General features: G+C 50.7%; 3 protein-coding genes and 1 pseudogene across 4 annotated transcripts; 2 read left to right on the top strand and 2 right to left on the bottom strand.

The window, feature by feature from the left end:
- Positions 1-1,692: 1,692 nt before the first annotated feature.
- Positions 1,693-22,166, top strand: TMEM183A (transmembrane protein 183A). 2 transcript variants are annotated; one of them, XM_014794139.2, is made up of 8 exons: positions 1,693-1,861; positions 2,036-2,125; positions 2,923-3,090; positions 14,448-14,601; positions 15,530-15,710; positions 18,109-18,189; positions 20,027-20,182; positions 21,487-22,166. In XM_014794139.2, exons 1-8 carry the CDS (start codon positions 1,753-1,755, stop codon positions 21,670-21,672), a joined length of 1,125 nt encoding a protein of 374 aa, XP_014649625.1. In that variant the 5' UTR covers positions 1,693-1,752; the 3' UTR covers positions 21,673-22,166. The 2 variants fall into 2 exon arrangements, with proteins under 2 accessions (XP_014649625.1, XP_004438995.1); XM_004438938.3 differs by having other exon boundaries at positions 14,445-14,601.
- A 10,621-nt stretch (positions 22,167-32,787) lies between these two features.
- PPFIA4 (PPFI scaffold protein A4) lies at positions 32,788-67,650 on the top strand. Its single transcript, XM_087424256.1, is given in 30 exon segments — positions 32,788-35,267; positions 38,365-38,466; positions 38,867-39,031; positions 39,342-39,416; positions 39,653-39,742; positions 40,333-40,524; positions 40,825-40,971; positions 41,232-41,366; positions 43,204-43,284; positions 43,551-43,682; positions 44,010-44,072; positions 44,666-44,757; positions 47,096-47,204; positions 48,694-48,902; positions 50,352-50,592; positions 50,967-51,002; positions 51,214-51,347; positions 51,653-51,819; positions 53,923-54,016; positions 54,481-54,562; positions 55,057-55,257; positions 55,953-56,015; positions 56,598-56,624; positions 58,370-58,545; positions 60,145-60,242; positions 60,956-61,131; positions 63,259-63,327; positions 66,633-66,703; positions 66,705-66,790; positions 67,196-67,650. Coding segments are annotated over 30 exon segments (3,597 nt in total). The 5' UTR covers positions 32,788-35,033; the 3' UTR covers positions 67,246-67,650.
- Positions 67,651-74,472: 6,822 nt separating this feature from the next.
- Positions 74,473-76,542, bottom strand: MYOG (myogenin). Its single transcript, XM_004438936.3, has 3 exons — positions 75,997-76,542; positions 75,164-75,245; positions 74,473-74,598 (listed from the first exon to the last, which is right to left on the bottom strand). Exons 1-3 carry the CDS (start codon positions 76,540-76,542, stop codon positions 74,477-74,479), a joined length of 750 nt encoding a protein of 249 aa, XP_004438993.2. The 3' UTR covers positions 74,473-74,476.
- A 21,837-nt stretch (positions 76,543-98,379) lies between these two features.
- On the bottom strand, positions 98,380-99,384 carry LOC101389741 (annexin A2 pseudogene; annotated as a pseudogene).
- Between the last annotated feature and the right edge of the window lie 15,898 nt (positions 99,385-115,282).

The following is a 115,282-nucleotide window of genomic DNA, read 5'->3' as shown; positions in this document are numbered from 1 at the left end:
ATGTTCTGCTCCACTACAGTGGCCACAGGACTTATGGGTCTAAGGGGCCCTGCTTAAGACCTTCTCATTCTTGAAATTTTGAAAGATGAAATAATCAGTTTTGGGATTACCACTTCTTTCATTCCAACGCATTAAAATAGTAATTATACTGCTGAAAATTAGAGAACATTTCAGTTAAAACCTTCAAGTTTGCGATAGTGATGGCATATTAAGAGGGTTTATGTGTTTTGCACCTTTGGTTTTCTCCAGAGTCCCAGTGCCTGAGTGTTTTCAACAGGGTGCCACATGAGCAGAAATCTACATGCATGTGGGTCTTATGAATTCATGTGGGTCTTATGAATTTTTTATTGGTAACAATGTGAAATGAGAAGGCTCAGAATGCCTGCATTCTGAACTTGACTACATGAATTATGTATACAGGGAAAAACTATTTGAAACAATTTTCTTTTCTTTTTATTTTTTTCCCCTTTTTCTCCCGAAAGCCCCAGTAGATAGTTGTATGTTATAGTTGCACATCCTGCTAGTTGCTGTATGTGGGACACCGCCTCAGCATGGCCAGACAAGTGGTGCGACGGTGCGCGCCCAGGATCCGAACCGGGCTGCCAGTAGCAGAGTGTGCACACTTAACCGCTAAGCCACGGGGCCGGCCCCCATGAAACAATTTTCTTTTAGGTAACAGTCTATTAGACTCTTGTTTCATGTTATGACTTTAAATTAATTAAAAAATTAATTAAAAAAATAATTTATTAATAATATTAATAATTCAGCCTCAATTATAATTCCTGATTGATTCAAACCTATTAGCATGAACCTCTGGTAATAGTCTGTTATACAACATTAGTAAAAGCCTAGTAGTTTGCTTCTAATGAACTTCTATGTACCTGGTAATTAGATTAGAAACAGGGCTCTCCTAAGTATCCTAGGGTGGCCCTCTCTGGGGGATCCAGTAGATTGGATGCCCAGTCTCTAAGTGCTGTGCTCCTCAAGCCAGGAATTAGCACCTTTCGGGAGCTGCAAGGACGTTTGGACACAGAACATAACTCTGGACACCAAATAACTTCTTATTCGTACTGGTGACACCAGCCCACGCTCCTGCTCCCTCACGGTTCTGTAACCTTCGCTCAGTGACCTTTTTCTCTCTCAATTCAAAGGAAACACAATATACTTTCCTCATTGATCCTTCTAGTATTTTGTTCGGAGGATGATGGTAGATCGAAAAACTTTTAACACTCCCCCCCGCGCCCCATCTTGAGAATTCAGAAATATATAGCTTTTGCGTGAGAAATTAGAGTGAAGACTCTTATAAACCCATGTTTTCACAGCAGGTGCTCAGCCGGTGCGGCCTGAGATAGAACAGCCCGAGCACTGAGGCTGAAGTGAGCCCGCAGTGTGGACAAAGGCGGCGGCAGGAACACCGAGGAGACCGGAATGTAACCGCAGTGCCGATCACCGCAGGCGCGCGCTCCAGGTCTGGGACACCGACGGTCTAACAAGAGAAACCGCGAGGACCCAACCCGCCGAGGACAGCGGCGACCCGCCTGACAGCCCCGGGAGCAGGTGACCCGTAGGCGCTGGCTGATGACGTACTCTCAGACCAGGCCCTGATTGGTTTCTGAAGAGGGGCGTCGCCCGCCAACGCGACGCGGAGTCCTGCCTGGGTTCTCGCGAGAGCCGCGGGCTCAGGTGCGGGATGGCCGCGGAGCCGGGCGGAGCTGGCCGGCGGCTTGCGGAGCCGCCTCTGCGGCCCGAGACATGGCCCGGGGTCCCGGCCCACTAGGCCGGCCTCGCCCCGACGCGGGCGCCATGCCCAAGAGAGGGAAGCGACTCAAGTTCCGGGCCCACGACGCCTGCTCCGGTCGAGGTGGAGGGGGGCGGAGAGGGGCCGGCCGGCCGGCGGGGGCTGGACCTGCGGGGCGGCGGGGCGCGGGGGCATTGGGTCCGGCCTGCGGGGAGCGGGGTGGCGGGGGGCCGGGCCTGCGGGGCGCGGGGGCCCGGGGGAGAGGCCTCCTCCCGCGAGCCTGGTGCTGTGTTGCAGTGACCGTGGCCGACTACGCCAATTCGGATCCGGCCGTCGTGAGGTCTGGACGGGTCAAGAAAGCCGTGGCCAACGCTGTCCAGCAGGAAGGTAGGCGTCTAACGAGGCTCTCAGCCTCAGGCTGTGAGGACAGACGAGGTGCTTCGTTTTCTTCACTGTTTTTCTCGCATCTCCCCATAAACGTGTTGCTCTCCTCGATGGTTACTCATACGTTCCGGGAGGGGGTGGGGGGAGGGCTAGCCAAGAGCAGTGACGGTAATATTTTATTTGTCTTTGCATTAAAAACCATCTGTGTACTCTCCTGTAATTTCTACTGCTTTCTTCTTACTTGTTAATCTTTTTACTGTAGTTCACACATATTCTCTCCTTACTCTGCAGTTTGCTTCTTTATGCAGTAACCTGAAGTATTCTTTTTCTTTTCCCAAGCTTCTCTTACTGGCAAGCTTTTTACTCATGGGTCCCTGAACTTGTGCTTTTATGACGCCTACTGTCTTCAGCGCAGGAACAGGGTTAAATTGGAATCAGTTCCTCTCAAACATTGCTCCTCAGAATTTATGCAAATAAGAATAGCATTCTCCGTTTGCTTTTATCCTGCAGGGTTTATAGTGGAAGAATGATGCACTCCCCTTTTCTTCCGGCCTGCAGTTGGCACTTCTAAGGAGATAGTTTCTGCAACTTGGGAGTCAGATTGCCCATTGCTTTCCGATTTTTTGTATTTAAAATGCTAAAATTTCTTTCTGTTTAGATTTTCAGCTTTCTTCAGTAGAGTCTCACACTGCTTTTGCTTTTTTTTTTTCCTTTCCCTCATGGATGCTGATATCCTGCCTAAGCCACTCATATTTCTGGGTAGGACTCTGCCATCTCATTCTCTCCTTATTTTCTTCTAGTAAAATCTCTTTGTGGCTTGGAAGCCTCCCAGGTTCCTGCAGTGGAAGCTCTTTCTGGGGCTGGTGAGCCCTGTGACATCATTGACAGCAGTGATGAGATGGATGCCCAGGAGGAGAGCATCCATGAGAGAACCGCCTCTAGAAAAAAGAAAAGCAAGAGGCACAAAGGTACTGGGCTTGCTCTCTCAGGTTATTCATCTAGCCTATGGTGATCACTTGAAGTTGTCACCTTCTCAGTAGCACAAGAGGTGATACCAGTGGAGAACTAGAGTTTGGGTCTTAGTAGTGGGACAGGGTCTAAGAGAACAGGGCTTTCTACTTCTGTCTACATATGAGGGGAAAGGAGATTGGTAAGAGTCAGATTTCTGGAGCTTGAACTCGACTGGAATAGCCATTCATTGAGAACATGTCATTACCAGGTAAAAACCCTTATGGCAACATGTAAACAAAAAGTCTTTGCATTTCTGGATTTCTGAATGCATAAGGAAGCAGAGATGTGACAAAAAATGTTTTCCCAAATATGTGGATTGTATATAACATTTCATTTCAGCTAAAGTTAGATATTATTATGGGCTTTTAAGTGCTCTGCAGTTATTAATGTCTACTGTATGTCTAATAAGTACTTTGGGAAATAGAAAAGTATGTGATAGGTATATCTTAGTAGCGATAAAACTTATGCAAATGAAACAAAAATAAACAGTATATAATGTGCCAAACCATCATTCAGTGGTTTGTTACAAACTTAATGAATCAGACTCCAGCTGTCTCAGTATCCCAGAATAGTTATTCTTAAAGCTAACGTTGTTCTGATGATCAGCTAGAGTTAGGGGGAAGCTAATGTAGTAAATAATGTGTATTTTGGGTCTGAGATCTACCAGAACTTTCACCTCTACTTGAGAATCAGATAACAGATGTTTGTATTTGTTAAAATATATTGAAATAATCAATAAATTAATGAACTGACATTGCTTTGCAATTGCACCAGTTATTGTCAATACCACTCTTTTCCAGAACCCCAAAATTAATATTGACATTCTTGCACTTCTTTGTTCCTTAATTTCTCGCTTCAAGTCCCTACTCATCATCACCATTCTATTAGAGATTTTTTTTTAATAATTTTATTTATTTATTTATTTTTTCCCCCAAATTCCCAGTAGATAGTTGTATGTCATAGTTGCACATCCTTCTAGTTGCTGTATGTGGGACGCGGCCTCAGCGTGGCTGGAGAAGCAGTGCGTCGGTGCGCGCCCGGGATCCGAACCTGGGCTGCCAGCAGCGGAGCATGCGCACTTAACCGCTAAGCCACGGGGCTGGCCCTCTGTTAGAGATTTCTTTTGTTTTTTTTTTTTTGTTTATCTTTGGACACATCCCACAGAAGGGCTTACAAACTTTTTAAACATCTTTATTGAGATAAAATTCATTCCTTTAAAGTGTACAATTCAGTGGTTTTAGTATGTTCACAGAGTTGTGCAGCCATCAACGTTATCTAAGTTTAGAATTTTTCTATCACCCCAAACCTATTAGCATCATTCCTCATTTCTTCCCAACCCTCCCCACATCTGCTCCCCCCTCACCCTCACTTTGTGCAACCAGTAATCTACTGTTTTGTCTCTATAGTCCTATTCTGGACATGTCATATAAATGGAATCATATCACATGTGGTCTTTTGTGTCTAGCTTCTTTCACTTAGCATAATGTCTGGAAGTTCATCCATATTGTAGCATGTATCAGTACTTCATTCCTTTTTATTGCTTGTTATTGGGCTGTTATGAATAATGCTTCTGTGAACACTCAAGGACAAGTTTTTGTGTGGACATATATTTTCATTTCTGTTAGGAGTGAAATTGCTGGATCACCTGTTAACTCTATGTTTAACTTTTGTGGAATCGCCAACCTGTTTTCTGAAGTTTCCGTTTTTATTCTCACCAGCGATGTATGAGAATTCCAGTTTTGCCACATCCTGGCCAACACTTGTTATTGTCTGACTTTTCAAATTATAGCCATCGTAGTGGATGTGAAGTCATATCTCATGGTTTTGATTTGCATTTCTCTGACAGCTAATGATGTTGAGCATCTTTTCATGTGCTTATTGGCCATTTGTATATTTTCTTTGGAGAAATGTCTATTCAAATCCTTTGCTGATTTTTTTTTTTTTTTGGTGAGGAAGATTAGCCCTCTGCTAACATCTGTGCCCATTTTCCTCTACTTTATATGTGGGACGTCTGCCACAGCATGGCTTGATAAGCAGCGTGTAGGTCTGTGCCTGGGATCCGAACCTGTGAACCCAGGCAGCCGAAGCAGAGTGCGCGAACTTAACCAGTATGCCACCGGGCTGGCCCCTTTACCTATTTTTAAATTGGGTTGTTTATCTTTTTATTACTGAGTTGTAAGAGTTCTTTATATATTCAGGATACCACTCACTTATCAGATATATGATTTGTGGCTTACACACTCCTAACTATAATTCATCTTTTACTTCCTTGCTCCACTTTACCCCCATTAGATTCTTCATTCTAGTCAGACTAGTCTTCTTTTTTCCTTCTTCTTTCTTTTAGCTTCTTTTTATTTTTTTAAATTTTTTTATTGATGTCATAATAGTTTATAACATTGTGAGCTTCCAGTTGTACATTATATTTGTCAGTCACCATATAAATGCACCCGTTCACCCCTTGTGCCCACCCCCCATCTCCCTTCCCCCTGGTAACCACCAAACTATTCTCTGTCTGTGTGTTAGTTTATATTTCACATATGAGTGAAGTCATACAGTGTTTGTCTTTCTCTGTCTGGCTTATTTCACTTAACATAATACCCTTCAGGACCATCCATATTGTTGCAAATGGGACGATGTTGTCTTTTTTTATAGCTGAGTAGTATTCCGTTGTATGTGTATATACCACATCTTCTTTATCCAATCATCTGTCGATGGGCACTTGGCTTGCTTCCACTTTTTGGCTATAGTGAATAATGCTGCAGTGAACATAGGGGTGCATAAGTGTCTTTGGATTGTTGATTTCAAGTTCTTTGGATAAATACCCAGAAGTGGGATAGCTAGATTGTAAGGTATTTCTATTTTTAATTTTTTGGGGTTGTGTGTGAGGAAGATTAGCCCTGAGCTAACATCTGATGCAAATCCTCCTCTTTTTGCTGAGGAAGATGGGCTAATATCCATGCCCGTCTTCCTTTACTTTATATGGGATGCCACCACAGCATGGCTTGATAAGCGGTGCATCGGTCTGTGCCCGGGATCTGAACCTCTGAACTCTGGGCCGCCGAAGCGGAGCACGCGAACTTAACTGCAATGCCACTGGACCAGCCCCTCTATTTTTAATTTTTTGAGGGATCTCCGTACTGTTTTCCATAGAGGCTGCACCAGTTTGCATTCCCACCAGCAGTGAATTAGCGTTCCCTTCTCCACATCCTCGCTAACATTTCTTATTTTTTGTCTTGGTGATTATAGCCATTCTAATGGGTGTAAGGTGATATCTTAGTGTAGTTTTGATTTGCATTTCCCTGATGATTAGTGGTGCTGAACATCTTTTCATATGCCTGTTGGCCATCTGTGTATCTTCCTTCGAAAAATGTCTGTTCATATCTTCTGCCCACTTTTTGATCAGGTTGTTTGTTTTTTTGTTGTTCAGTTGTGTGAGTTCTTTATATCTTATGGAGATTAACTGCTTGTCAGATATATGATTTGCAAATATTTTCTCCCAGCTGGTGGGTTGTCTTTTCATTTTGATCCTGGTTTCCTTTGCCTTGCGGAAGCTCTTTATCTGATGAAGTCCCACTTGTTTATTTTTTCTTTTGTTTCCCTTGTCTGAGTAGACATGGAATTTGAAAAGATCCCTCTATGACTGACGTCAAAGAGTGTTCTGCCTATATTTTCTTCTAGGAGTTTTATAGTTTAAGTTCTTACTTTCAAGTCTTTGATCCATTTTGAGTTAACTTTTGTGTATGGCTAAAGATAATGGTCTACTTTCATTCTTTTGCATGTGGCTGTCCAGTTTTCCTAGCACTCTTTATTGAAGAGACTTTCCTTTCTCCATTCTATGTTCTTAGCTCGTTTGTTGAAGATTACCTATCCATATATGTGTGGTTTTATTTCTGTGCTTTCAGTTATTCCATTGATCTGTGTCTGTTTTTGTACCAGTACCATGCTGTTTTGATTATTATAGTTTTGTAGTATATTTTGAAGTCAGTGTTTGTGATGCCTCCAGCTTTTTTCTCAGGATTGCTTTAGCTATTTGGGGTCTTTTGTTGCCCCATATGACTTTTAGGATTCTTTGTTCTGTTTCTGTGAAAAATGTCATTGGGATTCTGATTGGGATTGCATTGAATCTGTAGATTGCTTTAGGTAGTATGGACATTTTAACTATATTTATTCTTCCAATCCACATGCATGGGATATCTTTCCATTTCTTTATGTCATCATCGATTTCTTGCAGTAATGTCTTATAGTTTTCATTGTATAGGTCTTTCACCTCCTTGGTTAAATTTATTCTTAGATATTTTATTCTTTTTGTTGCGATTGTAAATGGGAATGTATTCTTGAGTTCTCTTTCTGTTAGTTTGTTGTTAGAGCATAGATGCAACTGATTTTTGTAAGTTGATTTTGTACCCTGCAACTTTGCTGTAGTTGTTGATTATTTCTAATAGTATTCTCGTGAATTCTTTAGGGTTTTCTACATATAAAATCATGTCATCTGCAAACAGTGAGAGTTTCACTCTTTCATTGCCTATTTGGATTCCTTTTATTCCTTTTTCTTGCCTAATTGCTCTGGCCAGAACTTCCAGTACTATACTGAATAAGAGTGGTGAGAGTGGGCACCCTTGTCTTGTTCTTGTTTTCAGAAGGATGGCTTTCAGTTTTTCCCCATTGAGTATGATGTTGGCTGTGGGTTTGTCATATATGGCCTTTATTATGTTGAGGTACTTTCCTTCTATACCAATATTGTTGAGAGTTTTAGTCATAAATGGATGTTGGATCTTGTCAAATGCCTTCTCTGCATCTATTGAGGTGATCATGTGGTTTTATTCCTCATTTTGTTAATGTGATGTATCACATTGATTGATTTGCGGATGTCGAACCATCCTGGTGTCCCTGGTATAAATCCTACTTGATCATGGTGTATGATCTTTCTAATGTATTGCTGTATCTGGTTTGCCCATATTTTGTTGAGGATTTTTGCATCTATGTTCCTCAGCGATATTGGCCGGTAATTTTCCTTCTTTGTATTGTCCTTGTCTGGCTTTGGTATCAGGATGATTTGGCCTCGTAGAGTGTGTTAGGAAGTGTTCCATCTTCCTCTGTTTTTTGGAATAGTATGAGAAGGGTAGGTATTAAATCTTCTTTGAATGTGTGGTAAAATTCTGCAGAGAAGCCATCTGGTCCTGGACTTTTATTTTTTGGGAGGTTTTTGATTACTATTTCAGTCTCTTTACTTGTGATTGGTCTATTCAGGTTCTCTATTTCTTCTTGATTCAGTTTTGGGAGGCTGTATGAGTCTAAGAATTTATCCATTTCTTCTAGATTGTCGAATTTGTTGGCATATAGCTTTTCATAGTATTCTCTTAAAATCCTTTGTATTTCTGTAGTGTCCATTGTGATTTTTCCTCTTTCATTTATGATTTCATTTATTTGAGCCTTCTTTCTTTTTTTCTTGGTGAGTCTGGCTAACGGTTTGTCAATTTTGTTTGTCTTCTCAAAGAACCAGCTTTTTGTTTCATTGATCCTTTCTACTATTTTTTTGGTTTCAATTTCATTTATTTCTGGTCTAATTTTTATTATTTCCCTCCTTCTGCTGACTTTGGGCTTTGTTTGGTCTTCTTCTAATTCTGTTAGGTGTAGTTTAGGATTGCTTATTTGGAATTTTTCTTGTTTGTTAAGGTGAGCCTGTATTGCTATGAATTTCCCTCTCAGGACCGCTTTTGCTGCATCCCGTGCACGTCGGTATGGTGTATTTTTATTTTCATTTGTTGCCAGATATTCTTTGCTTTCTCCTTTAATTTCTTCAGTGATCCATTGGTTGTTCAGTAGCATGTTGTTTAGTCTCCACATCTTTGTCACTTTCCCAGTTTTTTTCTTGTAGTTGATTTCTAGTTTCATAGCATTATGGTAAGAAAATATGCTTGTTATGATTTCAATATTCTTAAATTTGTAGAGGCTTGCCTTGTTTCTCAGCATATGGTCTATCCTTGAGAATGTTCCATGCATGCTTAAGAAGAACATGTAATCTGCTGTGTTTGGATGGAGTGCTCTCTATATATCTGTTAAGTCCACCTGGTAGTTTTTCATTTGAGTCCACTATTTCCTTATTGACTTTCTGTCCGGATGATCTATCCATTGATGTAAGTGGGGTGTTAAGGTCCCCTACTATTATTATGTTGTAGATATCTCCTTGTAGGTTTGTTAATAGTTGCTTTATGTACTTCGGTGCTTCTGTGTTGGCTGCATATATATTTATAAGGGTTATGTCTTCTTGGTGGACTGTGTTTTATCATTATATATTGCCCCTCTTTGTCTCTCATTACCTTTTTTATCTTGAAGTCAACTTTGTCTGATATGAGTATGGCAACACCTGCTTTCTTTTGTTTGCCATTAGCCTGGAGTATCGTCTTCCATCCCTTCACTCTAAGCCTGTGCTTGTCTTTAGAGCTGAGATGTGTTTCCTGGAGGCAGCAAATTGTTGGGTCTTGTTTTTTAATCGATCCAGCCAGTCTGTGTCTTTTGATTGGGGAATTCAATCCATTTAGATTTGGAGTGATTATTGATATATGAGGGCTTAATGCTGCCGTTTTATTTCTTGTTTTTCAGTTGTTATGTATTTCCGTTGTTTCTTGTCCCCTGTATTTTGGACTGCTAATTCAGTTTGGTGGCACTCTCTGATGGTTTTCTCAGTTTTCTCTTTATTTATCATTTGTGTCTTTGTTCTGATTATTTGTTTAGCAGTACCATGTGATTTGTATAAAAGATCTCGTAGATGAGATAGTCCATTCCCTGATAGCCTCTTGTTCCCTTAGTCTAAGTGGGTTTCATCCCATTCCTCTTCCCCTTCTAAGTTGTTGTCACACTTATTCCACTATGTGTTGTGAATTAGTGGTTAAAATGAAGTGATAATATTTATTTTCTATGTTTTCCTTCCCTTTATCTTTAGAGTTATAATTAAGTGTTTGCTAAGCTGTTCTGATAGAGAGTTCCAATTTTCTGATTTTGTCTGCCTATTTATCTTCTTTCTCAAGGCTTTGTAAACCCTTTCTTTCTTTTTTTTTCAGGTATGAGGGCTTTCTTGATCAAATCTTGTAGAGTGGGTCTTGTGGCAATGAACTCCCTCAGCTTTTGTTTATCTGGGAAAGTTTTTATTTCTCCATCATACCTGAAGGATATTTTCGCTGGGTATTGTATTCTTGGCTGAAAGTTTTTGTCTTTCAAAACTTTGAATATATCATTTTACTCTCTCCTAGCCTGTAAGGTTTCTACTGAAAAATCTGCTGAAAGCCTGATAGGGCTTCCTTTGTAGGTTAATCTCTTCTGCCTTGCTGCTCTAATATTTTTTCTTTATCATTGACTTTTGCCAGCTTCACTAATATCTACCTTGGAGAATGTCTTTTTACATTGATGTAATTAGGAGTCCTCTTGGCTTCTTTTACGTATAATTCCATCTCCTTCTCCAGGTTTGGGAAGTTCTCAATTATTATTTCTTTGAACAAGCTCTCTGCTACTTTTCCCCCTCTGTTCTCCCTCTGGAAGACCTGTAATCGTTATGTTGCATTTCCTAAGTGAATTGGATATTTCTTGGAGAATTTCTTCATTTCTTTTTAGTCTAAGTTCTCTCTCCTCCTCCATCTGAAGCATTTCTGTGTTCCTGTCCTCCACATTGCTAATTCTATCCTCCATATTGTCAGCTCTTTTGTTTAAGGACTCCAGATTTTTCTTTATCTCATCCATTGTATTTTTCATCTCTAACAGTTCTGTTTGGTTTTTCTTTATAGTTTCAATCTCTTTTGTGAAGAATTCTCTCTGTTCAGTAGTTTGGTTCCTGATTTCATGGTACTGTCTTTCAGAATTCTCTTGTAGCTTGTTGAATTTTCTTATGATAGTTGTCTTGAATTTTTTGTCTTTTGGATCGTAGATTTCCATGCCTTCAGGATTGGTTTCTGGGCGCTTGTCTTTTTCCTTCTGGTCTCGAGTATTAATATATTTCTTTATATGATTTGATGGAGTGGATTTGTGCTGGTGCATAGTGATAGTTTCTGGACGCAGGTTCCACCTACTGCCACTTGTGGGGGGGGCGGGAGCTGTGTAATCTGAGCCCACTGCCGTGATCCCTGTCAGGTGTGGCTGTCCGAGCCTGGGTCACTACTTGGGATTGCAGTGGCCCTGTGGGGTCTCCCACTGAATGGGAAAGTAGTCACGTGGGGTGCTCAGGGCTACTGCCGCCTGCTCCCACAGACCCACAGAGTTGTGTTCCCCCCTTCAGGGCCACAGTGGTACTATGGGCATTCATGGAAGCCAGGAGCTTGTTCGCCCAGACTCAGAGCTCAGCTGCCCTCTGTTTCTAGGTCGCACCAGCTGTTGTGTTTGGTGGGCGGGACTTCCCCTCTGGGACTAAGCCAAAGCCACTGCCTGGGACCGCGGTGGGATTGTGGTTTCTCCCACTAGACAAAAGAGTGATCACACAAGGGGCTCAGGGCTACTGCTGCCTGCTCCCACAGTCCTGCCGAGACACGCTTCCCCCCTTTGTTGCCGCAGCAGTACAGTGGGCATTCGTGGCAGCTGGGAGCTTGTTTGCCTGAGCGGCAGCTCAGCCGCCCTCTGCTCCTAGGTTGCACCAGCCTTTGTGCTCGGTGGGCAGGGCTTCCCCACTGGGTCCAAACCTGTACCTCTCTGTGGGCTGCATGGCCCTGAGGGCTCTTCCACTAGATGGGGAAGCAGTCACATGGGGGACTCAGGGTTGCCATCACCTGTTTCCACAGTCACGCTGAGGCATGCTCCCACCCTCGGGACCACAGTGGTGCTATGATTGCTCCAGCCGGGAAAGTAGTTGCATGTGTGTGCTGGGCTGCCTGGGGTCCAGAGGGTGCTCACCTATCTCCACCACCTCCTTGGGTGGGTAGTCCATCCATCTTCAGATATATAGCTGCTTGGGTCTCTCAGGCATCCTGATGTGCTGTGTGAGTGTCCTCCACTGATCGATGAATGTCCTTTTAGTTGTAGTTCGAACGAGGAGAGACACGGAACAGCTCACTCCACCGTGTTGCTGATGCCACTCCTCTTTTAGCTTCTTCTTAATGAAACATATACAAAACAAGAGAGAATAGTGTAATGAATCCCATGTAGCTGTTATGCAGCTTCAACAGTTATCAACTTATGGCCAATTTTGTTTCAACCACTACTTGCCCACTCTCCACCCCAACACACAAACACACACACACTGGATTATTTTAAAACTATTTCCAGATATCCTATTATTATCTCTGTAAGTATTTTGGTAGTTATCTCCAAAAGATAAATAATCTTTGAAAATAAAAAGCATTAGCAAGTCTAAAAAAGTTAGCAGTAATTTCTTAATATCATCAAAATCTCGTTAGACTTGTCTCTCTATTGCCCTCACATATGTCTTGTTTTTCTGAGTATCTAGGCTTCATATTAGCTGTTTATTTCGCTTGGAATATCTTTCCTCTTAACCTATGCCTATCAAAATTCTTTATGTCCTTTATGGCTTATTTCTGTGAAGCTTTCCATTACTGATTCCATTTCTTATGTTTAGAAATTTCTTAATAATTATGTTTAAAACACTGACAATTCTTCAGTAATTACTGAATTTTGTCCCTAAAGACAGAAAATTTTTAATAGCACTCTGCTTTGTAAAAGTCCATACGGGTTTCAATGGTGGAAATTCTGATGGTCATTTTCTTTTTCTTTTTCTTTTTTTGGGAGGAAGATCAGCCCTGAGCTAACATCCATGCCAGTCCTCCTCTTTTTTTGCTGAGGAAGACTGGCCCTGGGCTAACATCTGTGCCTATCTTCCTCCACTTTATATGGGACACCGCCACAGCATGGCCTGACAAGTGGTACCTCTGTGCGCACCTGGGATCCAAACGTGGGCCGCCAGCAGCGGAGTGCGTGCACTTAACAGCTACGCCACAGGGCCAGCCCCATTTGCCTTTTCTTTCAGGGAGAGATTTAACGTGGGAGATGGTGGGGCCCAGACATGGTAGACTAAGCCTTAGATGGTAACTGGAGATTACAAGAAAGGATAGGAACCAGAAGGATATTGTTTCAGAGGCGCTGGTCTCTGTTATGAAGAACCTAACGCAAGAATCTGATTGAGTCATAGAGCTGCAGGAAGCAGTTAGCTAGAAAAGCAGAGGCAGCTTCTGGGAGTTGGGGTAGGGCCTTTTTCCCCAGGAAAGAGAAAGAAGAAAACTGGTTTTTGGGTAGTTTTGTGACTAGGTCTGAATTAAAGGTTAGGGCTAGCGTTAGCCCAGATTCAGGTGTCTTTATGGAGTGTGAGTTTTTACTTGAACCTGAGATATATAGTGGACCTCAGGGTTAAGAGAATTAAACACTAATGAGGTCTGAAGGAGGAGGAATTGGGGCTACGTTATCACAGGGTGTCTTTGAATACTGAATGCCTGTGGCCAGGATCATAGGTCAAACTGGAAATAAAACACTGAGAAACTAGCTGAAAAGAAACATGTCTACAGACAGTTATTGAATGAGGAAAACATACTGTAATGAGCCAGCCCTGATGGCCTAGTGGTTGAAGTTCCACATGTTCCACGTAAGCAGCCCAGCATAGGACCACACCACTCGTCTGTCAGTAACCATGCTGTGATGGTGGCTCACATAGAAGAACTAGAAGGCCTTACAACTAGAATATACAACTATGTACTGGAGCTTTGGAGAGGGGGAAAAAAAAGAAAGGAAGATTGGCAACAGATGTTAGCTCAGGGCCAATCTTTCCAGCAAAAAAAAAAAATACACTGTAACGTCCCTGGTTTTTTATTTAGTTTGCACTCTGAGGTTTCCACATTCCATCTTACAGTCAGTTTTGTTTTGTTAATGACTAAGTGAAGAGACTGTTTGGTGGGTGGGACTGTGAGGGAGATCAAGGGCAAAGCTGGAACTGGGAGTCAAAACCTGGTTCTGTTTACCTTGATGAGGTGGCAGTCTGTTTTCTTATTAGTAAAATGGGCACAATAATAGTTTCCTTATTTCTGTTGAAGGATTATTAGAGTTGAATGGTATAATGTATGCAAAAGGTACTTTGAAAACTTCAAAATAGTGTAAATAGTTGTTAAATAAAGGCCTTAAGAACAAGACCTGTTCATTTGGGCAACGGGAACCCAAAGTTTCCAACAGCTTAAATAAGCAGGAAATGATGAGTTTGAGAGTATTTCTTGGACCTATAAAGGTTAAAACCTTTTTCTTAACTGTCCCAGCCCTGGGAGAATGGAATGATTGGAGATCTTTAGATATGCGTGTGATAGAAGGCCGAAGGTAATATTCTTTTCTGTTTCAGAAGATCTGGATGGGGCTGGAGAAGAGTATCCCATGGATATTTGGCTCTTGCTAGCCGCCTATATCCGTCCTGAGGACATTGTGAATTTTTCCCTGATTTGTAAGAACGCCTGGACTGTCACTTGCACGGCTGCCTTTTGGACCAGGTTGTACCGAAGGTGCGACACAGAGGGCTCGCTCTGTTGTGTGTGTGGCTGAGTTCATTGCTGCTTCTGATTTGGAGCTGTTCCCTGGATGGTCACCTCTTTTCACTTTCTCTGCTCCAGGCCTGGGCGTGAGCCTAGGTTTGGACTCCTTGAGCCCTTCTCTAATTTAAATTTGATATTATTAATTCATCCAGGTTATTGTCTTCCCTATGGTTGCCCCCTCCCCTCCATCCAGTATCCCCTTTCTGAAAAAAGTCTTGCTTCAGGTCTCAAAAAGAACTGTCCTTGACTTTTCTTCAGAGTTTATCTTAGCTAGAATATTCATGAGCTACAGATGCCTATCTACTTATCTTTCCAACTGGGCTTAGTTTCTTAGGTTTGCTAGTCATCTTGAAGTGTCATGTAGTTCTTGTACTTATGCTGCCCTACATGTAGTTGTAGTGGTGAGGAGAGAGTGGATGATATGGTAGTAAGAGGGCTAGCTTTGGACGCCGAGTGCAGAAGGGGAGTGAAGATTCTGAACTGCCAGTGAGGATGTGGTGGGAAGGGATGTTGTAGCAGGGAGTAGAGAGCTTGCTGAGACGTGTGACAGGAGAGCCTGGTGGCCCTTCCATAGTACACGTTCTTTTTGAGCAACTAAAGTATATTTTACTGATATCAAGTCAGAGACTTGCCCTTTTTTTAGAGTGAAATAGTGAGGATTTAAAATTTTAAAATGGATGGAGAAGTGCAGGATTACAAGGTATATATGAATTCTGAGAAGTGAAGGAGATGATGGTGTGTGTGTGTGTGTATGAGAATGAGAGAGAGCGAGCGCGCTGGGGATAAACTACTGGCCAGCGGAATAGTACAGTCATGCAGAGACCAGGAGTCCTAGGAGGCTGACCCACAGCAGGAGAGACAGGTCACCTGTTGGTAGGAGTAATGTGTCATGTTTCAGGCACTACACATTGGATGCCTCTCTGCCTTTGCGCCTGCGACCAGAGTCAATGGAGAAGCTGCGCTGTCTCCGGGCATGTGTGATCCGATCTCTGTACCATATGTATGAGCCATTTGCTGCTCGAATCTCCAAGAATCCAGCCATTCCAGAAAGCACGCCCAGCACATTAAAGAATTCCAAAGTAAGTGAGAATTAGTGTTGGGGTTCAACTAATGGGCTCTTGTATGGTGGGCCTGTTATCATGGCTTATCTCAGCTTCCTTGATGGGGAGGCCTCTGGCTTTAGGTACCAGGCTGCTAGGGGACTAATGTAAACTTTCAGGGCTCAGGGATTTCACTTCTCTAAGACATTCCTGCTGTGCTGGGCTGGCTTACCTTATCTTTACCTTAGAGCTTTCTTGTGCTTGTAGGATATTCCTTATTCTCTTTGTTTTAATTTATTTTCATGCATTGTACATTGGACCACTTTAGATGGCTTTGATGGTTTGGGCTAAGAAGAGCACAATTCAAGTGGTAGATGTAAACTGTAATTCTTAAAAGGTGCTTTAAATCATGATACAAAGATACAACATCAACAGCTTACTAATTTTCTCTAATATGACCTTGATGTCTGTGATTCCTCTTTCTTGTTGACCTCCTTTGAGGATTCTGGTGTAGACTTGACTCCATTAGTTGCTAAGTGCCCGCTGTTGCCAGGTTCTGGACTGGGTCATTTCAGAGACTGTCAGGTACTCCCACTCACTCATAGACTTTAGCACCCTAAAATTCTTCCTGTGTTCTGGGCTGTTTCTTGTATCTCGGGATTTCCTCAGTGGTTTATATTCATACATTGTATTCAAGTTTCTGGCATTCTTCTGATTTGTCATTAGGTCTGTTAGCCTTTGGTCCATTCTCTCCTTTTTTCCTCTATGATGAAATACCTAGTCAGCGCACCTTTGCCAAGCTAGACTTATTTAGGCAAGTTGATGTCTCAGCTTTTTTCTCATTCAGCTAATACCATTGTCTAAATTTTATATCTTTTGAGTTTATGGGTAATTTTTATTATTCCTCCTACCCAAAATCTGGTGTTCTGTAGCACTTCTTATTCTCTTGTATTTTGTTTTTGTGCTTTGGATGTTATGTAATGATTCCTCTCTCCTAGTTTAGCTCTAGTATGATACATATTGATTAAAAAGGTACTGTTGATTTCAAGATCATCAAGGTTTTTCCCAGGGCCATTGGTTGAATTCTATTTAAGATCACACTAGCTGATGGATTTAAGGCAGGAGTAGAATGCTGGATGAGTAGAATTTCTCCCAGGAGCTGCTTCTGCTTGTAATGTGAGTGGACAGTATCATCTCACATTAGTCTCCCTCCCCTAGAAACATTCGATAGTATCAGACTCACTGTGGTGAGGTGGGAAGCATCCTAAAGCTAACCATGCCAGGTGCAAATTAGTTGCTGGGAGCAGAGCAGCATTGGGCAAACTCCTTAAGCTTGACACATCCTAGCGGCTCCAGTGCACAATGCAAGAGCTACTGCCTAATTCTGAAACACCCATGTCTTCATATTCTTATCACTGTATATTAATTTTTTGAAAGTAGACTATAAAAAGCCAAGGTGGCATGATAACTAATGTGTTAATCTGGATAGGAAGCCCAGGCCACCTGGCTGCTTCTTTGTGCCTTGTTGTTAGAGATCTTCTGAAGAGGATATGGGACCTGCAGTGGCAGGTGTCCCATGCATGGCTTTGCCACTTGTATAACCACAATCGCATGGCATTCAGGGAATTGCCAGCATGCCTAAAGGAAGTCGTCCCATGTTCTTGGACTCCAGCTTTTCGTATTTGATTCTCCCTCTCTTTCTTTTCAGTAGCATAGCTTATGTGGGACACTGGAGCCGTTGTGATGGCAGCAGAAGTGTTTGCCCCTTAAAGCCAAGCCCATTATTTTTGATGGAACAGCAGGACGTACAGGGCATGTCTGAAGGGCAGGACAGCTGGCACGGCGGACGACCCACCCCTTATCCCCTGGGAGGTACTTAACTTCTTGTGCTTAACCCTGGCTGTAGCCTGACTTTCACTGAGGGGCTTGCTCTAGACTGAATTCAGCCCAGCTCTGTAGCCTCCACACCGCTGTCTGCTCCCAGAAGGTCCTGAGTGGCTTGCTCCTATTCCAGGGCCAGCCATCTCTGCCTGCCTTGTGGCTTTGTCATCATCTTGCCTGGTGGCTACTGGCTGCCCTTATGTTTTAATATAGAGGAGTGGCCTGCTGAATCAGAGAGTGCCCCAGTCTCCAGAGACCATGTTTCTGTCTTTGAAGATAAGAACAATAGGGGTTGACCTCAGTAGCCTCTGAGGTTGACTTATATTGGTTCCTCTTCTCTTTAGTGAATAGCCCTGGGATTGCCTCTTTTCATGTTTCACCAGTGTCAAATTGGGGGGTCTCCATCTGTGCCAAAGTAAAATCTCAGCATGGGCTGTGGCTGGCTTTAGAGCTGTCAGAAAGGTTTTTGCTTATTACTTTTTGTTTTCTTATTTTGATTTTTTTCTTTTCTATCATTTATTTATTTTTGGTTTATTTTATTTTTATTTTCTTACAGTGCTTACTTTTCTGGTGCAGAAAGATTGTTGGGAACAGACAGGAACCAATGTGGGAATTCAACTTCAAGTTCAAAAAACAGGTATGCAGTCGTATCTTCTCTTTGTTTTTCAGGTAATGTCTTGTTCTAAAAAATTTCACTAGGCATAAAATTGCCTTATTAAAATCAAAACTTATAATAATTCCATGAAAAGAAAAGGAAGAAGGAACTATTCTGTATGAAGGAGACACAAAGATCTATTAGCTTAATGCCAAGAGTAAACCTTGAGTGGATACTGGATCGGGGAACAAAGAGCTATAAAAGACATTTTTGAGACAATTAGAGATTTGAATATGCTGTGGATATTAGATGATATGAAATTGTTAATTTTCTTAGGTGTGATAATATTGTGGTTATATGTCAGTGTCTGTATTCATGCTGGATAAGGATGGAGTGTCACTGTTACTTTCAAGTGGGTTTGCACTCCCTTGAAGTGTGTGTGATTTATATGTGTGCATATATATAAAATGAGAGGTGGAGGGAACAAACGTGGCAAAATACCCAGTGGTAGAGGGTCCACAGGAGGTTACTGCACTATTTCTGTGTATTTGAAGACTTCCTGAAAGTGGGAAAAAGGGGAAAACTTGTTATAATGTACTGAGGTTATTTGCCTTAAAATGTTTTTGTTCAAAGCAAATGTACTTGAAAACAACAATAACTTACGTGGTTTTACGTCTGAGGCGATTTGGGGAAGCCCTGAGGAGGGGGACTGCCAAAGGCTATTAATAAGAAGAGCAGGTACTCTGCCCTCTATCTCTGCCTGCTGCTTGGGCTGCCCCTGAGCTCTGGCCACCATGAGGGTCTGTTTTACTTGTTTTTGCTTTTTGTCGTCAGCAGTCTCATTTCTCCTGTCTGTCTCCCCTACTTAGTATCCCACGGAGGAGACACGTTACAATTAGTTATCCCTCACTTGATGGCAGGTGAGTTATAGAGAAGTTTGTAATTAAAGCAAATCATATTTTCTATTGATTTTTTTCAAAAACATCTTTCTAGGGAAGAATTTTGACTCTGATCATTTGCTTTTAATAAGATGTCCATAGTCGGTGATATCCGTTAGATGTTGGTAGCAAGTCCCCCATAGGACCTTTCTGGGGAGGCGCTGAGGGGCAGTCTTAGCAGTGTATAAGCCGAGGCCAGAAGTACTGAGGAGAGGGAATGCCGAGATTCCTCGAGTTCTGAGACTTGTTTTTTTGTGAGGAAGATCAGCCCTGAGCTAACATCCGTGCTAATCCTCTTCTTTTTGCTGAGGAAGACCGGCTCTGAGCTAACATCTATTGCCAATCCTCCTCCTTTTTTTTTTTTTTCTTTTTTCCCCAAAGCCCCAGTAGATAGTTGTATGTCATAGTTGCACATCCTTCTAGTTGCTGTATGTGGGACGTGGCCTCAGCATGGCCGGAGAAGCGGTGTGTCGGTGAGCACCCAGGATCTGAACCTGGTCCGCCAGTAGTGGAGCGCTTGCACTTAACCGCTAAGCCACGGGGCCGGCCCAAGTTCTGAGACTTGAGACTCTTGTTTCATGGTGCCTGGGGTTCAAGGGCTGCTTCTGCTTCCAGCCCTGTGTGTAGCAGTTCTTGGGAGTCTGACAACAGTGGAGAGCCTCTGATAGAGCTGTAAGTTTCCATTTCTTGCCAGATGGCAGGAAATACCATCTAAATGAAGCATACACCCACTGCCACACTGCTCATCCAAATGTGTTTCCTCTTCTTTCAAAGGGCAGGTTTTCCTTGATTTGTATAAAAACTGGTATGCAAAAGAGAGAGGAGATAGTAGAAAAATGGATCTCATTAGCTGTAGTTGAGCTGTAGGATTTTCATTGGCGGAGTCCTAGAGCCTTAAACATTTCCTCTAAGCCACTGAAGTAATTCTCAGTTCTCTTCAGTCCCCTAGATTGAAGAGCAAGTGTATGGGAGGGTTGCAGCCTCCCATTCAGTATGAGGATGTTCATACCAACCCAGACCAGGACTGCTGCCTACTGCAGGTCACCACCCTCAATTTCATCTTTATTCCAATTGTCATGGGAATGATATTCACCCTGGTAAGTGGAGACAGGATGGCATCCTCAGCTCTTTCATAGACTCTCACTATACCTAGGGTTTGAAAGAAATTTGTAACTTTAACCATTGAGGAAGAAATTTTTGCAGAATAATAAAAAAAAGTCAGAAAGCAGAGTTGTATATTAAGAACAGACAGATTTGTGGAGCAATTAATTATGTCTGAGAATATTTTACCTCTGTTTCCTTCTTTATAGTAAAGGGAATGTTTTTGCATCTCTTGGGTAGTGATCATTAATGTTTGAGAAACATTATCCCCTTAGGGGTAATGATGAGACTTATACTTGAGCACTGTATGTCAAGACCTTGAGGCATACGTGTGGTGTCATAAAGGGAATATTAAAATGTAGGGTGACCAGCTCTGTCCTTTGTGATGCTCTGACTATTCAAGGCTTAGCCTAAGAATTAGATTAGGAAACAACACATATGCCTCTGGCATATTTTCCAGGCTTAAAAAATTTTAGACTGGATTGGCAGCTGGAGAGTTCATGCAGTTTATCTTTGCTGTATTTTAGGGTTATGTTCAGAGATATGTGGGGGTCCCCCCACACACTGAAAATAGCTTTATTCTTTTTTTAATGGTAAAATAAATAATGCGTACTTCATGTAAAGAATTTAAGTAATACATAAATACATTGAGAAAGTAAAGGTGACTTAGACTTCCACTATCCTATAACTGCAGTTAACCTTTTGGAAGCTGTTCTGTAATGTATACACCCACTGTCTTTCAGTAATTTTGTATAATTGAGATTGTTATACATGCTGCTTTTATTGTAGGTCTCTCTCCCCTCCCTCCAGGTTAAGCCATGTGAATGACCTAGCTATATACTCATACTCCATGTACTTCATACTCACACAATTCTAGACAGACCTACATGTACATAAACATGTTGAAAGATTTTGTGGTTTATTTTATAAAAAATGCGATCACATGTGTTTCATGCATCTTGCTTGACTTGCTCAACAATATCTCATCAAAATCCCTGTATCTCTTACAGCTCTAATCCAGTTTGTAAAAGTTGGCTTCGATGCCAGTCTTTGTGCATGTATCTTAATTTACTCAGCCATTTGAGAAGCTTTCTTAAGCATAGTTTAAATATATGAAGCTAAGAAGAACTTACAAAAATCACTTAACTTTTTACATCTTTGCAAAGGTATTGGTATTATAATTTAGAGATTATCTTGTGGCCTAGCCAGTGTAATTTTGTCTAGACTGTCTCATTTCAGAGTGAGCCGTAGGAAAACAAGGTTGTTTAATTTGGGTACTGAATTTGCTTTTCCTTCCCAGTTTACTATCAATGTGAGCACGGACATGCGGCATCATCGAGTGAGACTGGTCTTCCAAGATTCTCCTGTCCGTAGTGGTCGGAAACCGCGCAGTGACCAGGGTGTGCAAGTCATCCTGGACCCAGTGCACAGCGTTCGACTCTTTGACTGGTGGCATCCTCAGTATCCATTCTCCCTGAGAGCCTAGTTACTGCTTCCCATCCCTGTGGGTAGCCCTGAGCTAGGCCAGTCCATTAGTAATTGGATCCCAGTTTGGAAGGGGTGGCTGGATGGTATATCAGGTTAGTAATGCACATGCTCTTCAGGTTCCTGGAGCTCCTGTTAGGGGAAGGAGAAGGAGTGAATCAAGAGGAAAAACAACTATGATTTATAAACATATTTTAATGTAAAAATTTGCATTTGAAAGGAGAAGCCTGGCCCTATTTTCTGCGTTAAACCCCTTTTGGTGCTATTGAGTTTGTTCTTTATTATTTTCTCCAGCAAAAATGAATGATCTTGCTCTAGAGAAAAATTAAACTCTTGAATCTCCAAACAAGGAAGTTTCAGCATTCCCTCCTGGATCAGAGGAACCTTAGAGGCCTACAGCTGTTGCTGTGTTGCTTCCAATTAGCTGCCCCTCAAATTCAAGTGAATATTTTCTTTTCTCCCTTTACTCTTCAGAAATAAAGCAAGTGAAAAGTTTTTCAGAGTCTTAGAAGATTGACTTGTGTATCTTTGTTTAAAAATGATTTTTGGATATTTATTACATAAGTATTCTTTTGCCAGTTTTGGATTTTAGGAATTTTTTTGCATGAAGCTGATATGGTCATAATAACTTTGTGCCCTTGTACTGTACTAGGAATTTTACATAATCTGTCTAATTCTCACAGTCCTGCAAGGTAGGTGATAGTATTCCCATTCTGTGGTTCAGAAAGTGAATCAGTGACTTGCTCATAACAGCCAGGAAATGGCAGAGCCAGGATTCTGCCCCAGGTCTTTTTGCTATACCACAGTTAAAAAGGTTAGTCCCGTTTTTCTTGAGGTAGATGGTGGCAGAAGGAGTAGGCAAAGTGTACAAAGGGTGAGTCAGATTTGACTGTGGTATACCTTATCCCTCATTGTCCTGAAAGGTATGTAAAATTGATGAAAGAATCTTTCACATATGTGTTTCTAAGTAAAATGTCAAACAAACCAAGAAAGTTATTGCAGGAAGGATAGTGATATTTTCATTGAATTGTTAGAAATGTATTTATTATGCTGAAGGTCATTAAAAAAATGCCTCCCATGTTGAAACCAGCCTGTTGAACAGTAAGCACTTGGTGACTTTGCTCTGCTCTGTCCTGTGCTGCCTCTCGTCCTATGTGCCTGCAGGAGCCTGGCCTCCCGTCCCTGCAGACATGCTAGTGTCTTGTAGGTCACAGGATTGCTGTCGCTGGTGTACTCTGAGAAGAGGATCATGGGTGGGTTGTTTTGTTTTGTTTTGCTAACAAGATAACCTTGCTGCTTGTGTTTGCCTCTCGCCCCCCCAAATTAGCCTGTGAGCTGGATATTAGCTGGATATTGCCATGAGGTGGGCATTAAGATGATATTCTTTAAATTTGAAAATCTTGTGGGGGCAGTTCTTACCATGAGCCAAACTGCTAAATTAGTGTGTTGTTTTTTCCTTACCATCCTCCCTACCCGCTGCTATTTAAAGGATATTTTTAGGAAGCATCTGCTTAATACTGCTGCTGACAGCTAACCTTACCCCACACTGAGGGTGGTACTAGAGCTGTTCACACAGAAAGTGAGCCTGTGTCAGTGAAAAAAAGAATTTGGGCATTTAAATGATAAAAACAAAAAACCCAAGGACAATAAGCGCCTTGCAAATCTCTACAATCAGAAGTTGCCTCTGAAGTGGGAGGACAGAGGCAGAGTCCCTGGTTCCCTGAACTGAAGATGCCATGGAGCAGAAGGACATTGTCCTGGTGGGTTGTATGTCTCCCTTTAGGAGTTACTTTTAAAAGGGAGTGAAATAAATTTGGCTTAATAATTGTGTTCTGACTCAACTTCCGAGTTTTTGTATCAAACTCCATGGTAGGATGATAGGTATAATATTAGATATTGCCTCAGCTGTTCTCTTAGCATAATATTGACAAACTCTTGGTGAAGTGTGTTATCAGTGGTTGTCATGGCTTCAGCCTTCCCTCTGCATTGGCTGAATTGTCTTTTCTAGGATGATTCATGTCTTATTAGTGAAAGGATATGAAGTGTCTCAGGGAATTCCTTTTGATGAGACTCCCAAACCATCTGGAGAAGAGCTGAAACTTTCTGGACTGCTTTTGTAACAACTGCTTTGTAATTTTCATTTCCTTAAATATATACCTTTATTTTGTTCTGAGGGTCAAAGAAAATAACACAAATTTAGCTTCATTTCTCACCCCCTAAATAAATCAGAATTACTCAGATTTCCCTGTCGTCTACGAAAGATACAGAGAAACTAAGCCAAATAGGGGTGAGGAAAACAAAAAAATGAAAGGTTTTATGTGCTGTTGATCGCAACCACAGCATTTGCTGCTGATAGAGAACGTGTGTGTATCTATGTCTATGTATGTAAAAATTCCTCATACTTACAGCAGTGCTTCCTGGGTGTTGTGAAGTGTTGAGCAGGCACTGTGATGAAACTTCACAAACCAGATGGGAAAGATGCATTAATAGCCACAGGGGACAGGGTAAGGGGCAGTTGAGGAAAATGAGAGATTTAACTAAAATATGTCAGTCAGGAATTTTGGCATTGAGATATGTATATGTGATAGACGAACATTTCATTTTATAGTAACAGTGTTAGCGCAGCCAGGTTCCTGAATTCAGGCAAACGACACAATTCACTTAAGTGCACACTAGGGGAATGTAGCTGGATTTCAGGTTTCTCCGGGTAAAAAAATGGGTGTGACCAAAGGAGAAGTAATAAACGGGCGGGAAAGAGCAGGCGCGAAGTGGGACGCACCATTGGCGACACGCAAGGCCCAGATTTAGGAGCAGGTGGTCGGATAGGGACCAGGAGGAGGACTCTGGGAGGGGGCGGGCCGCGGGCCCTGGTCCCCGACTCCGCCCCGCCGGCCACTCCAGGGGACCAGAGGGCGAGGCGACCCGGCGCCGTCTCGTCACGTGCCGGGAGGGCGTAGCCTGAGCCGGGCGGGGGGGCCCTCGGCGGGGGAGGGGCGGGGCCTCGGGCGGACGCTCCGCGCGGCGGAGGCTGCGGGGCTCGGCCCTGGGCTTCTCGGCCCCTCGGCCGCTCGGCATCCAGGGCGCCGGGCTCCGCGGGCGCGGGCGGTCCCTGCGCTGAGCGCACGGCCGGCGGTCGGCGACACAGACGGGTGAGCGTCCGGGGCCGCGTCGGGGAGGCTGCCCCTTCCCTCCTCCAGCTCCCTGCCGGGCCGGGGTTTCTGTCAGCGCGCTTCGGGAGCGGCCCGCTGAGTCCGGACGTGGGGTCTCAGGCGGCCGGTCCGCTCCCTGTGCCGCCCTCCGGCCTTGGCGGCGCCGGTGCCTTGGGGTGGGCGTAGGGTTCGCCTCCGTCAGCCGCGAGGGGGCTGCGTGTGTGCCGCCGGTGGGCGCCCCCACCCATCCCGGAGGCGAGGAGAGGCGCCCCAAGCCCGGCGGCCGCTCCCCGGGTCCCCTCTGGTCCCGGACCTGCCCCCTGCCCCCGCCCCACGGCCTCCCAGCCACCCGCCTCCCCAGTCCTCCGGCCTTCCTGCCCCGCTGCCCCTTGCCCGCCTACCCCTTGCTTGCCTGTCCCCTGTCCCCCTGCCCCCTTGCCCGCCTGCTCCCTGCCCGCCTGCTCCCTGCCCCCTTGTCCGCCTGCTCCCTGGCCCCCGTCCCCTTGCCCGCCTGCCCCCCGGCCCGCCTGTACCCCTGTCCCCTGACCTCCTGCTCCTCCGGATCCCGGTCCTGCACCCCTGTCCCTACGGCCGCCCTGCCCTCCAGCCTCCCTGCCTCCAGGCCCTCCTGGGGGCCTTAGGTGCCTTCCCGGGGCGGCAGGGGGAGCAGCTGCTGAGGTCTGCGGGGTGGGGGCCACCCGGAGGACGTCGGACCCGAAGGCTGGGTGCGGAGTGGGCTTGGGGCCGCGTAGGGCCGTTTTTCAGTGCAGACCGGCAGGTCTGGGAGGTGGGCAGATGGAGGTCGTGGTGCGGGTGGCTTCTCCGATCATGAGGAGGGCTCCTGGACAGGGTGCACTCGTTGCTGAGGTGAGCTAGCAAACAGACCCAGCGGTGTCCGGGAGTGCTGTCCTCGTGTGAGCAGATGTGAGAGAGGGGCGTCGCAGAGCGTGCAGATCCCCTCCTGGCCCGAGCTCAGGGACCCTTCAGCGGCAGGGTTCAGGGACTTCCCTCGGGCTTTCCAGAGGTGCTGGAACCGCACCTAGTACTTTGTTCAACACCCACAAACGTTTGTTGGGCCACTACGGCGTGCTGGACACCATGCTAGGAGCTGCATCTTCTTAAGGCAACTTAGGGCCCTGGAGCAGCTGAAAGGTACACACCATGGGCACTCTTAACAGCACCCCCCTTCTGTTACATCGCTATTCATTAGAAAAAGACAGAGCCTGTCCCCATGCTTTCAAACAGCTGTCTGAACTGGATTCCAACCCGTCTGCCCCTACCACTATTAACTGGCCAGGTGGTCCCGAGGGAAGCTGCCTTAGCAAAAGCAACAGCTTGAGTGATTTCCCTTGGCTGTTTTCTGGGACTTTGTCCTGAGGCCTGAGGAGGCTGCCTGGGGTAAATGATACCTCAAAATAATGAGATGATGAACAGCACAATGGTTATTGGGGGCCAGGAGTGCACTAGACAGCCAGCAGAGCGGGCGAATCCATCTCTGGGACATAGAGGATTGTGGGGGAAGTAGGTGTGTATCTGGGCATGTGCTGCTGGGCGTGTCATGAGGTCGGAACTGTGGAGTGTATGGGGTCTGGCAGCTGGGTTGTTAGGAGGGATTGGAGGGGCAGGGCAGGGCAGGCAGCCGGACTTGCGCGTCTCCTCTCAGAGTTGATTGCTGAAGTCTCAGAGTTGTAGAGTTGTCAGGGATTGCTCTTGGGTCCTTTCAGAGCCTCCAGTGGAGAGGAGGCCCATCTGGCTGTGGTGGCAATGAGGCAGGGGTGAAGGTTCAGCAGGGCTAGAGAGCTGGGGGCCGAGGGGGCTTTAGGATATGGGAGAGCTCGCTGTTATGCGGGATACTTTGCTTTGGGGCTTCAGGCCGTTTGATGGGTTGCTGTAGAAACAAGGTGTGGTTCTGAGTGGTCCGGAGTTGTGTGTGTATGTGTGCGTGTGCGTGTGCACGCCAGCGAGCAGGGAGGACTAGGGAGTGAAAGCTGCCTCAGAGTCGAGGTCCCAGGTGGGGAATTGGGAGAAGTGGAGGGAGGGAGTGGAGTCAGAGGGAGGGGCGAGTGTGTATTGCAGCCACATGAAGTCACCTGCTGTCCCCTACTTGGCCTGCTAGCTCACTGACCTGTAATTAGCTCTGGAGGACATATAGGGCTGGCTCACAGGAGCGTGGCACCTCAGGTGGCCAGTGGAGTAAAAGGTCCTCAGAGGGGCCGTGATACTTGGCAGACTCTGAGAGGGCTGCTTCTAGGGAACTCTCAGCCTTTGCTGTACTGGAAGGGACCTGTGGAAATTGAGGATGTCATGGGGCAGGGCCAGTGGGGGGATGGTGGTGGGGGAGGAGCTCTGGGCTAGGGTGGTGTGAAACTCCAGGCCCGGCAGAACCTGAGGACTCCCCTCTTCCTTGCCTGGCCGCTGGCTCAGTGGTCACACAGCATGATTACTGCTGGGCTCATTGCTCTGCTTTCCGAGCTGTAGCCCCGGCCTCCCCCCTGGTGTTTTCTGTTTACCCAGGTGCAGTCAACTCTACCACAGAGCAGCTTCTTGCCTATCGGTCAGGGGCTGAGAGGCCTTGGCTGGGGCTGCTTCATTCTGAGGCAGCTGGAGGAGAAACTACCACCGGTTAATTCAATTGGTCATACTCCAGGAGGTGTTCAGCGCTGACCCCCAGGCTGTGCCAGAGACTGGATATTTGGTCACATGCTGCTCTGTGTTGCCCTGGAACATACTTGTGCATCTGTGTTCTCTCAAGTAGACTGTGAACTTCTCAAGTATTGAGGTCATATCTTACATGCCTTTTGTATCCATAACAATTCCTAGCTCAGTGTTGGATTCATGGAAATCTACTCAATAAGTAATTGTTGGGTTGAATTGAAGAGGTCTGCCTTCTGATCCTCTAGGTTCAATGAAGCAGGGTCTCCTTGCAACTAGAAATATTTAACCTGGAGCAGAGGAGCCTCTGGGGACCCAGTACAGTGCTATTACATTTCAGTGGGGGAATTCACTTCTGTAGGCAGTAGATAAAGTGAAAATCCCTAAATCTCCCATAAAGCATGGTATACTGGTTTAGGTTTATAACTCTGAACAATGATGTTAATGTGCAGATATAGTATACATTATATACATTGTATATTAATTATATAAACATGTAATGTATACAGTGATTTTAAAAAGAGTACTTATGTAAAATATAATTTTGTATTTAAGTGTCAGATGCATTTAGAGGCCTTTATTTTGCCCAGCCAGCAGAGTTGCAGTCTTGTAAATTAAACACATATCTGATGTGACTTCCTGGCCACTGTCTTCAGATGGATAACTGTCATTTCAAAGGAGAGAGAGGTTTCCATTCAATTTAAGAAAAAGCTTCCTTAGGACAATGAGGGCTTCCTCATTTACTAGTGAGCTCCTTATTCTCAAAGGATAATCAAGTAAAGACTGAGCTGTCAGGGATGTGTGGAAGGAACTCCCACACAGAGTGTGAGGTTGGCTTGCATGACCTCAGAGAACCCTTCCAAGCAGGAATCTGCAGTCCAGGTAGCAGGAAGGGGTGGGGGTGGGCCCTGGATGGTAGTTCTCCTTGGCAGCTGCTACAGAAGAGAGCTCTCCTGTGTTAGGTTTAGAGGAGAGATTCTGAGAGTGGAGGGCCCGGGGAGTGGTGCCAGGCCAGGAATTGGCCTGGGCTGTTCCATGAGTAGTGGACATTCTGGAAGATCCAGGGGTGACTGCTGCCATCTCTAATGCACATGGAGCCCTGCGGTGCAGCTCTGATGGGGGGTGGTAAGTAGAAAGGTGGGCTGGGCCCAGTTCCTAGACCTCAGCTCACATTAGGCCAGTTGTGGGGTACCCACAACTTTGGCCCTTATTTGGGGCAGAGCGTCTGGACCAAGTTTCATTCCTTCATTATCATTCCTGTCCTTCCTCGCTCTCCCTCTCACCCATGTCCCACAGGTTCAGGACCACACGTGGGCTTACACTTACTCATGACCGGTAGTGTGGTTTCATGATCACACACATGCACACGCCTTCATGGGGCCCACATGCCCTTACGAATGTAGGTGGTTTCATGACTCCCAGATGCATGTGCTTGTATGACCACACACACTCACTCTCGTGACTAAACACACAGTCACACACGCATTCCCACAGTTGTATACCATCATAAGCCCTGACGTATACTCGTGACCACACATGTCCAAACACAGTTGCATGCTGTACACACCTGCTCGCTCGCTCTCAGGACCCCATTCTCCTGACTGTTTGCTTACACACACACATAACCCAGAGTGTGTAACCACATACATATGCACACTTTTTGTGACGCCTGCATTTCTCCAGGCAGTTTTGTGTTCTCCAGACCTTTCACACCATGGCACCCGACAGCACTCCGCTCTGTGTTCCTGATTCCTCCTGGGCAGTTCTGTTTTCTGCTACATGAAGGCTCTCTCGTCTGATGCACTGATCTCCTAATGCAGAGACTTGCGAGCATTTTTTTCCTAACACCAGAGGACCTATATTTGTTCTACGGGGACCCCTAGCTTTGAAAGATTTTTATTCTCCAGTGGCTGGCCTGCTGACGCAGCGGTTAAGTGCGCACACTCTGCTTTGGCGGCCCGGGGTTTGCAGGTTCGGATCCCGGGCGTGCACCGACGCGACACTTGTCAAGCTGTGCTGTGGCGGCGTCCTATATAAGGTGGAGGAAGATGGGCATGGATGTTAGCTCAGGGCCAATCTTCTCAGCAAAAAGAGGAGGATTGGCGTCGGATGTTAGCTGATGGCTGATCTTCCTCACACACACAGAAAAAAGAAAGATTTTTATTCTCCAAATACGCCACACTTATTACTTTGTTTCTTCTTTTGAAAATGTTATTTGAGGACACGTATAAGTATTAATCAATGGCTCTGATTAGCAGGAGATGGCTACGGTTACTGTACTTAATGACACAAGTTCAGCCAAAGCTGTGTGCTGTGTTCAGTGGTGCAGCCTTTGATCTTGATTTGTGTGAATACGTGATCTCTATTAGACATTTAGAATATGGAGTGCAGTTGGTGGCCCCCATGGCACCTGTGTAGCCCTCCCATATTTATCGCGCTGTTGCACGGCTGTGCTGCCTCTCTGAGAGAACATGTGTTTATTTTTGCAGAGCCTTCTGCAGACAATACTTAAAGCGGGGATTTTCTAACCTCTTTTTAGACTTGGAGCCCTTCTATACAAATGAAACCTTAAATACAAATGAAACCTTAATCAGATGTTTATGTCCCATACCTGGGATAGCCCTAGTTTACACCTGTGTCCCAGTATGGTTGTTAACCTGTTCACACCCAAGAAGGCCCAGGTTTGGACAGTAAGGTGTGTGCTCACCCAGGTGGTTGGCCATGTCTTGGGAAGAGGTGGCCCATAACTAACTCCTGGGGAGCAGCTGGAGAGACGGGCTTCACAGAGACAGGCCTGGGGAGCCTGTCAGATAAAGAGACGCCCCTGCCTGTGTCTACCTGCATGTGCGGGGCATTAGGAAGTTGAGTGCCTGGGCTGGCAGCCGGTGCTGATCTGTGAGATGATGTGCCACAAAGAGAGGTATAAATAAAGGGTGATCAGAAGTTCCTTAGACTAATGTGGAGAGGGAGACTCAGGCAGGCCGGGTGAGGTGCTAGGAGCTCATGAGCAATAGGTAGGCTCTGGGAGCATGGCAGTGAGCAGGGTTAGGGAGCAGCAGGGGAGGAGGCTCGACTGGGCTTTCGGAAGAGAGGGTGAGTGAGGGCAAGGCTTCTTGGGGTGGTGAGCTAGACAGGGAGAGGGACGGGGAGGAGGAGAAGCTTCTGTATTAGAGGGAAGGAGAGGTGGGCAGCTGGACTTCATTCCACTGGGAGGCCAGTATCTGAAAACGCCACAGAGTGAGGGGGGCTGAGGGCTCGGAAGAATGTTTGTTCCTATAGTTCTTGCAGGAGTGTGTGGGGAACTTGGGGACTGCTTACAACTCAGTATGGAGCCAGCCAGGGGGTGAGGGAGAGGTTCTGAGTGGTACATGGGGCTTTGGAGACGGGTCAATTCCACTGGGGAAGGGGCCACTTCGTGACTATGACAGCTGCTGGCCAGAGGCCTCCCCCCAGGCTAGAGGAGAAGAGGTAGAGGGGCTGAGGTGAGCTGTCCCTAGGCTGCCACTGCCCTGATGAGGGCGGGAAAGGCTGCTGCCTTGGCTCCTTGGAGGAGACACGACTTGGAATCGTGTTCACCCACCCTCTTCCTCCATCCCCTACCCCTCTTTGGAGTCAGACAGACTGGAATTGAGTCCTAGTTCTTTCTCCTACTAGCTGTGTAGACTTGGTTACATGACTTTGAGTCCCAATTCTGACATCTGTGAAATGGGAAGAAGAATTATGTGTTCCTTGCAAGAAATTGTGAGGATTAAGGTAAGTTAATGTATGTCAGCCGACAACACAGCGCCTGGTATGTGGTAGATATCAAATAAATCGTAGCTGCTATCATAATCGTTACTGTTTTCCTGGGTGACTACTCCCTCTGCATTTCCTCAGGCTTCCTCCCCCTTCCTCCAATCCAGTGGCTGTGTGACCCTCCTCTTTCACCTCTCTGCTCTGAAGGGACTCCCACCTGAGGCCCCTCTCTTGCCCAGCTCATAGACACTCAGACTTGAGCACAGCTCCTGGCAGCTTCGCCCTGGCCCTTTGCCTCCATGGGGGCCAGCAGCTGTGCCCTTGCCGAGCTGTCTCACCGTAGTGGGGCCTGCCATCTGGTAGGGCAGTGGGAAGCCAGCCTTTGTGTGTGTGGCCAGCCAGAGCATCAGACAAGTGTCCGTCCCTCCTGTTAGGAAAAGGTGGGGTGACTTTTAGGAAGACAAAGAGGCCTCAGAGTTTACCTTTTCTGTTTATAAGCCCAGAGGCCTGGTTTTTGGTCAGTCCCTCCCTGCGCGCGCGCACACACACACACACACACACACACACACTCACACATACTCTGACGCCCTCTTTTGCTGTTTCACAGCCTGCCCACACTCCTCACCAGCAAAACCCTCCACAAATGCTTGCTTTGGGGGCTGGTTGCTTTTGCCTCTGAATCAGGACCCGTGAGTGTTACTTAGAAATTGGCAGGAGTTGAGGAGGCTTCTGTTAGGCTGAGATGATAATTGTGCTATTTAAAGACAGCCCCTGAGCTAGAAGGAGCCAGGTATCCCGACATGGCTGTCCTGGAGCTCCCTTCTGCTCACAATGCTTGTGCATTTGAGGGGCAAGGGCAGGAGGTCCTAGACAGTCAGTCATCTTGGGGGCATCTGCCTGGCAGCCCCTCTGGGCTCGTCTTTACCCTGCTGTACATGATGGCATTTCAGCAGGGAAGTTGAGTTGCTACCTGGCACCTGGTTTGGGGGAGGCTGGGAAAGGGCAAGTGGTGCCGAAGCCAGCCTCTCAGTTGCCAGAATGACCAGGAGAATTCGGGGAGGCCAAGTTGGACCAAATAGCCAGCACGTCACAGCGGGCAGCCTGAGGTTCTGTTCTTCCCACCCCTTCCTGTGAGGAGCTTTAGAAACCCCACCCACAGGCCTGCCTGTGCCCACCACTCAGGTCGTTCATACTCCCCTCAGTCGTACAGTGCTTCCTGCTTTTCTAAGCTCTGTTTATCCATGATCTCGTCCCTCTATGGTGGGCAAAACAAGGGTTGTGGGTGCCGTCTTACAGCAGAGGCTGTAGTAGGTGGTGACAAGCCTGAGGTCACCCAGCTGATCTCCTAAGTGCCAGCCTTTTCCTATATTCTACCCTGTGAACTGCCTGGGCGTCTGTTGGCCTGAGGCCATTCCCAGGGTCCTGAGCAGATTCCACCACAAGGGGCCCCTTCCCTAGCCTGGCCTCTTCTTCCTCTCTCATTTCTTTTTGGAGTGGGTGTGGGGGGGCGGGGATGAGAGCCTGGCTGTTGATAAGCTTAGAGAGGTATAGTGGGGCCATTGTGGCCTTTCGACCTTACAGATAGGAGCATTCAGGGTGAGGGGCCCGGGCGCCGTGGGAGGAGAAGGAGAGGAATGGCTGGTATCGGCGTCAGTGAGGTGGCAGCTCTGGCAAGACTGGGGTGGCCGCCCCTCCCATCTGCTCCCAGCTGCTCCAAGGGGCAGGGATGTTGGGGGAAGCAGGGTGCAGACCAGGCTACTACTTGGTGCCTCTCTAGCCTCTTGAGTGGCTGTCCAGCTTGGGGAAAGGATCCCTTGGAGCAGAGTCTGCATCCAGTTTCTGTGTCTGGGACCATGTGTGTGGCCACATGCCTGTTGTCCTAGGTCTCCATATTCCTGTACCACCTCTGTGTGTGTGTGTGCATGAGGTTGTGTGGGGCTACACCCATATGCCTGCTTGGACTGCTGGGCCCTCTGGCAGTGGCTGTGGGTGCGCACTCGGGGCTTTGCAAGCTGGCGCTCTCTTGTCTGATCCAGGCCCACGTTCCTTCCCAGACTCCCTCTTGCTGCCCCCATTTCTGCCTAGGTCATCAGTACTTTGGGGGAGGGGATGCCAGGCGGTTCAGGTGGAAGGGGCCCTTCTCTGGTTCCCCTGCTGGGTTCAGCCCTGCCACACGCCAGGGGTGTCCAGTGCCGCCCAGTGCCTGACCTCTCACCTCCTGCTGGGTCCGGATGCCTCCTGTCTTCTCCCTGACTCTCCCAGTCTGCCACCTGAGTGGAACAAGAAGCTGTGCCCTGTGTCTCACAAATGGGGAGAGGGGGGAAGGAAGGAAAGCACCATTTATGGAGCATCTGTGGGCCCATTGCCGTGCTGGGTGCCTGACATCCCATTCCTCACGCAACAGGAGCTCTGAAGATAGCTCCCTCTGCAAACTGATTAACGGTAGGGGGGGTTGGGAGCCGATGGCAGGCAGAGAAATCCCCTGCTACTTGGTGCCTTCCTCATTACACCTTCCTTTGCTCTGACCACTGGGATTCCCTGTGCCAGGCTCAAGGCGTTACTGCAGCCAGGCTGTGCACATGCTAACTGCGCTAGCTGGCAGTGCCAGCAATGAGCAGTTACACGGAGGGAGAAGGTTCCCAGCCACGACAGGGGCCCCCACATGGCAGCCCTGCCCTAGGAGAATGACATCCCACTTGGACATCACCCTGGGTTCCTTCGCTCGGTCAGTGCCTGCTCCAGCCCAGAGGTGGCAGGCTGTGATTCAGAGTGGAAGCCTCTGTCTGCCAGGTTTCAGGGCTGGGGATGCCTTGAGCTAGAGCCTCCTCCCTGAATGCTGGGCAAGGAGCAGGTCAGGCCTCTGTGCCCGCCCCAATGCCGGGCCTGCGCTCTCCAAGGAGCCATGCTGTGGCAGTGGTCAGGGGAGGAGCTACTCTGCCCCTGTTCTTGTGATCCTGGGACTCAACCCTGTGTGGGACCCACACCAACTAAGAGCTCTTTAACCCCTTCTGTGCTTGCCTTGGCCTGAATGTGGGGCAGAAGGCTGGAGGGGTGGGCAGAGACCCTATTTCCTCCTCTCCCACCCCCAGGTCTCAGGAGGACTCTGGGCAGCCTGCTGGCTGCTCCCCTGCCACTGACTGAATCATTTCTGTATTTGGCCAGCAAGCCACGTGGTTGGGGGAAACACTCCACTGCGGCTGCACTTCTGACAGCTGGGGGTGGGGGGACCTGGAGGTCGAGGCTGCAGCAGTGGGCCTCTGCATTCCTTGGGAGAACTAAGGAAGGCACCTTCTGAGAAGGGGCATGCGCCAACACTGCCCTCTCCTTCCCACACTCTGGTCCCGGTTCCTGCCTCCTCTCCCCACACCCCTCCCCTGGATGCCCTTCTCCACTCAGCTGGGCCTCATAGCAGTCTCTTCTCCCACAGACCACTGCCCTCCGGAAACAATGGGTGTCGCTGGACCCGGCTGGGATTCTGCCAGGTTCCATTGCTCAGTCTAAACAAAGGGCCCTTTTCCAGCCCTGCTCTCCCTGCCTGTCATGGCCACACTCGGCTGCTGTCCGTTTGTCCGGGGACATAGGACACCCAGCCCCAGACCTGGGAGTTTAAGCCAGGCCCTCTGTCTCCATTCCACAGGGGCACTCCAGGCACCAGGCCCCTTTCAGAGCAAGAGCAACTGACGCCATGGGAGAAGCCCCTGCCCACCTGTCCACTCACCTTGCACTGCTCACTCTGAGACCCATGCACTGGGTCCCTCTGGAGGTGCCAACCCTGTGAGCCCCTCCCCTGTCCCCAGACGCTGAGAAGGCCCTGCCCACCCTCACCATGTGTGAGGTGATGCCCACAATCAGCGAGGGGGACTCCCTGGGGCCTCCCCATGGCGCCGATGCTGACGCCAACTTTGAGCAGCTGATGGTGAACATGCTGGATGAGCGGGAGAAGTTGCTGGAGTCCCTTCGGGAGAGTCAGGAGACCTTGGCGGCCACGCAGAGCCAGCTCCAGGATGCCCTGCATGAGCGGGACCAGCTCCAGCGCCACCTTAACTCTGCACTCCCCCAGGTAAGGCCCGAGGGTCTGCACCTCCCTTATCCCGCTGCCCCCAGGCTTCCTGAGCCCAGCATCCTCTGGGCCCTGAGCTCTCGCATCTATTTGCGTATCAACCAATGGAATTCACAGGGCATTCACTCTCCTTCATCCGCCTACATAAGTCCTTTCCCTGTCACTCCCAAGTGCCCCAGTTTGGAATTGGCTTCACCTGGAGAAATGGATGGAATTTGATGCAGGAAGAAAACCCAGCCATAGTACCAACTGCAGTGAGCCCCTGTGGCCAGTGGGGGGCAGCCTAGACTGGAAAGACAGCTCATGCCCGTGCGAGCTGATGGGTGGGGAACTGCAGAGTTGGGTGGGGAGCCTCAGAGATCACCCCGTCCCCCACAGGTGGGAACACAAGAGGCAGCACGTAGAGAATTATAGGTGGAGCTGAATCTAGAAGCTCCACCTTTAATTGTCTTGACCCCCGTCTTATGGTCCTCCATCAACACCACCACTACTGCAGTAGTACTCAGCACTGTTGTGTATTTTCTGTGTCCTGAGCACTTTGTGTGGAGTTTACCTCACAAAATTCTCACAGCTATAAAGTTGGGACTATTATCCCCGTCATCTCTACTTTACAAACGACGAAAGTGATTGCTCACAGCGGCCCAGCCTGTGCGGGTGCTGCGGGGGTGTGGGGAGGCAGCCCTGAGGAGCCAAGCAGCTCAGGACAGCTCCAGGTCCCTTCCCTATGTGTGGGGAGAAGAGCCAGGGCGCCTGGGTGGTGTGTTTCCTGCCCGGGGCGCAGAGTCTGTGACACTTCCTCCATAGGAGTATGGAGCCCTGGGGAAGAGTTGGGGTGGGAGGTGGGCCCATCTACCCCACTGGGCATGGGGCCCTGAACGAGCCCTGAATGAAGGAGCAGTTCCTGCCCCCGGGAGCTCATAGACTGGAAAGGAAATAGGCAAGAACCCAGATGACTGGAAGAGAATGTACAGGAGGCGAAGAGGAGCCCCAAAGGGTTGTTGAAACAGTATCAGTGATACAGGTAGCTGCCTTTGGTGGGCTTGTGCTAAGTGCTCTCCATACACTGGCTCATTTGATCCTCATAGCAACGCTTGAGAGATGACTAGACCTCTGTCTTATAGATTAGAGGATGGAGGTTCAGAGAGGTTAGGTAACTTGTCCAAGGTCACACAGCTGATGGGGCAGAACTGAGATTTGATCCCAGCCCTACACTGGGAGCTTCATGAAGGCAGGGATTATGTCTTGCTTGTCACTGTGTGCCCAGTGACCAGCACAGGATCTGGTACGTAGTAGGTGCTCACAGTATTTGTGGTTACATCATGGGCTCCTAAGCTGGTACTCTTAACCACTGTTCCACACAGTTTTCAGAAGAGGGAGAGAGCCTTCTACTGGGGAGTCTAGAAAAGTCCCAAGGAGGCATATCCTTTGAGATGGGCTTTGAAAGATGGATGTGATTTCATCAGTGACAGCTAGTGATAGAGGGCTGGGCTCTCCCGGGGGAGGGAGCCCATTGAGCAAAGGTGTGGAATTAGGAAGGCCTTCTGGGTACTGGAAACAGCAGGGGAGCCAGGGGGACCAGGTCTTAGGGTATGTGGAAAGGAACTGTGAGAGAGGAGCTTGAAAACCAGGATAGGAAGTTTGCATCTGTGGACAACGTTGTGCTCTGGGAGATCACCCTGCAGCAGTGTGTCAGATGGGCTGGAGTTGGGGAGGGAGGACGGAGGTGTCCTGGGGTGGGGACACCAGGCAGTGGCTGAGCATGAGGGCAGGGGAGGAGAGAGCACCAGGCCTTTGGTGGTGGTGTCATGGTGTAGGGCTGGGGGCAAGCCTTTGAGTCCTGTCTCTGGATACAAGTGTGTGCGTGTGTGCGTGCACGCATGCAAATGTGAGTGAGTGTGTGAGCCTGTACACATGTACATATGTGTGTAAGCTGAAAAGGGAAGCGGCATTGGGTCCAGGCCTGGCCTTCCAGAGTGTGAGATGTTTGACTGCCTGTGGCCATGGCCTGTGATAATCAAGGAGTAGGATCAGAGGTCCATGGCTTCTTGGTCTCTGGCATCTCTGGGTCCCTTGTCCCCTTCCCACAGCGCTCTTGTCCCCTTTGCCTGGTCTGGAATGATAAGAGGGGATTGCTTTGGAATTCTTCCTTTGGTCATGAGTCCTTGGTGTGTGAGGGAGGCTCCAGGTTAGGATGGGGCTGCAGCTGCTGTTCAGTCACTCCCAGACCCTGGGCATCCACAGAGTTGGGGCCATTTATCTGAAAACCTTTCTGGAATGAGGTGCTATCTAATTAAATAAATAGGATATGATGGGCCTGGAACTGCGGGGCCAGCCTCTCCCCCTGTATGCTCGTCCTGGTGGAGGAGGGTTGGCTGGAAAGATCTCTGAGGGTGTCTTACGTTTACTCAGAGCGTGGGTATTTGATAAAACCAGCAGGTGCCCTGGCCTCTGTGCTGGGAGGCACCCTGAGTAAGCACGTATCCCAGAAGCCAGAGCTGGAGCCATGTGGCCGACTGGGCAGGTCTGCATGCTCTCTTGCTCTCATGTAGGTGGGTCCTTCAATACCCTCATTTCCTGGCCACCTGCAGCTTGCAAAGCCCTGGGGAGGGGATGGGAGAGCTCCCTAGGCACTCACTTCATAGCCTTTCTCTTTCTTCTCCGATACCTACCAGTTTCTGTTTGGACCTTACGATGCCAAACCAGAAGCGAAACTGCCCTCCATTGGTTTCTAAAGGGCAGTGTCATTGGGTTGCTGGGGAAACAAGTACACAATGGGAGGGAGGACATGGTCAGGTTATATTGGTGGCTGGAGGGGGAGGGGCTGCAGAGCAGATACGGGGACTTTCTCACCCTAACTTCCAGCCCTGTTTCCTTGTGCCCTAACACAGCTTGGAATGCACGGAGGTCCCAGAGATGTGGACCCTCTGGGAGGCACATGCTAGCTGGGGGGTACTACCCTCCAGTGTGGATGGACAGGGATTTTTCTGGGGGTGGGTGGTGGAGGTAAAGGATGGGTGAGAGGACCCCACCGTTGACCGGGTGTGCAGGACACTGCTCGGGGCGAACCCCCAGGCACTGAGGGCCTTAGGGTTTTCAGGAATTTGCCACCTTAACCCTGGAGCTGAGCATGTGCCGGGAGCAGCTTCTAGAGCGGGAGGAAGAGATATCAGAGCTGAAGGCAGAGCAGAATAACACAAGGGTGAGTGCGGTGATCTGGCGTGCATGTGTCGGGGGCGTGAAGCCCTGGACCAAGGGATCAGGCATCGCCAGGGCCAGGCACACCCCAGGTCCACCCTTACCTCTTCCTGGCTTATGTTCTGGGGGCACAGTCACATCACTCCTCCATCAGTGCTAGGCTTTTCACCTGTGGTCGGGGGCTCATGGGGAGGTTGGGGTGCTGGGAGAGGCCATGGCAGCTGGCCTGGGGTGGGTCTGCAGTCAGGGCAGCAGCTATTTACCAACATGGAAGTATCTCAGCATTTTAACAGTGGTACACATGGCCGTACTCGTGTCTACTTGGTGACCATGTGTGCCCTGCTTGTAGCCCCTGGGGCACATGCTGACAGCCCTCCCTCTCGTCCTCCCCTGGTCCCTGCCAGTTGCTTCTGGAACATCTGGAGTGCCTGGTGTCCCGCCATGAGCGGTCACTGCGAATGACTGTGGTGAAGCGCCAGGCCCAGTCACCTTCAGGGGTCTCCAGTGAGGTGGAGGTACTGAAGGCCCTCAAGTCGCTGTTTGAGCACCACAAGGCCCTGGATGAGAAGGTACTCAGCCTGGCCCACCCCCCGCGCACCCCTCACCCAGCCCGGCTTCCCTGGAGCCTACGTGTGTCCCGTCTCTGTGATTTCTGTATCCTGTGTTTCGGGAAAACTGCCTTCTAGCTTCATAACTGGCTCCCTCCTACCATTGGCCCAATTTCAGGGTCCTCCTATTAGGTTCCCTCTCAGAAATTTGCCTCTTGGCAGATCCTTCTCTTTGTCTCACGCCCAACAGTGGTAGACCAAGCCTAGGCTCCTCCAGCCTGAGTCCAGTGGGGTTCCTGTTTCCTCCTCCATCTCCCCTTACTTTGGGCAGGTGCGAGAGCGGCTCTGGGCAGCCCTGGAACGAGTTACCACCTTGGAAGAGCAGCTGGCAGGTGCCCATCAACAGGTAAGTTACCTGCTCACCCTCCATCTGTAGACTGCAGCTCCTGGAAGCCAAGGCCAGTTTACCCCTTTGCCCCGCTCTGTTCCTCATCTGGTTTCTCCCCACTGTCTTGGCTGCAGACTGCCAGCCAAGGCAAGGCTGGGCACCCCTCTCCGGGAGGCGGGGGGCTCAGGAGGGTCTAGAATATGTAGGAGGTTCTCCTCTCTTTGACTCACTGCCCTGGGGGCTGTGCCCTACAGGTGTCTGCCCTGAAGCAGGGGGCAGGGGTTCGGGATGGGGTGGCAGAAGAGGAGGAGACTTTGGAGCTGGGACCGAAACTCCTGTGGCAGGTGGGTCATGAGAGCTGCACAGCAGGGGCATATCTTCCCCCAGACAGGAGGTGGGGCCTACCCTGACGAGTTCAGTGGAGCAGCTACTTGAATTAAATTCAGTGCTTTCTCCAATATTTCCACTTCTCTTTCCCACTTCTCTTCTCTTTTTCTTTCGCTACCTCATCTGCAGAGACATCTGTAGATTTTTGTTTTAGTTCCCGACAGACTGCTGGGCACATAAAGTGCTTGTCCGCTTGAATTGTTAGGTGCTATCACCTTGTGTGTCCGCTCAGGCAAGATCCCTTCTCTCTCTGAGCCTCCTTGCCCCTAGTCCTGCTCCTTTCTAGGTTACCAGGGGCTGAGACAGCAGGTAAAACTAGAACTTGTTTTTCTAGAGATGCATAGGAGAGCAAGGGTATTCGATCGTTGTCTGGACTGAGTTCCGGGGCCCAGAGGAAGGAAGGTGTACCTGGAGATGTGCTCTGAAATTGGGGGCAGAGCTGTGACCCACTCTGGATGTGCTGTCCCTCCTCCCACCTCCTCGGGGTGGGGCAGGGGAGTAGGATGCCTGGGCTCCAATGACTGACTGTGGCTCCCTGTCCCTGGAGGAGGACATGGGCCGGGTAGAGGAGCTGCAGGAGATCCTGGAGAAGCAGAACTTTGAGTTGAGCCAGGCCCGGGAGCAACTGGTCACCCTGACAGCAGCTGTGGCTGAACTTGAGGAGGACCTGGGCACAGCCCACCGGGACCTCATTAAGTCGGAGGAGCTGAGCAGCAAGCATCAGCGGGACCTCCGGGAGGTGAGCAAGGACCCAGCCTTACCCCCTCCTGCTGGGTGTAGGCATTCAGCACTCAGGAGGGCAGCTGCCTGGATGCCCTGGGTGTAGAGGGAGGGCCAGGCGAGGGCTAGACAGTGGAAGACTGAACACCTGGTGGGGTCCAGTGTGGGGAGGAGTGGTGAGAGGGATGGGTCAAGGTCAGAAAGTGGCAGGGCAGTGTGGAGGAGGTACAGCTGGCCAGGTGTTGGTGGTGAGGTACAGACAGGGTGGGGGCAGGGAGAAGCTGATACCTTTCTCTCCCCTCCCCTCTCCCCTGCCCAGGCTCTGGCCCAGAAGGAGGACATGGAGGAGCGAATCACCACATTGGAGAAGCGCTACCTGGCTGCTCAGCGTGAGGCCACATCCATCCATGACCTCAATGACAAACTGGAGAATGAGCTGGCCAATAAGGAGTCCCTGCACTGCCAGGTAACTCCTCCAGATGTGGGGGAGGCATTGTACTTGACCCTGGAGGTCTTGATGATCATGCCAGAACATTCCCTTGATGGCCCAGGAGCCCCTGGGGCTGCACGTCACCTTGGGAAAGGGGAAATCAGGCCCCTTGAGCAGCCAAGAACCAAGGCTGTCCCTTGCTGCTTCTGCCTGTCACCTGCTCTCTACTGAGGCTGGGTGGGGGTGGGGAGGCTTCAGTGCTCCCTCTTGACTCTTCCCTGCCCCCACTTTGCTAGTGTGAGGAGAAGGCCTGACACCTCCAGGAGCTGCTGGAGGTGGCAGAGCAGAAGCTGCGGCAGATGATGTGCAAGGCCGAGACGCTGCGAGAGGTGGAGGCTGAGCTGGCCCAGAGGATTGTAGCCCTTACCAAGGCAAGTGGGGTGGGGCCTGGGGATCTGCTTCCTGAACTGTCACGGAGCCAGGCAGCGAGTGAGCGAGTGGAGAGAGTGGGAGGCACATCAGGCTGGGAGCTAGGAAACCTCTGCTCGCTGTGTGACTCCAGGAAACACACTATCTGTGCCTGTCATTTGGACGCCTAAGCCTTGCCCTCATCGCCCCGCAGGCGTGTGATGGCCCCTAAGAAGGGGTGTGAAGCACTGGGGGAAGCGGAGGAGACTGTGCTGACACAGTGTTCTATTGTTGTTCACACCTTGTGGTTAATACTTCCTTCTGTTGGGTCTGGGGTGGGAAATTAGGACTTCCATCTCTGGAGAGATGACATCGGAGAGGAGATATGATCCAACTCTGTATATCCTTGAAGGAGTGGTGGGTGGGAGTTTAGGCTGAGCATATCTTTCTTTATCAAGTTGGAGCATTCTAGATCTAGGGACCACCCCTGGTTGCTTGAAGCCTGCAGCTTTAGGACGAATAAAAGGAAATATGATTTTACCCAGTGGACAGTTAACTTTATGGAATGATAATAATTCCTAAGAGGTGTGCAGGCTGAAAACAGAATGGGTTCTGGAAGAGCTAGGTAGATGTATGGACACACATGTTCGGTGGGTTAGTCAACAGAACTTAGGAATGTTTGCAGCAGGCTGGGAGCTTTCAGGGGGGCTCATGTGGGATCACCATGACTACCCCCCCACCCATGGGGAGAAAGAAGCCAGTATTTAGTAAGCATCTCTGTCTTCCAGAGGCTGGCCAGTGTGCCACCGTGGCAGCTTGGTGGCTTTGGGGATAGTACAGCAGCCTGGCTGTACCTCAGTAGACCCAGGACCAGGTCTGCTTCTGCCACTGACTGGCTCTGTGACCTGGGAAAAGTCCCTCCCTCCCTAATTGGGGGTCAGTTGTTATCTATGATGATGTCATCATCGCTATGATGATGGGATTGGGCTTGGTGGTCTCGAAGGTTTTTTCAGCCGCTGGGAATGAAGGGCTGGGTTTCAAGTGCAGTGGAGGATGTTATGTGTTGAATGCTGAGCAGTCAGCTTTAGCATCTCCCAAAACTGGCAAGAAGGGATGAAGTGATTCATGTGTTCAAGTGAGTCATAGAAGGAGGGCTTTAAGGATGGATTTCCTCACTGGAAGAAGGGTGATAGTCTGGAATATCTTGTCAGCAGAAGCAATGGGGTCTCATCTCTGGGAATCCATGCACTGAAGGGGAGATCTCTCTACCTGGGCTGGTTTCATAACAAAGGGAATAATCACGGCTAGCATTTGTCGACTGCCTGTTGTGTCCCAAGTGTTTGCCGTGGCTTATCTCACTCAGTCCTCACAGTGGTCCAATGGGCATAGGTGCTGTTAGTATCCACATTTTACAGTTGAGGAAACTAAGGCAGATAGAGGTTCAGTAACTTGCCCAAGGTCACACAGCTGGGAAGAGAGGGAGCCAGGATCTGATGCAGGAGTCTGGCTTGAGTCCATACTCTTAAGTGCAGGTCCATCTATCTGGAGGCATAGAGATTTATGGTAGCTCATGCTTTCAAGTGGAGTTTTTTCTGGAAGTGTGGGGAGAATGTACAGTCTCTTGAGCTGCCAGCTCTGGGATGTTTTAAGGCAGGCCCTGAGCAGGAAGAAGGGAGTGGGGGGGAAACCTGGCAGTGGTGATGGCAGTTCTGCTCCCAGATGATAGGTGGAGGGCTGGGCTTTCTTGATACCTGAGGCCCTGATCCCTGAAGACCACCCTGGCAGCAGGGTGCCTCGGATATGAGGCCTGAGCAGGAGTCAGATGATCCGCAGGCTGCACTGACCCATCCATGCCCTCAGGCTGAAGAACGGCATGGCAATATTGAGCACCTGCGGCAGCTGGAGGGCCAGCTGGAGGAGAAGAACCAGGAGCTGGCAAGGGTGAGGGCACCCCGCTAGGCTCTCAGGCCCCTTCCCTGACCCCAGGGCAGCCTCCCAGGATGGTCTGTGGATGGGGCATGGAGGAAGTGGGAGCTGGGGAAAGACCTGGCCAGGGACAGAGCCACAAAGGGGTGGGAGGAAGTGGTCAGGAGAGCTGGAGAGAGGGGACAGGTGAGCAGGCTAGAACCGCAGGGGATGGGTAGCTCCCTGGGAGAGCCGAGAGATGGCCCTGGGATGGGCTGGTGCGAAGTGGGCTGGCTGTACAGGTGCGCCAGCGGGAGAAGATGAACGAGGACCACAACAAGCGGCTTTCCGACACCGTGGACCGGCTGCTGAGCGAGTCCACCGAGCGCCTGCAGCTCCACCTCCAGGAGCGCATGGCGGCCGTGGAGGAGAAGGTGCGAGGGTCGGGGTGGGCGGGGCTGCAGGGAAGGGGCAGGGCGGGTGTGGGTGGAGCCGGGCCGGCCTGGGTGGGCGGGGCTGCCGGGTGGGGCGGGGGCGGGGCGAGCGAACGGGGGCTGGTGTAGGTGGAGCAGAGCCGGCTCTGGGGCGGGGTTGGGATGGGAGGGGTTGGTCAGGGCATGGAGTGATGCTGGGAGTCGTGGGCCGGCCTGGGGAGGTGAGGCTGGGGGTGCAGGCCGAGAGTCAGGTCCAGCAGGGAGGGGGAGGCGGGCCGGAGCTGGAGGAAAGAGTGCGGGGGTCGCCTCACAGCTGTTCTCCCCCAGAACACGCTGATCCAGGAGCTGGAGAGCTCCCAGCGGCAGATCGAGGAGCAGCACCATCACAAGGTACAGCTGCAGGCCGGCCGGCTGGCTGTGCTGTGAGGAAGGAACACCCGTGCTGCCGTGCAGCTGCTCTGATAGCCAGCACTGCATCGGCCCGTCTGTCAGTCCATGTACATCCCTGGTCTCACTAATCCTCAGTAGAGCCAGTCACGGTGCATACGTCACCACCCACGGTAAAGAAACTGAGGCCATAAGCATAGGCACCGAGTGGGCCGCAGAGAGGCAGGGCCCAGTGCAGGATGCAACAAAAGGATCTGGTGGGGCCTCAAACCTGGTAAGGCGAGAGTCTGGTGGTTCTGGGAGGATTAGCCAAATCCCTTCCTCAGCAGAGGCCGTGAGGTCTGGGAGGGCACCGGGGCCCCTCTTCTGCCCAGCCTCATTTGCCACGCATCTGTGTGGTGGTGAGGGCTCAGCAGGCCTATCCGGTAGAGTCCTTCCCCAGACAGACCCCTCTTCTGGCGCTGCCCCTCTGCCTGCCTGCTGCTGACCCTTCTGCTCACTTTCCAGTTGGACTGCTATCCTCTTTGTCCCTCTCTCCCTTCTGTGCCCTTCCCTGGCCCCCGTCCCCACCCCCAACTGGGGTCTGCCTGGCACAGGGCCACCTATCCGAAGAGATTGAGAAGCTGTGCCAAGAGGTGGACCAGCTGAAGGGTCGAGGGGGGCCGTTTGTGGATGGCATCCACTCCAGGTACTGGAGCGCGGGAGGCTGGGCTTGCTCGGATGGGGTCCTGGATGGACCCTGAGGAAGGAGACTTCCTCCCACCAAAAGACCACCAAGGACCTCCAGGTCCTCCTCCTATTCAGGGTGGGACACTGAGGCTCACAGAACTTGGTCAAAGTCACCCAGCTCACTTGGGCAGTTTAGAAGGGAGCACCTGTACTCTGAGGGATGCTCCTTCCCCAGTGCCCCGGGACACAGGCCATGCTTCCTGCTTCTTTGACAGGGGGCCTGCTCTTGAGAGAGATCTGCTGAGTTACATGCTCACCCGTGTCCCACAGGGCCTGCTTGTGGAGAGTGTCTGGTTCACTCTGGTTCTTCTGAGACACTGTCTTTAGGGCTCTGGAGGGTTGCTGTTTGAGAGCCAAAGACCACCTAGGTGCAGGTAGCAGGCAGAAGACCTCAGGAGAGAGAGAAATGAGGCATCAAGAGCTCGTTTCCGGGCCGGCCCCATGGCTTGGCGGTTAGGTGCTCGCTCTCCGCTGCTGGCGGCCCGGGTTCGGATCCCAGGCGCGCACCGACGCACTGCTTCTCCGGCCATGCTGAGGCTGCGTCCCACATGCAGCGGCTGGAGGGGTGTGCAGCTATGACGTACAACTATCTACTGGGGCTTTGTGGGGGGTGGAAAGGAGGAGGATTGGCAATAGATGTTAGCTCAGAGCCGGTCATCCTCAGCAAAAAGAAAAAGAGGATTAGCAGGGATGTTAGCTCAGGGCTGATCTTCCCCACAAAAAAAAAAAAAAAAGAGCTCCCTTCCTGTTGGAAGTTGAGATGCCGTGATACTCATATGGCTGTGGTATCCCTTTTCCTGAGAACATTTTAAGAGATGGTGAGTGGAGCTTTCCACCTAATGCTTGAATTAAGCCCATATTTTAGGGAACTTGTGGATTTTGCTTCATATTTTGTGAAGCAGTGGACACTGAACTCAGACCTCAAGCCTGTGCTGAGTTCTCTGCCCGGAGAGGCAGGGTGACGATTGAGAGGCGGAAGTGGATGATGCCACGTAACACTCCTGGACCTTGGCTGTTTTCTCTGCAAACCAGAGTCTCTTAGATCAGAACCCTTGAGGTTCTCTTCGGTCATGCTCTCGCTGTCAGGGAAGTAGGGATCAGCTTCCCTGAAGAGAGGTTAAAGGAAGTGTGTATATGTATATGTGCAGAGGGGCAGGCTTGAATGAGGGAAAGGGATGTTCAGTTTGAAGAAGAGAAGCCCCTGGATGTCTGGGGGGTAGACACGTAAGGACCATCTTCACGTTCATCAGGCACTATTGTATAGGAGCATGGAGATAAGCAGGGAACAGAGACAGAAAATAGTATTCGGGTTCCTCTTGCTTCTCTCTTCCTGTAGGTTGCTCAGAAGAGACCAGCCCCCCAATTAATAAGACAGGGCCCAGAGTACACCAGGCTATTTGCAACAGCTTGGTGTACCTTAATGGTTAGGAATTCCTGGCTTTGACTATGGAAGCACTGGACCCATCATGGAATTGGGACTGAGTTGCAGGGGAGAAGAGGGGGACAAACAGAAACTCCCCTCTCCTTCCAGCTACCTTGTGTAACCCGTTGTAGGCTCACTCTGTCCCTTTGCTCTGGGCTCCCTAAAGGGTTCCAAACTGGGAAGGCACAGGGAAGAAGTGTCACTGGGGGGGCTTCCCGATATTCCAAAGGATCGTTACTGGGATCCTAAAGCCTCAGGGTTGGAATAGACCGTTGGGGCAGTCAAAGTGGTTTCTCTAGCCCACGTCTCTGATACAGCATCAGGGCCTCCTGAAGCTTCCTGGGAGTGGGGAGTATGCCTGGGTTGAATTTCAGCCAGGGACTCAGTCCACATTATGAGGAGACCTGGGGAAAGTTGCTGAGGAGAAGATCAAGAAACAAAGACCCTTAGGTTAAAAGGACCTTTAGAGATTGTCCTTTCCAACCTCCCTCAATGCTGGGAGCCCTCCCGCACCATTCTCGTCAGATGGCTAGAGAGCCTCTGCTCTAACACCTCTTGGATGGGGAGCTCAGCTTTTTTAAAGCCACTGGTTGCATCATCAGCCAATTTCTGCCTTTCGAAGGTGCTTCTTGTGTTCATTGGAAAGCTGCCTCCCTAGAACTTTCTCTCCTGGGTCATTCTGATCCCTGGAGCATCAGGGAATAAATCTAATCTCTTGCTTACGTGGCAGCCCTTAGAACATTTACAATAGCTCTGTGTCCTGCTAAGACTTCTCTTCTCCAGGCTGAAGATCCCTCAACTCTTTGGGCCCAGTGGTGGTGAGCTGGGGCTCCAGTCCTCAGGGCTTGTCTTTTCTCCCCCTCCACCACTCGAGGTCGCACATGGGCAGTGCAGCTGACGAGCACTTCTCCCTGAACATAGTCACCCACGCGCCCCCAGGTCTGCATCGGGGCTACTCAGCACTTCGGGAAGAGTCTGCCAAGGTGAGGGGATGGAGGGGTGAGTGTGTGGGGGGGTCTCCCAGGGGAGTTTGGGGTCAGTTCGGCCACGTGCCTGGCTCCAGTTTCACAGACGGCTGGCGTGCAGTGCAAATCCTCCCCTGCCCTCCGCTGGACGACAGCTGCAGCCCTGGGGTTGGGGCCATCATCAGCTGCAACAGCTGTGCCCTTCCTCGCCTCAGCCTCCTGGTGGGTGAGAGGTGAGGGCTGGCAGGCAGCCAGCCAGTCCCCGAGGCCCTACTGAAGCGTGTGCACGTGTGCCTGGGTGTGCAGGCATGTGTTTCTAGTGGGTGGGGTGGGGGATGCAGGGGCAAGATGGAAATGGCAAGCCTTCTGGAACAAAAGCTGTGGTTTATGGGGGAGATGAGAGAGGAATGGCAGATAACTGGCCCTTGGGATGGCACCTGAAGTTTTCTGAGAAGCAGCTCTAAGTTCTTGCTGAGTCTGCCTTGGGGGTTTGTCAGGAAACAGGAAAGAAAAGGGGCAGAAAAGCATGACTCTTTCCTGCCCGTGATTGTTAGCGCTCTGTCCTCAGCCCAGGCCCTCTACGTGCTCTCGGCACAGGAGATACAGCAGGGAGGAGGGAAATCCTGGTCTGATGGAGGAAGAGTCATCTCTGCCCTTAGGAAACCCAGAGTCTGATGGGGGCATTGCAGTCTGAAGGCTCCTCAGCCCTTTCTTATTTCTGGTTATAGGAACATGGCAGCTGCCTAGGAGCTCAGACTTGGGCTGCAGGAGCTAGAAGAGAGCCCTAAGGGGAGCTGGGGCTTGGGTCGTGGAGAATGGGTGAGAGCACATCTCTGGCCCAGCTGGTTCTGTCTCTTTCGTCTTCTGGCCTTTGTCTACCGAAGAGGTTTATAGGATGGTTTCTGAGAAGCTGCCTCCTCTCAGGGTTGACCCTCTCAGGGTCCTGCGATGTGCTGAAGCTCTGTGAGATGCGTGGCAGGCATGCTTGGCCTTCTCATGTTCCCTTGCTCTAGTCCCCCTTTGTCTTCATGGGAACCGATGGCCTTTCTGTGCTGCTTACTTTGTGCCCCACACTGTGCTGTGTGCTTTACATGCATTTCGTCACTTCATCCTCACAAGTACCTATGAAGTAGGTATCACTACTATCCCCATTTGACAGATGAATAAACTGAGGCACAGAGAGGTTAAACAACTTTTCCATGGTTGCACAGCTGGGATTTGGTGGAGCCGGGATTCAAAGCAAGACAGTCTCTCTCTGGAATCTGTTCTAAGCACTCTGCTATCTAGCTCTTTGAGTTAGTTAACATAGTATTTCTTAGACTTTAATGTGCAAGTAAATCACCCAGGGATCTTGTTAAGGTGTAGGCTCTGAATCAGTAGGTCTGGGGTGGGCCTGAGCTTTTGCGTTTCTAACAAGCTCCCAGGAGATGCTGGTGCAGTGCGGAGTCCTGCTCCTCGGCCACCTGGTGTGTCTTATTGTTACCCTTTATCCTCCTTCTTTGCTGAGGACTGGGAGCCATCTCCACTGCCTGGGGTGGTGGCCCCCAAGGCTGCCCCTGCCTTTGACAGTGACCCCGAGATTTCTGACATGGATGAGGATGAGCCAGGGGGTCTGGTGGGCTCCATGGGTGTTGTCTCCCCCAGCGGCCACTCCGATGCCCAGACCCTAGCCATGATGCTGCAGGAGCAGCTGGATGCGATCAACGAGGAGATCAGGTGAGGGCGGGGTGGAAGGCGTGGGGTGCCTTCAAGGACATCGGCCCCCTTTGGGCACTGCAGGAAAAATCCGGCAGTGTTTGCTTGTTTCTTGCAGCTGACCTTAGAGTGCACAGGCTAGGGACCCTGCGTGGGGCATCAGGCGAGGTTCTGGACCAGTGCTGAACTGAAAGGGGCAGGACCCCAGCTTGACCTCTCAGGGTTCATTTCCCCTCCCAGGGGTTGGGAGGCTGTGTTCCTCCAGCTTGTGCAGCTAAACATAATCACCAAGAGTGTAGCTCCCATTTACTGAGGCCACCTCAGGGTGAGAGCTGTGTGAATGCTATTGTCAGTCTTACCACAGTCCCTGGGGGAGGCAGCATTATCTCCACCTTACAGACAAGGCAACAGAAACCAGAGAGGTTCAGTGATTTGCCTAAAGCAACACAGTAAGTGGTAGAGCCAGGATTCAAACTTGGGTATAAACTTGGTGCACTGTGCCATGTCTCCCATCCCTAGAAACCAATGGCAGGGAAAGTTGTCAAGACCTGCACTTTTCCCTGCGTTTGTAGAGAGTTTATAATGTTCCTGACAAACAGCAAAGGAAAGTCCAAGCTGGTCATCAGAGCTTTACAGGCCACAGGGTCATTTGGTTCAGTGGTCTCCATGCTTGGATTTCACAGACCAGTTAGAAAGAGAGCATCACACACAGACACCCCCCCCCCCGAAGGGCACTTCTGTGAAGTTTGAATAAAATGGGATTGCCAACTTTTATTCCACAAAGTAAAGCATTAAAGATAACTACCATTTCCTATCACAACCATTCTACAAAAGACAGGACATGTGAACATCCCTGAAGCTGGAAAGACAGACTCTCAGAATAAAGGCAAGTCCTGCCCTGAAGCCCACTTGGCACCTGTACATCAGTGTGTGTGTGTGTATGTGTACGTGTGTGAGCATACACACATTCCCCCGAGTGCCTCCCCCGATACACAACGTTACTGTTATCGTTCCCCTTTTTCTGTGGACAGAGAGGACTCCGTCAGGGCTCAGCGTCAGTTAAGGGTCCTGTGTTTGGGAACGACTGACTTCGACCACTCCTGACTTTGGGCATATGGGGGGACTGAGGCCTGACTCAGGGTCACCCCTGCAGTCAGTCAAGGAGTTAGGTCAAGAACTCTGACTTCCAGGATGCTCTGTACCATTGACTACACTGCCTCCTTTCCCAGCAACTGCTTTTGTTAAACTGGGGAGTTTTGTTACATTAGGCAGCTAACAAGTAGGAGAAAAAAATGTTTCCAAGCCACAGCGGGATAGAACCAACTATGCTGTGAGGGCTCGTATGTACCGGCAATGCCAGAAACATTGGGGCTCCCCAGGCATTGCTTTCTGCCTGGGCTCACCCAGCACCTGCCTCCTGCTGGCCCTTGCTGGGGCTAGTGCCGCGGTCCGGTTTTACCTGTCTCCTAGGATGATCCAGGAGGAGAAGGAGTCCACAGAGCTTCGAGCTGAGGAAATTGAGATGCGAGTGACCAGCGGCAGCATGGAGGCCCTGAACCTGACCCAGCTGCGCAAACGTGGCTCCATCCCCACCTCTCTGACGGCCCTGTCCCTGGCCAGCACGTCCCCTCTGCTCAGCGGCCGCTCCACACCTAAGCTTACCTCCCGCAGTGCTGCCCAGGACCTGGACCGGAGGGGGGTCATGACCCTGGTGAGAGTCTTGGGGCAGTTGAGGAACAGCACTGTCATGACTGGGCTCTGCTTGGGGGCTGTCCAAGGGGAGCTGATAAGCATGGTAGGGCTTGCTCTCTCTAGTCGGGCTCCACATCTTCTTCCCATGACGTGTGCAGAGCCTGGCACGCCAGGCCACCACTGTGTCCTTCTGGGTCTAGAAAGGGCCTAAGAGGCTCACCCACTGCCCGCACCTCTTCCTGTCTTCCAGAGGTAGCCCTGGTTTATCTTCCAGGCCGCCTTTTTTCTGCTGTGATATGTGTGTGAGGCACTGAATCCTAGCTTCTCCCCTTGGGGTTGACTTCCAGGCATCCAGAAGGTGAGTCCGAGCTCACCCTTCACTTTCTCTTCCAGCCCAGTGACTTAAGAAAGCATAGGAGGAAGCTGCTCGTGAGTGCTCCTGATGACCCAGGTGCTAAAGATTTAATTCTCCCAGGCCCTTCCCTTTGGCTTCTCCTCCTTGGGCCCTGAGTCTGAGTCTGAATTCAGGCTGCAAGGGCCTCCCCACTGCATTTCTCCACTCTCCTCTGCCTCGTCTGGGCTGGGTAGGCAGGCCCCAGGTCTCTCCCTCTATCCCCTGACGGCTCCACTGTCTGTTCAGTCGCCAGTGTCTCGGGAAGAGAACCGAGAGGATAAAGCCACCATAAAATGTGAGACTTCTCCTCCTTCCTTACCCAGGATGCTGCGGCTGGAGAAGCTTGGCCACCCAGCCCTGAGCCAGGAAGAAGGCAAGAGGTAAGGGGACCAGGCCCCACCTTGAGTCTCTCCGTCCCCGAGGCCATCTTGTCCCTCCGTCTGCCTCTGAACGGACTGCATCTCACCTGTCCCAGGTGTCTGCACGTCTCACTTCTCTTTGAAACACCGTCAGGGAGGGACAGTTCCGTGTCTCCTTCAGTCACCTGCTCTGATCATAGCCCCTCACCCCGACCCCAACTCTGACACTTACCATAAGTTCTTCCTGAGGTCTAACTTCCACCTCTCCTACTGTAATTTAAGTGTGTTTCTTCTCATCCCACCCCCTCCTGGCTGTTATCCTTTAGTGCTTTGGAGGATCAGGGCAGCAACCCCAGCAGCAGCAACAGCAGCCAGGACTCCTTGCACAAGGGCGCCAAGCGCAAGGGTATCAAGTCGTCCATCGGTCGCCTGTTCGGGAAGAAGGAGAAGGGCAGGCTGATCCAGCTGAGCCGGGATGAAACCACGGGACATGGTCTCTGGCCCCTTCCTAGCGAATGGGTGCGAGTATGGGCTCAGAGCAGGAGGTGTACTCGGATCCAGCCTTCTCTGCCTGCCTCCCAGGGGCCAGTGGGCGGAAGCCGCAGGCGTGCAGACTTCAGCTCCAGAGCAGCACAATTTTCTGTTAGAGCTGCTTTACGGCGGGAGGGGCTGCCTCCCGAGGGAAGTGTCAGGCGGCGGGTGGATGGCGTTTTATTTGGTGTGCTGTAGAAGGGATTCCTATATTGAGTGCAACGTTGTGCCTCTGAAGTTCCTCCCAATTCAGAGGTTTTCTGATGTACTGTGCTCAGGACCTCCAGGAGAAATTCCTTTCTTCTTTCTTTAGGAGAGTCAGTTCTTGATCAGAGCTTATTTCTAGTACATTTGGCCTCCAGGACTCAAAACGTCATAATGCCTAATTATGGCTCTGTAGACGTTGTATCAAGTGAGCGCTTGGGCAAGTGCAGTATCTGAAGTTCCAGGACGTGCGTGGCAGGTGGTGGGTGCTCAGTAGATGTTAGCTGTCTCCGTCTTTCCCTTCCTCCGCCTCTTTCCTTCATCTGTTTAGTCATTTGTGCAACAGATGTTTACTGGGGCACTGCTGTAAACAAGGCTTAGTATTAGGTGAGGGAGCAATAGTCCATTCCTTCAAGGAGCTCAGTGTCTAATGAAAAGGAAAAAATAAAGAGGCGATTCCAAAACAATATCATGAGAGAGTGATGCCCAGGGTGCTTCTGGAAGTCAGAACTGAACTATGGTGTGGTGGGGGCAACATGAGTGGCTTCCTCTGCTAGGCAACACCAGAGCTGAAGCTAGAAAGCTAGATAGGAATTCACCAAGAAAAGGTGTGTGTGTGTGAGGGGAAGGGGGTCTGAGAAAGGCAAAGATTCTGGGTGCAAGAGTTTTGTATACAATTGAGTCTTTTCAGAGTAGGGAAGGGAGGGGGCGGTAGGAGTGGGGGAGGTGGGCTGGGACCCTAGGCTGAGCCAGCTCACAAGGGCCTTGAAGAGGTTTAGAAGTTCCGGTGAGGCAGTGGGAGCATTGACGAATTTCATGCAAGGAAGGAACCTGATCACTAGAAGAAGGAAACCTTTGAACCCAAATGCATAATTATATCTTCCTGCACCTCTGGAAGTTGTGAATCAGAACATAGCTAGCTGAGCGAGGAGGAGGAGAAGGATGCAGTGGAGGAGGTGGGGGGGGAGGAGGTGGAGGAGGAGGAGGAGGAGGGAAGGCAGGCACCTCTGCTCAGGATGTGGAGCCTCAGTGAGGAAAGAGGCAGAGCACCCTGCCCCAGTCCACAGGGGTTGCAGGGTGTTGTGGAGAGGGCCACAGATGGGGAGGCGGAGCTGAGAAGTTCTGATTGGTGCAAGAGAAGAGGCATTTTGTGTGAAGCCTTTGACTTCCCATGTTCCCCACACCATGTTGGCACCTGAACCTAAGGCAGCATCTCTAACTGTTTCTGGTGACCCACACCTGCTGCCCTCTGTGCACTGTGCGGAGTGACCAGGACTTAAATGAATTCTAAGATGCTGCTCCTGCCATGAACTCTCTAGGGTGCTGGCATCCCTTCAGGAGATCCTTGATAGAAGTGGACAGAGCTGTGCATGCTTCCCTTGTGGTTTTGTCCAAATGAGTGCAGCCTGAGAAAGAGGCCAAGACACGCTGTTTCCCCACCGCTGACCCAGGTCGGGGTAATCCTTTCTCAGCCTCGTAGCCCACTTGTGTAGCCCTGTATCCACTCATGTCTGGCTTTCTGGATTTCCTTTGCTCCGTGGTTTGGAGGAGGGACAAGTTCTGTCTACGATTTTGCTGCTGTTAGGGTGGGACAACTTCGGTCCGCTAGCTGGAAAACACCTCCAGGGCTGAGGCTCCCAGGGGTGACTCTCTGGGCGGGGGGTGACCCACTTGATGCCACTGGGTTCACCTGGATGCAGGGATGTTGAGCGGAGGCTCTGGGAATAATGGGTGGTCCCCATAGGCCCTCTTGGGTTGTCATACATGGAGGATCCTCCTGCTGGTCTGCTCCCCAATCCTAGCCCAGGCCACGAGAGGAGAAGCAGAGGTCCTGGCTGACATGCCATCTTTTCCCTTCTAGTTCTCCTAACAGACTCGGAGCTCGGTCTGCAGGAGCCTATGGTACCTGCCAAGCTGGGGACGCAGGCAGAGGAGGACCGGCGGCTGAAGAAGAAGTAAGAGCTGCAGGCCAGGCTCTGCGAGGGTGGAGCTCAGCTCCCACCCACTGCCCTTCCCCTGGGCTGCCATAGGACAGAGCTCAGCCAGCCAGAGCCCAGCAAGGCCCTTTCTGAGCTGAGCAGGCCTGGTCCATGTGGGCACAGCAGGAGCTGGGAGGTGGTTCTTAGGATGGCCTGAGGAAGGAGGCCAGGGGGCTGTGAGAGAGTGACCCAGGGCCTTTGGGTCTCTGGCAGAGCAGACTGAAATGTCTGTGTGTCAGGCCATGTGCAGACATGGCCCTTTGGGGCTGAAGAGGTGTTCCTGCCCCATGTCTTGGTGTCCTGCTGCTTCAGGCATAGCATACAGGTGGGGAGCAGGGGTGGTGGGAGTCCAGCTCTTGGCAGAGTGCGTGGTCCCAGGAAGTCAGCATGGTGGAGAGAGAAGGAAGGACCAGTGAGTCTGTTGTTCCTCTTCCTGCAAGACACCAGCTGCTTGAAGATGCCCGCAGAAAAGGAACGCCCTTTGCCCAGTGGGACGGCCCTACTGTGGTCTCCTGGCTGGAGGTAAGCCTGGAAAAAGGAAGTCTACTAGGGTCCAGTGGGAAGGGTGTGTGGGGTGGGACGAGGACTCCTCGGGCAGAGTGGTGGTGTCCCTAGAACTCCCCCTGCTCCCACAATGCACACACACACATACCAGTTGCTTTTGAGGAGAGAATTGATTCTACTCACTGATGCCTCGCGGTAGCTAGTGTGGATAAGGGGAACGAATTGTCACTAAGCTGTAAGGCTTTCACAGCCAGTTTGGCTCTTCCCATCACCCACGTGATGTTGGGAAATCCCTTCACCTTCCTAGGCTTCAGATTTTCACTGTAATATGGGGAAGAGAGGAATTTGATGATGGTCATCTCCACATTTCGAAGTTCCTCTGCTCTGCATTTGCTATTCTGAGACCAGGGATGAGGCTGGGCCTTCGCCCTTTGGTATTGCCAAGCTCTTGGCAGCGGGGTCCAGATCTTGGGGAAGGGCCTGAATTTACCCTCTGGGCCCCGTATCTGCAGCTCTGGGTGGGAATGCCTGCCTGGTATGTGGCAGCCTGCCGGGCCAACGTCAAGAGTGGTGCCATCATGTCGGCCCTGTCGGACACAGAGATCCAGCGGGAGATTGGCATCAGCAATGCCCTGCACCGGCTCAAGCTACGGCTGGCCATCCAGGAGATGGTGTCGCTGACCAGCCCCTCCGCCCCGCCCACGTCCAGGACTGTGAGTGGCCTCTCCCTCACCCGGGACACTTTCAGAAGCCCTGGAATAGTGTTTGCAAAGTCTCCCACCGGTCTTTGGGCAGATGGTAACGTTGAGTCCTGCCTCTCCTTTCAGCCCCACAGAGGGCTCCACCTGCTCTCCAGGAGGGGGTGACTCTGATTCTAGGAGGACGGAGTAGGCCTAGTTCCCTGCCTCCCACATACCACCTGTGGGCTCTATCTCCCCATCCCTACTCTGCCACCAGTTCCAGATCTCTGGGCAGAGTTTGCAGGATGGGACTTCTGGAGTTCTGTGTTGTTGCTGGATTGGGGGAAGGGGGAAGCAGAGGGTGTAGGGCATTTGTGAATTCTGTCCTGGTCCTCCCACCTCTCCACAGAAATGCAGGCTACTCCATGGACCCTCAGGGGAAAATCTTTCACTGTGGTCCATCCCTGTGATGGGGTCAGCCCTATTCCAGATTTGCACCGTTCATTTGGGAAACGTTTGTGGAGCACTTCTCTGTGCCAGGCTCTGTGCTAAGTAAGGTGGATACAGTGATAAAAGAGTCACTCAGAGCGAGACTGTGTGCAGAGCCCTGGGCGGGGCCTGGGGGAGGACTCGGTAAGGAGCTTTGTCATCGTTCTTGGGGCTCCCAGGCTGATGGGGATCCTGGGGACCCACGTGCAGGACCAGCTAGGTTTCCTTTATGCTTGCAGTCTTCTGGGAATGTCTGGGTCACCCATGAAGAGATGGAAACTCTGGCCACATCCACAAAGCCAGTGAGTCTGGCCCTGGGCCTGGGGTTAGCGCTGATGAGTCCACCGAGGGTGCGGGAAGGTTGTGGGCAGCCAGAGGGGTTGCAGCTGATCTCACGTGAGCTCGGTATCCCTGATGGGTGATTGCTTCTGGTCTCAGGCTGGAGGGTTGGTGGGAAAGAAATGGGATTGGGACTCTGTGTGTGTGTGTGTGTGTGGTCCATTCCAGGGGTCATGAGCTCACCCTGGCCATTGGTGCGCTGCAATAGAGAAGAGCTGGGCTTGGGAGTCTGTGCCTGCTATGGGCCTGAAAACAGAATCCTTGCCCCTGTGCTTGGTCCTCGGTGGAGGAACAGGGAGGGTTGGGAGGGCCTGGCTCCCAGCCAAGCCTGGGAGGTGTGGAAGGTGTTTTTGCCACACACACGTTTGCTCCCCTCTCACCGCAAACACGGGCAACAGCCTCTGTTCTCTTGACCATCCCAGCAAGCTTGCCCCGTCACCACCCGTTCGTGGTCCGTGCCCTCTCCCCGACGGGGCCTGGGGTGGAGGCTGCCAGGCTTCCTGACTTGGCCTGTTTCCCCTGACACGCTGCACCTGTTCCACTAGGACAGTGAGGAGGGCAGCTGGGCTCAGGTAAGACCCCCTTTCCTTGTCCAGAACCAGTTCTCAGGACAGTAGCTTCCCAGCGGGTTCTCTCCCCGCAGGACTCCTGAGTCCTGGTCTTTTCGAGACCCTCTTCACCCGAGGAGCCTGGACACGTTCTCTTCCCTGCTGGAGCCCCTCCCTCCTCATTCTCCTTTAGCTACTTCTGGTTTCTCAGGATGGCTGGGGAGGAACCCTGGAGCGCTGTGCCCCATCGTGCCTGCCTCTCCCCCAGTTTGAGTCTCTTCCTAGGAATAATGAGACTTAGGTGGGGGAACTCTCTTCCTCTCCCTGTTCCTCAGGGGCACCCTGGTGAGCTGAGCCAAGGCCTTCCATTCCTTCCTTCCTCCCTTCCTCCCTTCCTTCCTTCCTTCCTTCCTTCCTTCCTTCCTTCTTTCTTTCTTCCCTCCCTCCCTCCCTCCCCTCCAACTCCTTCCTTCCTTCTGCAAATAATTACTGAGCACCTACTAGGTATCAGGCCTTCTAGGCTCTCTGGATACAGAGTGAACAGACTAAGCCCTCGTGGGGCTTCTGTTCTAGGGAGAGACAGGCAGTAGACAGACAAATGGACAATATGTCAGATAGATGTAAGTGCCGTGAGGAGAAGGAAATGTGGAGCGTGCTGTTTACACGCACAGGGAGACCTGTCAGTGGGAGATGGGCCAGGTCAGTTCTAGCATATTCACAGTAAAACAGTCCGCAGAGGAAGTGGATGAATCTTAGACATATAATGTCACGTGGAAAATGTAAGTCCCAAAAGATTCGTAGAGTTTTATACTAAAACTCAAAAACAAGCAGAATTAATAATACATTGTTTAGGGAAATATACATTAGTGATTGTAAGAACTGTAAAATTGTTTTTGAGCAAGGGAGTGATGGACAGAAAACTCAGCATAGTGGTCATGTTCCAGGGGCAGGGGCCGGAGGGGGACGAGCCTGAGGTGGATGTGACAGCGTGTCCATAGATGGCACAGACCTTCATAACCAACACATGCTACCTGTATTCTTATGTGTATCAACAATCCTGTTTTAAAAGCTAACAAAGTAAATTTTCAATCGAGTAGGGTGAGGAAGGAGAGTGACGCAGGGCTGCTGTTAAAACTGTGTTCCAGAGACAGGTGGTGGGGGAGGTCCCTGCTCACGGCAGGAGGCAACAAATAAACAGCAAAAACAAAGGACAGGAATTCTGGAGAATTCCTGGAGTGGAGACCAAGCCTTAGGGAACTGAGTGCTGGCTGTTCAGGCGCAGGCACCGTTCTTTTTGTTTTTTCACGTCTTTAGTCAATACCTAATTCCCCTGTGGACGGTGTGAGGCCGGTTTCCCAAGAGACACTGGCTTCCTTTGCCACTCTGCAGGTCCTGGTAATGCAGCTGGTCCCTGGGCTCAGTGGGCTGGAGGCAGACTGAGAATCAGGAAGGCAAGACTGCCGCCCAGCACCGCAAATGCATTCCAGAGCTGACAGGAAGGATTTCATATTATCTGCTGCCTGGATAGTCACTTCTGTTCATTAGTGTAGATAATTGATATGTGAGTGGAACCGTATCATTTCAAGGTCTTGAAAAGTTCCATTTAAAATCTCCACCTCCCACCACTTCCAGCCCCTTAGTGAAAATAAGCTCAAGTTTTATTGACCTGCCATGGAGGATAGCGTGATGTTTCTCTCCACCAGCAGTGCCAGCTGCAACCTGCTGGCACTGCCTTCCTGCCCAACAGCTTGTCCACCTTGTTCCCCCAGACCTTGGCCTACGGGGACGTGAACCACGAGTGGATTGGGAACGAGTGGCTGCCCAGCCTGGGGCTCCCCCAGTACCGCAGCTACTTCATGGAGAGCCTGGTGGACGCGCGCATGCTGGGTCACCTGACCAGGAAGGACCTGCGAGGCCACCTGAAGATGGTGGACAGCTTCCACCGGTGAGCAAGGCTGGGGCCCAGGGCCACCTCCCGACGTGGGTCTCCCCCAGCTCTGGGGGTCTGTCTCTAGGAATAGAGATGCCTCCATCTCTTTTCCTGGCCTGTTCTGAGCGGTAAAAGTCTCCTTCTTGCAAAAGCCGAATCCTCATCTCATCCTGCAGTTTGAGAATTTGGTCCCCTCACCTCCAACCGTTTAGACAAAAAGTCCTTTCTCTTTAGCTTCACTTCCTTGGAGATTCTGAAGTTCATTACTTGTCTTTGGGCTTGCTGAATTCTCTCTGTTTACCCTGAGAAGACTCAAACTGAACCCAGCATCCAGTTTAGGTGTCCAGTTCCTTCCAAGCGGAGAGGAAAGGTCTGGGTCCTTGCCTGCCACAGCCCAGCTCTGAGCCTCTCAGCTCTGAGAAGGAGGGAGCAGTCAGCATAGTTTATCTCACAAAGCAGTGGCCTCAATACTAGAGGCAGAAGCAGTTAGACTTGGGAGGGACCTTCCATTCTGTTGCTCCATCTTATAGATGGCAAAACCAGGGGCTGAATGACTGGGTGCTGTTCAAGTTAGGGAAGAATACTACAGTGACTGTGCCCCAGATGGAATGGGCCACCTCTGCTGTCACCAGAGGTGACAGGCATAGGCGTTCACACCTCTCGGAAGGATGCTGCAGAGGTGACTCCTGCATCAGATGGCAGCTTGGACTGATGGCCTCTGGGTCCCTTCTTGCCTACAGATTCTATGGTTCTTAGCCTGGCTTAGTTGTTACTTATTGAGTGCTCACTGTGCACCCGGTGCCATTTGAGTACCTTTAGTACTTTCCGTGAATTATTTCATTTCATTCATTAAGCATTTATGGTGTTTACTATGTGCCAGGCACTATTCTAGGGGTCCATCAGTGGACAAAACAAAGTTCCCTGCCCTCCTGGAACTTACATTCTAACTGGGAGAGAGAGAGAAGGAACAGTAACTATATAGTATGTAAATAGACAAAAAGTGCTAGGAAAAAAATTAGAACGGTTAGGGGCATTGGGAATGTGGGCTGGGGTGGTGACAGCAATGTTGCAGTTGTAAATCAGGTGGACAGGGTGACTGTTGAACTGAGAAGATGACATTTGAGCAAAGACCTAAAGGAGACGAGAATGAGCAGACAAGAGGAGGAGTGTTCCAGACAGAGGGAGCAGCCGGGACAAAGGCCCTGAGGCACATAAGCCAAGTGTGCCTGCCATGTTTGCAGAACAGCAGAGGTATCAGTGTGAGGGAGCAGATCATGTAGCAGCGTGTAGGCTGTTGTAAGGACTCTGAGTGAAATGGGGTTACAAGGGGATATCTGTAGGGTCTGTGTGATTCCAGTGCCAGGAGAGTGGGGGCATGTTGCTTCATTCAGAGAACTTTCCTTCTATCATTCAGGCCCACAGCCTGGCTGAGGGAGGACATGGGGTAGGCAGAGAGGGAGGTAGCTGGGAGAAGGAGGAGTGTGAGCGGGCTAGGGTGCTGTTTGTGCTGGAGGATGTAGGTCTGGACATGCTGTGGCTGGTGCTGGATGTGGGGCAGACATGGTGGGAACATGGCCCTGCTGAGGCCTTGGCTTGGGGGCTGTGTGCCTGCAGAACCAGTCTTCAGTATGGCATCATGTGTCTGAAGATGCTGAATTATGACCGGAAGGAGCTGGAGAAGAGGCGGGAGGAGAGCCAGCACGAGATCAAGGGTAAGATGGTCAGCTCAGTGGGCCTCCTCTGAAAGGAGTGGCAGTCAGGGGGAGCGGGGGCTGCCTTGCTGACCCCTGCCTTGGGCCGAGAGAAGGGAGAGGAGGCCTTCTGTGCCTCAGGGGTGCTCCAGATCTGGGAGAGAAGACACAGCCTCAGCCTTAGGAGCAGGGAGCTCTGGGTCTGAGGAGGGAGACATAGTTTGTGCCCAGGGGGCACCACCATCTGGTGGAGAAGAAGCCCCTGCCCAGTCAGCTGTAACCCCGTACCCCTATACCAGACAGTGGCCACCAACTAGTCAAATACAGTGAAATTCCCAGGACACTGCTACAGACTGTGTGAGAAAGTGCTCCCAGAACTTGGCGATCTGGGTGGGATTGGACAGGAAAGTGAGGCAAGTCTTAGAAGAGACTGGAAGGTGGAAAGAATAAGGGCCATTCCAGCATAAGGGCAGGGGATGGCCTGGGCAGGGCTCTGGGAGGAGGCCGGGAGCCTGTTGGCCTGACCCTGAGTCCTGCAGGCTGGCAGGGATGGAGAGAGGTGGGGCTGGTTCCCCAGAAGCCCAGGAACCAGGGAGGACAGACAGAGGACATGGGAAGGTGGGAGCCAGAGAGTAGGGTGGACTGGAGCTTTGGGTCCTGGGAGCTTACTTCTGTCCCTACAGGTCCTTTGCCAAATCCGCTGTCTCCTGCCCCTTTCTTCCCCTGCCCGCCAGATGTGCTGGTCTGGACCAACGACCAGGTGGTCCACTGGGTGCAGTCTATCGGGCTGCGGGACTACACAGGAAGCCTGCATGAGAGCGGCGTGCATGGTGCCCTGCTGGCCCTGAACGAGAACTTTGACCACAACACGTTAGCCCTGCTCCTCCAGATCCCCATGCAGAACACCCAGGTGGGCGTCCCTGTAATTGGTCTATCTCAGCTCTCCCTCTCCCCCACTCTCTTGCTCTCTCACACACACACAGGCTGATGGGTCTGTAGGGGCCTTTCCGGGGCCTGTCCCAGAGGGGATCACGAGGTCCTCAGAACTCGACGTGGTCCTTGTGCGTAACCAAGCCCCTGGAGACCAGGGTCCTGCACATACCGCACGCACGTGGCTCGGCCCGCAGCACTGCTGTGGGCACCCCACCTCCTCCCAGCCCCGTCCTTGCAGCAGGGACTCTGTGCCTGACTTCTCCTCAGTCTGACCTGACTTTTCTGAGGAGAACTAGCCCAGAGGCCCAAAGGGACCAGACAGCCCTTATCTCCTGTGTGTCCCACCCTAGGGATCTGCTTCTGGGCCCCCAGGCTTCAGAAAGCTAAATAGACCAAATAACGCAGCCCAGGGCCTGTCCATGCCAGGGCTCTGTCCACTGTCCGCAGCTCAAAAGATCATATGTCTCCTTACATTGCATTTCATAACTGTTACAGAGCTGCCACCTTGGGTACTTCTAGATCCTCTGGAGCCTCTTCACGTTGGGCCTTCCTGTCTTCCTGTGGGCAGTGGACCCTGTTGTGTGAAGTCTTTCCTGATCTTATTTGTCCTAAAGATGCTGTCAGGCTCCCCCTGGGAAGGGACTGCCTCTTCCTGATCCTCTGTGTTTGATGGGGATGTTTGCTGTGAGCAGTGCTTACCTTTGTGATGCCATAAACTCGGACTGTGTTGCCTCTGGGCCCAAGCCATTGTCTCTTCAGACAGAGAGGTCCTAATTCTTTTAGCCTTTCCTCTTATAGACTCGCATCCTGCCCTGATTGTGTTAGCTGCCCTTGTCTGGACTGTTTGCAGCTGTCAGGTCTCTTGCAATTCAGCCACCAGGGCTGCACAAGCTATTCCGGGAGCAGACGCATTTTTGGTTGTGTGAGGGTAGGGCTGTGATGCCTCATAATTCCTGGGGGGGGGGGGGGGTGTTGGCCTTTTAGGGGTGATGGCAGCATACAGGGCCAGTGTGTCCTATAGGCTCTCTGCAGTGACCCCCAATCAGTCAGATTGGAGAGCACAGATCCCCTCGATCTCTAAGAAGAGCTTCGATTTCCCTGAGATGCAAATGTTCTACACTTGCCCACCTCCCACCTTCTCTGCTGCTTTCTTGCCCACTCACATGGCTTTGTGAGACACACCTGAAGTTTGTGTCATCCTCCCTTTGCACTGCCCAGAGGAGCAGTGTCATCTGGATACTTGAAAATTTACTGTGCTTCTCCTTTCAGTCAGTTATAAAAATGTTATGTTCCCAGTACTGATGAAGACCGCCCTTACTGAGCTCCATGGTTAATATTGCCCACCCGGAAATGGGCTGGTTTTCCTGTCTTTTGTTTCCTCTCTCTCAGTGCATCCAGTTCTGTGGAGAGCAGGACACCCATAACAGTGAAGGGTGCTCTCGCTGCTTCTTTCCCGTCCTGTTCACTGAGCTTGGCTCTCAGAGGAAGTGGGATCTGACCCAGTGGAATCCTTCATTAAAAACGGTTAAAATTATCTGGCGGCAGTTTTGAAAACTTGTTTTGTTTCTGGCATTTCCCAAACCTCCTAATGAGTTTAAACTCCTAGGAGGCCTAGAGAAAGCCTCTGCGCACCACGCAGCCAAGGGCCACCAATGTCCACGACCGAGCAGTCTTCCTCGGTTACATTTTTGATGTGGAGCCTTATGAAGTATGTTTCTTTAATCTAAGTACGTTAAATCCTTATTACCCATGGTCTCCATGCTAATTTGCCCTCCAGGAAAGCTGTAAGGCATGATTTTCCCTTAGAGAAAAGTGTGGGTTTTTTCCCCCAGTAGGTGACGCCTGTCCCTCTATGTGTTCTGTGATCCTACTTTTTAAAAAATTATAGTTTTCTAATTTGTTCCATATGAAAGAATCCTAAGGTTTACAGTTTCACTTCTAAGAGGACACTGAGGTTTGCTTGAAGGAGCAGCATCAGGCTAATGGGTTCCATGCACTGAAAACCCCATCTCTGCCCTTGGACCCCTGGGAGACAGGTGAGAGATGGCACAGAGGTCATTACTACAGCCCTCCCACTCTCCCTCTCTCACCCTGTGGACTCCAGGCACGCCAGGTGATGGAGAGAGAGTTCAACAACCTCTTGGCCTTGGGCACAGACAGGAAGCTGGACGTCGTGAGTACCTGGCTGTGAATAGGGGCCTCAGGGATGCAGTCATTCTTGGTTTGTTGGATGGAAGTTCATGAGTTCTGCTTTCCTTGGGCTGGTGATTGGTGGGGCAGCCTAAGGGAGAAGAGCCACAGGGAATGGGGATGATGTCAGGGGACTGGAGAGGCAGGCCTGGCCTGAATAGGCCTGGAGAAGTCTCCATGAAACTCCTTCCTTGTACAGAAGCTGAAGGCTCCTGTATGTTCTACCTGCAGCATCTCCCAACTCTGTGCCCCGAACCTCCTAACCACGAGGATCAGAGGTTCCCCCAAAGGCCGTCTCTGTGGGGGTCACACCTTTTCTTCATCTCCCAGACCCCATCTCTTCAGTGCTGTCAGCACCGCCTATCTCCTGCCTGCTCACGATCCCTGTCTTGTAGTAGTGTGGCTGTTTGCAGGCAGACATGATGCGAGGTTGTTAAATCTACCTTTGCTCACTTGTCCCTCAGGGCAGTTGGACACAGCCCCACACAGCTCAGGCCTTCACCATCCCAGCCTCCTCTCTAGTTTCTCTCCTGTGTCTACCTTCACACCCAGTTAAGGTTTTCCTCCCTCAGCCCGCTGGTCACTGAAGAAACAGTCCCTTCCACTGGGTTTCGTCTGGCCTTCCCCTTGAGTTCAGGCTGACTGTGTCAGGGGAATGCCCCGACCTTCTGAGCCATAATGCTCCCCTTAGAGATGCTGCCAGAATGCACCTGCTTCCTGACAACACAGCCCCTCCTCAGGCCCTGCTGCTGCCTCCCCGCCCTCCTTCTCCCTCCCTCCCCTCCTCTGTCTCCTCCCACTCCCTTCCCTTTCTCCACACCCCTGCCCTCACCAATGCCTCTGTTGAGACTTCTGGGCCTCCTCATGGGACACCATTAGTGTTACCTGCATATCAGTTAGTCCCTTCTTAGTTGGTTTAACAGGGCTAAACCCACCCCTGTGGATGACTGCCCGGCCTCAGCAGACAGGACACACTCAGGAACACACGGCATTTGTGGAGGGGTGTGTTCTTCACAGAGGTACCTGGAAATGTGGAGTGTGTATTCCAGTCAGAGATAAACTGCCAGACCCTGCCAGCTGTCCCCACTCTCAGAGATCCTAATTCTCCCAGTGCCCCTGCAGTGTGGACCCTCTTCCTTATTCCCCACACACCTAGGATCTTAGCTTTCTTTGATGCAGCTAGGGAAAATGACCCCCATATATATTTGTATGGTGCTTTCTAATTTAGAAAGCTGTTTATTCCTTCAGTCCTTACAAAAATATTCCTTGAATGTTGACTCGTGGCAGTCACTGGGCCAGACCTGGTGGTGCAGTGCCGGCAGACATCTTCCTTTGTGCTGACAATCGTCATGTGAAACAGGTTCCTGTCCCACCGGACAGATGAGGAATCGAGGCTCAGAGAGGTAACTTACCTGCTCTCATGGGCTGATGCATGGCAGAGCAGGACTGGAGCCAATGTGTGTCTGGTTGCTGCGTGCATTCTGCTGCGTCCCGCGGCCTCCTGGAGGCACGCGGAGCTAGCTGGCCTCTCAGGCCGCAGACGCTGGGTGGAGTGGTTGAGTAGGTGGTGTCATCTGGCAGTGCAGTGGGTTTCTGGGATGCAGCTCAGTGTAGGGCTGGAGAGAACTGGTTCTTGCGGGAAGCTCAAAGTAGAAGGCCAGCTCCTGGGAATAAGGTGAGAGTTGGTGTGTGTGTGTGGGTCGGAGATCCAAGGAAACTGCTCCTGTCCAGCTCTCTAGCCATCGGCAGCAACCTTGAACCATCCCTGCGACTCGTCCCTCTGCCAGCTTCTGGTTCTGAGTTTCCCCAGCTTCAAGGCCCTGCTGGGCTGCATCCAGTTCCCCCTACATGGAGAGCCGGACTCCAGGGAAATGAGCAGACGGGGAGCAGGAAAAACATCTTACTGTTGGGGGACAGGGGAGGAATAGACAAGCCCTTCGGGTTGGCCTGAGGTGGAAATGGAGAGAAATGGAGACAGAGAGAGAGGGGGGGGGGGCGGGGCAGGGAAAGGCTCTGGGCTTGGCTGAGGGCAGGATCATGGGAGAACAGGAATGATGAGGAAAGTTCCTGATAGACTCAGGGATGGGCCAGCTGCCATCCATTCACTGAACGAGTATTTACTGAGTGCCTGCCAGGTTCCCAGGACTGCTTAGTGACTGGGATCATTGGTTGGAGCAAAAGAGGTCATGGTCTCTGTCCCCTGGATCACAGAATTTGACAGAGAGAGGGAGAGACTGGGGTGGGGAGAGAGAGAGATTAATGAAATAATCTCATAAGGACATGTAAAATCCCTGCTAGGACGGAGGTACGTGGTGCTGACAACTGATGGGAGCGTTTTGCCTGCTTAGGGCCCAGGTGGCAGACCCTGGGAGTGGGCAGGAGGGGCTGGCAGGCAGGAACTGGGGGTGTGTCCTTCTTCCTGCTGGCAGCACTGGGCCTGCTCCAGTTCCCAGAACACAGGGTGGAGGGAGATGAGGTGTGGCTTCTAATGGGGTGGATGTGGGCTGGAAGGGTGCATGGGGAGGCCTGTGCAGAGGGGCCTATGTAGAGCGAGGACTTGGGGGCCCTTTGGCAGAGATGGTCATTTTGGAGACTTGGCTGGCAGATGGCAGGGGGCTGCCCACCGCATCCTTTGGAGGAAGCTGCCTCTGATTGGCCATCTGCCTGACCCTTCACTGTCACAGGTGTTCTCACCTGATCCCATTAGGAATAGGCAGCCTGGGAAACAGATAGGGCAGAGGTCATTCCTCTTTACAGATAAGGAAGCTGAAGCTCAGAGAGGTCACTTAACTTGCCCAGGGTCACACAGCTAGTAAAATGGCAGAGCCATAATTGAAAGCCAGGTCTCCTGAGCCAGGCTTTTCCAGCACACAGGCTGCAGCCACACTGAGGCCCCAGAAGGGCAGGTGGGGGTGGATGGGAGCTGGCTGGTGACCCCACCCATGGGAGGCGGCTGAGAAGAGGAATCCTGGAAAGGTCAAGGGCATAACAAGCCCAGTCTGAGATGATTGGGGCGGGGAAGAGAGTTCACCTGCAGGATGATGACAGACCCCACCACTGAGAGGGAATTCCAGAGGGGGAGAGCCCCTGGGACTCATCCACTTGAGCGCGAGCCATTTTACAGACGGAAAACCTAAGGGCCAGAAAGGGGAAGGAACCTTGCTCCCTTTCTCCAAAGGGACGGGTTGGTACCCCTAGAACCAGCCTCAGCTGCCCCCCGCCTCCTGCCCAGGGAGTGAGGGTGGCCATTCCAAACCGCCCCTTGGCCTCTGCGCGTCCCCACTGCAGGGCGAGGACAAGGTGTTCCGCCGCGCGCCCTCCTGGAGGAAACGCTTCCGGCCGCGGGAACCCCCCAGGCGGCGAGACGCTCCCCCCGGGCTTCCGCGTGTCCACGCTGGGGCCCCTGCAGCCCCCGCCCGCCCCGCCGAAGAAGGTGGTGCCCGAAGGTGAGTGACAGGCCGCGGGCGTCCGCCCCGGGTGGAGCGCGGCGGGCGCAGGCAAGGCCGGGCCGGGCGCACAGCTGCCCGCCTGGCGAGCGCGCGCCAACCGGGCTCTGTGTTCTCCCGCGGCCGCCGACCCCGCCCAGCCGGGACGGCGGGTGCGCTGAGACTGGAGACTTCCACGGTTCGGACCTATTCCTGCTGACCCTTCCCGCCCCGAGTCTGACCGGGGTGCCTGTGGCTCGGGGTAAGTGGGCCCGGCCCCGGCCTCCCTGCGCCGCCCCGGCCTCCTGCCCGGCCTGCCCTTCCCGCTCCGTCTGGCCCGGGGAAGCACCCCACGTTCCTTGCAACGCCAGCCTTCAGGGGACTAACTGCCAGCTCACCGGCGATGCCTGTCTCTTTTTCTCTTAGCTCACTCCCACTATCTCTACGGACACATGCTCTCCGCCTTCCGGGACTAGCCACAGCACTGGGCCGGCTTCCTCCTGCTGGCTTTCCAGGCTCGCACGCCCTGACCCCTCCTGCTCGGTCCCCTTCCTCCCATGTCTCCTAGTCTCATCTGTGACTTGCCAGTGGCCCTGGATCTCACAATATACTCGCCCTCCTCCCATATTCCCCCCCAGTCCCACGTGTGTCCTTTGTAAGTCTGTCAAGGATGTGGCTGGGTCTTCTGGTGGTGTGCCGGCACTCAGGTTGTCCATGCTTGGGATTCTGCAGGAGCGAGAGGACGGCAGCCCAGTGTGGGTGTGACTCCACTCTTTCTCTTTGGGACTTGGCCTGGGCTGGACCACGACCTCCACCAGAGACCAGGACGCCAGGCCCAGGGCTGGGGATGATGGCCCTTCCAAGAAAAGGGCACTTCAGACTCTGCCTCGTTTGGGCTGTTTGGTCTTGTGGTTCCTGTCCACCTCTGGGCTGTGCCAGATGGTCTGACATTTGGTTTAGGCATCCCAGCGTTACTCCTCTGCAGCTCATCTCCGCAACTGCAGCTCCTGCCTCCAACTGCAGCTCCTGCCACCATAGGGGCTGGGAGGGGCTGCTGAAGGTCCGCTTCTCCCTCCGGATGGTGCAGCTGGGTTGGAGGTTCCAGGCCCTGGCTTAAGCTGAATCCAGACATGAGTTTGGGAAGAATCTGAGATAAATGGGCCCCTGAGTTTTGGTCCAAGTGTGAGGGTTGGGAAACTCTCAGCTGTCCTGCCTAGTGAGTGGTGCAGGCAGGCCAGCTGGAGGGAGAGCCAATGGCCTGTGGTAGCCTTAAGCCCAAAGGGCAGTGGGAATGCCTCCTGCCCCAGCTGTGGGTGGAGCTGCTGCTGGACTGGGGGCAGCGGGTTGTGTGGATCTTGGCTCTGGGGCGGTGCGAACTCTGCTCCCAGCATCTCTCCCCGTGGTTTCCCACTCTGCCCCACTTCTTTAGTAATCCCAGCCCCAAAAGAATATACCTGATGAGTGGATTGAGTATACACTGACCTTAACATCAAGTTTGGGAAAAAGGTAGTCTGAGGCTTCCTTCCCCTGATCTCCTGGGAAGAAAATAAAGCTTCCTTTTCTGTGAGTTTCCAGCTTGAGGAAACCCAGTGTTGGTGACGGCTGTCACTCTCCTGCTTGTCCCCAGTCACCCACCCCTTGGCTCTCTTGGTGTGCAGAGACTGCCTCCTCCAGAAATCCGTGAGACCCCGTGGCTCGCACCACTTCACTTGCTTCTCCAGCACCATGGTGGCAACCAGGGCTGAGGGGTACAGGCCCTGCTTTGGTAGGAATGTCATTCCCAAGAAATCCTTCCTCATGCACTTCCTCATCCTGCTGAGGTGCCTAGAAGTGTTTGGGACCCAAGTCCAGGGTGAGTTGATGGAACCCAGGGCTTCATCCAGGGGAGAGGAGAGGAGCACGTTTCCTGGAGAGTGTGGTGCTGTCCTGCAGGTGGCTGAGCAGCTGGTTTACAACCCAGTCGACTTGGCTTCTGAGTGGGTGTGAGGCTGTCAGGTAGGGTAATGGGTCAGAGCTTCCTGTCCAGGAGAGATGGGGCTTGGGCGGTGCCGGGGCTCAGGGCCTCCTGCTCCTTTTCCTTGGAGGAGAGGTCCACCAGTATGTCTCTTACCAGCTGTGCAGCTTCAGCCTGGTGATTTCCTGTTCTGCAAAATGGTGATGATAACGTCACCTGGGCTGGGTGGGCTCTCCTGGGTTTGGGCAAGGCAACCACTGCCCTTGCTCTCCCTGATTGTTCCCTGCCCTCCGTGTCAGGCCGCTGCAAATGGAGGTGCAGGAGTTCTCGAGCAGCAGATGAGCTGGAGGGAGAGAAAGAGCCCCTGTCCCTGGATGTGGAGGATAAGATTATGTAGAAACCCTAGAATCTTAAGATTGGGGGAGTTGGGGACCACAAGGCCATCTAACTCCTTCAGGGGACTTGCGATGGGCTAGCTCAGTGGGAGACTCAGCCCGCCTTTCCTCTGCAACTTAATCCCCAGTCATGGCTGGTCATGTGCTAAGGCAGCAGGGATGTGGGTCCGTTCAGGGCATTTTGGGATGTGATGGAGAGGTGCAGGGAGGCGACGGAGAAGAGAAGCCTGTGCACACAGGGATGGAAGGCTGTTGTTTGGTGTATCCCTGGCCTCACAGTCAGTATATTTTCTATATTTGGAGAGTCACCAGTGAGCTGAGGCCCCCTCACCAGCCTTCTGTATCTTGTCAGGTCCCTTCTCAGTACTGTACTGGCTCAGTACATCAGGAATGGGTGTGCAGGGGTGTGTGAGTGTGGTGTGTACGTACCAATAAACAACCTGGTTTTAAGACAATGTACACACGGCTCTGGTCTTTTCTTAGCTCTGAGCTCACCTGATATGTGCAGCTTCTTCCACAGCCGGAAGTGCTGCTGTGCTCTGGGAGGTAAACGTCAGAGTTTAAAAAATTTGTCGTCAGTAACCTTGTGTTGCTTACATAACCACGGGATCGGAAGGTTACTGTTTGGGTTGCTTGTGGCAAGGGAGTGGAGGAGGAGAAGGGGTGAGGAGCCCTGGGGCCAGGCTGGCTTTATTCCTCTGCTTCCTACTCCCCGGTCTTGCTCTACTCTCCCCGTAGCCTTCCTGCTGCTCCCAGAGTTACTGCTGGAAACGCCTCTGTCACATCACCCCGTCTTCACACTTATGGCAGCCCCCCACCTCTAGGTCGAGGTCCAGCTCCTCAGTGTTGCGTGAGAAGCCCTTCAGGACTTGCTCCGGTGCCCTCTCCCCCACGAGTCTCGAGTCCACCTAACTCAGAAGCGTTGTGTGCACCCAGCCCCATCACAGAAGGCAGACAGGCGCTTCTGTCCTTGCCTTTGCAGCTGCGAACCTTCTAAACCCACTTCAGGCGTTGCCTGGGAGGTGCCAGCCGCCCTCCCCAGCAGAGATGGAAAACCAACAGCTCTTTGCTTCCCTGGCACTGTGCACCGCGGTACTGTGTGGTCATTGTCTCCTGCTTTGTTTTGCACACTGAGCTGTGAGGAGGCTCCCTGAAGTCAGTCTTGTTGATCTCTATATCCTTAGACGGACATGCTTGAATGAATACACTAACCAACCTTATCTCAGGGTTTTTATAAGGATTATTATTAAGTAAAGCTAAAAACTGTGTGCCAGACGCTGTTTTAAGCGTGCTCAGTATGCTAGCTCATTTAATCCTCACAACCCGTGATGCGTTGTCGTCACCATTTTGCAGAACAGGACATCATCAGGCTGAAGCTGCACAGCTGCTAAGAGACAGATGTGGGTCTCACACCCAGGTCTTTTGGCTGCAGCCCCTCGTCCTTGACTACAAGGTGTCCATTAAAACTTCTGGCCTGGCCAGGAGTGCCTATGAAATGTTACTTCTTCTCTTTTAAGTGAGTGCAAGCCCCTGCCCCTCAGCTAAGCCTCCCCCAGCTCCCTTTCCCAAACCTGTGCATCTGTATGACTCATGCAGTCTTTGTGATCTTCGTGGGGCCATGTTTCTTCCCACCTGGATGGTGAACTCCCTGAGGGCAGCATAATGCACGATACGTCCTGTGTCTTCTCCAAGGCTGACAGTGTCCCAAACACTGGTGGTGCAGGATGGCAGCGCCCTTGGGTACAGATGACAGGATGGGAGCAAGACCAGGCCACACAGGCGAGGGGAGGTGCTGGCCTAGTGCCTACAGGCCTCTGGGGTTCCCTTCCCACTCTCCATGATCAAAGGTAGAATCAACCAGCCTTGGTGACCAGCTGGCTACAGGAATGAGATCTGAAGGAATCCAGGAAGACTTCAGTGTCCCAGTGTTGCCATCCACTGGGATGGGGAAGGTAGAAGAGCAGGCTTATGTGGAAATGAGTTTGATTTTGGACATGCTGAGCTTGGGATGAGACCTCAACATTGTTTTTCTGTTGGCATTTGTAGAAAAGAAAGAAGAATCTAGGTTTCTCACCTAGAACACTTTCCTTTGCCTCCCCTGGGAATGTTCCCAGCAGCGTGAGAGGCAGAGTCTGGATCTGGTGGTTGCCTGTGGCTAAGGGGAGAGCACAGCCAGAATCGCTGTGGGGTGGAGACCTGAGGTTCCCATTGGGCCTGGGTTGTGCCTCCTTAGCCAAGACCCAGCCCAACTGGGAGCCTTCAGTCTTCCTGAGCTTTTGCTCACCTCCAGGCACCTCTGCCCCAGCCTAGAGCCCAGAAGCCAGGAATGCAGACAAGTCCAAGGGATGTGACACGCTGGGGTGGCATCTTATCCACGAAACAAGACACCTGAGCCGAGGGGGCTCCTCTTCTCTCACTCTCCATTCTCCCCTCTCTACTTCCCTCTCCCGTGGTCCAGCCACCCAGAGGCCTATGGCACTTAGAAAGGTTTTCCTTTCGAATAGATTGCTTCGAGAAGTTAGATGCCTAAGAGTGTTTGTTGGAGTGTAGCAGATAGTACTCACAGCACTGTGCAGTTCGCACTCTTACCCAGACACTGAAGAAGTTCCTGTTGACACAGTAACAATTGGTATGGCAATTTCAAGGAATTCTTGTCTTTTTTCTAGCAGGTTCCCCAAAGCCCATTACTAGGCAGCTTTTGATCAACCTGGTTTGATTTATTGCAGGTGCTTCCACTGGAGACCGAGTTAAAGCTAATTTCCCTAAAGAACTACCACTCATTATTCATTAACTGGAGTCTTATGTGTAATTCAGTTGTGAAGGCCAGGCATTTGTTAATTTAAGAAAGTGCCTGGGCTTTGATGACAATTGTTTATTCTTAGAAAATAGCGAGTGAGGCTGGGCTGGCTTGCAGTTCTCCATTCACGCCTGTGAAATCCTGGCAGATTGTTCCTCCCTGTGGGAGGCTTAAGGACTTAAATCTGTGAAAGAGAAGGAAGTAGACAGTGGCTACACCTGACGATGGCCCGGAACTACGGGCCCTAATGTCCACTGCTGAGGACTGTTCATTCTTACCAGGTTATGAACATGAACCTCAGTTTGCAATTGATATAACTGAAGAGGAATAAACTTAAAAAATATAGCCAGCACCCCAGAGCCTATCGGCTGCTTAATAGAGATAAGTGTCCTTCTTGGCCCCTCAAGCCTCAGTAAGAAGGGGGGCAACTGAGGACACGGGACTGTATCCACCATGGGAGCTCGGGAGGGGCAGGGGCAGCGAACCTGAGGGGAGAAGAGCCCCCTTGAATGTGTAGTTCAGTATTTTCGGTGGGTAATAAGGGGGTGAATTGGAGAGCTTGGAGTTGTGGGGATGACGTAGTATTCCAGCCCTTCCTAGAAGGTAAGCCTGCAAATACAGTGACAGATTCAAGAAGGAAATCATCCCACAAATGGGGGCAGATGAGGCCAGTTTGTGATTCCCAGTAGGCCCAGCCCTGACTTGCTGCTTGGGATGAGCAGGCCCCGGGAGACGCTCTCACCCAGTTCTGGGAGCCTGCTTTTCCTTAGGCAGAGTGTTGACCCCCATCTTCAGGAGCAATCAGGAGGGCAGGAGTGGGCGGACTGCCCAGCTGAGCCCAGAGCAAGAGCAGAATGGGCACGAGAGTCTGGTCAGTAAACTGGGTAAGGTTTGTTGTCATGGGCCCCGAATTATTGAGTGGGATCTGGAAAATACCCCAGACTTCTGTAATGATTCTGAAACTTGTAATTTGCAATAAATCAGACACACTTAGCCTGAAACAGTGGGAATAATAAAGTTTTTAGCAGATGTTCATGGTCCATTCGAATTCTAGCTCCTGATACCTCCTCCTTGAATCTTTATGTAATCTCCATCCAAAATCTTCGTTCTCAAGTCTCCACCCACCTTCTTCCCCGGGAAGCCAGGCTTTGGAAGACAGCATCCCACATGAAGAGAACCAGCTTCTCCAGTGCTTGTTCCTGCCTCCTTCATCCTCTGAGCTGTAGGCAGGAGCCAGAATCCCCTCAGCCTGGAGGAATGAAGCGTGTGGTGAGGGGTTGGCCTGTGAGGAGGTGACAGTGTCTGACCCCAACCCCCTGATTCAGTCACCTCCCCTTCCTTACAGGGCTCCTGGTAATGTCACACCTGAGGAGAGGCAGGGATCGGGGAGGGGCCCGAATTCTAGCTCTGCAGCCTTGCCCGCTGGTTGTGGGCTGAGTGCCAGGCATGTGAGCACGCTCAGTTAATAGGAGGGAAGGGACCTGTTGGGATAGGAGACAGAGGGCCTTGGGCTGTGAGCAGTGTCTGTGGTTTGATGCTCAGTGGGGCTTCCTGCGTGTCCCACAGGATTTGTGTGGAGTCTGGTTTCACCCTGCCTGTAGACCAGTCCTGGCTTCCTTTGTCATGGCAAGAAGAGCAGGGTCCCGGCGCCTAGTGACCAGCAGCAAGGTGGTGCCTCCCACGCTCTGGAGACCCACCTCTCCATCCTTGGAAGCCCCACCCCCACTGAGTCTGAACCACTGCGGGGCGGGGAGCCACGGGCACCCCCCGTTGCATCATCACCCAGACTCTTCTAGCACCCAGTCTTTATTCATTTTTTAAAAAAGGAAATACAAATAAGTTAGCAAAAAAAAAAAAAAAAAAAACAATGGCAAAACCACACAATGCTTAGTTAACAAAAGAAATCACCCAAGACCCCTGCCCCCCACCCCACCTGTCCCTGGCAGCTTGAGCACAGGAGACCTTGGTCAGATGGCAGCTTTACAAACAACACACAACACAAAACAAAACAAAACATAAAACTGCTGTAAGGTTCCCGATATTCACCACAAAAGCTTGGCCCCCCAGGGACTTGGGAACAGAGGGCGTTCCGGGAGGAACGCCCGGGTCTTCTCCCCGGGTCAGGGCGGGCCCAGCCCAGCCACTGGGTCAGGAAGAGACAAGGACAGGAGATGTGCACAGCTGGTCCAGTCAGGACACTGTCTTCCTCTCAAACTGTTTGTCTTGAGGGGGTGGGATTGGAGGCTCCATCATGATCAAAGGGAAGCTCCTGAGTTTGCCCCTGGGGGGCACACGCAAGGGGGCACCCTGGTCCCCACTTTATCTCTCTGGAAATGGGATGCCCTCCGCTCTGAGGAGTCAGCTAAATGAGAGCATCCATTCCCTCTCGGGGTGGTGGGTTAACTGGCACAGATGAGGAGGGGGATAGTCTGGCATTTGGCAGCCCCAGGGCTGGCTTCCTGGCATCAGGACAGCCTGGCTTAGGAGACCCCTGCTGCAGAAGTGGTGGCACTGTGGCCAGCTTGAGGGGCTCTCACGGATGCCCAGCCTTGCAGATGATCTCAGTTGGAAATGGTTTCATCTGGGAAGGCCACAGACACATCGTCCACTGTGATGCTGTCCACGATGGAGGTGAGGGAGTGCAGGTTGTGAGCATCTGTAGGGTCAGCTGTGAGCAGATGATCTGTGAGGAGACAGTGGGAGGATGTTACCTGGGGGCCCAAGACCCAGGGCAGGGGATGAGCCCTTTGGTGTGGCGCAGGTTTTCTGGGACATTTGGGTGAGCAAAACTCCCCAGCCCATGCTGTTCCCGATGGTGTGCATGTGTATGTGAATGTGTGTGCCTCCTCTCTGAGCTCCCCTAGTGGGGTTAGGATTCAGAAGCAGCTATTCCAGCCAGAGGTGGAGCCAGGATGGTGTATCCTGGGAGACTGGGGCTGCCCTTAGCTGGCCCGGGTTTGCAGCACTGACTCAGCAATCCCCAGGGACCCTTGAGGCAGGGACATTCTCCTCTGTGTGAAGAAGGTCAGCCACCTGGCATCACCGGGGGAGCTGCAGGAGGCCTGGCCTCTCCTTGGCTGCTCAGGGCTTCAGGGAGGCACGGGGCCTCCCAGTCCACCCTGCGGGGCGCTGGGTCCAGCGGGTCCCTCGAGAGGCCAGGGAAGAGGACTGGAGCCGGGAATAAGGTGAGGGGACACTGGGCCAGAGACAGGTGGAGCGATGTGGGCCGAGGGTCCTGCCTCACTCACCCGCTGGGCTGGTGCCGAACTCCAGTGCGCTGCCCCACTCCGGACTGCAGGAGGCGCTGTGGGCGCTGCAGTCGCTGGGCACCTGCAAGACAGGGCAAAGGCCCCCAGTCAGGGCACGGTGCTTTCGGTGGTGCCTCTCTGTCCAGGCCCAATGGGCAGGAGCACCTGTGGTGAGGCTAGGGGGTGGGCCACAGGCTGCAGCCCTCCAGCCTGGCTACTCCCACCAAATCTTCACAGTCAGCTTCTTTCATGCCCCCGCCTGGCCACAGAGCCTCTGCTTCCAGGCCTCTCCTGGCCTCCGTCCTGCTGGCGATTCTGCCCTCATAAAACTGTCACAAAGGGGTCTGTGGTTCTCCCGACTCTGGGAGAGGGTGAGGGAGCAGAGTGGCCGGCCCCACCAGGGTCACTTCTGTGAAGGCCTGCTGGGGTTCCACAAGAGAGACTGAGTGGTTTTCTCTCTGCTTAGCCGCACCCAGGAGAGGGGTGGGGCGGGGAGCACAGCTTCTCTTGTAGGGCCCGTCTCTAGGCCCTGGGATTCTTCACCCCACCAGGGCTGACTCTGGATTGCTCCTTGGGTCCCTCCCTCAGTCCTCAGCCACCCGCCTCCACATCTGTTCTCCCCTCGCTGCCTCTGCCTCTTCCGGAAAGGGCATGGGGACCCGGGAGGTCAGCTGGACCGCCCAGCTCTTAACACAGGGTCCTGCGGCCCCCTAAGACCCTGCCTGGCACCTGCCCCAGGCGTCTGACTAAGCCCCACCACAGGGTCCCAAGGCTGCCCAGGGGCCTCCCTGTGCTCCCCGCCCCTGGGGCAGGTGGGTGGGATGGCCACTTACCCCTGGCTGGGGCCCGCCCCCGCCCCGGTAGCGGAGGTCGCGCTCCTCCTGGTTGAGGGAGCTGAGCAGGGCCTGCAGGCGCTCGATGTACTGGATGGCGCTGCGCAGGATCTCCACCTTGGGCAGCCGCTGATTGGGGTTGAGCAGGGTGCTCCTCTTCAGGGCCTCGAAGGCCTCGTTCACCTTCTTGAGCCGGCGCTTCTCCCTCAGTGTGGCCGCACGCCGCCGGTCCACGGACACAGACTTCCTCTTACACACCTTACACGCCCATGGCAGACACTGGCCTGGGCAGTGCTCCGGGGTCCCCAGGCCCTTGTCTTCCAGGGGCCCTCGGGCCTCAGGGCTCAGGCTGAGCTCAGTCCGCTCATAGCCCGGTGGCTCGAAGCCCTGGAGGTGGACGGGAAGGTAGTTTTCCCCATCATAGAAGTGGGGTTCCTGGTAGAAGTAGGGGGATGTCTCATACAGCTCCATGGGGTCGGAAAAGACTCGTTCCTGCCACCAGCCCCCAAGCTCCTGCAGCCCCTCACGCCAACTGCTGGGTGCCATTTAAACCCTCCCTGCTGGCATCGAACCAGAGATAAATATAGCCAACGCCACCGAAACCTGAGCCCCCTCTAAGCTGTTGCTGCACATCAAGACATTCACAGTGGATTAGGAGTGATGCCCCTTCCCTCTCCCCCCCGGCCCCCACCCACCCCGCCAGCCTGCCCCTGGCCCAGGCTGGCTCCTGTGCACCGGCAAGGAGGCCGTCGGGTGTAATTTGATTAGTTTTCGTTTCTCCGCAGCCCCTGTGGGGCAGGGGAGGTGGGGGAGGACACGCAGTCTCCTCTCATCTGCTCCTTTCAATTACTCCTGGCTGGCGGTCTGCCTGCTATCTCCTTGCTAGTCGCAAAGAAGTGGGGTGCAGGGCAGGAGGGAACAGGGAAGGGTGGGTTGAGGCTGGAAGGGGTCTTAGGAAGTCAATTTATCCATCCCGCTGCTTCCAGACCGTATCATTCAGATGAGACTCTTTGAAACGCTCTGCTCCCAAGGCTGAGGCTGCTCCCATCCGAGGCGTGAGGGAGCTCAATGTGCAGGGTCAGAAGGAGGGAAACTCACAGGCTGGACTCAACTTCTGGGTTCCCAAAGCAGCTTTGACATCACATCTCTTAGGTCTTGTGTAACCAGGGGTAAACTGAGGCAAGAGGAACTTTTTGGTCTTGTTTTTCTTTTTTGGCAGGTTCAGTGGAACTTTTCTCTTTAACACAGCTGGTCAGGGTCTGAGCAGCCGACACTGCCCCTTCCCCACAAAGTCAAGGTCAAGGTCTATCAAGCCCGGCCTCCTCCCTCTCTCACTCCATCATTTCTCTGTCCCCCTGTGTCACCTCCATAGCTCTATTTCCTGCCCCATTTGGACACCAAGACTTTCTGGATTCCTTGCTGCGGGTGGGGTGGGAAGGAGAGAAAGCAGAGCCCCTTAAATGCAGTTTACATCTCCCCTCTCCCTCACGACCTGGCTCGGTTGTGCTGCGTCTTCCCGTCTGAGCCATCCCCTTCACACTGTCCTGCAGGTCTCAGATGTCAGGTGGAGGACGGACTACTTAATCTTTGGTCTTCTCAGCCGTGGTCATCTCTCAGCAGGCTTGGGGTCTGAGAGGCCTGATGCTCCCGATGCAGCGTGCAGGCGTCAGAGACCAGCAGTGAAAGGGCTCAGGCTCAGGGCTGAAGGGGTACAGCACTGCCCAAGGGGGGGGTCTCTGCCCTCCAGGACCTCACCATCTAGGAGACCCCAATGCTTGCCTAGATCTACCCAACCCCCCATGTCTGAATCCTCTTCCCAGGTGGCCATTGTCCAACTTCTGCTGCTCTCACAAGGCAGCCGGTTCCACTGATGTGCAGCTCTGGCCACAGGGACGCCTTCTGGGTTTTGAACTGCAATCTGCTCCCTCTATCTTTTTTCCTTCGGTCCCAGTTTTTTCTTTAGGACCCCGTGGACTAAGTCTGATCCTCCTTCCTATGACAGATGGGACTGATGTTACAGGTTCCAGCCAGTTCAACAACAATAAGGGGAAGAGGAGCAGTGCTGGATCCGGGAAGACTTCCCTGGGGAGGTAAGGTCAGCGTGGAGGTGAGGCCCCGCTTCCCCTCCTCTCCTTGTCCACGGTGAAGAGCCAGGAAATGCTGGTGTCCTTTTGGGGAAGGCTGGACGGTAAAAATCCCGAGCATGTTGAAGGGGAGCAGTGAGGCCCTAAAGTGGTTCTCGGCCTCCCTCATGTGATAGTGAGTGCGGCACAGGGCCTGTGGCTTCTGAACCCTGACCAGCGGGACTGAAGAAGAATCTCTATTTCTAACACACCCCCACCAAGAAAAGAAAAAAGAGAAAAGCACTTTGCCTCAGTTTGCACTTGAACCCTTTGAGCCTGAGTTGAGGAGTGATGTTGGAGTTACTGTGGAGACCCGGGAGTGGCACTGTTGAGTCCTTTGGGTCCAATCTGTCTCACAAGGTCCATGTCCTCTAAAAACGAAAGATGGAGAACTGGGCTCGTTCCGTGGTGATTTTCAGGATCTTACTATCTGGTTGGCAAGTATGGACACTGAAGTGAATGTTAAACTACAGTGCAAGAGAGAGTTGTTGAAATTCAGCAGTAAACATGGGGGCCACGGTCAATTGCAAATGGCAGGTCCATCAAACAAGTGTTTAGGAGTTTATAGCAAGTCAAGATCACTGAAGGTTGGGGTCTGTGGAGGAGGAGGGCACTGGGCTGGGTCTTGAAGAACAAGTAGCATTAGGATGAGAAGAGGAGAGGAGGGGCAGACATCGGGTAGACAGGTTTGTGTGGCGCTCGGGGTTCAGGTAAGTGGGTGATGGGACAAGCCTGCAAAGATGTGAGGACGCCCAGCTGGGTGTGGAGGCGAGGAGACACACGGAAGACCTGACGAGCATCTAGGAGTGAGGTGCTGAATGTCCGAACAACCCACTCAGAGGCCGGAGGGTGGATCTGGCCGTGAGAGGACGCGTGTTTCACCTGGCACAGGGGTGATGAGTGCATTGTGCACATGTGTGATACGGGAATGGTGCTTACATTAGTCAAAGGGCACCGGGCACATGGGAACACCCGGTAAATATGAATGCCTTCCCTTGCTTTGTCCTCTCCTCCGTCCTGGCTTCCCCCCTCACGCTGTTCCCCTGGCTGTCTTCATTGCCTCCCGGGAGCCAGCACAGCAGGGCTGGGCGGACCTGGCCCCGCCCCATGTGTGTATGTTGATTCACTCGCTCTTTCAATCCAGAAGCATGTGTTGCACACCTTGTGCTGGTGCCAGGGTCACTGACGTGAATGAGACGTGGCCTCTCTGCCTGCACCGTACTCACAGTCGAGTGAGGAAGATGGTCACTAAGTCATCCAGCCGAGGTGGGAAGTGTTAGGTGATGGAGGAGCAGGCCAGAGAATGTGCTAAGATTATCCAGAGAAGGAATTCATTCATTCTCCTACATCTGCTGAACCTGGTCTTCTGAGAGCCCGCTCTGTGTCTGGCCCCGGCAGGCTGGACCTGGGCCAGCTGTGCATGGGCTCAGCCTTGCCCTCAGGTTGGGTAGTTTTGGCCCCAGGTCTGTGTGATGTCTGCCTCTGACCAGAGGTGAGGGCAGGGCTGGGAGGTTAGGGTGACCTTGTGTGTCTGGGTTTCACTGAATCCCTGTTTCCGTGTTTGTGCCTGTCTGTCTAAGTGGCCTAGGGACCATGTCAGGGCCCAGCGGTGGGGCAGGGACCCTCCTAGGACTGGGAAAATAGGGCAGCGCAGGTGTCTCTGACCTCTGAAAACCCTGAGGGGGGGACTGTCCTTTCACACACCTTGTTCCTCTCTCAGAGCCGAGCTGTGGGGAAGCCGCATCTAGAGGCTGGCCTCCCCCACTGCACACTCCGCCCCACGCAGGCTGCCCTCTGATGGATGGGAACACATTGGTGCCAAGCACAGAACAGCCTTTGTGCTCCACCACCAGCGGCGATCCATCAGCTCCAAGCTGACAGCAGGGCGTCCGGCCCTAATCCCCACCCCTGCCGGCTGGGCACACGGGGCCCCTGCCCGACCAGCATCCTCCTCCAGCAGTCCTGCTCCCTCCAGAGGATACCCTTGTCCCCGAGCTGGGGCTCCAGGCCAGGCTCTTTGTGCTCAGACCCGGCCATCTCAATCTGATGCTATTTGCATGCCGGGCTGCTCTCATTTGCATGGTAGTGGTTGGATTTCAAATGCCAGAAATCCCCTTCATCTGCTCCTAGCACCCCCTCCTCCTCAGCTTCACACCCAGGCTCAGCTCTCATCTTCCAGTTCCTGCTGACCTGCAGGTGGGCTGACCTGGGCTGCCAAGTTGCTTGGCTAACATCAAAGCAAGTTTCCCATTCTCGAGTCTCACGTGCCTGGGAATAGAGGAGTAAGAAGAAGGGGCTGGGAGGGTGGGAGCCTCTGGCTTCTCCAAACAGGCCCCAGCTTTTTTCCTAGGCTGGGTCTCTGGGAGTTATGGATGAGAACTAGGTGGGGGTTGGGTGGTGGGCATGTGTATGCATTTCAACAGGACCTAGATGCCTGAACACGGCATGCAAATCGTAGTGATTATTTGTGGGGCAGTGGCTTTGTGGCAGGGAGAGAACAGATCACAGAATCATAGGATGCTGGAGCTGGAGGGTACCCTAAGGAGCGGCTAGTCCACCTTCTTCCCTCTACATGCCGGGAGACAGGCCCAGAGAATGGGAGTCACTTGCCAAAGGGTGCACAGAGCACTAGTGTCAGAGTGTGAAGGGTGCTGGCTCTTGGGCTGCCTGATCTTAGGCCTGGAGGCTGAATCCAGGTGCCTCCTCTCCCTCCCTGAGGCTGACAGGTGAAGGAGGGTCTGCACGTTGAGTATTTGCTTTCCAGGTGAGCCTGGGGCCACAGGTAGGAGGCAGCGAGGGGCTGGAGGTGCTCTGGGCTTCGAATGGAGAGTTCAGGGAGACGTTGGGAGAGGTAGTGGCTGAGAGGTGAAGAGGCAAGAACAGGTGAGACAGGAGGCTGAGGAGAAGGGATGCCCGAGGGCTAAAGAGAGAGAGAGAGAGAGAGAGAGAGAGTGGGAGGGAGAGAGAGAGGTGAGGAGCAGGCGAGGTGAGGAGCAGGCGAGGGCCCCAGGCCTCCGGAGGCCACACATTGTTTCCATTGAGGACTGAGCATCGGGTAACCACTGGGAAATCCGTCCCTGCCCGGAATCTGGAGCTCGGAGCCAGGCTCATTCATCAAGAATCTCTGCCTTGGGGTGGAGGAGGTGCCGGCCTGGAGGTGGAAGGGGATGGGTCCTCAGGGAGTGGGGGTCACGGGGAGGTGAGCAGTGGACGCAAAGCACAGAGCTGGGTTTAAAAATAACCATACCAGGGCTCAGCAGGGTGTGGTGGTGTGAACCTTGGGGCCTTTGGAAATATGGGTGAGGATTCCTTGAGAGTATTTCGTGTTCCCAAGAGAGCTGGGCCTTCAGCTCCTGATTCGGCAATCCTGTCGGGAGGTTACGGGCAAGTGGAGGAAGGAACCCTGGGTAAGGCATCAGGGCACAGTGCTGTCCTTTCTCCTCTCTGGCTCGCAGTTTCCCCGTTTATAAATCAAGATGCTGGACTGAATGATCCCAATGGTCATTTGAGAGGGACATTCTTCCTCTGACTCAGCATGTGGGTCTGGAGGAAGTGCCCGTGGGGTCAGGGCGGGAGGACTGTGCTGAGAAGGCCTGGACCAGGCCTCTGCCTGAGGAATGGACTCGCAGGACCAGAGAGGGCAGGTCTCCTTGGATCTTTTGTCCTTTTCCCGTCTCCACTTCTGCTCCCACACTCAGTCTCGCTGAAAGGCAACGGGTGGTTCTCTGGACCCGTCGCAGCCCACCTAGAACTGCCCGCACATATCTGTCACACTTACCTCTGGACTCTTTCTCCCTCCCAGCCAGCCCCCCTGTGCTGCCCGCCCTGTGGGCTCAGAAGACTTGCCTGCCACCCCACCCCTCCCGCTCCCTGGATGGCTTCTATTCCTGCCTCTCTGACAAGTTGTGACATATTTGGGAGCAGCTGCTGCCTGGGTGGAGATGCCTTTGCTTTTCTGCTGGCTCTCTCTTCTCCCCAGGACCTCTCCCAATAGCCACTCCTTCCCAGAATGTGCTGGTAGGATCCTCCCTGCATTCCCCTCTCTGAAACGCAGACAGCCAGCTTTCCCTGGGTTCCTGCAGGGGTGGCCCAGGCCCTAGACTGACACAAAGGGAGCCTTCTGGGAGAGAAAGTCAGGGGCTGGGGGTGTGGGACAGGCTCTCTTCTGCCAAATCCCGCGCTGTATGGTTTGAGGCAAGTCTCTTCCCCCTTTGGGCTTCATTTTTCTATCTTGAAAATGGGATGATGGATAATGTCTTCCCACCAACTGTGAGTAGTTTTGCTGCCTAATAACTGTAGAGACTTGGGGACCCTCCTGTGCTATCAATCTTGTTACTCCTGTCTTCTCTATGACTTTATTCCATTGTCCCTCTTTTTCTCAAATATCTTTAACTTCTCCCTCTCTGCTGGCCTTTCCTCTGAGCCCATAAACGTGCTGAAGTCTCTCCCACCAAAAACTCCCTTTCTTTTCCATGGAGCACCTTCAGTGTTGGCTCTGTCACTAACCTTCTCTTCCTCACCAAGCTTCTAGAAAGAGAACTTTACACTCACTCTTTCCACTTCACATTCACCTCGGATTCACTTCCGTCTTCTCTGGGACACTACAGCTGCTGATCCTCAGATCACCAGACACCCTCACCAGGTGCCAACTCCAGAAGACTTCTGTTTCAATCTTACCTGACTGGTCTATCATTCGACAATGTTGGCCACACTCTCCTTGAAACTCTGCTCTCTTAGCTTTTATGACCCTCTGGTTTTTCTCACCATTCCTTCTCCTCTCTTCTTTCTTCTCCCTCCCCTCCTCTTCTGTCTCTTCATGCGCTTCTCCCTTTAAGAGAGATCTTATATTCTTAGTCCTCTTCTCAACGATCTCCCTTGGTAATCTCATTCTCCCACCCAGGTTTCAACTACCGTGTGAATAAATGCTTGGTAAATGGTAGCTGGTCTTAACTGTTACATGTTGATAACTCCCAAGTCCATACTCTAAGCCTTGGTCTCTTCTCTGAGCTGCAGGTCACAAATCCAAGGTTATGGTAGACATCTCCACTTATGTGTCTTGCAGTCTCCTAAAATTAAATGTGTCTGATATGGAATCCACTCATTCTCCTCCCCCATTCCAATATTCCCCCTATTGGTGACTGATGCCACCATCCACCCAGTAATTCCTCTCCATCTCTTATCCTTCCACATCCAGTCATTCAAAAAGTCCCTCAATCTCTGCTTCCCTGCCCATCTCAACAATTCCTAGACTCACATAGGGCCAGGAATTGTTTGCGTTCCCACTCGCCAGAGTGACAGCTTCACAAAAGGGTCACACCTTAGTAGGAAAGGAAAGGAAAGACTACTCTAGATCTGCTTTTAACAAGTTTAGACAAGCTCAAAAGGATCAAACTGATTTAACTGCCTGCCAGAACAAAGTCCAACACTCTTTAAAGGAATATGATAAAATTCAACACTTGGTTATGCAAAATTCACAATGTCAGGTCCCCAGTCAAAAATTAGTAAACAGCAAACAAGCAGAAAAAGTGTGACCCATAATCGGGAGAAAAAATAAGTCAATTGAAATAGACCCAGAAATGATAGAGATGATAGAATTAGCAGACAGGACCATTAAAAGAGCTATTATAAATATGCTCAATAGGTTTAAAGATTTGAAGAAAAATATAAACATAATAAAGAGAGAAATAGAAAATATAAAAATAAAAAGGAATCAAGATTTCCCTGGATAGGATTATGTATTAGTCTGTCTTGGCTGCCATAACAAAATACCATAGACTGGATGGCTTAAACAACATAAATTTTTCTCACAACTCTGGAGGCTGGAAGCCCGAGATCAGGGTGCCAGCATGGTTGGGTTCTGGTGAGAGCTCTCTTCCTGGCTTGCAGATGGCTGCCTTCTTGCTGTGTGCTCATATGGCCTTTCCTCAGTGTATGTGCACAAAGAGAGAGAGAGAGAGAGAGAGAGAAAGAGAGAGAGAGAGAGAGGGAGAGATCAAGCTCTCTGGTGTCTCTTCTTATAAGGATAATAATCCCATCAGACCAGGTTCCCACGCTCATGACCTAATTACCTCCCCAAAGCTCCATCTTCAAATACTGTCACATTGGGGGTTAGGGTTTCAACATATGAATTTTGGGGGGACACAAACATTCAGTCCATAACCGATTAATAGCAGATTATATATTGCAGGAAAATGTTCAGTGAATTTGAATAAAAAGCAATAGAAACTACTCAAAATAAAACAGAGAAAAAAAATATATATAAAAAGGAGCTTCACTGACCTGTGGGACAATCTCAAGTAGACTAACATACATGTAATTGAAGTTCCAAAAAGGGGCAGAAAAATATTAGAAAAAATAAAGGCTACCAATTTCCAAATTTGATGAAAACTATGAACTCAATCTAAGTCATTTAATGAACCCCCAAACAAATAAACACAAAGGAAACCACACCAAGGCATATCATAATCAAATTTCTGAAAACCAGTGATAAAGAGAAAATTTTAAAAGCAGTTAGAGGGGCCGGCCCTGTGGCTTGGTGGTTGAGTGCACGCACTGCAATGCTGGTGGCCCGGGTTCGGATCCCGGGTGCGCATCGAGGCACCACTTCTCCGTCCATCCTGGGGCCGGGTCCCACATACAGCAACTAGAAGGATGTTCAGCTATGACATACAACTATCTACTGGGGCTTTGGGGGGAAAAAATAAAATAAATAAAAGCAGTTAGAGAAAAAGAGGCATACTATGTATAAAGGAACAAAGATAAAAAAAAATCCTGCTGATTTATCATCAGATCCTGTGAAGGCCAGAAGACAACAGAACAATATCTTTAAGGTGCTTAGGGAAAAGAAAACTGGTCAACCAAGAATTTTATACCCAAGAAAAATATCTTTTAAGAATGAAGTGAATTAAAGAGACAAAGATACGCTAGCAGAATTTATCACCAGCAGATATTCACTGTGATAAATGTTAAAGGAAGTTCTTTAGGAAGAAGGAGAAGGACACAAAACGGACACTTGGCTCTACATAAAGGAATGGGGAGTGGCAGAAGCAGTAAACGTGTGTAAATACAAAAAGACTTTCCCTCATTTTTAAATTTCTTCAAAATATAGGTCCCTATTTAAAGTAAAAATAATACCAATGTGTTGTAGGGTTTATAACAGAAAAATAAAATGTATGACAACAATAGCAGAGAGAACGGAAGGTGGGAAATAGAAGTCTGCTGTTGTGAGGTTCTTAGGTTACGCGTGACATGGTATAATATTATTTGAGGGATAGACTGTGATCAGTTAAAGATGCATATTGTTAACACTAGAGCAACTACTAAAAAATAAACTATAGGGCTATAGCTAATAAGCCAATACTGGAGATAAGTTGGAATATTAAAAAATGCTCAGTTAATCTAGAAGAAGACGGGAAAAGAGGCAAAAAGGAACAAAGAGCAGATGGGACAAATTGAAAGCAATTAGCAAGGTGGTAGGTTTACACCCAACTGTATCTATACTGTATTAGATGTAGTCTGGCTAGATAAAAAAGCAAGGTCCAACTTTAGCTGTCTACAGGAAACTAACCTGACACAAAAAGACATAGATAAGGTGAGAGTAAAATGATAGAAAAAGATAGACCATGTGAACACTGATCATAAGAAACCTGGAGTGGCTCTATTAGCATCAGAAAAAGTATATTTCAGAACAAGAAATATTACTGGGGATCAAGAGAGACGTTACATAATGATGAAGGGGTCAATTCCTCAATAAGACATATTAACCTTAAATGTATATGCACCTAATAACAGATTTTCAAAAGACATGAAGCAAAAACTGACAAAACTGAGGGGAGAAAGACAAATCCAAAATTTTAGCTAAAGATTCCAAAAATCCTCTCTCAGTAATTCATAGAACAAGTAAATAAAATCAACATGGAAAGAGAAGACTGGAATGACTCTGTCCATCGGTTCTTCCAGCTGACATTTGTGGGATGTTCCCCTAACAATAAGTGCACATGGAACACTCACTGAGATAGACCACATCTGGGCCACAGAGCAAGTCTCAGTAAATTTTAAAATGTTGATAATAAAGAGCATGTGCCCTGACCACAATGGAATTAAATTAGAAATTAATAACAGAAATTTCTAGAAAATCCCCAAATATTTGGAAGTTAAACTTTTAAATAACCTGTGGATTGTTACTTATTGAGCCCTTTCTGCCCGGCCCCGTGCTAAGTTCTGGATAAATGGTAACCCATTTAATCCTCACCATAATCCCGTAAGGTCGTTACTATCATCATCATTTTGCAGATGAGGACTCAGAGCTCAGAGAGGGTAGGCAGCTGGTAAGTTGTAAAGCTGGGACCATAAACTCAGATCCGTCTCACACCAAAGCCCAGCTCATGATCAGTGTGTTACTCAACAGTCCACTAGTTAGAGCATTTGAGATGGGTGCCCCAAAGAGTGCTGTGCCCGGGTGGCCCTGTGGGGCCTGGGGGTGGGGGTGTGTGGCTGAGCCTTTCTTGCCTCCTCAGCAGCTCCCATCTCTGGTCTCGTCCCAGGCTTGGTGCTCCAGAGCCTTCCCTATGGAGAGTCTCCCACTGGACCTTATCTTCTTATCTTCCTTATCTTCTTCTCCACCCACACCCTCTTTGTTTGGGGCTCCTCTGTCCCCTGCCAGCTCTTGCCGTGGCAGGCTCACCGGCCTTTCTCAGGTGCTCAATCTAGCCTCTTCACTAGCCTTCCTCCTGTAGGGACCCGCCTCCACGTCCTTCACTCCTGGCTCCGCATCCTGATCTCAGCAGGCCTGCTTTCTGCCCTAGGGCTCTCTCGACTCTTATTCCTGGGTCCTGAGCTCCAGGCGAGACCTGAGACACTATGCTCCTCAGGCAGCCTTCTTGGACCAGACCTACTGTCGCTGGTCCCCTAGAATCCACGGTAAACAGAGCAACCCCAGACTGCCCAGCACCGCCAATGGCTCACTTTTTCTTGCTGTTTTACGACGTCAACGTCTAACTGTTGAGTTAGATGGCCTGGGTTTTAATCCTGGCGTTATCACTTTCTAGCTTTGTATTATTGTGTAAGTGGCTTGACCTCTGTGTGCCTCCATTTCTTTGTCCTTTTAATAGAGATAAAAATAGGACCTGTCTCACAGAGTTGTTGTATCTATTAAGTGAGTGCATATTTATAAAGTGCTTGGCGCATTGCATGTACTCAATAAGCTTTCGCTCTGCTGTTGTCATTGTCCACGTCCTACTGTCCACCTCTCCTCCACCAGACTGGAGCTCTTTGAGAGCAGGAGTGCTTCTTCCACTACTCCGCCATCTCAGGAGCTCTCTGGGGAGAGGAGCTGCATCTTCCCTAAGGAGTGGGGGTTCCTTGGGGGCAGAGACTGTGTCTCTCTCATCAGACAGACACTGTGCCTGTGCCCCAGGCCCTGAATTTCCTTCTTTGCCTGCCCCTCAGTGCCCAGGACGAGGATGTGAATATGGCTTCTGGGCATCATAGGATGATGTCACAGGATGTCACAGGGACGGGCCCTGGGGAGGGAGCTGTGGGGTCTTGGACAGAGATTCCTATCCAGGGCAGGGTGGCCCCCAGAGAGAGCTGGGCAGCTCCAGGAATGAGGTCACAAGGCAGCCTCCAAGGGCCACTTCTACCCTCAGAAAGGGGCAAGCTGGGAGCTCTCCCAGGACGCTCTGTCTGTGCCCTCTGTTCTGAGGACATCAGCCCTAGACACAGTCTTACTCCTTTCTTTCCATGGGAAGACAGGAGACTCAGTGTGGCACGGGGCAAAGAGCAGACTGAGATGCTGTTGAATCCTGGCTCTGCCACTTGCTGGCTGTGAGACCTTTTATTCATTTAATATCTTGGAACCTTCGTTTCCTCCTAGGCAAATGGTAATTAGAAAACCTGTTTCTCTGGGCATATCACATACTCAGTGAATGTTTGTTGAATGAATGAATGCGTATTCATTTCCTTTCTTTTGGGGGTTAGGGAACAGAATAACCAGCCCTGCCCCCGGTAGGTTGAATTCCAGCATCTGCGGCTGAACTGGTCACCGGGTGACCTTTACCTCACCGCCAGCCTTTAATCCAGCCCGGGCACACACACAAACAGGCTCCCAGCATGGAACCCGTGGTAATGCATTCCTGCGCTTTGGTCATGAGGAAATCCCTCTGACATCACGTCACCCCCTCCCCACGCACCCCTGGTGGCATGTCTCGTCTTGGACTCTTTCTGTAGCTGGGATGAGGAACTCGGGGTAACTCTTGGGTGGAGAATCAGGACGTCTGGATTCTAATCTCAGCCCTGCTGTTAACCCCTTTGTGACCTTGGGAAATGGAAGCTGATGTTTGCTGAGCCTCCACTGTGTGCTGGCCACGGTGCTGAGGGGTCCGTGTGCATTACCTTCTTGTTTCTCACAAGGCTGCGGAGTGGTGATGGGTCCCCGATTTACAAAGGAGAAACCTGAGGCTCAGAGAAGTTAAGGAACTTGCACCAAATCACACAACTTTTTTGTGGTGCATTCCTGTCCCTGCCTCCATAGTCTCTTTCCATGTGCTGTGCTGGCTTCTCTAGGGGCCTCAGTTTCCTGATGTGTAAAATGAGGGAACTGGATTCAGTGTTCTGGAAAGTCCCTTCTAGCTTTGGTATTTTGTCACCACCTGCTCAAGGCCTCTGGAAGGATTTTAGGAAATTTGTGCTCAGTGTCTTGGATTGGCTTCCCTGCCCTCTGTCTTGTTTGTCCTTCCCGGGGGCCTCCTCACCATCCTCTCCAGTGTGTCATGGAGACAAGAACCGAGTGTCTCCCTGGAGCGGGGCAGTTCCATCTGCGCGTGCCCTGCAGAGCGGGCTGGGGGAACACTGCATTCTACCCTCCAGACGCTGGTGCCCGAGCCACATTGCCTGTTGGTGTTCGGCCTCCGTGGGGGCTCAGGCCAGCCCAAGGCAGGTCCCATTCGCTTTTCTGCTGCTGAAAGGAGATGGCTCTTGGTGGCGAGTGGGGTCGGGTGGACTCGCTTCCAGGCCCAGGCGCTCTTCCTCAGCAGGCTGTCTCCATTCCTAAAGTGCCCAGCCTCCCTCCCTCAGACCAGCGCTGGAGTTCCCTCACCTGACATCCCACCTCACATGCTCCAGTCCTCCCCCACCTGGCTCCCCCACAGTGGAGAAACAGCCCTGACTTCAGGTGTCTCCGTGGCCCCCTCAGCCTACGGTTTGCTTTTCCTCATTGATAAATGGGGAATTGAGGCCTTGGGAAGTGGGTTGGGGAACAACTGGGCCTGGAACTCAGGTACCAGCCCTCCCCCATCCCAGCCCTCCCCACCCTATCTCTCAGCGCGGCTGCCCCCCACCCCCTCTCAGTGGGGCTGCCCCCCCCCCCCCCGCCCAGTGGCGCTGCTGTCACGACACTGTGTCCAGCCTTCCAAGGCTCCAGTGGCTGTTGGTCATCTTTCTTGGCTATGACCAGATTTCTGCAAGTGACTGTTTCCTTTGCTGGCTAGTGAGGATCTCACATTTCCTGGTCCAGGGTGAGGAGCACTGTTTTCTTGGATTACTGGGCCCAGAGCCAGCTGCATTCTCCACCTAGTGTCACCTGGTAGGTGTTGCATGGTCATGGGAAGTACCCTGGGCCTGGAGTAGGATTGACCAGGACGACAATGTGACCATCATTACCAGGTCATCACCAACAGCTGCATCATCATTTAGGTCTTTCCTGTTTACCAGGCACTGTGATAAATGTTTTACACACATTAACTATTTAATCCCTACAGTGAGTCTGTGAGGTAGGCATTATTACTCCAATTTTCAGATTGGACTCATGCTTAAGAAATTTGTTAGGACTAATAGAAGGTGGAGGCAGGATTAGAAGCCAGCCTGGCTGACTTCACAGTCAGTGGACAGTCTTCTCCATCAAGGTCTACTCCCTCAGACTCAGGCCTTGGACAGCCTTGGTGACCAGCTCCTCTTCAGAGTGGGTACAGAGCAGGGACTCAGCAGGTGCTCAAGGCAGATGTTCACCACATGCTTCCTGACCAGCTGAGCCGAATAGTGGAGCCCGTGGGATCAAAGCAGGTCCCTTCGATGGCAGAGTGAGAGTTCAGGGCCATTTCTCCTTCTCTGCGTTGACCTGAATGTCATAGCCCATGTGCTCTGTGACCTGGGGTGAATTCCTGGCCCTTTGGACCTTGGTGGTACCCATTGGGAAAAATGAAGATGTCATTCAGAGGGACACAGAATCGTAAACCAATAGGGGCAAGAGGATGGACCCCTTGACATTCAAAACGGTTGTTGCAGCCTGAGGAGTAGGTGAGCTGCATCAAGTCGCCTGGGGTTTTGTTTATTCTGAGACAGACAGCCTCGCTCCTAGAGTCGTGAATTTAGGAACATTCCATCCACCCGTTGGCGGGTGTGCCTGGCACCAGTGCCTGAAGCCCTGGGAGTGGGTGTTGGCATCATCAGTGGTGCACGCGGTGCCTCGCTCCCTGCCACACGGAACAGACGGCACCTCCTGACGCGTCTTCCTTTGCTTTGCTCTCGCTGGCCTTGCCAGGGCTTGGCTCTTGGCCTTCGAGGTCGGTAGCCAAGAGCTTAACTTCTGACATCTGATGTCCCGACCCTCCCTCCCCACACTTGCTACTCAGTGAAATCCTAGACACACAGGTGATCAGAGCTGGGAAGACTCTCAGACCAATGGTCTCGTTTTAAAGAGGAGAAAGTGAGAACTAGAGAGAAGGAAGGGACTCGCCAAAGGTGACAGACGGCAGAGTGGGGTAAGCCATACCAGACCTCAGCAGACTGCCTGCCTTGTCTTCAAGAGCCAGGAAATATTCATTTAATAAGCATTTATTGTCTCCTCCATAAAATCACACTGCCTTCACCTGGGTGTATGTACACACTACACCACTACACCACACACACACACATGCACACCCCCACACGCACTGTCCGGAACCTCCCTCCTACCTCCCCTGGGTCTGCCGTTCACTGCCCCCTCCCCACTCCCATCAGAGTTCCTGCCCCAGATCTCTACCTCTGTCATCTTGACAGTGAGAGACCTCTAGACCCTTGGCCTCTCCTCCCTCCCACACGAGCCCGAGCCCAGCAGAGAACTTCACCACTTAACAGCTGAGGCCTTAGGTTATTTACCTAAGTTCCTCACCCTCACCAAGCCTCAGTTTCCTCACTTTGCAAATGGGGATAATAGCACACTTAACTTCGTGCCTGGCGCCCAGTCAGCTAATATTGTGTTAGCTCTTCTTTCTTATTATTGGTGGGACTATCATTATCCTTAGACGCAGTGGTTCTCTGGAGGACTTCCCACCTTGCCTGGAGCTGGGGCGCAGGCTCCACGATCTTTCCATGATGGCACCCCTCCCCCCAAACCAGCCGGCTAGGAGTCCCTGTGGAGGTCTGTCCCCACCTCGGCCTCATCCATTGTCAGCCAAGCCCCTGACATTTCACGGATCTCAGCTCTGCCTGTTGCAAGTTATAAATAATCCCCGGCCATCTGTTCTATGAAGCCCCGATACTGAGACCACAAGCAGAAGCGTCCTAGATCCCTGTCTCCACCCTTCCCCATTTTCCTCTGCTTCTGGCAGGATTTTTATTTTCTCTGCTTTAGAATTTAAAGCTCCTCCCGTTTGTGCCTCTTCCCCCGGCCCCAAGCCTGTGCGTAGACTCTCTATCATGGCAGATGTCAAGGAAATCTCTGGGGAATAGTTCTCACGGAAGGAAGTGCCCATTTAAAGAAATTGCACAGAAGCGGTGTGCTCCCTCCTTAGCCCTCGGCCGGGCAGGGCCCGCAGGGGGGAATGTGCACAGAGAACCTGAGGGACGGCGAGGCAGGCGCCTCCCGCAGCGAAGGGGCTCAGCGGTAGCGGCTTTCTGAGTCCCCCACGCTAAGCAAGCCCTCAACCTTGTTGGGGGGTGAAGTGAGAGTCCATGGGACCTGTCTTCGTTCTCATTTCCACTCCCTGCAAACATATAATCTCCGTAAGTCCTGTGTGCCTCAGCCCCTCTCAACCTGCAGAGTGATAATGAGCTAATCTGGGTGGCTATATGCTATAGACTAAAGGTTTGTGACCCCCCCAAATTCGTGTGTTGAAGCCCTAACCCGTAATATGATGATATTTGGAGATGGGGCCTTTGGGAGGTCACTAGGGTTAGATGAGGTCATGAGGGTGGGGCCTTCGTGATGGGATTAGCACCCTGTAAGAAGAGACACCAGACAGCTTCCTTCCTCTCTGTGTGCATACACTGAGGAGAGGCCATGTGAGCTGAGCAAGAAGGTGGCTGTCTGCAAGCCAGGAAGAGAGTCCTCACCAGGACCTGACGTGCTGGTGCCCTGACCCTGGACTTCCAGCCTCCAGAACTGTGAGGAGATAAGTTTCTATTGTTTAAGCCGCCCAGGCTGTGATGTTTTATTATGGCAGCCAAGCTGACTAACACAGGATACAAACAGGATGGCCGGGACAGTCCATCTTCTCAGGAAGAGCATCAGCTGGAGACTGCGTTAGTGACTGTGGTCTGCTCCTTATGAACCTAGCCAGAGGCAGCCACATTTTCCCCATTATGAGCCTCGTGACCAGAAATCCATACATATGTGAAACATGTGAAGTTGTCAATGTTGTATCAAATTTTACTACATAGAAAGTGGCATTTATAAGTTATAAGGTATAAAAGTAACACTTCAGCAGACACTCACATTCCCACCATCCAGCTGAAGAAGGGGACCCGGCAGCACTGCCCTGCGTGCCTCGCTGACCTCCCCATCCCTCCCCAGTCTGAGGTGACCCCAGGGCACTCTCATCATCAATTTTGTAGTTATAATTCCTCCTGCTTTTCTTTACAGTTTTATCACATTTCTATCCCTAAATGGCATATTGTTTGATTTTATATATTTCTGAATATTTTACCAATACAATCAAAGTGAACATCTTTAGTGACTAGCTTCTTTCACCTATGTTGCCTGTGCTGCAATTCATTTTCTTTTCATTATGGTGCATAATCCATTGTGTGAATGTACCACAGCTTATTTCTCAATTCTATGGTCCGTGGAAAGTATTTTTCCCCCAGTTTGGGAGTACTGGATACTACGCTGCCATGAGTATTCTTCTTGGTGCCTCCTGATGCATATGTAGGAGAGCGGCTCTGGGGTACATACATACAGGTGGAATTGCTGGCTCACAGAGAATATGCATTCTAGACTTTGCTAGATGATGTAACAGCTGTTTTCCAAGGTGATTGCACAACTTCCACTTCACTAATACAAATATCGTCAGACTCAAAATGTTTTTGTTTATCTGGAAGGAATAAAATGGCACCTCTTGTGGTTAAAGTTTGCATATCCCCAATGACTAATGGAGTTGAGCATTTTTTCATTTACCGGCCATTCAGATTTCTTCATTTTTGAAATTCCTGTTCAAGTATTTTGCCCATTTTTCTATTAGGTTGTTTGTCATTTTCCTATTGATTGTAGGAGTTCCTCGTATATTCTCAAGAGTAGTCCTTTGTTAGACGTAGGTAAGACAACTATCTTCTCCCACTCTGGTCGGCCTGTTCACTGCCCTAAAACGTCTTCATGTCTCTTTTTTTAGAGTAAATGCTTTTTGTTCCCGTTGAAGAAATCTTTGCCTATTGCAAGGTCATGAAGACGCCCTTTTCTATTTTCTTCCAGAAGTTTTGTTGTTTTGACTTTCACATTAGGTCTCTGTGTCTGGAACTGAGCTTTGTATGTGGTGAGGCTGCCGTGCGTTCCAAGGAGCAGGCCTCTGGGGTCTGTGCCAAGGAAAACCACGGGGTCCTCTGCTGTGAAAGCTGTGGGGAGTCTGTAACTGCTGCAGGAGCTGTTGAGGTCCTCAGCGGCAAAGGCTTCCGGGGTCCTGCAAACAGCAGGCCACTGGGGCTGTGATGGCACCAATATGTGGCTGACACTGAAGACCTACCCCTCTTCTTTGTTTCTAGCTGGCTTCTGCCATCTCAGCTGAGCCAGTCTCCCAGTGATCTCTCTGTGAGCCATTCTCTGTGCTTTGCTCCACTATGTTATTGTAGGTTCTTGATTGGACTCTTGAGCCCTCCCAGGGCCATTTTGTTTGTGGATATAGTTGTGTGTTGTTTTTTGTGTGGGGACAAATGCTGCTGTCTCTCACTCTGCCATCTTGTTGATGTCCCTCCAAAGTTATTTTTGCTGTTGATAAAATTCTAAATTTGCAGTTGTTTTCAGCACTTTAAAGACGTCATTCCATTGCCTTCTGGCTTCCATCATCTCTATTGAGAAGTTCAGTGGAAAGATTATAGTTGCTCCTTTGCAACAATGTGTGTTTTTACTCTGCCTGATTTTAAAATTTCTCTTTGTTTTTTTTTTCTCCAGTTTTATTATAATGTAGTTAGTTTTTGGGGGGGCGTGGTTTATAGATATTCTTGAGTCTGTGGCTCCATTTTGGAATATTCTAGGATTTGGAACACTTCTATTGAAGTATCTCTTCAAATACTGCACTTGTCTTTCCTTTCTCTCCTTCTGGCACTCCAATTACATGTATGTTGGGATTTTAACTATGTGCTATATGTCTCACACATTTTCCTCCCTTTTTGGGGACGTGTATTTTAATGTGAATATTTTCTATTGATTTATCTTCCAGTTTACCAATTTTCTCTTTTGCTTTGTCTAATCAGTTGATAAACTCATCAAATGAATTCTTAGTTTATGTTATTGTATTTTTCAGTCCTAGGATTTCCATTCAATTTTTTTTGAAAGATTCTAGTCCTCTGCTGAAATATGCTATCCTTGAATATATTTTCTTAAATACATTAGTCATAGTTATTTTAAAATCTGTATCTGATAAATAAAAAGTCTGAATCAGGGGCTGCCCGGTGGCATAGTGGTTAAGTTCGCACTCTCCACTTTGGCAGCCCGGGGTTCACTGGTTTGGATCCCAGGCATGGACATATACACCGCTCATCAAGCCATGCTGTGGTGGCATCCCACATACAAAATAAAGGAAGATTGGTACAGATGTTAGCTCAAGGCAAATCTTCCTCCAAAAAAAAAAAAAATCTGACTTTTTCAGGGAAGGAGTGTTTTTTTTTCCTCTTGGCTTTCAATCTTTCGTTTGTTGTCAATTTTTGATTGATTGCTGGATATTGTAATCAAATCAATATTTGGAGAAACTGGAGAAGCTCTCTACAATGTTAATGTCCTCCAGATGAGGCTTAGTTTTCTCCTGGCAGGCAGATAGGCTATGATCAGACTAACTTGATCCTCTGTGTTACCTTTACTTGTAGGATATGGTTCTTCTGGTGTCTAAACTGAAAACCCGGAGCCCTGAACTCTAATTTCATTTCCCCTGATCTGTAAGCATTGCCAAAATTTCTGTTGGGTTTCTTGAAGCATTGCCTTACAAATGCACAAATGAGGCAAGTGCCCTCATGGAAAATTGTCTTTAGGACATGGGGCTCAACTAAGTGCATTTTCCTTTACTTTGGACTTTGGCCCTTCAAGTCCTGGCTGCCAGCTTTGTACTTGCAAACAGTTTTATCCAGCTTTTCAAGTTCTCACCATGAGGGATAATCTGATACCAATTATTTTTTCAAAAGTAGCAGCAAAAGTCCCCCCTAGGTTAAAAACTCAATGAGAGCAGGTGTCTCATCACTGTATCCCCGTTTCTAGAGCTGTGGCTGGAACATAGTGAGTGCTTCATGAATGGGAAAGCCCAGTCCTCAGCTTCTACATGGGTCCCAGTAGAGATCTGATTTGCTTCTGCACTGCAAGTGGACCTCAAGATCTGGACGGATGCTGCACCTGAACCACTATGGCATTTTCTAGGACCTGGATTGGAGTTGCATTGAAACTATAGATTAATTTTGGGGGGAATTGACATGCTTATAATTTTGGAGAGAATTAACATCTTTATGATTTTGTGTATTCCACACCAAAATAGAATCTCTCTCTCTATTTATCTAATTCACTAAGAAAGGCAACATAATACAAGAGCATGGATTCTATAGCCGGACTGCCTGGGTTCAAATCCTAGCTAGCTCTGTCACTCGGTAGATTTGTGACCTTGTGATAGTTTCTAGTTTCCTTGCCTGTAAGTGGGATGATTATAATAAAAGAGCCTTTCTCATGGGAGTGGTTATGAGGATTTAGTAGGTTAATAATTGTAAAGCTTTAGAACCACTTGACATGTAGTGGGTTCTGTACAAGTGTTTGTTACATGAAATAATAATTCTCCATTAATGTTTTTCAATAAAATTTTAGATATTTCTTCATAAAAATATTGCAATATTTTGTTAGATTTTCTCCTAGTTATTTTAGATTTTGATGTTATTTTGAGTGATCATAGTTTTAAAGGTTATATTCTTTATGTGTTTTTTCTGGTTCTTGGAAATAAAATTGATTGAGTGAAATTGATTTTTGTACATTGCTTTTTTTGGTTCAGTAACCTTGCAAAGTGCTTCTATTTACTCTAATCATTTATCTGTGGATTCCGTAAGATTTGCCACGTAGATAATCTTATCATCTGTGAAAAATAACAATTTTGGTTCCTCTTTATCAATTCTTATAACTTTCCTCCCTCTCTTCCTTTTCTCCTTTCTTTCCTTCTGTGTCTTGCTTAGAACTTCCAGGTTGGTGGGGTGATAATGGACATTCTCTTCTTGTTCCCAATCTTCTAGGGAAGATTTCAAGGATTTGCCATTAAGTATAATGTTTGCTGTGAGTTTTTAAAAGCTATCTTCTATCAATTTCCTTCTGCTTCCAGTTTGCTAAGAGTGTTTGTCATGAATGGATATTTAATCAAATGCTTTTTCAGCAGCAAGTAAGATGACTTTTCTCCTTTCATCTGTTAATGTGGTGAATTGTTCTAACTGATTTTTTAAAAAAATGATAAAGCAAATTTCATTCCTAGAATAAACCCATCTTGGTCAAGATGTACATTTTTATATTTTTGCTGTATCTAGTTTGCTGATATTTTCTTTAGATTTTGCATGGATTCTTGAGTAGGATGGCCTGTCAAATTCTATTCTGATATTGTTTTTTATCTGAGTTTGGTATCAAGGTGATTCTAGGTTCATAGAGTGAGTTGAGCATTTTTCTTTTTTTATACTTCTGGAAGAGTTTTTATAAGATTGGAATTGTTTCTTGAATCTTTGGTATAACAATTGACTCACTTTCTTTATTGGTTTATTGATTAAAAGGCTGTTCAGATTTTTCCTTCTTGAGTTAGTTTTGATAAATTATATTTTTTAGAAATGTTTCCATTTTGTCTAAATTTTCAAGTTTTTGGCACAACATTTTTCCTAATATCATCCTATTATCGTTTTAAAGTCCTTGTAGCCAATGTAATTCTGTTCCCCCTTTTCATTCCTAATATTCTCTTTTTTACTTGATCATTCTTGCCAGAGTTTTATCAGTTTTATTAGACTTTTCAGAACATTAACTTGGCATTATTGACCCTCTCTACAGTTTTCTATTTTATTAATTCTGGTTCTTATCTTTATTCTTTTCTTCCTTCTACTTTCTTTGAGTTTAATCTGTTGTTCTTTCTTGAATTTCTCAGGTTGAATGCTTTGTCACTGATTTTCAGTCGGTTTTCTTTTCTAACATACGTGTTAAGACTATGATTTTCCTCTAATGTGCGGCTTGAATGTACTTCACATGTTTGACACGTAGTGTTACTGTTTTTAAGCTTTTGTAAACATTTTAAGTTTCGATTACAGTGTACTCTTTAATCCATGAGTTATTTAATGTTTTTATATCTCTTTCTTTCATGAATGATATTTTCACTAAAGTATGACAATTCTAGGAATACAGCTGTTTTTTCTTCAGCACATTAAAGATATTATTCTACTGTCCTTTCACTGTCATGAAAAAAGCTGTCAGTCTAGTTGTCCTTTACTTGAAGGTTATATATCTTTTCTCTCTGACTGCTTTTAATATCTTTTCTTTCTTTTTAATTTTTATTATATTTTAATTTTTTAAAGTAAAAATTCGGTTTATTCATCTGTTTAAAACACATTACACAAGAGGCAAGGTGTTTCACAGCATAGATTTCACTTCCAACCCCTTAGAACATTCATTTCTTTGGCTAAAAGGAGAGACTGGACAGGAAAGGCAGGCAGTGCCTTGTCTTAGGCAACTAAAACAAGGTTGGGGGGCGGGGATGCTAACGTCATCCTCACACAGTGGGCACAGCGGGCTGTTAATCGCAAGCTCATTTTCTACAGCTGTAGCTGGAAGCCTAGGAGCACCAGTTCTGGAGCTCGTGCTGTCTCGGGCTCAGTCATTCCCACCACACAGGCAGCGCTTTCTTGGGGTCCCCCCTGGTGTCTTGCTGGTGTGGTAGTACAGGGACTCGCTGTACTTTCTCTTGAATTCAAACCTAATTTTCAACATGTCCACTTCACTGTGGGAGACCATGATTCTAATCAGGACTTTAATCACATGACCACTTGACCTTCATGGAGTCGTACAGTTGGTCAGCAAAATTTAGGGGCTTTTTCTGAATACAGCAGGTTCAGGAAAGCATTTTCCCTGTCTCCTTTGACTTCCTTCTTGATGCTCTCCAACATGTCATAGGGCCATAGCTCTTGTACCTTTCAAGTACTTTCTGGAGGTGACACACGCTCCACCCGATCGTGATGCTGATCCACTTGGGAACATCGGTTCCTTTCCCCTTCTCTCCAGCATCCTAGAGATCCCGGGCATCTTGGTCAATCAGGTCATAATCAATGACAGAGCCTTCCTCTGCTCTTCTACCCTCTGCAAGGGCAACCATCAGCTTGTGGAAGTCACCAGATGTGTCAGAAACAATGTCCTTCTCTAGATCAGTCTTGTACCTTTCCTTGTAGGCTCTGTTAATTTCCTATAGCTCTTGGTTGGTCCTTGAGCAGATGACCTCAGTGAGGGAGTCCTCATCAGTCTCCATCCCCTTCATGGAGGCTTTCCTCTTGGAAGCATCATACTGAGTGGGTGTTTTCAATAGGCCCTCAATCACCATCTCCACATGGCCGGACAAGGCTGACTTCAGTGCTGATGCAAGTTCTCCTTTGGTCCTTCTCTGGTAGGTGAAGACAATATCCTGCCACTGTTCGTTGCTGTGGTTGGTCAAAATGTTGACAATGGTGACCTCATCCACAACTTTGGTCTTGACCATGTCAATGTTCAAAGAATCTGCTCAGCATCAAAGTTGGTGTGCACTTTGACTGACCTGTATGCACTTGGGGCTGTAGAGTGGTTACCCTCCAACCTGAGCTTGCCCAGAATTTCATGAACAGTAGACATTTTGAAAGAAGCTGGGCCAGGCACAAGAGCTGCAACTGTCCCCAGATGCAAAGCTGTGTTTCTTTTAATTTTAAACATTCTGAAAGTTTCTCCATGATGTGTTCTAGGTGTGAATTACTTTTTATTTATACTGCTTGTGATTAGCTGAGCTTCCCAATTTAGTGGACTGTTATCCATTATCTATTCTTCAGTTCTGAGAAAATTTCAGCTATTAACTCTTCAAATATTGCCCCTTCTTTCTCTCCTGTTTTCTAGAATCCCAATTTAATCTTTCTTTCAAACTTTCCATTCTGGATAATTTCTTCAGATCTGTCTTCCAGCACAGTAATTCTCACTGCAGCTTTGTCTCATCAGCTGTTAAACATGTCTACTTCATTTTTTTTTTTTTGCTGAGGAAGATTAGCCCTGAGCTAACATCTGTGCCAATCTTCCTCTACTTTGTATGTGGGTTGCCGCCACAACATGGCTGACAAGTGGTGTAGGTCCACGCCTGTGCCTGGGATCTGAACCCAGGAACCTGGGCCTCCGAAGCGGAGCATGCCGAACTTAACCACTACACCACAGGGCTGGTCCCCTTGTCCACTTCATTTTTAAAACATTTTTTAAATTGGGAAAATGTAACACAATTCAGAAAGGTACAAAAATATAAATATACAGCTTAACAATTAATTATGAAACAAATACCAAGTAATCACCCTGGAAATCAAATATCACCCAGAGTCCAGCAGCCCCCTGTGTGTCCTTTCCTGATCCCTGGCCCTTCCCCCACCAGAGGTAACCGCCACCCTAACTTCAATGTAACCATTTATTTGTTTTCCATAGTTTTGTCAGCTATGTCCATTTTTTTTTAACTTAATAATCTGTACATATTTGGGGTCTTGCCTCTTTCACTCAACATAATGTTTGAAAGTTAATCCATGTTTGTACCTGTGGTCCATTTGCCTTCACTGCTGTGAGGTAGTCTATCATATGAATATATTATAATTTTTCATTCTATTTGATATATTTGGGTTAGTTCTTTCCCTTTTTTGAGAAGACACTATTTTCAACAATACTGCTGTGAACGTCATTGTATATGTATATTGGAACACATGAGCATGAGTTTCTCTAGGCCATATACCAGGAATGGAATTGTTGGGTCACAGATTACATATATCTTCAACTTTGGTCGATAATTCCAAGCTATTTTCCAAAATGGTTGTTCCACTGAATTTTTAATTTCATATGTTTTACTCAGTTCATTTTTAGAAATTGTATTGGTTCTTCTTCATATCTGCTTGATAATATATTCCCCTGCTCTTTACTCACATTTTAAATTTCTTATTTTATTTCTTAAAGTTTATATTTATATTTATTATATATGTTTTTTTCTGATAATACCAAAATAGAAGCTTTGCGGGTATGATTCTGCCATCTCAGCGTTTCTCAGCCTCAGCACTATTAACATCTTGGGCTGGATAAAGTTTTGTCCTGGGGGCTGGGATGTCCCATTCCAACATGGAGGTGGTAAACCCTATTGTCGATATGGACCCTAAAATCAGATTACACTCTAGAATAGTCCTGTGCAGTCTAGGATGTTCAGCAGCATCCCTGGCCTCTACCCACTAGATGCCAGCATCACACACATCCCCTCCCAGTTGTGACAATCAAAAATGTCCCCTGGAGGGCAAAATTGCCCTGGGCCGCAAACCCTACACTCTCTATTTTTCCCGTTGTGGGACCTCACTCATGGTGTCTTGTTTCCTTGTGGCTTATGATTTTTTTTCTTTACTGTAAGCTCATGTTTCTTAGAACTGTGTCTGTGGGAATTCCTAATGCCTGGGTTGAAGGTGCTTCCCACCAGGACAGTTTTTCCTCTGCTATTCCAGGCACTGCTGGCTCAAGGTAACAAGAAGGTAAATTCTCAGCTTTAGAGTTTTTGAACCGTTGAGATACTGTGAATTTGGGCAGCAAACCTGCCCCAGGGCCAGCTGGTAGTTTTCACTTTGAGAGGGATGTTTTCCTCCCTTCTATTTAGTGCCAGGTTTGAGGCAGGAAGGGAGGGCTCAGATTGATTCTGAATTCACCCTGTAATGAATTGCAGCCTTTGGGATCTAGGTTTACGGGTTTACGCTGAGAGTGTGTGTGGTCTCCTGTCAGACTCCTCCCTTTGACGAGTCCTCTGGCTCTTGCACGGTTTGTGAAAATTGAAGCTCATTGTAAATGCTCATCAGTGTGAGGCTTATCTCTCTGGGCTGCTTTCACACAATTTTAGGCTTCTGAACGTACCTTTCATCCTTTCCAGTCCATTGATGCATGTAAAAAGAGGTTTTTAAGATTTTTCCGGTATTTTTGGTTGTCTCCAGTGAGAAGATCAATCAGTAAACTACTTTAGAAACTGAAGTCCATAACTTTTAAAAATTAATAACAATAGTGAAGGTAGCTGAACAAATTTATGGATTTTTTGCAGCAACACAAAAGCAGTACAAAAACAACTGAATTAAAGGGCCAGCCCCGTGGCGCAAGTGGTTAAGTGCGTGCACTCCAATGCAGTGGCCTGGGGTTCGCCGGTTTGGATCCCAGGCGTGTACAGATACACTGCTTGTCGAACCACGCTGTGGCGGCATCCCATATAAAGTAGAGGAAGATGGGCACGGATGTTAGCCCAGGGCCAGTCTTCCTCAGAAAAAAGAGAAGGATTGGCATCAGATTTAGCTCAGGGCTGATCTTACTCACACACACACACACAAAAACACAGCTTAATTAACATCATTTATACAAAAGTGCACTTTTGTAGGTCTGTGTTAGATGCGTCAATTTTGAGAATATCAATGAGGTCCGTGAGGACAGGACAGCATTTAACAAAGGGAGCGGCGGAGTGTGCCTGGGCTGGGCGCGTCTCAGCACGGGCTCCAGGCTTGCGTCACTGGCGGTGGCTCTCAGCGCTGGCCTCAGCTGTTTCATGAGAAGAAAATGGACCCAAACATCGCCCAGAGTCATACCTCACAACAGGACACTTCACATTCTGGGATTTATCCAGCGCTTTCTGATATCCTGGGAAAACTGAGTTTTCTTGGTGAGCATAATTCACTTGACTGTAGTAAGTTCCCTGGAGCTGAAGGCTCACTCAGCAGGCTGATACTTGGTGACTTAGCTACATGTCGCCTTCACACAAAGTGGAGGAGCCACTGAGGTCGGACTGCCGGGGTCGCAGGTCAGGCTCCCTGCTTTCCTCTTACCTCACCGTGTCTCCATTTTATTACTTGTGAAACGAAAGTAATGCTAGAAACTACCCCATGGAGTTGTCGTGAGGTGTGAATGGATCACACGTAAGACACTAGTGCCTGGAACACATAAGCCCTCACTGGACAGTAACTTCACAAAGGTTAAAAAAACCCAGCTTACAGCAAGATCCATACTTATCAAAATCTGAGAATTTCTTCTCAAACGTGACTTCACGTCCATCAAACAGCACCGCGTTTCTTTACTGTTGGTGATTTCACTGTGTTCGGAGCGGCCACGCTGTGAGAAGGGAAGCAGGTCTCCGTGGTCAGCCACTTGGTCCACGTGTGCAGCTTAAGCTCAGCACGAGCACTTCCCGCACCCGAGGCAGCAGCAGGGCCCCTTCCCAGATTGCTGTGTTTCCAAGTCTTGTCACATCAGTAAGACGTGAGCCACCTGAGGTCTGATGAGTCGGGTCCCTCAAAGCCTTTTAATTCCCCGTGGTGGGGAAGCACTTTAGAAAATCTTTCCAACAAGTTTCCATGACTTCACCACCCAATAGCATCAACATAAACAGTCTCCATACTCTGCTTCATCTTCTCCCAAAATTTCAGTAAACTGACGATAGTTAAGGCACAAGAACAAAGAGAATTCACAATTTGGTGACTTCCTCCACCGTACCATGCAATGAGCATGATGTGCAAAGTGCACGGTACACACCCTTCTGACAAGTGATGCTGTGGCCTCCTGCAGGGAGTGCACTGCTGAGCCTGCTCGCCCGTCTCGCCTTTCCTCTGTGGAGCCCCGTCTGCTGCAGAGAGCTCCAAGTTTGCATGTTTATAGCCACACTCTCTCTTTTTTTCATATTTACCAGTTTATTAAAAGATATGATAAAGGATACAGATGAACAGCCATACAGAGATACATAGGGCAAGGTCTGCGAGGGTCCTGGCCACACTCTCTTTTAACAACATCTTCCTTGAAAGTTGAGGTCTGGTTTCGTCAGAAGTCTTTGCTGGACCGCCTTTCAGGCCCAGGGGGCCGCAGGTCCCTCCCTGGGCTCACAGAGAGAGGTACCCTGATGAGTACAAGTCTTGCTTTAAGTTTCTGCACTTTTTACATGTTTTCTTTGTTTAACTTAACATTTATTGCGCAGAAATTATTCTAGGTGCTTTCTGTGTAATTCATTCAATTGGGAAGGCAACAGGCAGCCTAAGCCACGTCTGGCTTTTCTCACTGGGATAGGAGCAAAGGGAGTGAGAGGCCCAGACCAGACGACCCTCTGCCTCCAGACATGCCCTTGCCCTGTGTCCTCGCCCTGCTGATGGTTCCAGTCTCCACTCATCTTCTGAGGCGGAAATCTAGGAACGCCCTAGACTCTCTTCCCTCCCTCTGCACACCCCATCCCTGCCTGGTCTCTTGGCCTCTCCCTCACTGGCTTCCCTCTGTCATAGCAATTGGATTGTAGTTGATCTGTAACCATCTGTCTCCCTGTCCATCTTTCCCTCTTAGGACTGTGACTGTCTTTGATCTCTGAATACGCAGTGCCGTAGCAGGTCCTCAAAAGACATTCGCTGAATGAATGAATGAAGTCCTATCATTTCTACACAAGAATTTCTTGAGTTAATCCCTGTACCCCCACTTCCCCTTAGGTGCCCAGTGTAGGATCTTACTCTTCCTTCCAGACTTTCACAATAATCTCCTAACTGATGTTCCTTCTCTCCATTTGCCCCACTCCCACCTGCTTTCCTCGTGGCCCCAAGGGTCATCTCTCTAAAGTGTTGCTCTTATGAAACCCTTTAATGCTTCTTACTGGCCTCAGAATGATTCGAGGCTTCATCTCTTGCCTCTGTTCCTGCTGAACCCTCTGTCTAAACACTACATGGCGGTGTATGTGTGTGCATGCGTGTGTTCAGGCTGCAGTGCCTTTGCACGTCTACCTAGGATGCTACTACCCCCTTGCCCTGCCTGACAACCTCCTGCCCATCCTTTGAGACCCAACGCAAGTGTCCCTTGCTGGTGAAGCCGCCGGGGGCCCTACAGCCTCCACCTTCTGAGGATTAGACCTCCCTCTGAGCATGTCGACTGGCTGTCATTGTTGGCTCACATATCTATGCCCCCATCTCTCCCACAAGACTCTGAGTCCCTTAAAATCCTGAGCTTGCAATGGTTTCATTTTTTTTTTCATTAAGGAAAGTGTGTTCATATATTGCTTGTATAATGAAAAATTAATTTAACAAATGTTGCCGCTGTTGTGTCTTTCTGTTTACATTGTACAGTGACCAGCCCTGATTCAGGCGCTGGCCAAGAGGAAATGAAATGTAATAAGAGAATGCCGTTAAATATGCAAATGTCCTTGTGGGAGGAATGGCCTCCAGCCATTCACGCTGGAATGCAGGTTGTTTCTGGTGGGGCTGGGATGCAGAGAACAAGGCTCTTCCAGGAGATGAGGGGGCCCCCGACTCAGACCTGCCCCTCGGCCTGTCCTCCCACCCCCGTGCTGGCAGGTGGCAGCCGGAGGTTTTGGAGTTGAGTCTCCTGCACTCAGTCCTGGATGGAGGACAGCAGATGGGGCACACAGCTCTGCTGCTCAGACCGCGGGGAACAGGTGGAGGCTCTGGGGCCAGAGTGTGAATGCTGGCGATTCATGCATGGTGCAGGCAGGCGGAGTGCCCAGCTCAGGCCAGTGACAGCTGGGCAGCACATGGGCAGGGGAGGGAGCAGGGCATGGGGTGGGGCAGGTGGGTGGGTTCAGCCACTGGGGAGGAGGCACGAGAGGGCAGAGGACAAGGGAGGGAACACCCACTCCCAGGGCTGGGGCAGGAGTGAGGTCAGAGGTCCCAAGCTGACCCGAAAGGCTTAGGAAGCTGCGGGGTAAGTGGACACAATGAGAGAGAAGAGAGCTCTTTCTCTGCCCCTTCACCCTCCTCCCCCATCCCCAGCTGTCCTCCACCGAGCCCTGAAGAGGCATCTGGGGCATCCCGGCAGCTGTGCCATCCCTGGCTGGGTCAGGGCCCAGGCAGGGAAGAGAAGCAGCTGCTGCCCCTCCCCTTGCAGACAAGGGTGACCAGGTTGGGGACATCTCCAGCACATGGCAAGACGCTCCACCCTCTTCTGCGCAGAGCTCCTACCTGCCTACTGTGCCCTTACCGCCCCTCTTGAGTGAAGTGGCGGAGGAAGAACTATGAAGTAACGATAATCAGTAGTAACGTTGACTGAGCTCTCGCCGCCTGCACAGCGCTACCGACTTGACACGTTACCAAATCCTCCCAATGGCCCACTGTGGAAGTATTATAACTTCCATTTTACAGGGGAGAAATCAAGCTACTTGGTTGATAAATGTGCTCAAGTCAGACACTGAGAAGAGACAGAGTGAGATCTGATGCAAATTTGTTTGACACGAGAGACCAACTCAACCTTTGAGGAGGACTTGACTAATAAGATCCCCAGCTGGAAGCCAGCAGTTCCCATCTCCAGAGGAACAAGAGGGGCGTGGGCCTAAGTGAGCCTTTTCCTCTGTCAGGATGGAGAGCCGCTAGGTGAGGTGGGGGGAGGTAAAGGAAGCTGGAAAATCCTTTTCTCTGGAGATTTCTCTAAATAGGAGTGTTGCCATCACTTTGGGCTGATCTAGGAGACTTTACCTGGAAAAAGGGGAACAAAAACACTGGATTGGGCACCAAGAGACCAGAGCCCCTCTGTTTCTCAGGGTGGCATGTTTGCTAGCCTTCCTGGGCACTGGTGCCCTTGGTCTCTTGCTCTCCAGGTGACAGCGCCAGCGGTCTGGTCCCTTGTGTGGTGGTGTGTCTCACCTGGAGCCTTGCGCAGTGCACCTGCCAGTCGCCCTAACCCTGAGCGCAGATGCGCTCCTCCCAGCCTCAGGACTCAGCACAGAGTGGCCAGGGAGGGCAGGAGCTCTGGGAGTAAGGGCCGGCCCTTCCCAGCTCCTTGCCCGCCCAGGCCTCTGTCTGGCCAGCAGGGGGACCCCAAACCCCAGGCAACAGCCTGAGCTGGGTGGCTTCCTCCGGCCCTGGATTCCATCACTCAGCAGATCCACAGGCCTCCCTCAGCCTCAGTTTCCTGCTCTGTGAAATGGGAAAACAATTACACTTCCTTCACCAGCAATGCTGTGAGAGCCAATGAGGTCTCACAGTAAAACGTGGCTGGACCTTCTTCTTGTTTCATCGTGTTATTCTGAATATCCTGCAGTCAGGAAACGTTTCTTGAGCTCTACTATGTACCAGGAGCTGTTTTAAGCCCTAGATGAAGTGCATCCAACTCTCGGGCCAGGGACAGCGGTTGAAATAGAAACCTCTTCGTCTCCCACCCACCTGACCAGCAGACAGAGTGGGCGGCTCTTAGGTATGGGTGGATGCCCCTAGCAAGCTCCTGTTTGTTCCCCTGGCCTGGAATTTGGGACTCTGGGGTGGGCCCAGGGAGGGGCAGGGAGCCTAGGCTGCAGCCCAGCTCTCTGCCCCGACTTCAGCAAAGTGCACTTAGTGAGGGACTTTTTGCAGCCCAGTGCTCTCAGTGAGGGGGCCTCGGGTTCAGGGCAGGGGGGCAAGGCAGACGGGAACAGATTAACTCCAGACTACATTTAGGGTTCTGCTTAAGTTCAGGGAATTAGGGCTAGGCTAAGACTGGAGCTGAGAGAAGGGGCTGGAGTCGGTGGCCAAGCCTGAGTTTTCCAAAGGTCTCCTCACCATTCTTTTCCCAGGCCCGTCGCCCAGGTTGGACCCACATGTGACAGGCTGATGCCGGCGGTTGACTCCTGCTTCCATCCATGCTGGGCGGGGTCCTGTCGACAGTCACTGTGAAAACCTGTGTGTGGTGGGCTCTCTGACAGGCTTCCAGGAGTCGCAGGGGTCTGCTGGAGGAGAGTGGCCACTCTACCTGTTAGCTTTCTGCCTTGCTCTTCCAGGGAGCCTCTGGCTTCAGTCTAAGCCTCACCTCAGGACACGTCCACCCAGCACCTAATTAGGGGTTCAGAGTGACAAGATGATTGCTCACATTGCTTATGCTGCTTTTCACATTCTGTCTGTCTTGTTCTCTTAGGTGGACTGCAGACTCTCTGAGAGGGGCTCATTGTGGCATGTTGGAAAGAACTCTGGGCTGGGAGTGAGAGGCCTGAGCTCGCATTTCAGTTCTAGCTTTTGGTGGTCCCAGGCCTCTCTCTGAGCCTCAGTGTTTTACTTTGTTAAAGGGGATCATAAGAGCTTCCCAACGAGGCAGCATGATGACACACAAGATAAACGTGAGAAAGGGCCACATCCTCTGTCTGTATCTGCCCGGGACAAATGAAAACTTATGTCCACACAAAAACTTGTCCGCGAATGTTCATAGAGGCATCATGCATAATAGTCTAAAAGTGGAAACAACCCAAACGTCCATCAACTGAAGAATGGATAAACAAATGTGGTATGTCCACAAGGTGGAATATTATTCACCATAAAAAGGAATGAAGTACTGACTCATGGTACAATATAGATGAGCTTTGAAAACCTTATGCTAAGTGGAAGAAGCCAGTAACAAAGGACCATGTATTGTGTGGTTCCATTTATATGAAACGTCCAGAACAGGTAGATCCACAGAGACTGGAAGTAGATTAGTAATTGCTGGGGGCTGAGTAGGGGTGAGGAGGGGCTGGGAAATGACTGCTAATGGGTGCAAGGATTTTTTAGGGGGTGAGAAAAGTATTCTAAAATTAAATTATGGTGATGGTTGCACAATTCTGCAAATATACTAAAAACCATTGAATTGTACACTTTATATGGGTGAATTTACGATATGTAAATTTTATCTCAATAAAGCTGTTTAAAAAATTTAACTGAGTGTCCTGAAGTTGATCTGGCAACCCTGCTCCCGTCCTTCCTTCCCTCTTTCCCCCCGTCTTCGTGGCCTTCTTTCCCCTCTCAGAACATATGGAAGGCAGTGGGCATATTTCTCCTCTCAAGGGTCAAGGACCCTGCCTGATGGGTGGAAAGGAATAAAGGAGGCACTAGGGAGTCGGGACGCTGGCCTGCCCACCCTCCAGCAGAAGTCACATAACCCCGCCTCCATTTCCCCTTGCCCTCTGAGGGGAGGAAGCAGGGCACCCTTGCCTTCGCACCACTGGAGGTTGGTTTGAGGAGTCCCGGGTGGTGGGGGTGAAGGTACTGGCCAGGACGTGTGGACTGTGAGGGTAGTGGGAGCTCTCACAGTCCCCTGAGTGCTGGAGCCGACTCGGGTTTTCCAGCGCTGGCCAGCGTTGCCCAGAGGCACCTCTTGGGCTGCAGTCAGGGCAGAGAAGCCAAGAAATCCATGGCTGGCGCCCTGTGGGCGAGCGTCAGGCATGGGAGCCGGGCATGGGCTGCCAGATGGAGAGTTGCTGGTGCTGGGAGAAGGCTGATTCTTTAACTGATGTGCAACACTGCGGGCTCACTGCTGGCCAAGTGTTGGGTGGGGGCGGGGGTGGGGCAGAAGGCCTGGGGGCCTCCCTCAGGACTCAGTGGGGTGGGGGCGGGAGGGGCCTGGAGGTGGTGGAGAGCTAGTACTTCCAGGCCTGGGAGCACCCGGAGCTCCGTGCCCATCCAGCTGTCAGTAACCACTCAGAACCCTGATGAGCAGGATCTGCTCTCAGTTTCTCTTCCCTCTGATGTCTCCTCCTTGCCACTCCTTCCCTCCCTCAGGCTGTGAGCAGTCGCAGGTCTCCCCATCTGCAACCACCTTTTTTCGACCCCAGTCTCCTGCACCTAACGGTCCATCTTCTATTCTCCTCCCTGCCAAGTTCTTTCAAAGCCTCATCTGCACCCACAGCCCCACCTTTTCCTACTCGCTCCAGTGTTAACCCGTAAGGTGGTGCTTCTAGCCATTCTCCCCCTTCTTGTCATCAAGTCCTACCACTTTTCCTTCCCCAGTGCTGTGGGCACAGCCTGCTTCTTTCCAGCTTCTCTTCTGCATCCTCTCCCACAGTGGTCTCATCCCTCCCAGAGCTCTGACTGCCACCCCGATTGAGATGACCCAGGTGGAGCTCTGCTCATCCTCTTGGCCATTGCCACAGCCTGCTGGACCCTGCGCCTGAGTAGGCACATCCCACCCCACCTGTCTGGGAGAGGACTTCTCACCCTTCCCCGTCCTGGCAGCCAACCTCTCTGCTTTGGATCTTACTTACCACCAGGAGCCCAAGCTTGACACTCGAGCTCCCTCTTTGCCTCTCCATTTTCCCTGGCCACTCTGCTTGGCTGGCCAAGGAGCCCGGAGTCCTATGTGACATCTCTCTTGTCCATCTTCTCTGTCCCCACTGCTTCCTTTTATGTTTGGCTTTAATCTTGTTTGGCCAGGACTGCTGTTGCCTCTGACAGATCTTCATGCTTGACCCTCCTCTGCCTCCAGTCCACTCTGCACAGGGTCACAGACCATCTTTCCAAAGCATCTTTCAGATCCTTTGGGCTCCTGCTCAAAAACCCTCGAAGGCTTCCCATCACCAGTAGAGTAGACCATATCTCTCTAGTGAATTACAACCTGAAAGGCACTCTCAAATAAATAAGATAGGTAATGTGATTATTCTTCCCTTACGGATGGGAGAACCAAGGCTCAGAAAGATCTGGCGAGTTGTCGGGGTCCACCCAGTGCTATCAGGAGGAGCCAGGGTGGGGGCTGAGGCTTTCTGGCTTTAACTGGGTGCACTGCCCACCCCAGTCTTCCCAATCTTCCCAGGGGGCCTCCAGCAGCATGGCCCCTAGCTGTCACCTTGCTGCCCAGCCAGAGGCCAGTGCCTTTGCCAGGCCCTGGTCTTGCCCAGAACATGCCTCTCTTGCTCCAACTATTTGTTCTTTCTGTCTGCCCACAAAACCCTCCTCCATGCTAGCAGCCCTTCTCCACAAACACCGGACATCTTGGCCCTGCTCCAAGACCTTCTGGTCCTGTGCGGGCCCAGTGCCCTCTCTCCCTGGTCTGTGGCACCAGGATGGGACTCACTGCCTGGAGCTCTAGCTAATTCGGAGTAGGCTTGACACAAGCCCCGCCCTCCAGCCCCACACTCTGAGCTCTGAGGGCCCTTAGAATGGGGCCATCTTCACAGGCAGCCCTTCACAGATGCTGCTTGAACAAGTGAGTGAGTGGGGGGCCTGCGGGTTCCTCCTCCAGGAATCCCTTTCAGACGAACGGATTCAGTGATTCCAGTCATCCCCTGACCCCACACCCTGAGTAAAACAGCATGTCTGGGTCAGTATCAGGGCTGCCGCCCGGCCTCCCTTTAACCTCTCCCAGCCCGGTTTCCTCGTCCATGATTAGGGCCTAGTAACACCTGCTTTGCTCCCTCCGAGGGGTATGGTGAGCATTACATGGGACGCTGTATGTGGGACATGCTGTGTGTCTTTAAACACTAAACTGCTGTAAAAGAGGCCTTTGTTATTGTAGGAAAGCGTGTCCCCTTGGTGCCGGTTTCTCTGGGTGTGTTAGCAGCCTGCCTCCCTCGCCTGTGAGTTGCGGAGAGTGTGAAAGCCAGGAGCCCTGACATCCCTAAGCTCTGAGTTCAAAGGGCTGGTGCTCAAGGGATTCCCCAGGGAGGGACCGGGCTGGGCACAGAGCGTGGCTCACCCTGGATGTCTCCCCTGGCACCAGGCTCAGCCCCCAACTCACGGATGGGTTGGAACAAGTTATTGCCTCTTTGGGTCTCAGTTTCCTTATCTGTAAAATGCACAAGTTGGGTTGAAGCTCAGACTTTCAAGATTTTTAAAGCTACAGAGCTAATAAAATCTTATGTTCAAATAAAATCTCATACCAGGAAACCCTACGTGAAATGTCACAGCAGAGTTGCTCTGGCTAAAGTGGGGGCGGTGTTCTGAATCCCCAAGACCCGACCCTCCTTCCTAGCCTCCAAGGTCCTGAGGCTCCTCTGCTGAGCCCTCAGGGGTCCTCAGCAAACAGCATCAAAGATCCTCAGGCACTGGCATCAGCTCTTTTCCATCAACAAGAGGAGGTACTCATCAGTGGGGGTAGGAGAGACCTCCGAGCCTCACAGGAGGGCTGTGTGTTCGGGTCATTTGTGCCTTATGCTCCCCACCTGTCTGGAGGTCTTTCTGGAGACTGTGGGGGAGATGATGGCTTTCTCATCTCTCCATCTTCTGTGTTCAGCTCACTGTCTGACACAAAAAAAGGGTTCAGTAAATGTTTGTTGAATAGAATAAATGAATGAAGGAATGAAAGAACGATGAGGTTAAGAAAGAAATGAAAGCGATATCCTCACTTCAGGATTTAGCAACAGTTCCGTGCTGTCTGGAGGTCAACCCATTGTGTGCCTCCCCAACACAGATGCACAGGGTCCTTCCCACAGACCCAGTGTCTCCCCCACAGGAGCCTCTGACCTGGGAGAGGGGACAGGGGAGAGGGAAAGAGACCTGGATTCCAAATCCGAACAGGGAGGGAACTTTGAGGAGGCACTGCAGGGGCAGACGGGGCTTGGGGGACAGGGGAAAGGCCAGGGCCTTCCTTGCTATCCAGAAATCTTTTCCTTCCAACCTACCTGCCCTTGAGCAGCCCTCCTCCTCCTCCTCCTCCTTCCCCTCCTCCCCATTTTCTTCTCCTCACAGTGCCCAGAACAATGCTGAGAAACAACAGAGGGACCAAAATAACCTGCCTGCTAGAAGGGTAAAGAGGCGAATCCTAACACCTCATCCATTCCCCCATGCCTCCCTTGACACCCCCTTCCCTGATGGTGTCCTGAGGGTCCGCAGGGAGGGCTTCCCTCCTTGGGCAGGCCCCTTCCTGACTCGGGGTGTCTGGTCCAGTTGGGGGAACTCCAGGAAGGAGGAAATGCAGGGCTGCCCCTCAGTGCTCCACTCAGCCTTCCCTCTCCCCAACACACCCCTGCCCACAGTGGAGAGTGCAGGTGTGAGCCCCCACCCCAATAAACCCAGGACAGGGACTTTGGGAGGATGGAAGGGGGGAGGGCCAGGCCCTGGGGGTCTTTAGACTTCATTGTGCCCCCAGAGCCACATGCCAAATAGGAGCTTTTCCCTGTGTACCCTTAGAGGCATCCAGACCTGGTACACGTGGGATTTGGTGCTGACTTTAGCATGACTGGCTGCACAGAGCAGATTCTGCAATTTCGCGCTCCTTGCCCCTTCCACCGCCACCTGTCCCCCGCCCGGTGCTGCCACTTGTCTTGCGGATGAAACATCTGCTAGACACTCCTGAAGGCAGCTCAGGAAGCCCTCTGTGAGGAGACCAAAGCTCAGCTCTTTGAGGAGGGGGGAAGCAAGCAGGGTTCCATGTCTGTGGAGCACGAGTGGATACTCGTGTGGGGAGGATCATCTAGTCAGGGGTCCTGGACATGCTGCAGAAGCCAAAGAGTTTTTGGCTCAGTGTAAATTCAGGATACCTTGGTCCCAGCCATCTGCCTGCTCCTTCCCATGCTGTCCTCTTGCCCCCATAGACCTCTGACCCTCCTCTACTTCCCCCTCCACACTGACCCTCCTCTTGGCCCTGGAATCTGCCCTAGACCAGGCAGCCAGGGCCTAGAAGGTTTTTAGGTGGAAAGGCCTGGCTCCCGTGGTCTCCGTCTTGGCTATCTTTCCCACCTCGGAATGGACTTAGTGTTGTCAGTGCAGGACAGGACAATAGATGTTGACTACGTCGACTGATGGGTAAACTGAGGCCAGGGGAGAAAAAGTGAATTGCCTGGGGCGACACAGCTAGTGAGTGGTAGAGCAGGGCCTGGAAGCCAGCTTCCAGCTCTTCTGACTTTCAATCAAGCGCTCTTTCTACCGCAGGAAACGGCCTTGCTGCCCAGGAGCGCTGTGTTCACCTCTGACACTCCCCCTCCCGCCCAGAAAACCAAGGAGACGTTCTTCCCAGAGCAGCTCTGGGCCAGCTCTGCTCTCAAAGGTCGGTGTAACCCCGAGGCCTGGGCCTGGCGCTGGGACCGCAGGGTGGAGGGGGGAGGGGAGGGGAGGAGAAGAGAGGGTGAGGAGGAGAGAAGGAAAGAGTGGTTTATTCTACCCAGAACTGAGAAACAAACAAATTACCTTCAGGTTTTATGCAAATGTGTCCACTACACATCAACAACCCACGTAGAAGAATTGGGGGTGGGATCATGGGGAGGGGGCGCTCAGGTGCCCTCCATGGCTGGAGAGGCTGCTGAAGATTAGACAGGGTGACCCAGTCACCCACCCCCTGCCCCAGTCTGGGCCTGCTGGGTCTTTGCAGGTCTTTCTGACAACTAGGTGAGCAAAAATTAGAAAGCTGAGTGAAAATCAAGAGAAATCCTTGATCCCAAAAGGACTTGAGCCAAGGAAGGGCTGAGTGGCTGGGAGATGGAGGGGACACTTGCCTGTCCCTGGCCTGGGGAGGAGCCTGGGTGTGCTGAGAAGCTGCAGGGGAGGGAAGGCGAAGGAGGGCAAGGCCTCCTGGTCCTCCAGAGGCTCTGGGGAAGGATGGCCCCGATTCCATGTCCCCTGAAGGCAGAAGCGGCAGTTGCCTTTCCCAGTGGGCTTCCTCACCCCCAGGAAGATTCAGCCCCCTCACCCCCTCCTCCCGGCTCCTCAGGTTCCAGCCCCACCCGATCCTTACGGTGATTCTCCTCACGGTGATTCGGTGCAGATCCCCAGCAGAAGCCATGTGCACACCCTCCTCTGGGCGGAACTCCTGTCTTGGCATCCTGAGATCCAACAAGCGGGCAGAGCCTCAGGGCTGGGGTGTGGCCAGGTGGCATTGGGGTCCCCCAGCCCAACTCTCTTTGCTCTCTCAGGGTTCTTTCCCAATATCTATGAGCAAGGATTTCTCAGGTCGGGATCTCTGCAAGGCACCTGTTCTGGGCGAGGGTCTGCCCCTGGGGGGTCTTTATTGGGTACAAGTGGGCCACCTAATCTGAACTGCAGCAGGAGGCAGCCCAGAGAGGGATTGGGATGGGGCACAGGGGGGACAGCACTGTGCAGGGAGTCAGGAGCCTGGTTTCTTACTCTGGTCCATTAGGATTTGCTGTGTGACCTTGCAGAAGGCCCTTCTTCCCCTGAGTCTGCTCTTCACCTATACGCTGAGGGGAATGGGCTGGAGACCTTGTGGCTTAGGTCCTGTGCTATGAAGAGGGAGAAGGAGGACAGAGAAGGAGGAGAGAGGGGGACACTGGTGGGGACCGTCTTGGGAAGTAGGTCACATCTGCCAGCCTCAGGGCCCTCATCTGTAAGATGGAAATTGCTAATAGACTAAAAGGCACTTCTGGAAGGTAGAGGAGAAAGGAACATCATGACTCAGGACCGAACCTGCAGAGCAACGCCTGGAAGGACTTAGCTCCTGAGAACATGCAGGGGCTGGTTTCACGGGACAGCAGTGTCTCAGGACTGAGGGTGGGGACTGTGCCAGGGCTTCCGATCTCTCGGGGGGAAGTGCGTGCGCGTGCGTGCGTGTGTGTGTGTGTGTGTGTGTGAGAGAGAGATCCCCTGTGTGTGTGTGTGTGTGTGTGTGTGTGTGTGTGTGAGATCCCGGAGCCCAGCAGGCGGGCGAGATGCTGAGGCGGGTGGAGGGTCTCCCGAGGCACCCCGCATTGAGAAGGGAGGGAGTGAGCACAGAGAGGCCGGATTCACACACGGGTCCCAGCTTTTCTCACCCAGAATCACTTCCTTTGTTTGGAGGAGGGGTGGGGAGGAGGCGGAGGGTGAGGAGGGAGGGACCCGCGGTGCCGCCGCCGCCCCCGCCCCTCGGGTGCGCGGAGCCGATAGTCACC

The sequence above is a fragment of the Ceratotherium simum genome, chromosome 36, assembly GCF_057802395.1.
Source record: "Ceratotherium simum simum isolate JZ-2026a chromosome 36, ASM5780239v1, whole genome shotgun sequence".
In the NCBI taxonomy this organism is placed as follows: domain Eukaryota; kingdom Metazoa; phylum Chordata; class Mammalia; order Perissodactyla; family Rhinocerotidae; genus Ceratotherium; species Ceratotherium simum.
This window is presented reverse-complemented; position numbering and strand designations above follow the sequence as displayed.

Coding starts and splice junctions, on each gene's coding strand:
- TMEM183A (XM_004438938.3), top strand. CDS start 1,753: ATGGCCCGGGGTCCCGGCCCACTAGGCCGGCCTCGCCCCGACGCGGGC. Junction 3,091..14,444: donor GAAAAGCAAGAGGCACAAAG/GTACTGGGCTTG, acceptor TTTCTGTTTCAG/AAGATCTGGATGGGGCTGGA. Junction 15,711..18,108: donor GCACATTAAAGAATTCCAAA/GTAAGTGAGAAT, acceptor ATTTTCTTACAG/TGCTTACTTTTCTGGTGCAG.
- MYOG (XM_004438936.3), bottom strand. CDS start 76,542: ATGGCACCCAGCAGTTGGCGTGAGGGGCTGCAGGAGCTTGGGGGCTGG. Junction 75,246..75,996: donor GGGGCGGGCCCCAGCCAGGG/GTAAGTGGCCAT, acceptor CCTGTCTTGCAG/GTGCCCAGCGACTGCAGCGC. Junction 74,599..75,163: donor GTTCGGCACCAGCCCAGCGG/GTGAGTGAGGCA, acceptor GTCTCCTCACAG/ATCATCTGCTCACAGCTGAC.